At 44.9% G+C, this 136,304-nt stretch overlaps 3 protein-coding genes, 2 long non-coding RNA genes and 2 pseudogenes across 33 annotated transcripts; 1 reads left to right on the top strand and 6 right to left on the bottom strand.

The window, feature by feature from the left end:
• Positions 1 to 20,982: 20,982 nt before the first annotated feature.
• LOC138915969 (uncharacterized) lies at positions 20,983 to 24,276 on the bottom strand. Its single transcript, XR_011422521.1, has 3 exons — positions 23,979 to 24,276; positions 21,809 to 21,931; positions 20,983 to 21,105 (listed from the first exon to the last, which is right to left on the bottom strand). It is a non-coding gene; the product is annotated as an uncharacterized lncRNA (long non-coding RNA).
• Positions 24,277 to 41,122: 16,846 nt separating this feature from the next.
• Positions 41,123 to 92,787, bottom strand: LOC111775466 (zinc finger protein 211-like). 25 transcript variants are annotated; one of them, XM_070225010.1, is made up of 8 exons: positions 92,556 to 92,787; positions 92,146 to 92,222; positions 68,869 to 68,953; positions 51,481 to 51,553; positions 49,188 to 49,327; positions 48,349 to 48,889; positions 45,447 to 45,573; positions 41,123 to 44,264 (listed from the first exon to the last, which is right to left on the bottom strand). In XM_070225010.1, the coding sequence occupies exons 6-8, from the start codon at positions 48,379 to 48,381 to the stop codon at positions 42,973 to 42,975; spliced, it is 1,452 nt and encodes a 483-aa protein (XP_070081111.1). In that variant the 5' UTR covers positions 48,382 to 48,889; positions 49,188 to 49,327; positions 51,481 to 51,553; positions 68,869 to 68,953; positions 92,146 to 92,222; positions 92,556 to 92,787; the 3' UTR covers positions 41,123 to 42,972. The 25 variants fall into 25 exon arrangements, with proteins under 25 accessions (XP_070081111.1, XP_070081130.1, XP_070081119.1 ...); XM_070225029.1 differs by having other exon boundaries at positions 45,447 to 45,568; positions 49,188 to 49,303; positions 91,969 to 92,222; positions 92,728 to 92,779; XM_070225018.1 differs by lacking the exon at positions 49,188 to 49,327.
• EQUCABV1R-PS917 (vomeronasal 1 receptor equCabV1R-ps917 pseudogene) lies at positions 51,221 to 52,168 on the bottom strand (annotated as a pseudogene).
• A 2,961-nt stretch (positions 92,788 to 95,748) lies between the features above and the next one.
• Positions 95,749 to 121,478, bottom strand: LOC111775286 (zinc finger protein 211). Of its 5 annotated transcripts, none has more exons than XM_070225033.1 (4): positions 121,161 to 121,478; positions 117,981 to 118,107; positions 114,739 to 114,852; positions 95,749 to 96,118 (listed from the first exon to the last, which is right to left on the bottom strand). In XM_070225033.1, coding segments are annotated over exons 1-4 (276 nt in total). In that variant the 5' UTR covers positions 121,194 to 121,478; the 3' UTR covers positions 95,749 to 96,116. The 5 variants fall into 5 exon arrangements, with proteins under 5 accessions (XP_070081134.1, XP_070081133.1, XP_023506376.1 ...); XM_070225032.1 differs by lacking the exon at positions 95,749 to 96,118 and adding an exon at positions 99,686 to 101,405 and having other exon boundaries at positions 121,161 to 121,422; XM_023650608.2 differs by lacking the exon at positions 95,749 to 96,118 and adding an exon at positions 101,616 to 103,759 and having other exon boundaries at positions 121,161 to 121,431.
• EQUCABV1R-PS916 (vomeronasal 1 receptor equCabV1R-ps916 pseudogene) lies at positions 100,559 to 100,915 on the bottom strand (annotated as a pseudogene).
• On the bottom strand, positions 109,805 to 114,730 carry LOC111767468 (zinc finger protein 850). Its single transcript, XM_023650607.2, has one exon. The coding sequence runs from the start codon at positions 114,590 to 114,592 to the stop codon at positions 112,355 to 112,357; it is 2,238 nt and encodes a 745-aa protein (XP_023506375.1). The 5' UTR covers positions 114,593 to 114,730; the 3' UTR covers positions 109,805 to 112,354.
• A 2,676-nt stretch (positions 121,479 to 124,154) lies between the features above and the next one.
• LOC111775288 (uncharacterized) lies at positions 124,155 to 126,697 on the top strand. Its single transcript, XR_002810818.2, has 4 exons — positions 124,155 to 124,235; positions 125,614 to 125,738; positions 125,968 to 126,091; positions 126,226 to 126,697. It is a non-coding gene; the product is annotated as an uncharacterized lncRNA (long non-coding RNA).
• Positions 126,698 to 136,304: the final 9,607 nt, after the last annotated feature.

The raw sequence follows: 136,304 nt of genomic DNA, 5'->3' as shown, positions 1-136,304 counted from the left end.
CCACAGCATGGCTTTTGCTGAGCGGTGCCATGTCCGCACCCGGGATCTGAACCGGCGAACCCAGGCCGCTGAGAAGCAGAAGGTGCGCACTTAACCGCTTCGCCGCGGAGCCCGCCCCTAAAACAGGATTTAATAACTTGCTCTCAGGGGCCGCCTGGTGGTGCAGCGGTTAAGTGTGCACGTTCTCCTTCAGCGGCCCGGGGTTCTCCGGTTCAGATCCCGGGTGCGGACATGGCACCACTTGGCAGGCCATGCTGTGGTAGGGGTCCCACATAAAATAGAGGAAGATGGGCACGGATGTTAGCTCGGGGCCAGTCTTCCTCAGCAAAAAGAGGAGGATTGGCAGCGGTTAGCTCAGGGCTTATCTTTCTCAAATAAATAAATAAAAATTTGAAAAATAAATTCTCTATGGGATAGTGGCTACAGCGTTCTCAGGCAGAGCACATGTGCAAAGGGGGCATCTGAACACCCATCATCTTCTTGCTAGGAAGGGATTATCATTATTCCACTGATTGCCAGGACTGTTGTACATGATGAATTGATGTTATCTCAGAAAAGAGTTGTGAAATGTCAGTTACAGAGACCTGTTAATAATGATCATGTAGTTATTCAAAGAGAGTGTAGAAATAGCTCTGGAGAAACACCTTTGCAGGGTGAAAATGTGAAGACCCCAGATGATTTTTAACAGAAGATATAGAAGTCTGAGAAGAGGTCAGAGATAAATTGAGCCTAAGCTTGTGTTGTGATTCTTTTCACCAGTTTCATCCTAGTTGATCTGTAGTGATTTCTCTCGGCAGGTTTAACTTACAATTTCATAATGACTCATGGCAAAGAAGTTTTCTAGGCCTGATGACCACTGATATACATTCTTTAATGAGGATTCTGCTCAAATATGTTGCCTATTTGATTCTTTGTCTTTTTCATATTGATTTCTAGAATTTCTTTAATATGCAAGTCCTTTAGGCAAATATTCGTATTTGTTTTTGTCACTATGTTGCAATTTTTAATCAACTTTTTTTTTAGTTTTTAAAACCAAACTTAATTTTGATTAAACTTTACTATTGAGATAGTCAAGAACAACTTTTTAAAAAAATTTTTATTGAGTTAATGATAGGTTACAATCTTGAGGAATTTCAGTTGTATATTATTGTCTGTCAGTCGTATTGTAGGTGCAACCCTTCACCCTTTGTGCCCACCCACCACCTCATCTTTCCCCTGGTAGCCACTAATCTGTTCTCTTTGTCCACATATTTAAAGTCCTCATATGAGTGGAGTCATACAGAGATTGTCCTTTTCTATCTAGCTAATTTCACTTAACATAATTGCCTCAAGGTCCATCCATGTTGTTGCAAATGGGACGATTTTGTTCTTTTTTACAGCTGAGTAGTATTCCATTGTGTGTGTATATATATATATATATATATATATATATATATATACACACCACATCTTTTTTATCCAATCATCTGCTGATGGGCACTTAGGTTGCTTCCACATCTTAGCAATTGTAAATAACACTGCAATGAACATTGGGGTGCATCGGACTTTCGGAATTGCTGACTTCAAGCTCTCTGGATAGATACCCAGTAGTGGGATAGCTGGGTCATATGGTAGTTTTATTTTTAATTTTTTGAGTAATCTCCATACTGTTTTCCATAGTGGCTGCACCAGTTTGCATGCCCACCAGCAGTGTATGAGGGTTCCTTTTTCTCCACAACCTCTCCAACATTTGTTACTATTAGTTTTAGACATTTGTGTCACTCTAATGGGTGTAAGGTGATATCTTAGTGTAGTTTTGATTTGCATTTCCCTGATGATCAGCGATGATGAACATCTTTTCATGTGCCTATTGGCCATCCATATATCTTCTTTGGAGAAATGTCTGTTCATGTCTCCTGCCCATTTTTTGATCGGGTTGTTTGATTTTTTGTTGTTGAGTTGTGTGAGTTCTTTATATATTATGGATATTAAGCCTTTGTCGGATGTATGACTTGGAAACATTTTTTCCCAGTTAGTGTGTTGTTTTTCTGTTTCAATCCTGTTTTCCCTTGCCTTGAAGAAGCTCTTTAGTCTGATGAAGTCCCATTTGTTTATTCTTTCTATTGTTTCCCTTGTCTGAGAAGACATGGTGTCCGAAAAGATCCTTTTAATACTGATGTCAAAGAGTGTACTGCTTACATTTTCTTTTAGAAGCCTTATGGTTTCAGGTCTCACCTTTAGGTCTTTGATCCATTTTGAGTTTATTTTTGTGAATGGTGAAAAAGAATGTTCAATTTTCATTCTTTTACATGTGGCTTTCCAGTTTTCCCAGAACCATTTGTTGAAAAGACTTTCTTTTCTCCATTGTAGGCCCTCAGCTCCTTTGTCGAAGATAAGCTGTCCATAGATGTGTGGTTTTATTTCTGGGCATTCAATTCTGTTCCATTGATCTTTGCACCTGTTTTTGTACCAGTACCATGCTGTTTTGATTACTGTAGCTTTGTAGTAAGTTTTGAAGTCAGGGATCGTGATGCCTCCTATTTTGTTCTTTTTTCTCAGCATTGCTTTAGCAATTTGGGGTCTTTTGTTGCCCCATATGAATTTTATGATTCTTTGTTCTAATTCTGTAAAGAATGTCATTGGGATTCTGATTGGGATAGCATTGAATCTGTAGATTGCTTTAGGTAGAATGGACTGTTTTCGTTTAAAGATTTTTAATTTTTTCCTTTTTCTCCCCAAAGCCCCCTGGTACATAGTTGTATATTCTTCGTTGTGGGTTCTTCTAGTTGTGGCATGTGGGACGCTGCCTCAGCGTGGTTTGATGAGCAGTGCCATGTCCACGCCCAGGATTCGAACCAATGAAACACTGGGCCACCTGCAATGGAGGCTGCGAACTTAACTACTCGGCGGTGGGGCCAGCACTAGAATGGACATTTTAACTATGTTTAGTCTTCCAATCCATGTGCATGGAATGTCTTTCCATCTCTTTATGTCGTCATCCATTTCTTTCAGAAAAGCCTTGTAATTTGCATTGTATAGGTCTTTCACTTCCTTAGTTAAATTCACCCCGAGGTATTTTATTCCTTTTGTTGCAATTGTGAATGGTATTGTGTTCTTGAGTTCTTTTTCTGTTAGTTTGTTATCAGAGTATAGAAATGCTACTGATTTATGTAAATTGATTTTATACCCTGCAACTTTGCTGTAGTTGTTGATTACTTCTAAAAGTTTTCCAATGGATTCTTTGGGTTTTTCTATATATAAGATCATGTCGTCTGCAAACAGCGAGAGTTTCACTTCTTCCCCCCGATTTGGATTCCTTTTATTCCTTTTTCTTGCCTGATTGCTCTGGCCGGGACCTCCAGAACTGTGTTAAATAAGAGTGGTGATAGAGGGCATCCTTGTCTCATTCCTGTTCTCAGGGGGATGGCACTCAGTTTTTGCCCATTGAGAATGATGTTGGCTGTGGGTTTGTCATATATGGCCTTTATTATGTTGAGGTAGTTTCCTTCTATTCCCATTTTGTTCAGAGTTTTTATCATAAATGGCTGTTGGATCTTGTCAAATTCTTTCTCTGCATCTATTGTGATGATCATGTGGTTTTTATTCCTCAGTTTGTTGATGTGGTGTATCACGTTGATTGATTTGCAGATGTTGAACCATCCCTGTGTCCCTGGTATGAATCCCACTTGATCATGATGTAAGATCCTTTTGATGAATTGCTGTATTTGAGTTGCCAAAATTTTGTTGAGAATTTTTTTTTTATTAATATTATGGTAGATTCCAACCTTGTGAGATTTCAGATGTACATTATTGTTAGTCATGTTGTGGGTACACCACTTCCCCCTTTGTGCCCTCCCCCCAACCCCCCTTTTCCCTGGTAACGACCAATCAGATCTCCTTGTCAATATGTTAACTTCCACCTATGAGTGGAGTCATATAGAGTTCATCTTTCTCTGTCTGGCTTATTTCGCTTAACATAATACCCTTGAGGTCCATCCATGTTGCTGCGAATGGGCCAATTTTGTCCTTTTTTATGGCTGAGTAGTATTCCATTGTGTATATATACCATATCTTCTTTATCCAATCATCTGTTTCTGGGCATTTAGGTTGGTTCCATGTCTTGGTTATTGTAAATAATGCTGCGATGAACATAGGAGTGCAAGGGACTCTTGGGATTTCTGATTTCAGGTTCTTAGGATAGATACCCAGCCATGGGATGGCTGGGTCATAGGGTATTTCTATTTTTAACTTTTTGAGAAATCTCCATACTGTTTTCCATAGTGGCTGTACCAGTTTGCATTCCCACCAACAGTGTATGAGGGTTCCTTTTTCTCCCCACCTCTCCAACATTTGTTACTATTTGTTTTAGATATTTTTGTCATTCTAATGGGTGTAAGGTGATATCTTAGTGTAGTTTTGATTTGCATTTCCCTGATGATTAGCAATGATGAACATCTTTTCATGTGTCTACTGGCCATACTTATATCTTCTTTTGAGAAATGTCTGTTCATGTCCTCTGCCCATTTTTTGATGGGGTTGTTTGTTTTTTTTGTTGTTAAGCTGTGTGAGTTCTTTGTATATTATGGAGATTAACTGTTGAGAATTTTTGCATCTATGTTCATCAGCGATATTGGCCTGAAGTTCTCTTTTTTCGTGCTGTCCCTGTCAGGTTTTGGTATCAGTGTGATGTTGGCCTCGTAGAATGTGTTAGGAAGTGTTCCATCCTCCCTAATTTTTTGGAATAGCTTGAAAAGGATAGGTATTAAATCCTCTCTGAAAGTTTGGTAGAATTCCCCAGGAAAGCCATCTGGTCCTGGGGTTTTATTCTGTGGGATGCTTTTGATGGCTGTTTCAATCTCTTTCCTTGTGATTGGTTGGATCAAATTGCTTCTTCTTGAGTGAGTTTTTGGAGATTGTAGGAGTCCAAGAATTTATCCATTTCCTTTAGGTTATCCGTTTTGCTGGCATATAGTTTTTCGTAGTATTCTCTTATAATCCGTTGTATTTCTGCGGAGTCTGTTGTTATTTCTCCTCTTTCATTTCTGATTTTGTTTATTTGAGCTTTCTCTCTTTTTTTCTTTGTAAATCTGGCTAGGGGTTTGCCAATTTTATTTATCTTGTCAAAGAACCAGCTCTTTGTTCCATTGATCCTTTCTACTGCCTTTTTTGTTTCAGTAGCATTTATTTCTGCTCTGATTTTTATTATTTCTCTCCTTCTGCTGACTTTGGGCTTTGTTTGTTCTTCTTTCTCTAATTCAGTTAGGTGTAGTTTAAGATTGCTGATTTGGGACTTTTCTTGTTTGTTAAGATGTGCCTGAATTGCGATGAATTTTCCTCTAAATACAGCTTTTGCTGCATCCCATATGAGTTCGTATGGCATGTTATCATTTCATTTGTTTCCAGGTATTTTTTGATTTCTTCTTTAATTTCTTCAATAATCCATTGCTTGTTCAATAGCGTATTGTTTAGTCTCCACATCCTTGTGCCTTTCTCAGCTTTTTTCTTGTAATTAATTTCTAGCTTTACAGCATTATGATTGGAGAAGATGCTTGTAGTATTTCAATTTTTTTAAATTTGTAGAGGCTTGCCTTGTTTCCCAACCTATGGTCTATCCTTCAGAATGTTCCATGCACACTTGAGAAGAATGTGTATTCTGCTGTTTTTGGATGCAGTGTTCTATATATGTCTATTAAGTCCAACTGTTTTGGCTTTTCGTTTAGCTCCACTGTTTCCTTGTTGATTTTGTGTCTGGGTGATCTGTCCATTGATGTGAATGGGGTGTTCAGGTCCACAACTATTATGGTGTTATTTTTGATATCTTCTTTTAGGTTTCTTAATAGTTGCTTCATGAAATTTGGTGCTCCTGTGTTGGGTGCATAGATATTTATAAGTGTTATTTCTTCTTGATGAAGTGTCCCTTTGATCATTATATATTGGCACTCTGTGTCTCTCTTTATCTGCCTTATCTTGAAGTCTGTTTTATCTGATATAAGTATTGTGACACCTGCTTTCTTTTGTTTCCTATTAGCTTGGAGTATTGTCTTCCACCCCTTCACTCTGAGACTGTGTTTGTCTTTGGAGCTGGGGTGTGTTTCCTGGAGGCAACAAATTATTGGATCTTGTTCTTTAATTCATTTTGCCACTGTGTGTCTTTTTATTGGAGAGTTCAATCAGTTTACATTGAGGGTGAGTATTGATGCATGAGGGCTTAATGCTGTCATTCTGTTGCTCGTTTTCCGGTTTTCCTGTGTTTCCTTTGTTTCTCGTCCTGTGTGTTTTAGCCTACCCATTGACTTCTGCAATTTCTCATGCTGGGTTTCTTAGATTTTTCCTTATTTATGTTTTGTGTCTCTCTTCTGTTTTTTAGTTTAGTGGTTACCCTGAAGTTTGTATTCAGAATCTCGTGTATAACATAGTCCATTTTCTGGTGGTGTCTTACTCCCTTAGCCTAGACTGTTTCAGTCCCTTTCCTCCTCCCCTCCTAAATTATTATTTTCATCTCTTATTCCAACTTGTGAGTTGTGGCTAGAGTGATAAGATTGTCTTTGCTTTTGTGATTTCCTTCCCTTTATCCTAATTCTATAGTTGAATATTTGCTATCCTATTCAGATTCTATTTGTCTCCCTACTCTGTGTTTTGTGACCCCTTACTCCCTTTTCTTCTTTTTTCAGGTATGAGAGCCTTCTTGAGTATTTCTTGTAGTGGAGGTCTTGTGACTATGAAGTCTCTCAGCTTTTGTTTGTCTGGAAAAGATTTAATTTCTCCCTCATATCTGAAGGATATTTTTGCTGCATAGAGTATTCTTGGCTGAAGGTTTTTATCCTTTAAGGTTTTGAATATGTCACTCCCATCTCTCCTAGCTTGTAAGGTTTCTGTAGAGAAATCTGCTGAAAGTCTGATGGGGGTTCCTTTGTAGGTTATTTTCTTCTGCCTTGCTGCCCTGAGTATTCTTTCTTTGTCCTTCATTTTTGCCATTTTTACTACTATGTGCCTTGCAGTAGGTCTTTTTACATTGACAAATCTAGGAGATCTGAAAGCTTCCTCCACACACATTTCTCTCCCAATCCCTAGATTTGGGAAGTTCTACTACTTCATTGAGCACACTTTTTTTTTTTATTGAGTTATTGATAGGTTACAATCTTGTGAAATTTCAATTGTACATTAATGTTTGTCAGTCATGTTGTAGGTGCACCACTTCACCCTTTGTGCCCACCCCCCACCCCACCTTTCCCCTGGTATCCACTAAACTGTTCTTGGTCCATAGTTTTAAATTCCTCATATGAGTGAAGTCATACACAGATTATCTTTCTCTCGCTGGCTTATTTCACTTAACATAATTCTCTCAAGGTCCATCCATGTTATTGCAAATGGAATGATTTTGTTCTGTTTTGCAGCTGAGTAGTATTCCATTGTATATACATACCACATCTTCTTTATCCATTCGTCTGTTGATGGGCACTTAGGTTCCTTCCACGTCTTGGCTATTGTAAACAGTGCTGCAATAAACATTGGGGTGCACAGGACTTTTGGGATTGCTGACTTCAGGCTCTTTGGATAAATACCCAGTAGTGGGATGGCTGGATCGTATGGTAGTTCTATTTTTAGTTTTTTGAGGAATCTCCATACTGTTTTCCATAGTGGCTGCACCAGTTTGCATTCCCACCAGCAGTGTGTGAGGGTTCCTTTTTCTCCGCAACCTCTCCAACATTTGTTGCTATTAGTTTTAGATATTTTTGTCATTCTAATGGGTGTAAGGTGATATCTTAGTGTAGTTTTGATTTGCATTTCCCTGATGATCAGCAATGATGAGCATCTTTTCATGTGGATTGAGCACACTTTCTGAGCCATTTTCCTTTTCCATGCCCTCAGGTATTCCGATGATTCTTAAGTTGTACTTTCTCATTGAGTCAGCTATTTCTCTGAGATTTTCTTCAGTTTTTTAAATTCTTAGTTCTCTTTCTTCCTCTGTCTGGAGCCATTCAGCCTGTCTATCTTCGATTATGCTAATTTACTCCTCTATGGTGTCTACACGGGCATTCAGGGAATCCATATTCTGTTTTATCTGACCCATTGTATTTTTCATCTCTAGTATTTCTGATTGATTCTTCTTTATGGTTTTAATCTCTTTTGTGAAGTAATTCCAGAACTCGGTGACTTGTTTCTCTATATTTCCCTTTACCTCCTTGAATATTTTGAGGATAGCTATTTTGAACTCCTCTTCACTTAGTTTGCCCATTTCCAAGCCCTCAGGAGCTACTTTTGTATTTTTATTGTTTTTCCTTTGGACTGGAGCTTTTATAAATTGCTGGATGGCAGAGGAGCAGTTTTTGCGCATGATGCTATTATTCGGCTGCAATTACAGCCTGTCACCACTAGATGGGGGGGGGGCGAGAGGCTTGTTTTCTGAGCCCTGCGCCTTCAGCCATGATGGCGGTGCGCAGCATGGTTTGGAGGAGGAGGGGCACTTTCACTCAGGCTGACCGTATTGTATCAGCTCTCACTTTCTGGTCTCCTGGGGCCCTGGCTTGCTGGGGTTCCCCCACATGAAAGCTTTCCCCTGTTAGAGGGTTTCCACTGCATGGGCGTGGGCGTCCTGGATGATGCCCCAACACACGGCCTCTCCTCAGCTCCTTCCTGCACCTGCGGCAGGGATCCCAGTCTCTAGGGGCAAGAGCAAAGTTCTCTCTACCCTATTCCAGCTCCTCTGAGGCTGGCTGCAGCCTCTGCACATTCTGTAGTTTGGCTGCTGTGGGTCTCTGACGATTTCTGTTATTAAGATTGTTTTTTCGGTTGGAATTCAGTTGCTCTTTTTGGTTGTACTTTGGAGGGGAGAGAGTCCCCGGTGAGCTCACACTGCCATGTTGCTGACGTCACTCCTCCTTTAATCAACATTTTTGAGGTCATGTATGTATAGATGTTATTCCAGTGTTTTCAGAGTTGTCTTTGCTTATAACTAGCAATTCCTCAATATTCAAAAGTTTTAGGGGCTGGCCTGGTGGCAGAGTGGTTAAGTTCACATTCTATGCTTTGGCAGCCTGGGGTTTGTGGGTTTGGATCCCAGGCATGGACCTAGCACCACTCATCAAGCCACACTGTGGCAGCATCCCACATAAAATAGAGGAACATTAGCACAGATGTTAGCTCAGTGACAATCTTCCTCAAGTAAAAAGAGGAAGATTGGCAACAGATGTTAATTCAGGGCCAATCTTCCTCACACACACACACACAAAACCTTTAGTTAATAATTCCTTTATTAAACTTCCTCTATTCTTATGACTATGGAGTCTCTTTCTCCTGATTGGACTCTAACTGATCATGAATTGCTTCTGGCAGTTGTCCTATTAGGTCAACCCATAAGGATGGGATTTGGGGATTGGTTTGGCCATGCCCTTGGGCTTGAAGGAAGTGCTGATCATCTAACCAATGGGAAGTAGGATACTAGTGACCCATGGTATGCAGTGGCATCATAATTCATCTATGACCTGGGATTGATTATGATGAAGGGGCAACTGTAGCACATGCCTTGAGACCAAGTGGGTGCTGCAATGAATACTAAGGCAGTGATGGTGAGTACAAGGAGCGTGGTCTGGGAAGGATTCTTTTGAGTTCACATTTTTGCTGACAAAGAGAAAATAGCAAGCTCAGCTTAAGTACCAGTATGAGAAACAGAAAATTACCATGATACCCCTCCCAAGCTCTGATTTCTTTTTTTTTTTTTCGGTTGGGAAAGATTTGCCCTGAGCTAACATCTGTTGCCAATCTTCCTCTCTCTCTTTTTTTCCTCCCCAAAGCCCCAGTAGATAGTTTTATATTCTAGTTGTAAGTCCCAAAGAAACTCCGATTTCTGTAGCTGCAGGGCTCGTATTGCTGGAAACCAAAACTTTCAACACATGGCTTGCTGAATTAAAGTTAGAGTTGAATACACAGTATTACAGTTTCTCATGTGAAAGATAGGGCATTGATTGATAAAGAGGGATTCTGAATTTTGGAATGGGGGACATCTGGTTGGTGCAGAAGAAACTGACAATCTAGAACCCTTAAGTCACTCTGAGTCTCTCTTACCAGGTGTCTGAGGAGACCAACCTTCCTCTGCTAACATCACCTGGGGCCGAGGCCTGTAAAAGAATGCCAATTCTCCACCAGAATTACCACAACAACCCATAAGTAGTATTGTTGACACAAATAAGCCATAACCAATCTATCAATTAAAATTAGGGTGAGTTTATTATGAGCCAAGTTTGAAGACTACAGCCCATTGAGGCCTTGTCCCACAAGGAAGGAAGCCCACCCAAGAAGTGGGGTGTACAGAGTGATTATATACCACCTTGGAACAAAGAGTATACATCACATATGATAGGAATGTCCCTTTTACTACTGTCATGAGATGCTTGGCTGATACAGCAGGTCAGTTGTCACAAGGTGAGCATGGCAGGTTGGTAACTAAATCTTAGTTTCCAAGAAGAGATGCTTATCTTCAAGGAAATGTTAATATGGGGGAAGCTACAACCCTATCTTTAAGGGCATCATTCTTATGTTTGGGACATTGTAAATGTTTAAAGACGAAGCATAATCCATGGTCAACAGGCCACATCAGGCTTTTTCAAATAACAAGGTCAGGACAAACTACTTTTAACCCAAATAGCTTCCTCATATACTTTAATATATCCTATTGTTTTCATGTGTTTATTTTGTTTATTTCATTTGTTTCATTTTCCCCCTTTTGATCTCTGATGTTTCAATAAAAAGCACTGATGATCAAAATATCGTCCCTTGGTGCCTGCCCTGGGTCCATCGTGTTCCTCACTGTTAGGCTTTTATCTCATTTGTTTGCGTAGTTATTCACATTGGGAGCAAATAGTTGGACAACATTTATATTAACAGAGGAAGCATTTCATAAGCTATATAATTTTTCAATTTATTTTAGATTGTTGCACATTGTACATGTGCTTTTACATGATGCCTCATGATTACATCGTTTACAAAAATAAAACAGTTATAGTAATGATGACAATTCAGTATTGTAAACAAGTTAGTTTTGAAATGAGTTCTTAGGCATAGTCTTTACCAGAAAAGAAAATTCAACTGAGGGTGTCAAAATGGTGGCATAGGAGGACTCTGAACTCACCTCCTCCCACAGACACAACAAATTTACAACTACTCTTGGAACAATTACCCCTGAGAGACAACTGAAAACTGGATAAAAACAACCCCACAACAAGGGACATGCTGACTGAGGTAGAAGAGGCAGAAATTCCTTTCTAGAGAGGAAAATGCCACATTTTAGCCACAGTGCTTGATGGCTGGGAGCAATCTTAAGGTAGAAAGCTTTTCCTGGAGGAGCGGGGGATCTGAAAATCAATGAAACTAAGAGCTGGTTCTTTGAAAAGATAAACAAAATTGACAAACCTTTAGGCTGAAATAATACCAAGCATCTTTTCTGAACACAGCAGTATGAAACTAGAAATCTACTACAGGAAGAAAAATGGAAGAGCCACAAATGTGTGGAGATTAAACAAAATGCCACTGAACCACTACTGGGTCAATGAATAAATCAAAGGAGAAATCAAAAAATACGTGGAGACAAATGAAAATAAAAATATGACATGCCAAAATTTATGGGATGCAGCAAAAGAAGACCTAAGAGGGAAATTTCTGGTAAAACAAATGAGAAAAATCACAAATAACCAATCTAACAGTGCATCTAAAGGAATTGGAAAAAGAAGAACAAAGACCCAGACCAGTAGAAGGAAGAAAATAATAAAAATCAGAGCAGAAAGAAATGAAATAGAGACTAAAAAAAAAAAGAAAAGAAAGAAAAAGTCAATGAAACTAAGAGCTGGTTCTTTGAAAAGATAAACAAAATTGACAAACTTTTAGCTAGACTTACCAAGAAAAAAAGAGAGAGCTCAAATAAATAAAATCAGAAACGAAAGAGGAGAAATTACAATGGATACCTCAGAAATACAAAAGATTATAAGAGAATACTATGAAAAGCTATACACCAACAAATTGGATAATCCAGAAGAAATGGATAAATGCTCAGAATCATACAACTTTCCAAAACTGAATCAAGAAGAAATAGAGTATTTGAATGGACCAATCACTAGTAAGGAGATCGAAACAGTAACAAGAACCTCCCCAGAAATACAAGTCCAGGACCAGATGGCTTCCCTGGAGAATTATGCCAAACATTCAAAGAAGACTGAATACCTATTCTTTTCAAACTCTTCCAAAAAATTGAAGAAGAGGGGAAGCGTCCTAACTCATTCTACAAAGCCCACATTACCCTGATGCCAAAACCAGACAAGGACAGCACAACAAAAGAAAATTACAGGCCAATATCACTGATGAACATGGATGTAAAAATTCTCAACAAAATACTAGCAAATAGAATAAAACAATACATTAAATATCTGCAAATAAATCAATGTGATACACCACATTAGAAGAATAAAAACCACAGGATCACCTCAATAGATGCAGAGAAAGCATTTGACAAGATACAGCATCCATTTATGATTAAAACTCAACATAATAAATGCCATATATGACAAACTCACAGCTAATATCATACCCAGTGGACAAAAGCTGAAAACTATCCCTCTAAGAACAGGAACCTGACAAGGATGCCCACTTTCACCACTCTTATTTAACATAGTATTGGAAGTCCTAGCCAGAGCAATCAGGCAAGAAAAAGAAATAAAAGGGATCCAAATTAGAAAGGAAGAAGTGAAATTGTCACTATTTGCAGATGACATGATTTTATATATAGAAAACCCTAAAGAATCCACCAAAAAACTTTAGAAATAATAAATGAATACATAAAGTTGAAGGATACAAAATCAACACACAAAAATCAGTTGCGGGGCCGGCCCCATGGCTGAGCGCTCGTGTGCTCCACTTGGGCAGCTGGGGTTTCGTTTGTTTGGATCCTGGGCACAGACATGGCACCTCTCATTTGGCCATGCTGAGGCAGTGTCCCACATAGTGCAACCAGAGGCACTCACAACAAGAATATACAACTATTTACTGGTGGGCTTTGGGAAGGAAAAAAAAGAAGATTGGCAACAGTTGTTAGTTCAGATGTCAATCTTTAAAAAAAAAATCAGTTGCATTTCTATACACTAACAAAGTAGCAGAAAGAGAAATTAATACAATCCCATTTACAATTGCAACAAAAAGAATAAAACACCTAGGGGTAAATTTTTTTATTGAAGTTCTGATAGTTTACAACCTTGTGAAATTTCAGTTGTATGTTATTACTTGTGAGTCACTTCACACCGCTTCATCCTTTGTGCCCACCCACCACCTGCCTTTCCCCTGGTAACCACTGATCTGTTCTCTTTGTCCATGTGTTTGTTTATTTCCCACATATGAGTGGAATCATACAGAGTTTGTCTTTCTCTATCTGGCTTATTTCACTTAACATAATACCCTAGGGGTAAATTTAACCAAAGAGGTGAAAGACCTGTACACTGAAACCTATAAAACATTGTTGAAAGAAACTGAAAAAGACACAAAGAAATGGAAAGATATTCCGTGCTCATGGATCGGAAGAACTAACATAGTTAAAATGTCCATACTTCCTAAAGCAATCTACAGATTCAGTGCAATCCCTATCAAAGTTCCAATGACATTTTTCACAGAAATAGAACAAAGAATCCTAACATTTATGTGGGATAACCAAAGACCCTGAATAGCCAAAGCAATCCTTAGAAAAAAGAACAAAGCTGGAGGTATCATACTCCCTGATTTCAAAATATACAATAAAGCTATGGTAATCAAAACAGCATGGTACTGGCATAAAAACAGGCACACAGATCAATGGAACAGAATCGAGAGCCCAGAAATAAGCCCACACATCTGCGGACAGCTAATCTTCAACAAAGGAGCCAAGACTATACAATGGAGAAAGGAAAGTCTCTTCAATAAATGGGAAAACTGAACAGCCACATACAAAAGAATGAAAGTAGACCATTATCTTATGCCATACACAAAAATTAACTCAAAATGGATTAAAGACTTGAATGTAAGACCTGAAACCATAAAACATCTAGAAGAAAATGTAAGCAGTACACTCGTTGACATCTGTTTTAGCAGCATATTTTCAAGTACCATGTCTGACCAGGCAAGGGAAACAATAGAAAAAATAAACAAATGGGACTATGTCAAACTAAGGAAACCATCGACAAAATGAAAAGACAACCTAACTGTTTAGAAGATATTTGCAAACCATCTATCTGATAAGGGGTTAATATCCAAAATATTTAAGGAACTCATACAACTCAACAACAAGAAAGCAAACAATCTAACTTTAAAAATGGGTAAAAGATCTGAACGGACATTTTTCCAAAGAAGATATACAGATGGCCAACAGGCACATGAAAATATGTTCAACATCACTAATTATTAGGGAAATGCAAATCAAAACTACAATAAGATATCACGTCATGTCCATCAGAATGGCTATAATTAACAAGACAAGAGATAACAAGTGTTGGAGAGGATGTAGAGAAAAGGGAACCCTCATATATTGCTGGTGGGCATGCAAACTGGTGCAGTCACTATGAAAAACACCATGGAGATTCCTCAAAAAAATTAAGAATAGAACTACCACAGGATCCAGCTATTCCACTGCTAGGTATGTATCCAAAGAACATGAAAACATGAATGTGTAAAGATATATGCACCCCTATATTCATTGTGGCATTATTCACAGTAGCCAAGACTTGGAAGCAACCTAGGTGGCCATCAAGTGACAAATGGATAAAGAAGATGTGGTATATATATAATGGAATACTATGCAGCCATAAGAAACTATGAAATCTGGCCATTTGTGACAACATGGATAGACCTTGAGGGTATTATGCTAAGTGAAATAAGTCAGATGGAGAAAGTCAAATACTGTATGATCTCACTCATAAATAGAAGATAAAAACAACAAACACACAGAGACGGAGATTGGTGGTTACCAGAGGGGAAGGGGAGAGAGGGGAGGGCAAATGGGGTGATTAGACATATGTGTGTGGTGATGGATGGTAATTAGTCTTTGGGTGGTGAACATGATGTAATCTACACAGAAATCAAAATATAATGATGTACACCTGAAATTTATATAACATTATAAACAAATGTTACCTCAATAAAAAATAAAAATAAATAAATTCTGTGCCAGGTAAAATAAATAAAGTAGTAAATAAGTAAATAAATGTAAATAAATAAAAAGAAAATTTGTCCAGGGTTGTAAGATCGATCGACCATCTCAAGTCACTGAGCAAGCATTACTGTAGCCTGTATGGCAGTCTTGCAATGCTGAGTAAAGGAAATAGTAATTAGTTTGAATATTATGACTAATATAAGAAATCCAAAGAGTAATAGAAATTGCAATCCTAATCGAAAAAAGGAATCAACACCTGAAGAGAGCCAATCAAACAAATCACAACTAGGTATAGGATCGTTTAAGGCATTTGCTTGCTTTTTCATGTGCTTTAGCACAGATGATACATTGGAAGATTCATCAAGTATAAAAATACAGCATTCAGTTTGAATGACTGCACATGCACCACCTTGGGAGGCTGTCATTAAGGGCTTGTTAAGTAAATTTAGTCAGAGCTGCTATATGTGATATGACATCTTCTAGCCCCAAGGAAGGGACAAATATAGCCTCTAGGTGGTCATATCAGTAGAACACTGAATGAGTCCATCTGGCCTTAAGGAGAGGAACATTGGCATCCAGGGGAACCCCAGGGTGCAGCCTCATTAGCCATCCTGGAAGTAGCCAATGACAGAGGTTTGTTCCACATAACCACTGAGTTCCATTAGAAGCCACCCAATAAATGCCTGGCCTTCAAGACCACTCTGTTCCCAATCAATCACTTTCTTTAAGTATGACAGTATTCTGAAAACGTTAAATAGAACAATTATAAAATGGGTATATCGTTTAAGCATTACAAGGTGCAAATGAGGAGATAAAATGTTGGGAATACAGGCCTGACCCAGAGTCTTGGGACAGCTTTCTACAACAGATACTGTCTTCTCATCCTGACTTGGAAATATTTGTATTGGTCAGTTGAAGTTGAGTATCAGAAGTAGGAACTGAAACCCACTCAGATGAAGAAGGCTTTTTTTTTTTTTTTTTTTGAAATGAGAAATGTGAATCCATCCTTTTGATTCTGCAGCAATGAATTGGTTAAAAGTACATAGTATGGTCCTTTCCAATGGGGTTGCAAAAAGTCTATCGGGTGTCTTTTCCAACAAATAAAAAATCTCCAGGTTGTAGTTCATGACCCTCAAGGTCTTCATCCCCCAGGAGCTCACTATGAAAAGAATGAGCTACCAACTTCTCATTTCTTTTTTCTTTCTTTTTTTTTTTTTTTTTGGTGAGGAAGATTCACCCTGAACTAATATCCATTGCCAATCTTCCCCCCCTTTTTTTTTTAAAGATTGGCCCTGGGCTAACATCTGTTGCCAATCTTTTCTTCTTCTTCTTCTTCTCCTCCTCCTCTCCAAAGCTCCCCAGTACATAGTTGTATATTCTAGTTGTAGGTCCTCCTAGTTTTGCCATGTGGGACGCTGCCTCAGCATGGCTTGATGGGTGGTGCTAGGTCCATGCCCAGGATCCGAACTGGCGAACGCCAGGGGCACCAAAGTCAAGCGCACGAACTTAGCCACTCAGCCACAGGACCAGCCTCCAATCTTCCTCTTTTTGTGCTTGAGGCAGATTAGCCCTGAGCTAACATCTATGCCAATATTCCTCTATTTTGTATGTGGGATGCATCCACAGCATGGTTGCTGAGTGGAGTAGGTCAGCACCTGGGATCTGAACCTGCAAACCCAGGCCACTAAAGCAAAGGGCACAGAACTTTAACCACTCAGTCATAGGGCTGGCCCCTACCTCTCATTTCTTTTAAGTGTCTCAATGAGACCCTGACAATAATGTAAGATGCTTCCTTTAAGCAAAGTTGGTTCATACATTCCTACATCTAATTGCATAGGCCATCTAGTTATTATCTGTAAAGAGGACAGCCGATGTTTACCAAAGGGTGTGGATCTAAGATTGAGGAGCACTAGTGGAAGAGCTTTTGGCCATGAGAGATTAAAGACTTGTGAAAGCTTTGCCAATTGAGTTTGGATTGTGCCACTAGTTAAAATGTTGCATTATTGGCCAAACGTCAGAAATAGATTTAATTATTTGTCCAGTGAAATGAGTCCCCCAGTTACTGTGTAACTCAGTAGTACTTCCTCAAACAGGAATTAACCTTTCCAATAATTTACCTAAAGCCATCCTTCTTCTGCAAGAAAAGTCCTCAACCCAATGTGAGAACATAGACAAATCATTACTAGATACATTTATCCTCGCAATGGTGGCATTTGAACAAAGCCCAACTGCCATACCTCAAAGGGTCCCTTAGGAAGGGGAAAGTGGCCTTGTGACCCATGAAATGGTTTCCCTAGATTATATTTTGGGCATATAGCACAACGAGTATAGGCTTTATGACCCATGTGGGAGAAAGTTTCCAAAAGTATTGTTTTCTCCATAAAATCACCTTTTCAGGTGCCCAATGGGTTAACTGATACATATGCTGGAGCAGTGGCAATTGTGCTCCAATAGGCACTATGTTTTTTGTTTTTGTTTGTTTTATTGGGACTAAACCACATCTGCATGGTGGTGTCAAAAATTCCCCCTTTTTGTTGCCATATTTGTTTTTCTTCTTCCATGGCAATTTCTTGAGCCTACAGAAGGAAATCTTTTACTGGGTTATTGGAGTTAATAGAAAGTAGCAGGCATTCTCAAGGTTGGACAGCATATCCAGCTTGATAATGTCCTTGCTCATCCTTTAAGTAAGACCCATCTGTAAACAAAATTACATAATAGAATGCAGTTGTGGTTTTTTCCTCTTGTGGTGCTGGAAGCAAGGTAGTAGGATTAAGACAGTGACTGATACTTACCCTAGCAATATAACCTAAGAAGGTTTATCACCATTTACATGACAATGCTTCCCATGCAATTTAGCATACCAAACAATCCTAATTAGTTTAGTATCTCCCTCTCTATAGAAAGAGAGAACAAATTTCTTTTAAAAGTCCCAGGTGCCCTCTGAAAATTCTCAAAGAATAAAAATTTATTTTCATGTCAAAAGAAAGACTTCATTTAGAACTTGAATTTTGGGGGAAGCTTGTCAAAAATATCAAAAAGTTTTAAAACACTTGGTTAAACAAGATTAAGTGTTTGCTGATCTTGTGTCACTGTGAAACAATGGTTGCTGTGAAATAATACTTGATTATCCATTTAACCAAAGTGACAAAAGACGATGTTAAAGGCAAACATACACACAACTATGTGCCAGGGGGCTTTGGGGAGAAAAAGGAAAAACAAAATCTTTAGGAGAAAAAAAGACAGACATACAGAGTTAAACATTAAAAAATAACCCTTAATTCTCTAAATAGAGAGATTTCAGCCTTTTAGAATATAGGAAATTATTTTGAAAAAACACAGAATTTCTGTCTTTAGGTAGATTTACTCAAAGATAAAGAAAAATCTTTTATAATCTCATCATCAAGAGCAGACTAAAAGTCCAGGAAAAGTATCCTTTTGAGAGAAAGAACCAAGTTTTAATTTATGTTACCAGCTTAGTTTTGATATTAAAACTTATTCACTTAATTAAATCCATTTTAATCTTAGCCAAGTTGACCATGCATAAAACTCTTTCCTCAGGGTTCCTCTTCCACAAACCTTCTAACTTTCTTTTCACATTCAGAATTTATCTCATTCCTTCTTTCTTGGCTAGTACTTTAGGACAAATTTATCTTTCTTAACAAAACAAAAACATCTGTATTCTCTAAATCTTCTTTACTGAAAATATGCATCTTACTTTCCTTAATTTTTAGTAGCTTTAATCACATATATTAGAATTTTAACTTTTAGAAACCTCTCAAGTGAAAACTAATAAGCAAGTATGAACTGTCTTTTACATTAGCATCCTGTGGCTTGGCAAGTTTATAAATACTTTTCATAATTTCTAGCAAGATGCTATTTCATAATACAATTTTTAAATAAAATAAAGACACATTTGCTAGTAGACCCAAAGATCTTTTGGTTTCTCTGTAATAAGAAGCCAAAAATAGATGAATTTATATTTAGTAATTAATGTCTAATATTTTATCTAACTTAGAAATGATCTAGATATTCAATGAATTCTCTATCATTTCATTTAACTGAGCAAAACTTCAAAGTTTTAAGTTACCAAGAGATTGTGGAAGTTATTTTATTTATTTTTTAATTTTTTTGTTGAGGAAGATTGGCCCTGAGCAAACATCTGTGCCCATCTTCCTCTATTTTGTATGTGGGACACTGCTATAGCATGGCTTGATAGGTGGTATGTAGGTCTGTGCCTGGGATCCAAACCTGTGAACCCTGGGCCACCAAAGCGGAGCACATGAACTTAACCACTATGCCACCAGGCTGGCTCCGATGGCATGCATATTTAAAATAACTTCCCCACGGGGCCAGCCTAGTGGCCATATTTCACACAGGCATCTTACCACTGGATGTCCTGGCCAACAAGTAGCCCATCTTCACATTCATCATCAACTACCAGGCCATTACCTAAAAACTGTCCCCTTTAGGGTAAAGAACTCTAGGGATCTCTTGCCTCACAGACACTCCAAACATAAATCAAAGGCCTTGCCATTCCACCTACTCCAGCAGTAATGATCACATTGACAACAACCTCCAGAAGGCCTTTCCAAGGCCATTCCAAGCCCTTGTCAGGATCCTGCTTATGCCCTCAGGAGTTACACACGCCACTGACAATAACAAAGGCACACGTTCATCACAAGCATCACACGAGACCAACAATCTCCCTGAAAAAGGGAGTCCTTCAGTGCGAGTCACCAGCACTGTGTAGACAGAGTCCTCAGGGCCCAAACTTGGTCAGGTCCATACCTTAAGTAGTGAGAGGAGGGAACAAGGCCGCCCTGAATGCTCAGACTACTCATGATTCCCTCCAGGGAATGGAAGAGCACACAGGTCTACATCACTGGGCATGTTGGACACTGAGTGGACCTGCCAGATGGTAGAGGTGAAATGGCTTCTGTCACAGAAAGTGGCAGTGATATAAGTCTGCTAAGGGCCCTGAGGTCGGAAAGTACAACACAGCTCCTTAAAGGTTCCCACATACTTGGAACTTTTGAGGACTCTCTCTACTATGGATATTTGGATATATGAGGTTTAACTGAGGTAGAAGGCTCCCTCAGAAAGCTTCTCCTCCAGTGTTCCTTTTCTCTTTCTTCTCCTCCCCAAACCCCCCAGTACACACGTGTATAATCTAGTTGTAGCTCTTACTGATTGTGCTATGTGGGACGCTGCCTCAACATAGCCTGTTGGACGGTGCCATGTCCTCCCCCAGGATCTGAATAAGGTCACATTTGTGGCTAAAGGACTTCCCACATTCCCTACACTCACAAAGCCTTTCTCCAGTGTGAACTCGCTGATGTTTTACGACACTGGAGTTGCAGGTAAAGAACTTCCACGTTCGGTACATGCATATGGCCTTTCTCCAGTGTGAATTCGCCGTTGCTAAACTCGTCTGTATTTGCAAGCGAAGGCTTCTCTATAGCAGACACTCTGATGTCGAGTAAGAGTGTGCTTGTGGCTGGCAGCTTTCCCACATTCACCCCACGTTCCACTGTGACAGGCCTCCCTGACTCAAGGCTGCTGTGTGGCTTCCCACCAAAGGGACTGGCCTGGTGCTGCAGAAGACCTGAGGTGGGCCGGGATGTCCTCCCCAACTTCCCCAGAGGTCAAAGGCTTCCCCGACATGTGGATTCTGTAGTTCTTCACAAACGCAGTCCTCTCACATCCTGTTTCAAGGGGTGCTCTGCCCTGCCCTGCTTTTGGTGCTGGTAAAAGTTAGTACATGTTCCACCCAAGCAGAGTTTCCACCCAGGGTATGTTGTTTGGTGCTAAGCCAGTTGCAGAAGGTCTTTCAAGACTAGCACAGGCCTCTCACCCAGGTGAGTCTTCCCAGTCAATGGACCTGCCTTGGAAGTCCTGCCTTTTGACTCTGCTTCTACAGAAGAGCTGCTCAGAAGCTGTCTCCTCATGCTCCGTTCCATGCCAACAACCTGAAAGCAGAGAAAAGCTGAGGAAATGTAGGCTGACGGTGGTGGGAGCGGGAAGCCCCATCACAAAGTTGTGTCAGATACAAGGAATGAGTCCACTGGATTGTTCTGAGAACAAGGGAGCTGGGGGCAAGCTGAGGAAGGGGTTGCTTGGCCATACCAAGCCTCTGAAGATCAGAGAATAGGGGACACCTCACCAGACAAAGGACACAAGGATGGTACAGCATAAGGAAGAGAGTCAGAGTCTCCAACAAAAACCTAAAGGAAGATCTTGGAAGAACAGCCCATGGTCCACTTAAGTACAGCAGTGACCATGATGAGGCTAGCAATTCCTGGCACAGGCAGGTGTCAGGAAATGTCAGCTACAGGCAGGAAGTAGAATCTGGGGCACACAGGTGCCATGGATATGGACATGGTCATCTGGGCAGGCAGAGGGCAAGCAAGGGGAGACCCATTATTCTGACTACAAGACTCCTGACTCTTGGATCCTTCCACACACATGGTGAGGCAGCAGGTGACAGGGCTGCTGGGGGAATGCACTGCTCAGGCCAGTGCACAGCTCAGTGCTGGCATCCACAGTGCAAGTGCTAGGAAGGTGGGGGAGTTAGCAGAGTCCACGATCCAGCTGTGGAAAGGACAGAGCTGCCTCTAGGGGAAAGAGGACAGACAGCAGCTTAGGACACTGGCAGGGATATGAGGGCCTTACACAGGGATGCTGTAAGCGCCAAGTTCTCCAGCACGGCATCACAGCACAGGAGCCTCCGAGCCTCATCAAGGAGCCCTCATTTCCCCTGGAGAAGATGGCCATGTTCTCAGAGGTCACACAGCCCTGCCATGATGGAGACAGATCACTGCATGATCAGCCCTTTACTAGGACTCCACATTCATCCCTCCACACAGCCATCCCCTGCTCACTCTCCTCCTACACATCTATACAGCAGACACCAGGCCCTGGGCCCAGTGGTCCCTGCTCTCTCCTCATGGTTCCATTGATCACTGTGTCAGCACACAGCAACAACAGGCACAGGGGCAGAGGGGGCAGATACGTGATATATAAGCTGGAGGCCTGGCAAGGAGGGCCACCTTCCTTTCAGGCAATTCCCCTGGGTTGATCCAGATTGTGTTTACAAGACACACCCAAATAACGGCTTAACCATCACCCCTCTGTCCTCAATGCCAGGACCCTGAGGATATCAGTTCTCACTCCCTCTCCACATACACATCACTCTCTCTCCCACACCTCCCTCACACAGCTGCATCGACAAAGCCACTTCCACCTCCCTGCCTCACACTGAGGCTTCTCCCTGGGCTCCTCACATGTTATTCAGCACAAGACATTCGAGAATCTGTAGCAAATTCAAACATGATCCAGTACTACCCAGACACCTGATGCTCCCAATCACCAAAGGCAGCTCTGAATCCTGCTATGCAGGTCTCCTGCCTGCCTGGCTTCCTTGCTTCAGCCGCAGCTGCCCAGAACCACCACGGCTGCCTTCCACTTGTGCTGCACTCATGTCCCTCACCAGTCGCAGCCTTCCCCTCTCCTCCTAACCTTCATTCAAAGCCCAGCCTCAACAGTCCTCCACCTCAGGCCCACTGACTCTCCCCGATGACCAACTGTGCCTCTGAGCTAATCCGCCAGCCTGAATGCAACACCCCAGACACACTAAGGCCTCGACAAAATCCTGGAGAGCCCAGAGAGTGGTGACTAAACAGGAGTCCTGACCTCACTGTCATCTGGCCTCAGTGACCCCTGTGCCTCCACATCTGATCATCTGCACTCATCCTTCAGAAGCCTGCCAAATCACCCTCTCTCCCACTGTTCCCATGGTCACATCTCCTAATCTGTCTTGTGACACCACTCACCCAGAAGCCCAAGCAAGAGATCCAGTTCTCAGCCCCTACACTCCCCTTCCAGGGCTACTATTAGCATGACCAGGTTTCCCTTGATAAATGTGACCCAAGGCTCCACCCTAGTCCACAAACTGTCCAGCAGCTTTTGGAGAGGTCTCCATCCTGAACCCCTCCCCAGATTTCCAGACCTGTGTGTCCAGCTGCCCACTTCAGCCTCCACTAATTGTTCCCTGAAACACCTCAGACTCTTAACATGGCCAAAATCAAAACTCCTGGTATCCCCAGTGAAAATTACTCCTATTATCAACTGCCACATCTCAGTTGATGGCCCTTCCATTCTTCAGCTTCTAAACCCAAAAACCTTGCAGTCATCCCTGACTACCTTTCTCCCCTCATGCGCAAAATCAGAAAACCCAAGCTGATCTACTAAAAAGAACAGATCCAGCCTCCAACCATTTCCAGCAGCTCAATGGCCACGGCATGGTCCACGCCATCAGCACTCACCGGGACTCCTGCAGCAGCGTCCTCCCTGTATTCCCGTCTCCTCCCTCATACACACACAGGCCTCTTGCTTTCCAGCTGCAGCACAGGGAGCTGGAGGAGAGCTGGGTCTGATCACCACCCTCCTCTGCTCCAAATCGCTCATTGCTTCATCACCTCCAGAATAGACACCTGACTCTCAGGGAGCCATTCCAGACCTGCCTCTTTGCTCTCACTTCCCTCAGGAATGAAGAGACATGCGCTTCCCTGAGCACTTCCAGCTTAGCCCCACCTCCAACCTTCGCACTTACTGGTACCTAGGTTTGGTGCAACCTTCCTCACCTCATTCTATTGATTGCCCACAACAGGAACCATTCCATGTAAACTGCGGCCTGCGCTTACCACCCTGGGCTTGGGGTCTGCTCTGGGTCCCCATGCCTAAGTGCTGGAAAATGGCCGGGAAAACTTCCAGGACACCACAGTCCCAGAAACCACATGGGTGAGGTCAGAACTTGGAAGGTTCGGGAACACCCTCCACTCACCTGCGCAGGGTCCATAAGAGCTTCTGTAGTCATGTGACTCTGTGGGATGAGGGAGTTCTTGAGAGGCTGCAACCGTGGTCGGCCGCATCCTGCAGCCACTGCCCAGTCCTGGCGCCAGGCGACCTCGGAACGACTGCGTCCTTGGTCCTCAGCGCTCACTCTCATCCGCTGTGGGGCCTCCTCAAGGACTCAGCCACCTCCCACCTGTTCTCCTCTGAGCGCCATTTGAGAAACCACATCCCTGACTCAGCTCCATCGTCTCCCTCTACTGTTCACAATCCTCCATGACCCACAGCACCTTGAGAAGAAAAGTACAACCCTCCGCTGCCAGTCAGACGTGAGGCCCAACTCTCCGACCCCTGCAGACACAGCCCTGTCGGCTCCGGGGCTCTCGGACCGCCGCCCCTCCCCTGCCGGTCCAGGCGGGACCCCTCCTCACACCGTCCCCTCCGCCGGGCCCCGCTGCCCCTCAGCCCGGAACCCTCGCCCGCAGCCCAGCCCCCGCTGGCAGCCACAGGCCCCATTAATGCCGGGACCGCAAGCCAAAGAGTCGAAAGAAAGATTTCTTGGACTCTGAAGGTCTGGTAGTAGTGCTCCTTTATTTAGAGAACAGTATGGAATAGCATGGGGACAGGACCCATGGGCAGTAAAGAGCTGCTGCCCCAAGTTGAGGGTTAGAGCTAAATTTATAAGGCACGGGTACGTGACTTATTTTTACTGGAAAAAGAAAAGATGATGTAAAAAGTCATTAAATGATTTCAATGCAGATGGGTCTGGTTATTGTGCGGTCGTATAACTTTACATACAAATCTGGTCATATAGATCGGCATGTAGGTGAGGATGCCCTGGGCTTCTCTCCCTGGGGCAGCCCTAATTCATACCATAAAAATGCACCGGGTCATATAGATCAGCATGTAGGCCAGATCACCTTGGGCTTCTCTACCTGGGGCAGCCTTAATCTACATCACCACGAGCGCCTCCCCGGGGCCTGGGCTGCAGGCCCGGGAGCAGCGCCCGCCCGAGGGCTGGAGCTCGGGCTGCGCTGCGGGCGGGGCGGGCCGGAGCCGAGCGCTCACCTGAGCCGGCTCCCTCCGCGCGGCCGCCGCCATCGGCCTCGGGGGCGGAGCGGAGCCGGGAGCGGCGGGAGACGAGGCGCCGGGCGGGGGTCCTCGAGAGGCGTCGCCGAGCCTCAGAGCCGCCCTGGTCCCTGGCGACGGCGCCTCCGCCCGCGCCCGCTCGTCCGTCCCCTCAGCCTCTACTGGCGCTTCCCAGCTTGCGCACTAACAGGCCTGAGAAGAGCCAAAACGACCGTCCTAGATGACGCCGGAAGTCCCGCCCCGACTGCTGGTGTTCGTGCAGAAATGACTGTTTTCTTAGCCTTCATTGGTCAGTGAGGCGGATTTCTTCGCGGTGATTTTTGGGTAATGTAGTTCCCGCAGATCCACAGTCCACGGATAATGGCGTCCAATGTAACCGTGGGAAGAAAAGGATCAGCTGTCCTGCTATGTGCCCTGGGAAATGGCGTCCCAGATCCTAGGGCAGAGAAGGGACTTCGTTTCTTTCTTACTTTTTTTTGGGGGGGGGGGCGGGGCGGGAAGACTAGCACTGAGCTAACTGCTACCAATCCTCCTCTTTTTGCTGAGGATGACTGGCCCTGAGCTAAGATCTATGCCCCTCTTCCTCTACTTTATATGTGGGACGCCTGCCACATCATGGCTTGCCAAGCGGTGCCATGTCCGCACTCGGCATCCGAGCCAGGGAACCTGGGCCGCCAAAGCAGAAGGTGCACACTTAACTGCTGGGCCACCAGGCTGGTGAGGACTTCGTTTCTTAAAGGGCCCCTATTCAGATTTCTGGGGAGTAGCGTCAGTAACTGATCACCCAGGTGTTTGTAGACATTATTTCGGAGTCCTTGTAGCTCAGTATGGTCCCAGAAGCCTAAAATATTATCTCAGATGCTCGCAAAGGGTACAGATCCAAATGTACCTATCATTCCACAGTCATTTAGATACAAAGTGGGTCCGTGGAAGCAGAAATAAGTGAACATTGTCATCTTACAATTCGAATGCTTAAACCCAGAAGCTTTAGAGACAGTTTTGTAGGTCTGTGTATGTTTGGCCAGGGACAAAGGAAAAATACTCCAGATGGGACCATGACAAGCCATCCTTTCAACATCTTCACCTGACATCTGCTCTTCATTTCATCACAATCTTAAATCAGCCACCAGATGGCTCCAAAAACTGCTCTTGCCATGACTTCCATGGTGAACATCTAATGTCCACTTTCGATTTACCATCTTACTGGACATTCTAGCAGCTGTAGGGGAGAAAAACTTCTCCTCTATGCTCTTAGGATCTCTGGCTGGGCCTAAGATTGAAACTGACGTAAGACAGATTAACAGGAGAGGAGCATACACATTTTATTAAATGTTTCCATGTACATGGGGGTCTTCTCAAGAGAAAGAAGACCTGAAGAAGTGACCAGAGCAAAAAGCTTTTATACCTTTTAGACAAAGAATCAATAAATTTGTGAAGAATGGACAAGACAATGGAGTTTGGGTAGAGGTAGTCCGTGGTAAAGAAGTGCTGAGGAAGATAGGGGCTAGTTTCACGAGGTTTGTTGGTCTGGTTGCTCAGCCCCCAGTTTTCCCACCACCCTCACCTGTCTCTGCTGATTAAGAATGTCTTCCTTCTGGTACAGGGAGGGTACCTTTGACATGGAAGTTTTATCTCCTGCTCTCAGGAAGAAAAAGGAAGGTCAGAGCATCCTTCTTGCAACTGCTCTGTCTTAAGTGCCTTCATTTCAAAATAATCAATGTGCCAAAGAGGCACCTTTATCTGGTGACTTGTTCTGGTTTCCTTCAGAGCAGCCAGGTAAGTGGGCTGCTCATCTTTGTTGTTTGGGACACTCTCATCTCTGGCTCCTGACAACCAGAAGCTTCTCCTTTCATTCCTACCTTTCCCGATGCTCCTCCACAGCACAGTTTGCCAGCTCAGGCTCCTCTGCCTGGGTGGTAAAATTTTGAAGTGCATCTGTAGGTTGACCATGGGTCCTACAGCGTCTATTATCACTACCTTTTTTTTTTTTTTTAAGTAACCACTTGGTGATCTTGTCCATTTCTAAGGCATTAATTATGAACTCTATGCTTATAAACCCCAGATTTCATCTCCATCCAGAATGAGCTCTACAAACTATCTAGTTAGTTGTGTGACTTGGATGCCTTGTAGAAACAACATATTAAAAAGTGTCCAATCCTAGGGGCCAGCCCTGTGGCTGAGTGGTTAAGTTCTCAGGCTCCGCTGCAGGCGGCCCAGGGTTTTGTTGGGCACAGACATGGTACCGCTCATCGAGCCACGCTGAGGCGGCATCCCACATGCCACAACTAGAAGGACCCACAACTAAGAATATACAACTATGTACCTGAGGGCCTTGGGGAGAAAAAGGAAAAAAATAAAATCTTTAAAAAAAAAAAAAAAGGCACCAACAAGCCCTTTTGGCCCAGCAAAACTTGTTTAACAGATATTTCCATTTCTATCTCCATGTAAATTGTCTTCCTCCCCTCTGAAATCCCAAGCCACTACCCCCAACATCCTCCTTTGCCTTTAACTGAAGATAATATTTAATCTGGCAGCTCAGCCATTTTGTTGAGTTGCTCAGAATTCCTGGGTTTCTCTCATGTATCTGATGAGGATTTTAGGCTGGTTAATTTTAAAACTGCAGATGAGAGGCAGGCTCCGAGGACTGGAATTTGCTTGCCCTTGAGAGACATTTGCATTTGTGAAGGAAGGGAGATGACCTTGTCTCTAGAAACTCTTAATGGGGAAGGCAATAACTTGGGTTGGTTGCTGTCTGGCAATCTCATGTAACTGATTTGGGGTGGTGGCTTATGACCTTTACTTAATCCGATTTGATTCTTGTTTAAAAGTCATGGGATCACCCAATGACCAGACCCCACCTGCACTGATACCATTTTAACTTTTTTACATGTTCTTTCCTTTGTCTTGTAAAGAGATGGCTCACAAACCTATGCCTTAAAATTAGCCTTACTCTCCACTCATGTTTGCAGCAGCAGCAGCAGAGGCAGCAGCAGCAGCTCTTCCTGTCCGTGGGTCCTGTCCCCACGCAGCAGCTCTGACTGCCCATGGGCCCTGTCGCCATGCTGTTCCACACTATTCTCTAAATAAAAGAGCACTACTGCCAGATCTTGAGAGTCCAAGAAATCTTTCTTTCGATTCCTCGGCTTACCGACCCTGCATCATATCCACATTATTAAACTTGTTTGATTTTCCTCTTGTTATCCCGTCTCGTGAATTTAATTCATATCCCAGCCAGAAGGATCTCCAGGGTAGAGGATTTGTCTTCTCCCTTGCAAAGGACATCCATGTTGTTTCCAGTTCGGGACTGTGATGAACAGAGTTGCTGAGAACATTGATGTCCAGGATTTTGTGTGAACATAAGTGTTGTGAGGCCCCAGGAGTAGCGTCCTCCAGACCACCCTCAGGTTTGATGCCTCACTTCCTAGAAGAACTCACAGGACCCCACAAAGCTGACTTCCTGGAGGTCAAACTAATACCACATGGTCCAAGGCCCCCATTATAAATCACATTGTTAGCCCAACCTCCCTGAGGCTGCAGCCAAACAAGGACACTCTTATCAGGCAGGACATTCCACAGGCTTAGTGGTTTCCTCCCACGAGCCCGGTAAGGTCAGGCCTTTCTTGGGAATGTGCAGGTTCTGAACATCCCAAACCTGCTGAGTCAGCCCTTTGCTGCACAATCCGTTTTCCTTTATCTGGGATAGACTCCCAGGGGCTGAGTTTCTGGGTGGTATAGTACTTACAAGTTTTTTGTTGTTTGTGTTTGGAAACTGCCACACTGTTTTCCAGTGCAGCTATACCATTTTATGTCACCACCAGGGAGGCGTGAGTGACCTGATTTCTCCACAACCTCACCAGCATTTTGATACTGTTCCTGTAATTTATTGAGGGCATTCTGATAAATGTGTCCCCAGATCTCACTCTGATCTTAATTTGCATTCCCAGGGAACGGCTCATGTCTTTTCACATGCTTATTTAGCATCCATGCGTATCTCCTTCTCTAGGGTGAAATGCTTGCTCTGTGTCCTTTGTCTATTTTTTTCCTTGGATTTTTTTAAAGATACTACTGTTGCATTTTGAGGGTTCTTTACACCTTCTGGTCGGGTGTGTGGTTTGCATGTATTTTCTTCCCTCGGCCTCTGTCCTTGGTTGTGTCATCCTCTTCAGATGGTGTTTCACAGAGCCTTGGTTTTTAATTTTGCTGCTTCTAATGTTTCCATTTCTTTTTACGGATCACGCTTCTGGTGTGAAGTCTTTAAAATCTCTTTGCCTGGCCCTAGATCCCCAATTTTTCTCTTATCATTTTTCCCCTTATAGTGTGTTCTAGTTTTACATTGTACGTGGAAGTGTGTGATCCATTTCGAGTTCAAGTCTGTATGAGATGTGAGGTGTAGGGGTTTAGGTCAAGGGTGTTTGTTTGTGACAAGAGATTTTCACATATGGGATATGTGAGGTATATGGGTATATGGGGTAACTAACACATATGCGGTACATGGGGTAATTATTCCAGTTCAAAACTGATTCAGCTTGAACTAGAAAGCCTCACTCATGGCCTATCAAACATACATTGTACATCTGCTTATCCATTAAAGTAAGGAATCTCTCTTGAGACAAAGAACGGATAGTTCCCCTCCTATGCCCTATGGGTAACAACACCCTATTGGTTATGCCCTATTGTTAACCCGGATTAGTCCCTTCCTGGCATCCTGGTCATGTTGACCTGCTGATTTGCAACTGAATACCTCTTTGAAAAATGTATCCTGGGTGTGTTTAACGTATCTTCTTTGTTCTAAAAAGATATAAGACTGTACTGAGGGGGCTGGCCCAGTGGTGCGGTGGTTAAGCTCACATGTTCTGCTTCTCAGCAGCCCGGGGTTCCCCGGTTCGGATCCCGGGTGCGGACATGGCACTGCTTCGCAAGCCATGCTGTGGTAGGCATCCCACATATAAAGTAGAGGAAGACGGGCACAGATGTTAGCTCAGGTCCAGGCTTCCTCAGCAAAAAGAGGAGGACTGGCAGTAGTTAGCTCAGGGCTAATCTTCCTAAAAAAAAAGCGTACTGAAACTCATGCTTCTCTAGAACAGCCTTCTAAGGCCTTCCCGGGTTATAATCCTTACTTTGGCTCATAGTAAACTCATCCCAATTTTGATTTATAGGTTGGTTTTGGATTATTTGCATCGTTTGCTCACTTGCCTGCAGATGTTGGGTTGCTCTGCTCCTATTTGATGGAGAGGCCATGTTCCTGCCTGTGAATTGTTTTTGTGTGTTGGCCAAAATTCAGTTGGGTTTGGACATATTTGTTTGGGTCTCTGTTCACTTCCATTGATCAACATGTCTATCCATCTACCAACATCACACCGTCTCTATCAGCTCTCTAAATAAGCATTAAATTAGGGGAGACTTTTTATTCTTGGTTTTCGAAATTGCTGTAGCAACTCTAGCTCCTTTGCCTGTCCGTATATCTTTCTTAAGATAAGTACGTGCTTAGTGTTTTGTTTTGTTTTGTTTTTTACACCAAAGGAAGTTCTACACCTTGTGTTTATATTTCATTAAACAGTTCACCATCAGCATTTCAACATTTACCTGATTTCAAACACACGCACATCATAGTGTTGCATCATACAGATGTACTGGAACTTTATTCAGTGAATGGCTTTTAATTCCCCCGTCCCCCCATTCAATACTGCTGAAATCCATACCACGCGTGCATTTACACCAATGTTCCCTACAGCCGTTTGTTGTCTTTGGGCTTTGTCAGGGTATGCGCAGAGACAGACTTTGTTTAAACGTTTATGTGGTCAAGTTTATCAGTTTTATCCATGGCTTTTAGGCTTTGTTTTTATGCTTTAGAAAGACTTCCTCTGCTCGAAACGATAGAGCCATTCGCCGGAGACGGGACGTGCAGGCTGGAGGGGCGGCGACAGCGCGCACCCCAGGCGGGGATGTGAAGCTGTGGGACGGGTCGCCCAGCACGGAAGTGGGTGTCCGGCGCCCGCATGCGGCCGGCTCCGGAACTGCGGACCCGGCCATGCGGGGAGGCCCATAGAGAGCACGACGGGCTCGGCCTCGGGCACTTGTTCGGTCCGGTCGTCGGAGGGGCCTCTGCAGAATTGTTTCCAAGTCCCAATCCGGAGACATGGAAGGACCGGACCCCACGCGCGGGCGGCCGGGGAGCCACTACTCGGCCCGCTCCAGCTCCTGCGTGTCCTCGGTCGTCTCTGCCGCCACGCTCCCGAGGTCGGCCAGATGGCCCCGGGACTCCGGGTCAGACGGAGATGAGGTAGTGCTGGGAGACAGTGGCCGAGCCGTGTTTCCAGGAGGCTGCTGTGATCCATAGATACACCTCGTTCCAAAGTGCGGCCTTTTTTTTTTTTTTTGCCGGAAATTGGCATTTTTTGCCTCCGAGTAAACCCCCAACACATTTTTATTTATTTTGTGAGGGAGATTGCCAATCTTCCTCTATTTTGTATGTGGGACGCCGCCACAGCATGGCTCGATGAGCGGTGTGTACATTGGCGCCCAGGATCCGAACCTGTGAACCCTGAGCCACCAAAGCACAGCCTGCGTACTTTACCACTATGCCGCCAGGCCAGCCTCCCCAACACGTTTTGTAAATGACTGTAGCTAAGCAAATTAGCGTCCTAGATGCGTGCAAAACTCTGGGCTTGACCACGGCCTGACAACCGACTCTTGCTCCTGCTGCTGGAACCGCCCGCCCAGGCCTGTGCGCCGGCTCGCAGGAGTCCGGGTCTCCGCGCAGCGCCCGAAGGCGGTGAGTGTCCTCTACCTTGTGAGTCCCTGCTGCAGGCGCCAGGGTGCGGGCGCGGCAACCCCACCCCGCAGGCTCCTTGCCAAGCTTCCTCCTCCTGGGGTTGTCAGCTGTTCTTGTCCGAGAAAAGGCCTGGAGCTCTCCTGTTGCTGTTCTTGCGGACTTTCTCTCTCTCCCTTTTTTTTTTTTTTTTTAAAGATTTTATTTGTCCTTTTTCTCCCAAAGCCCCACGGTACAAAGTTGTGTATTTTTAGTTGTGGGTCCTTCTAGTTGTGGCACGTGGGATGCCGCCTCACCATGGCCTGATGAGCGGTGCCATCTCCGCGCCCAGGACTTGAACCAGTGAAACCCTGGGCCGTCGAAGCTGAGCGCGAGAACTTAACCACTCGGCCACCGGGCTGGCCCCATCTTGGGGATTCTCTTAATACCAGGGTAGCAATTGCGCTCTCCTCAGCTCAGGTAAGGCCCACCAGGTGAGGAGCGGACGTTCTGGGCGCGTGGGACGCTCTTCTCGCCCTGCCCGCGGCCTGCGCCTCTCCCGCCGGAGCGATGCGTGGAAGGCAGAGGAGCGGGCCCGGCCCGACCTCGCTCTCCCGCCCTCGGCCTCCCGGCGGCGGCGGGGCGGGATCCCCTGACGCAGCGGACACTCGCTCGCCTCCTTGTCTTGAGCGGCTCTGCCCGCTGCGCTGCGCGCCCCCTTGGCCCTCTGCGGGCTCCCTGGAGCGCTCCACTTCGTCCCCCGGTGCCCGAGGATGGGCGGCGGCGGCGTTCCGTCCCCAGCGGCCGGTTCAGCCAGCGCTGGGTGTCTGACGAGCGAAGGTTAAGTTGGGGAGGAGGCACACGCGTCATTTGCAGGTGGGTTCCCCGTGCCACTGTGGGTCGGGGGCGCTGACCGGCGGGCGCGCGGTGTCCGTGGCCGGGCCTCACGCGATCCAAGGGGGCCAAACCAGTGCACGCCGCTGCAGTCTTTGAGAGCTACGATTTTGCAGATATTTTCATGGTTCATTGTCAAGAAAGGGAACCTACAAAGTAACACGAAAGCTCTGTAAACGGGACGAGCTGTGCGAGGCAAGCGGGCGAGCTGGGGGGGGCACAGGCTCCCGGCGGACAGCTAGCGCTCAGGTCGCGGTGCTGACGCCCCCGCAGAGCCCAAGCCCGGCTCTCCGACCGCCTCTGCTGCCCGACAGGGACCCTTGCTGGGGACCACGCAGCCCAGGCGAGAAAGCCTTTTCTAGCGAACCGTGGGGTCCCGAACCTCCCAGCCGCCCCTTTCATGCGAGTTGGAGTCGTTGATACGAGGCCCACCGGGTGTGGGCAAAGCATCCCTCCTTTGCGCTAGGGTCGCCCGGCCGGCCCGTCGTTGGGGCGGATCGCCCCTCTTTGCCCACCGCCTCCCCGCTCCGCTGGGCCAGCGTCTGGTGCGGGGCGCGAGTGCGCGGTTCTCCCGTCGCGGAGAGGAAGGCGACAGGTCCTGCCCGCCACCGCCGCGAACACCTGTCTGCCCGCTTCTATTCCGAGCCTTTGCCGGCGGGGCGACTCACTCGGCAGCGTTCCCCAGGACGTGACTCGTGTGTGTGTGTGTGTGTGTGTGTGTGTGTGTGTGTGTGTGTGTGTGTGTGTGTATGTGTGTGTGTGGGGGGCTGATGGATGGACGGATGAGCCCCACTGTGGGGGTCGCGCGGGGGCGGCTTCAGCGAGGCCCAAGGGCACCAAAGCTGGCTGGCGTTCCAGCCGCCACGGGCCCACCGTCGTGTTTGTGGCGCTGGGATTCTACGCTCGTTTCTCCGTGGCCTGTGTTCTAAAGATTTTTCTGGAACCCCTCAGTGCACACAAGTCCCTCACCCTTTGTACATGTCACCGCTGATCAGTTCCCGCCCAAACAACCGGCCGTGCTGCCCCGCCTGGCAACGAAATCAGCCTCACCCAGCGGGTGTCGCGCCCCCTCCCCCCGTCGTCACCCCCACCCGTCCCCGTCCCCGCAAGCCAAGTGCTCTCCAGCGAGCAGCGCGGGACTTGCGTGTGTGTGCTGGAGAGAGTTCTGGGGGTCGGATGTGACTGCAGTGGCGGTGGGGCTGAGCCCACGGTGTGCAGGGGCCACCGAGGCCATTGGGCGTCCTGGGTGCCGCGGGACGGCCCTTGTGCTGGAGAAGATCCCTCACAGCGAGCCCCCGTGGGGGTCCTGGCGACTAACTTGCGTCAGAGGTTTCCCGAGCCCTCGTAGCAGCCCACCTCGCAGAGGCTCCCCCTTGCCTCCTAGTATCCTCAGGTCGGGCTGCAGACCCGGGTCACGACTGTTGCTGTCGCTTCCTGGGCCTGCTACAGGGCCCTTGATGTCCACCGCCGCCCAAAGGCGACGTTGTTTTGGGGGGCGATTAACTGTCCCTCGCTGCAACCCGCTTTGATGCGTGCACCTGAGCGTGCGTTGGGTTTTGGCCAGCCGTAGTGACAACCGTAGCTGCGCCACCCCCCAGGGAGCCCGGCCGTCGCCAGGCCCTCATGTGCACGAGCCCGCTAGCCTCGACGAAAGTGCCTGATACCTCCTACTCGCTCACAGGGTACCTCTTTGCCGGGTGGGCCGCCGGGTGGGTTCCGTGCTTAGGAGACGTGCCCACTGGCCCGCTCTTTGGCTCACCAAACTCCCTACCTGGTGTGATCCTGCTAGTGGCATGTACTTGTCACATGGAGGTACACACGCCTAAGTGCACTCGGCTGGTACCCAGAAAGTGCAAAACACTCATTAAATCAGTTATGGTTCCTCTGGTTACTCGCTCCTCTGCTACTCGAGTTAACTGATAATTCTAGAAAAACGTGTGTGACAGGCGCTGACCACCTTCACGTGGGGTGGGGGGTGGGGGGGGGAATACATGCATTTACCAAATCAAAGCCAACCCCGTCAGCCTTCCTCAGCTGCAGCTTTGATGACTAGGTAACCTCAGGCTGATCAAATGTCCCTCCCCATGGTGGTGATGACTCAGTCAAATATCTGTCTTATCGACTCTCGATGGCAGTTACCATGCCTACCATGTGACCAGGGGTGATGGGGAATCAGGGTTCAATTCCTGGGAGGGAGCCTGAAAAACAGCTACTACATCCAAGGATGGCAGTGAGTATGCAAATTACCCACTCCCCACCTAGAGAGATGGACAAAAACCACCTGATTTTCTAGGCCCCTGGAACGAGCCCACTTTAAGGAGGATCCTTTGGAGGGAAAGTCTGGTGCTGGCAGCTGCAGCAGCTCAAGCTCCAGTGGCATATATTAAATCGAGACTTCAGGAGTAGGTCAGCAGTTCCCGCCCCTTGCCTCTCAGCACCCCCTTGATGCTCTTAGCCGAGTGACCAGCTGGAGCCTGAGCCTTACTCTGAAAATATTAGTGTTCAAAGCAGGCCCTAGCCTGCTGGATAGCGGACCAGCGTTATTAGTCGGTTTAGGGGACTGAGGCCATGGTTACGAGGAATGGCCAAGGACAATGTATTGGGCTTATGGAGGTGAAATTCTTGGACCAGCACAAGATGGACCCAGAGCAAAAGCATTTGCCAAGAATGTTCTCATTAATGAGAACCAAAGTCAGAGGTGGAAAGATCAGATGCGTGGTAGTTCCAACTACAAACGGCCTGGACACAGACAGCCTTGAGAGGTTGACAGCTCTTTCTTGATTCTGTGGGTGGTGTAGGGCTGTTCTTAGTTGGTGGAGCGACTGTCCCGTTAATTCCGATAAACAAGGAGACTCTAGCGTGCTAACTAGTTACGTGACCCCCCAAGCAGTCTGCGTCCCTCAACTTCTTAGAGGGAAAAGTCTTCAGCCACCCGGGATTGAGCAATAACAAGCCTGTGATGCCCTGAGAGGTCGGGGCTGCGTGCGCGTGCACCACGCGGACTGGTTCGGCGCGCGCCTACCCAACGCCAGCAGGTGTGAGGACCCGCTGAACCCCACTCGTGATGGGGATCCCGGCATGCGGTTATTCCCCAGTTATTCCCCATAACCGAGGAATTCCCAGTACGTGAGGGGCATAAGTCCCTGACCTTTGTCCACACCGCTGGTCGCTACCACCGAATAGATGGTTTACAGAGACCCTCAGGTCGTTCGCCACGGCCCTGGCGGAGCGCTGAGCAGACGGTAGAACTTCGGAGGAGGTGAAAATGCTAAGGACGTTTCCGCAGGTGGCCCGGCCGGGAAGGGTCATCAGGGAGAATGGCGGCGGCGCCCATAGACGGCCGTTCCCGGGCGCTCACCAGCGGCGCGGGCGGTCTGGAGGCGTGAACCTGCCGTGGCCTCGGTGGTCAGGCGAGCAGGGGGTGGTGCAACGGGGGCTCCGTGCCTTCCCCTGCCTGTCACCCGCCACCCCGTTGGTCCCCCGTCTCTCGTCCAGGCCGCTGCGTCCCCGCCGCCCCTGAAGTCTCCCAACCTCCCGAGAGGCGGGTGGAGGCCCGGAGACCGCACTCCGGGGCCGTCGGCGCTTCTGGAGATGCACTGCCCCACAGCGGCCCCCACGGAGTCGCCAGGTCAGGTCCCGGGTGGTCCTGCAGCGCCGGCTCCCGCGGTGCTCCCGCTGCGCGCCCTGGAAGGTTCCCCGGTAGTCGGCCGACCACCCGAATCCTGCCCCCACCACCCGGAGTCTCTCCTCGCCCTCCCCGCGTCGGCCCGTCAGGCTCTTCCCTCCGCCCCGCGCCCCGCGCGCGTGCGCCCCGCTTCCCGCCGTGGCCCGCGAGCTCCGCCGCGGGGGGCCGGGCCCGCGTGTGTGGAGGAGGCCGGGGGAGCTCGGACTCGACGGCCACCCGGCTGCGGGTGGCGTCGGATGGTGGCCGGTCTAGGCGGCGGCGGCGGTTCACGGGGGCCGTGTCATGGCCGGCGGTGCCGAGGTTTGCCGGCCGCGGACCGGGCTGGCGTCGAGGCTGCAGCCATGCCGCCCTCCTTGCCTGCCACCGTGTCCAGTTACCTAGCGCGTCCCAGCGCAGGGATTTAAAGACCCTCGGGGGTCGCCCGTCTGTCTGGAGCAGGGGCGGTTGGGCCCGTGGGGAGTCGCGAGGCCTAGCCCTTCTCACCGGGCCCCCTGGCACCCCAGGCCGAGGCGCTGCACAATGGTCACCGCGGCCTAGGGAGGGGGCCACCTGGAGGTGCCAGACGTCCCGTCATCAAACGTTCCTGGTTTGGTCTCTTCTTTTTCTGGCTGGCCCGAGCCCACCCCCCCCCGCCCCCCCCTCCGCCCGGGGACGTGCAGGAAGGGGACTCCCCCTCCGCAGGGACTCACCAATAAGACGCAAACGACTCCGCGGCGGATCCCTTGGCTCCGGAGGCGAGGAAGACGCAGTAGCTCCCGGCATTTGTGAGCTGCAGGACACACGCGGGGCACGCACCCTGAACGCACCTGCGGCCCGGGTTCCTTCTGAGCGTCGCCCCGGGGTGTGCCGCCTCCACAGGCGGCGCAGGGCCCCTCCTGCCGCCCGCCCGCCGCGCGCCCCGCCAGCGGCCGTCCGGGAGGGTGGCTGGGTGCGGGGCCCTCCGTCCCCCAAAGTGCAGACCCGGTGCCTCTGCGCGTGCGGAGCCGCTCATCCACCCCGACGCCCGCTCCCATGGGAAGGGGGGGCGGCGCCGAGGTCGCGGCCGCCACGAGCGCCCTGGAGCCGCACACGGGCTGGGGCGCGTTCGGACTTCGTCGCAGGCGGCGGCACCTGTGGCGGCGCGGGCTGGTCGGGGGGCGACCGCAGGCCCCACTACACGCGCCTCTGCCCTCTCCTTGCACGCCCGCTGCCTGTGTGGCGCGGTGGAGGCCCCTCTTCACCTCACAGGACCCCCGCCTGAGCACCGGCTCCCGCGCCCGTCCGTCCCATGGTTCTCTCCTTTTTTTCTCACCTCCTGCCCCGGGTCGGGGGGAACCTTCGGTGAGGCCAAGACCGGCGTTGACACGGCCTCGCGCGCCGGGGTCCTCCCTGGCCCGAGTCTCTTCTTCCCCCTCCCGCCTTGTGGGCCCTCCCTGCTCGTGGACAGCAACCGCCGGTCCCCCGTCTTTTGAGACGCAACCCTCAGATCAGACGTGGGGACCTGAGGAATTTAGGCAAGAGTCAGCGGGGGAAGGGAGACTAACGAGAGCTCCCTCAGTAACGCGAGCGAACAAGGATAAGCCCCGCAGCATGCCGGCCACGGAGACCCGCTCCCCACGCGCTGTGGGTCGTCCTTCTGACGGAGCACAGCGCGGGCGGCCCCAGCAGGCAGTCGAGTTGTTGGGGAATGCAGCCAAAAGCGGGTGGTCAAAGTCAATCTAAGGTTAAATGGTGACTGGGAGTCACCAAGCACCTGAGGGAGAGTTGAAGTTTGAAAGTTTGTACAACGGTCCAAAGGGAGTGAATCCTGAAGAGGTGAACAGGTGAGGTCTGCGCTGTCTCCCCAGTGGATTCAACCTGGCGTCGGGTCTGGGGCTCGGGCTCCTTCCTGACTCCACCATTCCCCACGCCGCCTCCACACGGCCTCCCTCCTCCCTCCTCCCTGGAGCAGGGCTCTGTCAGGGGTGGGGGTGTTACAGCCTCCAGGCAGCAAGGCCCCCCCCCACCCCCCGACCTGCATTTCAGTCGTGGTCCTCTAGCTGGGCTCCATATCCTGTGCTTCCCTTTGACTGAAGGCACGAGGGCCCTGGCAAAACACATGACAAGTCATGCCCGTTTCTTGTTTGGCCTCTGAAATGGCTCCCAACTTTAAAGGCAAATGGAAAATCCTTGCAGCGGATTAGGGAGCCTTCCCTGACGCTGCCCCAGGGATAGCTGACGGTTGCTCACTTGCACTGACCGTGCTGCTTTCCCTGAAGCACTGAAAGTATATTTTGGCTTCAGAACACGTCACAGTGGCGTTTCCTCCACTTGGAACATCTTCCCCCAAATCCCCACAAATCTCATGCCCTCGACCTTCATCAAATCAGGACTCTCGTGTCCTCTTACCAATGAGGCTTGTTCTTCCCAGCCTATGTAATGCTGCAGCCCATCCCAACCCCTGCAGTGCTGGGTACTCTGAGCCAGCCTTTTCCCTTTCGTCTTATATATCTTTTAATTTTTTCTTTCTTCTCCCCGTAAGGCCCCCAGCTATATTTTAGTTGTGGGTCCTTCTGGTTGTACTATGTGGGATGCCATCTCAGTGTGGCCTGATGAGTGGTGCCAGGTCCGTGCCCAGGATTCGAACCAACGAACCCCTGGGCCGCCAAAGCAGAGCGCGGGAACCTAACCACTCCGCCATGGGGCCCGACAGCTCCCTTTCATCTTTTCATTGACTGCCTCCCTCAACTTCTGAGATAGAGAGGGCTCTTTGTCTTTTCATACATCTCACCACTTAGAATGTGTGGTACATAGCAGGGATGTTAATAGGCGTATTCAAAAGCAACAAATGTTCTACTGAAGACTCTTGGTTCATTTTCCCCCCTTGTGGCCAATTTCATGGTGGCTTTCTCTTATGCTTCCTTCCAAGCTTCCACTGTGAAAATACAAGTTTTGAAGATGGAACCCTCAGGGCTGACGCAAATTCCAGACCCATGCGTGTGTCCAGATTAGTTCTTCCACTTCCGGATCTCACTACCTGAGGATGTTCCAACTGACACCAAGTGTTTTTTCAGTGATCATTGACATGTTTTCCCCTAGGTAATTCTGCCTAATCCTTATGGCTAACTTACAGTAATTAGTTTCTCCCAGGTCAATAGTAACTCCCTGGGCAGAACACATCATTGCCCTTACAGGGGAAATCACAAGACGATCTCATAGCTCCCCAAGTCTTTGTCTCAGGAGTAAGATGTCCCTTTTCATATGTGCGCTGTGACAACAGCCATTGTTTTGGCAGTAAGTCACATTTGGTAAGTAGAACTTCCTCTTAGATTCTTAGAGAAATAATATAAGCAGGAGGGATATTTCCCGAAGGTTCCTCAGAAGTCAAGGGCTGTCTGAATAGTGGTTCTCTGCCTTCTCTGCTACAGTCCAGTGTGGAATCCCGAGTACATAGGCTGAAGTTAAGTCTACACAACCCTGCTTGTAGGAGGGATGAGAGACTGCATGGCTCTCTTCACTGAGTGTAAACTTGGGTCCAGTGGCAACTGTTGGTAAAAACGAGGTACTTTTGCTCTCATGGCGGCATGGTGTGTTTGTGTGTCTATAGTTTTCTGTGATCAGTGGAAGACTGTATATCAATCTCCTTTTCTACTCATTCTTGGCAGATGTACTTTGTTGCCTCAGTAATTTTTCTGGCATATTTCTGGGATGAAGACAGACTATAAACAGAAGTCTAAGTCTTATCTGAAGTCTCTAAAAGAGAGCCAAAGGGGTTAGAACAGGACCCCCAGATGTAACTTCACTAAGCTGTACTTTGTTAAAAATTCAACTTTCCCAAGCTTTACTGCCAATTACAACTTCACTAATTTAAACAAATGAAATATTGTGACAGTTAAGTGTTCTAATTTTGATTAGTCTTAATTTGAATTTTCTGGGAGACCTTTCAGGTGCCTCAATTAAAAGCGGTAGTGGAAGTAGAAAACTTTCCATGTCCATACTTAGGTATTGTAAATGTAGAATTCTACTCTAAAGAAATCTGCTTTAGAGTATCCCAATCTGAGAACACTTACTGAATTCATTGTGTATTAACAATCGAATGAGTAGATGAATTTTACAAATTAAAGTGTGAGCCTGCTTTATGCATGAGCCTACATTATGCATTCGGTGTTGCAATTTTTTAAGATTTTTTCACTTTTTCTTCTTCTCCCCAAAGTCCCCCAGTATATAGTTGTATATTTTAGTTGTGGGTCCTTCTAGTTGTGGCATGTGGGACACTGCCTCAGCATGGCTTGATGAGCGGTGCCAGGTCTGTGCCCAAGATCCGAACTGGTGAAACCCTGGGCTGCCAAAGCAGAGCACATGAACCCAACCACTCAGTCACGAGGTCAGCCCCTTAAAGTCTCATTTATAGTTTTGTATCGGAGAATTCATATTTAGGAGTATTTTTCTCGTGAGATGCTTTTTCTTCCCCTTTTTTTCCAGCAAGGAAAAATAGCAGGAGCTTCCTCTTCTCCATATTTTTAAGTGTTTTCCATTAGTGTCTTATTTTTCACATACTCTGATGCATGTTATATGTAATCCATATACTCCCTAAATTTTAAGTTCCTCTTTCTCCATACATGAAATTCCTAAACATACTATAAATTTAACCACTTTTCTAAATAAAATAATCCACTGATATGGGGGAAGGGAGATGAAACAAGAATAGCCATACAATGACGGAACATGGAAGAAAGGTTCATAGGCCTTCAGCACACATTCCTTTCCACTTGTGCAGACATACGAAACTTTATTATAGCCCCAAACTGGAAACAAGCCATTGTCTGTTAACAGAGAAATGGGTAAACAAAACATGTTACATCCATACAGGAAAATAGTACCCAGCAATAACAAATTATTCACATAAGCGACATTTATGAATTTCAAAATAATTATGCAGGAGGGAAATCAAAACTTAAGAAAGCATTTTATGATTCCAATCATATAAAATTCTATAAAATACAAATTTTCCGTGAAAGAACGTAAATCAACAGTTGTCATGAAGGCAGAGGGAGAGATTAAAAAAGGGCCCAGGTAACTCTGAGAGGTGCAGATATGTCCATCATCATGATTTGGATGGCCTCATGAGTGTACACTTACATCAAACTAATCACACTGTACAGTGTAAATATGTGCAGCTTATAGCACATCAGTTACACCTCAATAAAGCTTTATAAAAAACCATTCAAATGTAAGTCTAGATCTCCTACTTTTTCTCATAACCAGAGGTTTAGAAACTCTGCATTGACTCAACCTTTCTCTTCGTGCCTCGAGAAGGGGAGCCCTGCATCAGTGGCTGAAGATACTGGCAAAGATCATTTCTATCTGGGTCAGCAGGAAGAGCTGCTAGGTCACAAAAACCACATCCCTGGGCTATAGGATCTCCCTTCTGTCTACTCATTTTCTTGTCTATGCAATATCCTTGAGATGACCGGTTGAGAGGCTAGAATAAACAAAGCTTTGTTGCTCTGACAATGGCCTCATCTACAGGAAGGACACAGGTATAGAGTGTACTACACAGTCATCCCACGTAGCCACGGTCACAGGAACATCTTGTATCCGGATGCACCTTTAGAAGAGTTGCATCCTCTCTCTGCAGTCTCCTCCAGTGCATATTAATCAATCACATCCAGTGTTTCTGGACAAACTGGTTTCAGCCTGGCCCCTGTAGTCTTACAACCAGCGACATCAGAAAAACCAAACTTTAGACATGAAGGCACACAATTCCTTTGCAGTACCTGGGGGACAGCTTCCCCAATAGTGCTCGACATTATGTGACATCCCTGGGAACAAAGAACCAAATTCTACTTCTCACGGCAACACTAGAGGTTGTCATAACAAAAATACCCTTCTCCAGGTGACCTCTGGGCCCACAAAAATCCTGGCATCCATGACATAAATTAGGATCACAAAGCCCTGTAGTCTTTCCTAGGTGGCCTTTTGCAGCAATGCAAGTTGGACCAGAACTGGACTCTTTTTAACCCATAAGCCGCCAGCACTACCCAGACTGATATTGGCCAAAACTGGGTCAGGATCATGACCTAATTAGTCAAGAGAGGAGAGAATGAGGCCCCATAGAACACTTATAATGTTCTCCAGGGAATGGGAAAGAAAACAGAGACATTTGCCTTCCCTGAGCACATTGGGGTGAGTGATGCACACTGTGTGGAACTCCAAGTGGTAGAGGGGAGATGGTTTCTACCACAGAAACTGGCAGGGAACCGGCAGGGAAGAATATGCAATAAGGCTCCTAAAAGCTTCCCACAAACCTAGAACTACGGGGAATCTCCCCACTGTGGATGCTCAGATGTATGAGGTTCGACTTCAGGCAGACAACTCCTCACAAAGACACTCTAGTTCTGTTACACTGAACAAAGAAATACCACATTCCCTGCAGGTCAAAGGCCTTTCTCCTATGTAGGCTTCCTGTGGCAAAAGGAGGTTTAGATCTTTAGATGAAGGCTTCCCCAAGTTTGCTGCACAGAAGGAAGTGTCGCTGGGTTGTGAAGTTTCACACTGAAATACAACAGGCCATTGGCTAAAGATTTTCCCACAGCTGTTGCATTCATGAGGTTATCTGGTGTGAAGTTTTCTGTGTTGAATGATGTGGGAGCTTTGGCTAAAGGATTTCCCACATTCCCCACACTCATAAGGCCTTTCTCCCGTGTGAACTCTCCAGTGCTGAATGAGGTTGGACTTTTGGCTAAAGGATTTTTCACACTCATCACACTTATACGGTCTGGCTCCAGTGTGAATTCTCCGGTGTTGATTTAGAGTGGACCTGTGGCTAAAGGATTTCCCACAGTCACCACATTCATAAGGCCTCTCTCCAGTGTGAATTCGCAGGTGCTGAACAAGTTTGCATTTGTAGCTGAAGGCTTTTCCACATTCGCTGCATTTATAAGGCCTTGCTCCACTGTGAATTTTCTGGTGTTGAATGAGGTTGGAGCTTTGGCTAAATGAATTCCCACACTCGCCACACTTATAAGGCCTGGCTCCAGTGTGCACTCTCTGGTGTTTAATGAGAGTAGAGCTGTAGCTAAAGGATTTCCTACATTCACCACATTCATAAGGCTTCACTCTAGTGTGAATTTGCAGGTGCTGAACAAGTCTGAACTTGTAGCTGAAGGCTTTTCCGCATTCACTGCATTTATAAGGCCTTGCTCCAGTGTGAATCCTGTAGTGTTGAATGAGGCTGTAGCTTTGGCTAAAGGATTTCCCACATTCGCTGCACTGGTGAGACTTTGCTCCTGTAACTCTCTGGCAATCACTAAGGATGGAGCTTTGGTTAAAGGGGTTGTCACAGTTGTAACTTTCTCTAGTGTGAATTTGCTGATGCTGAAAAAGTTTATATTCGTAGCTGACTGATTTCCCATCTTCACTATACTTGTAATGACCTTTTTCACTATGAAAGGCCTCCCCACACTTGAGACTGCCATGTGGCTTTGCCTCTTTGAGAGTGGCCTGATGCTGGAGAAGACTCAACATAGCTAGGAAGTCCTTCCCAACTTCCCCACAAGTACAGGGCTTCCCTGACATGTGGATTTTACAGCTCGTCACAAATGAGGCCTTGTCCATCTCCCGTCTGAATGGCTTCTCTTCAGTTTGCTTTTGGTGCTGGTGGAGGTTTGGACTGAACCAGAATTGTTTTCCACATGCCTCACAGGTGTATGATTTCTGCCCAAGATGTGATCCTTGGTACTCAGCCAGGTACAAAATCTCTCCCCCAACCAGGACACATTTCTCACAGGGGTGAGTCTTCTGAATGGGTGGACCTAAATTTGGAGTCTTGCCCAGTGACATCTGTTCCACAGAAACACTCTGCATAGAAGGGGCCTCCTCATCCTCCATTCCATACCAACAACCTGAAAGCACAGAAATGCTGGTGAAGTGCATGCTGTCTGTGGTGGGAGGGGGCAGCTCCACCACAAATGTGTCAGAACACCAATGAACGAGCCCAGGGGAATGTTTTCTACGTAAGGATGGTGGGATCAGGTTGATGACGAAGGGGCTGGTCTGCAGTACTAGAACTCTAAAAAGTCACAAGAATGAGGGAGGCCTCAAAAGATGAAGGATGTAAGGATGGGGTGCAGCACAGGAAAAAGCAAGTCCAATTCACTCCTCCGCTAATGGCCTTCAACAGGGCCTTGGCTGCTGGTGACACACGAGTGCTGTGTGGAATTTTGTGGCCAGTGTCAGGAAAATCTTGGTGGAACTGACTAGATGGTGTTCAAACACTAAGTATATGTGTGACCTGACACTGGAGAACACTGCAGAGGGAAAAGTAGAGAAAAGCTGATGTATAGAGGAAAAAAGGAAGGGGCAGCCAGGGACCAGAAGTCAGTCAAGAAGGAGCAAGGAAAGGTAGAAGTGAGGTGTGGTCACTGGCATTGGTGTCAACACACTGGTGGACACAGGACATGTTCCTGGTTTGATGTGAACACAGCCCAGATGTCAGGCCCTCCCACAGCTGCCAGTCACCAGGGTCAGGCCTCCTCTGAGCTTATCCTGTGAAGCACTCAGGACTCTTCTTCCTAAATCCCAGTCAGACAACCCACAGGACCTGGATGACGTAAGTCCCGAGGCAATGACACAACAGGTGAGGGACTAGTACTGGCTCAGAGCAATTGTGCACGTGACAAACAACAGGAAACAAAACTAAATAAAAAACAGCCCACAGTCCCCAAAGATAGTGAACAGCTCACTAATGGCAACCGCTGGCCCAGAGAGGAGGAAGTGTCTGTTGGAAAGAGGGAGAAAATCCTGGGGAGAGGTACTAGAGAGAGGGCAAGTCAGGTGATCCATCAGGCTCCCTGAAAGACTCCTGACCCTGAATGCTTCCCTGCAAAGCTTCAGGGCAGCCTTTTGGGGGCTGCAGGTTTGAGAAGGCAGCAGTTGCTCAGCCAGCCCTGCTGACCCCAGCAACTAGCCAGGGAACTGGGAAAGGAGGCGGCACCATAGTCCAAATGTGAGAACAGCACAGCCCCTGAAGAAAAGCAAAACAACAGAGTCTAGCTCAGTGCACTGGAGGAGAGGGAGGGCCTTACCCAGTGAGGTCACAAGGGCAAAGTTCTCCAGCATCACATCGTGGTAGAGGCATCTCTGAGTCTCATCAAGGAGACCCCACTCCTCCCAGGAGAAGTATACAACCACGTCTTCAAAGGTCACACTGCCCTGCCATGAATGGGAGATATGAAACCACAAACAGCCCCTCTCCAAAGACCTACAATCCACCCCCCACGCATCTAACCCCATGTTCATCCTCCTCCCAAGCTCCCCAACTCAGAGGTGGTAGTGGGCCCTGGTGCCACTGATGTTACTCTCTCTTCATTGTCCCATTCATCACTGGGGCTAGCCCTCAGTAATAACAGGCAGGTGGCAGAGAGATACAATTTAGGTTCAGGGCCTGGCCTCCAGGGCCTGACCAGCCCCAAGCCAGGCAATCCTCCTAAGTACAATCAAATGTGGTCTCACCCTTCACTCTGGAGTCCCTAATATCAAGGCCCTGGGGCCCTCAGCTCCTGCTCCCTTTCCATGTGCACACCTTTCTTGTGTCCGTGCACCCCCAACCACACCCCCACATTACTCATTGTATGGTACCAAGAGTACCTGGCAAAGTCAGACAGACAGACAGTTCGACCCCAGACCTCTGTTGGATTCCACTTCCTGGGACAGCCTCAAATCCACTGTGAAGGCTGGCCCGCCTGTCTTGGATCTTACATACTCCTGGTCCTCCTCCCACTTTGTGCTGTACTTGAGGTCCCCTCACCAGTCACAGCTCTTTTCTTTTCACCTACCCTTATTCAAAGCCCAACCCTAGTTGCCCTACTCCTCAGCTATAATCAATGGTTAGAGCAACCATAACAAAGTACCATACTGGGCAGCTTCAACAAAAATTTATTTTCTGACAGTTCCAGAAACTAAAGTACCATGATCAAAGCATGGACAGGATTAGTTTCTTTTGCATATTCTGTGTCTGTGTCCAAATTTCTTGTTCTTATAAGGACAACTGGATTAGACCCCATATGATAGCCTCATTTTAACTTAATTACCTCTTTAAAGACCCTATCTCCAAATACAATTCTATTCCGAGGTCCTAGAAATTAGAACTTCAACACATAAATTTTAGGGGAACACAATTCAGCCTGTAATACCAGGCTTACTCACAGATGGCCATATTTGCACCTAAGCTCATCTACTGGCCTCACTGCAACACCCCAGGCTCCATGAAAAGTCACCATAAAATTGTGCTGAGTCAAGAATGGTGAATGAGCAGCAGCCCCAGCCTCAGGGTCACCTTGCCTCAGCTACTCCTAGGCTTCTACATTCATCTCATGTCCATTCTTCCCTTGGAAGCCTCAGCCACGTGCCAGATTATCCTTTTCTCCTCTCCCCACGTTATGGCCACTTTTTTCCCTCACTTGTGATTGAGAGGCCACTTCCTCCGCCCAGGTGCCCAAGAAAGAGATCCAGACTTGGTACCCATCCTCTTCTTCCTGCCTGTTAACATAACGACCATGGCCTGAATTTCTCTTCCTAAATGTGACCCAAAGCTCCACTATGACCACATAGTAGCCACCACCTGAATATGTCTAACGCTGTACATCTCCTCAAATAGCAAGACCTTTATATGCTTCTATCCATTTGAAGCCTCCATTCAGTTTTCCGAAACATGCCAGACTCTTAACTGGTCCAAAACAAAACCCCTGACACCCTCTATAAAAATTACTCCCACTGCTGACTTCTTCAGCCAGTTAATGGAGCTCCCATGCCTCCAGCTGCTAAGACAAAAACCTTGGGGGGGGGGGGGGGGTCATCCCTGACTCCTCCCCTTCTCTTCCTCACTCTCTACATTAAAAATCTGACTGATGCAACCTAAAATAATGAATCTACGATCCAACAACTTCTCCCACCTCCATGGCCACAGTTTACATCCACCTCACCTAGTCTATTGTGGTAGCCTCCTCCCTACCCTCCCAGTTTGTTTCCTCTGCAGCTGAATAGAACAGGTTAAGGGATAAGTAAGACCACCTCCATCTTATGATCCAAACTTCCCTTTGCTTCTACCACCTTCAAAAAAAAAAGGCCCAACTTCCTATGGAGACACTGCAGGTCTGCCTCCCTGCTCTCTGTTCCCATCAGAAAGAAAAAAGACCTACAAGATGGGAAAGGAGACCTACACTTCCTTGAATACTTCCAATTCAGCCTCACCTTCACCATTTTGCACATACTGGTACCAGTACCCATGACAACCTCGTTTTACTGACTAACAGAGTTGGGACCACCTCTATATAAGCCCCAGGCTGCGTTGAACGTTCTTCCAGTGTCCTAGACATAAAGACTGAGAGAACAGCAGGTGAAGAATCCCAAAACATCACAAGCTCGGACGCTATACTGACAGGTCAGGACCAGTGAAGATGTCGGGCATCCTCGCCCTATTTTGTGCAGGTTCCAAAGTGCTTCGACAGTCATGGGAGCCAGCGGGCAGAGGTTAGTAGAGGCAGGCAGCCACGGTGGGGCTCAGTGGGCTCTGGTCCCCACTGTACCTCTGCCCAACCCACCCTCGGAGGCAAGAAGCCTCGGGCTATCTAAACTTTGGCATTCAGTCCTCAGTGTTGGCTCTTACCAACTGTGTGACCCCTACAAGGACTTAATCTCACTACCATCAACCCTCTCTAGTCTGTTCTCTCCGAGCAGCTCCTGGAGAACGTTTTAAACCCCAACACGCACTGTGTCTCTCTCTGTTCACAACCCTCCCAGCTCCCGGTCCAAGCGACACCCCTCCTCACACTGTTCCCTGCGGACACAACGCCGACCCGGGGTCCCGCCGCACCCTCCGCCCGGCCCCCGCCCGCAGCCACAGGCCCCACGAGCGCCTCTCCGGCCCGGCCCCGGGGCCTGGAGCTCGGGCTGCGCTGCGGGCGGGGCGGGCCGGAGCCGAGCGCTCACCTGAGCCGGCTCCCTCCGCGCGGCCGCCGCCATCGGCCTCGGGGGCGGAGCGGCTGGAGAAGACCCGGGCGCCGCCCTGCCGAGACCTGAAGGCAGAGTCGCTGCAGCCCGGCGCTTCACACCCGCCTGTGCGCGGCAGAGACGACGACTCCTGTCGCACCTTCTCGCTCCTGTCACCTCGGTGCAGATACAAAGCCCCGGAGCCTCCGAATGGGAAACACACCTGAGAGGAGCCAAAACGACCGCCACGAGGGGGACGCCGGAAGTCCCGCCCCGCTGTGATGGCACACACGGAAGCGCCCCTCTCCTGAGCCTTCATTGGCTCAACGCTGACGTCGCTCGGCGCAGGATCCTCTGGGCAATGTAGTCCTCACAGGTCCAAAGGCCTCGAAGAAGAGCGCCACATTGGAACCTCATGGAACGAAGGCGGAGCAGCACCGCAGGGGGCGCTGGGAAATGGTGTCCTGGCTCCGAGGGCGGAGGAAGGGCGTCGTTCCTTCTTAAAGGGGCCGTGTCCAGATTCCTGCGGAGTTGCCTGCAACTGATCACTTAAGTATTTAGAGACATTATTTCAGACTCCATAAAGTTTAGCATGCTCCAGAGGCTAAAAATATTATTTCAGACGCCCCCAAAGGTTACACATTCAAGTGGACATAACGTTCCGTGGAGTCACTCACACACTGTCCACTGCAGCTGAAAGCTAATAAACCTCAGCCGTACTGCTCTTCTTGTGCACATCATTCACTCCCGGAGCCTGAAGAGTTTGTGAGTTTCAGTATAGTGATCAGGGACAAGATAAAAAAGACCTCTGCAGAAAATTGGGAAGAATGCAACCTCACCTGCTATGCTTTCATTCTCTGAAGGGTCACAGCCCAGTGTTTTTTCCAACATCTGAAAGCACTTGCTTCTTGTTTTGTCCAGTTTCACAGTCATTTACAGGAGTACGAGTCAGACCCTGTTACAGATTCACAACCAGAACCTACACTTGAAGAAAATGAAAGCAATTCTAAAGGTTTCAAAAACTAATTCTTAATGCACAACTTTCTTTACACTTTGGCAAATTTTTGGATTCTTTACTACTTTCTGCCTAAGTTTTGGGTTCTTAACAGATATGGGTTAAAAACATTAAGCTCCAAACCAAATTCTCCCAAATTTTATATCAGCTGACTTACACTCATGTAGACATTATATAGTCACGTAGACTGACACCAATTGTGTTCATTAGCCCACATGGCTTTTGAAGCTGAGCCTTTTTCTATTTTTATTATTTGTGTTGATGTAGAATCCACTAAAAGATAGCGTAAGGAGATACTGACACAAGGGCTGAGAATAGAGAACAGAAAGACTGGAGCACTGTGAATGTGTGCTCATTCCTGCACTGAGGTAATTCTGACTTACTGAGTGGGTTTGATCTAAAGCAATGAATAAAACTACTCTCTATATATGTATACTTTATCTAAATATTTAGTGAGTTTAAGTAGATGAAGATATAGAATCTTTAAGGATGTTCTGAGGAATTTACTCCTGAATTGAGTTGCCAAAGATCATACCCACTCTCCATGAAAATTATTTTGTGATGGTGATTTGCTAATCTGAATGTATACAAATCATTTGGTATGAAAGATGCTATGAGTTGCTCGGCAAAACCATGTAAGTTGAGGTACCTGGAAAGGACAAGTCCTACCCATAAATGCATGCCTGCCTGCATGCTGCATGTGCACACAGACCACTGCATGATTATAAGCACAAAGAACATTTCCAAAATATGTGCATTCTTGAAAATATACAATAGGTATGCCAAGGATAACTTTTGGGATCTTGAATTAGAAAACATTTTATTTTATTTATTTATTTTTTTTTAAGATTGGCACCTGAGCTAACAACTGTTGCCAATCTTCTTCTTCTTCTTTTTTTTTTTCTGCTTTTATCTTCGCAAACCCCCCGTGCATAGTTGTATATCTTAGTTGCAGGTCCTTCTAGTTGTGGGATGTGGGATGCGCCTCAACGTGGCCTGACGAGTGGTGCCATGTCTGCGCCCAGGATCTGAACCCTGGGCTGCTGCAGTGCAGCGCGCGAACTTAACCACTCAGCCACAGAGCCGGCCCCTAGAAAACATTTTAAAGCTTATAATTTTCTTGTGGAAAAAATTAACGGGTTCAGTATTTCCAGGTAATGAAGCCCTATTCAAAGGACCATCTAGGGAAGCCACTGAGCGCTGACGTAAAGCCTGTAAAGAGTTAACACATTAGATACATGCTAGATGGGATGCTGCCTAAATTTACTCAGTTGAATTTTGTTTTTTAACAATATTTATATTAATTGAAGTCTACATCCATCTTCCCATCTTCCCAAGTCAGAATATCCCCAGTTCATCTCCTGTTCACTTGAGACATTCTTTACCCACCTATATTTACAAGATAAACATTTTGAGTGTTAGCTTAAAATTCAAATCAGCATTGAATTTCTACTGTCAAACCCCCCAAATCTGAAAAAGCTGTACATTACATTTTCATGAAATTCTGTGAAATAACATTACACAATTTTGGAGCATCATCTTTGAATAATTATTCACACAATGGTTTCTTTGTATCCTACAACTACAGTCATGAACCACATATAAGATGGTGGTCCCCAAAAGATTAGTCCCATATAGACTAAGTGTGTACTAGGCTATACCACCTAGGTTTGTGTAAGTACACTCACGATGTGCACACAATGACGAAATCACCTAACGACACATTTCTCAGAATGTATCCCCGTCATTAAGCAACTCATGACTATACTGTGAGGGCAGGGTTATTACAATTGTTACTCAATACTGAATGCAAAATTCCTGGCAGATTAACTGGCATAGTTTGAGATGATAAATTTATTAAACACATGATAGAATGTCCTGGAGGGAACGTAGAGCCCAGGGGCTACATTTGGGAAAAGATGTTTTCCTTGCCCAGCAGGCAAAGCAGAACTGAGAGACACAGCTGTCATTAATGAGCACAAAGGAATGAAATGCTGAGAAACATGAAGACACAAGTCAAGAAAGGTGTTCATCAGCCAATGGCTTGGGTTCACAATCAGGGCTATCAAAAAGGACAAAACAGAAGTGAGTAAGTAAAAGGAGCCAAACATGCTCACCAGGATCAGGATGGTGCATGTGGCTCCGGAAGAAAGTCTATTGCTGAGAATGTATTGGACTCACTGCTTGTATCTGCAAAGAACAAAGACAGTGGAGCCGTTAGCCAGACCATGAGGCTCAAACACATTATATCTGTATCACAGATGCTGACTATATTTTCTCAGTCTTTTAATCTGTCTGGAATATCCCAGGAAAATATGCATATATTTTCTCCCACACTTATGTTTCTGCTCCTCAACAAAACTGTCACTCTCATAAGAATATTGATATATACTAAAGAGTTTCAGGATCCAGCAGAGGAAATAGTGAAGCCAATGTATTCTGGGAATCAAATTTGAGTTTCATCCAGAGAGGTAGCGGGACAAAGCTTAATGGTCTGGAAACAGCTCAGGAGGCAAGTCAAGCTGAGGCCAAGCCTCATGCCCATTCTGTGTAAACAGAAGACAAGTTTACATCCAGGATCATTCAATCAAAAACTTGCCATTGGTAGATGATTTCTTTAGGGACAGAACCAACTTGTTAGCAAAGACCAACTGACCCACCTCTGTGGGTCTCAACACACGCCCCATTTTGAATTACAAAGTTAAGTCATAAACTTATAAACAAAAGAGTGGAGAAAGTTCCAAGAATCTCAACTCTAGTCTGAGTAAGGAAGATAATATTCAAACTTAAGTTAGTAGAAACTACTTCATCAATTTAGAGTGTATGTTAGAGGCTGATTTTATTTGAATCAGAGGACTCCAACGACAAGGAAAGATTATTAGGTCATTATCATTACACCAGAAAATTTCTTCACTCACATAAATGGTTTCAATTTAATAATAATTTTAAGAGCAAGTCTTTCATAATTACAAAGCTATTTTGCGTAGATTGTTTTGTAATAACAAAGATAAGAATCAACCTAAAATCTATCAATGGGAGATAGAATAAGCATTAGATAGTTGTGGACACAAGCAATAAATTTTCTCTACTGTTTAACTTTCAGGTCATAATTTTGCATTATAAAAAAGTATCAGAATATCATATGTAGATAGCTCTTTTTTCCTAAAAATAGGAAGAAAATTAATTTATTTGTGTGTTTATATATGTGTATGTGCTTATATTAAATACTTAAATTAAGTTTTTAAAACCTTATAAAAATGGTATCTATTAAGAGAGAGGGAAAAACGTGGAAGAGACAGGATTAAAGACAGATTCCTTTAAATGTACATTTTGCTGTTTTTGTTTTGTTTTGTTTTTAAAGATTGGCACCGGGGCTAACATCTGTTGCCAATCTTTTTCTTTTCCTTCTTCTTCTTCTCCCCAAAGCCCCCCAGTACATAGTTGTATATTCTAGTTGTAGGTCCTTCTAGTTGTGCCGTGTGGGATGCCGCCTCAGCATGGCCTGATGAGTGGTGCCATGTCTACGCCCAGGATGCAAACTGATGAAACCCTGGGCCGCTAATGTGGAGCGTGCGAACTTAAATACATGGCCACAGGGCTGGCCCATGAAACATTTTAAAATACAATTCACAAAAATGAAATAAAAACTCTTGGGGCAATTATCTCAGAGAAATGAAAGCTTATTTTCATATATGAATGTTCATAGCATTTTTATTCATTATAGTGAAATACTAGGAACAACCCAAATGTCCTTCAATGGATGAATAATTGAACAAATTCTGGTATATCCATACCATGGAGTGCTACTCAGCAGTAAAAAGGAAGGAACTACTGATACATGCAATACTCTGAACAGACCTTAAGCCCATTATGTTTAGTAAAGAAATACCAAAAAGCTACATACTGTAGTATGCCATTCCATTTATATACCTTCTTCAAAAATCACAATACTACAGAGATAGAGAATGGATTAGTGGTTTCCAGAGAACGGGGACAAGAGTGGGGTGTGGGGCTGGTGTGAATACATTTTAAACACAGCATGAGAGAACTCTTTGTGGTGACAGACCAGTTCTGTATCTTAACTGCAGTGGTGATAATGTGAATCTATATATGGCAAGAATTTGGGAGAATTACACCCACACACATTAAAAATGGTGAAAAGTGAATAAGGTCTGTAGTCCAATTAACAATGATGTACCAATGTCAATTTCTGGTTTTGATGTTATACTACAGTTACATAAAATGTCACCCACCATTTGGGGAAGCTGAGTGAAAGGAACATGGGACTTTCATACTATTTATGTAACTTCCTGTGAGCCTATAATTATTTCAAAGTAAAAAGCTAAAAATAAAATAAAAATATAATTGCGTATCAAATCTTAGGCCTTAGCCAAACAAAGAGAAATTATTTCTATCTAATTTTAAATTCAATAATTTCACTCTATTTCTACACTAATAAATAACTGAATGATGTAAAACATTTCACTAACATTATTGAGAAAAATGGTTTAATTTTTAATTATATTTATATATCTAAGTCTATATATCTCTACAGCTGTCTATGCCTTTATCTACTGATACATCTTTGCATATCTGTCTATTTTCCCCAAACATCATTTTAACTTAAAGAAAATAAGGAGTCTTGAGGAATTGGCTGAACCCACGTCTAGGGCAGGAGGAACAGAAAATAAGCCCAGACACCTCACTGTACAAGAAAGCAAGGGAGTTATCAAAGGCCACTGGTATCATGTGAACAGGACATAAGAGCTAATGTGAACAATTCCCAATGGTTAAGTAGGAGATATTTTCTGCATCAAACTAATACTTACAATGGACAAAAATATAAAATTTTTAAAATTCTATGTTTACTATTACTAAAAGAAAAATATCTTCACATTTGGAAAACAGCAAAGGATCAAACCATCACACTGAGAAAGGATAAATAAAAGAATCAAAATATTTTTGTGTATCTTCTTTTACCTGAACTTTTTCTTCAGTAACTTTCTTCTTTGTAAAGAAAGTGTTCCACCTAATAAAAGAAAAGGGGGGGCTAGCCCTGTGGTCGAGTGGTTAAGTTCGTGTGCTCTGCTTCAGCAGCCCAGGGTTTCACCGGTTGGAATCCTGGGCTGGGTGAGGACACGGCATCGCTCATCAGACCGTGCTGAGGCGGCGTCCCACACGCCACAACTGGAAGGACTCACAACTAAAAATACACAACTATGTACTAGGGACCTTTGGGAGAAAAAGGAAAAAAAAAAAAATCTTTAAAATAAATAAATAAATAAAAGAAAAAGAAAAGAAAAGGGAAGGTAGACCTGGACCATCACCTATACTAAGGGTACAGGCAGTAATTGTCAATGGCTGCCAAACCCCTTAGGTGACATAGGGATTCAGGTATAGTCAATATATTGACTACACTGATCACAATCTCACAAAAAGAGAAAAATAAGATATCATGTGCTTTATAAAGTGATGCAAAAAGTAGACATAGCCACATATGAATAATTCTGAATCTGATCTGATCTCTAAAATAACTACCTTTTTGCGAGGATACAAGGCATAGGAGAGCATGATCAAAGACATCATGAGAAGGCAGTAAGTCAAATCAGAACATCAGAAAATTCAATGTGGTGTACGTTCTCTTTCAAACAATCAAAATTAGTATATACAAGGGAGTTCTCCATAGAATATAATAAAAATCAAGATATATAAAATGTGGTAAGAAATGATTTCCTGTTTAAGATTTTTAAAAAAATTTTTCCTTCTCCCCAAAGCGCCCCCAGTACATAGTTGTATATTTTAGTTGTAGGTCCTTCTAGTTGTGACACGTGGGACGCTGCCTCAGCACGGCCTGAGGAGTGATGCCATGTCCATACCCAGGAGCCAAACCCGTGAAATCTGGGGCTGCTGAAGCAGAGTGCACAAACTTAACCAGTTGGCCACAGGGCCAGCCGGATTTCCTGTTTCTTTAAACAGACCTGTCAAACTATTTAATAAATGCAGGAAAATTTGAATACTACATCTGTTTTGGTATTACATAATATGCAGGAACTATTGTTTATATTTACGTATGATCAAGATACTGCAATTAAGTTAAACAAAAAAGTCCTTGCCTGTTAGGGACTCTCACTGAAGTATTTAGGAAGGCAGTGCTAGGACTTCTGGAGTTTGCCTTAACTGAAGCAGTTGCTGGGGGAGATGGAGTAGGGAGTTTAGATGAAATGGTTTAGGCTGTGTGATGGGGACTTGTGGTTTTTTATAATACCCTCCTCATTTTTCTAGATATTTAAAAAAAAAAAAAATCCTGTAATATTATTTACAAAAGACTTTATATTAAAAAACATGCTGAGCTTTGTTTTCTGTTTGCTGTAAGACTGTCCTTTTATTCTGTAATGTATCATATTTTCTTATTTTGTATCTTACAACCTCTCAAGGTCAGGTAATATTACTATATTTCCAATCATTTTTCCTTAGCAAGGTTAAAAACATTAAATGCCTTCAATTTTAGGAGAGGTAGAGTGCAGTCAGCCATGCCAGGGGAGGTGTCAAGTGGGGAAGGGACAATCCAACTGTGTGGGTTGTTATTTCACAGCTCTCACCAAGGTGTCACTTCATTTCAGATCATCAAACTCAGGGTGTTATCTAAAATAACAATTTTTTAAACCAGAAAAACTGAAAAAAAAAGAGGTTCAATTAAAAGACTATGCATGGGGCCAGCCCTGTGGCCTAGTGGTTAACTTTGGTGTGCTCCGATTTGGCGGCCCAGGTTCGGTTCCCGGGTGTGGACACACACCACTTGGTGGCAGCCATGCTGTGGTGGCAACCCACATACAAAGTAGAGGAAGCCTGGCACAGATGTTAGCCCAGGGGGAATCTTCCTCAGCAAAACAAACAAACCAACAACACTACGCAAACATATGTCTATTATTAGGAGAAGATTATGGATTCCCAATACTATGCCAATATTATCCCAATATCTGACACCATTCACGGATAAAGATGCAGTATATTTGGGGATACTACCTCATAGACAACTTGTATTTCTCCCAAAATTATAAGCTTTTAAAAAGTATTATCACGGCTAAATGTTAGAAGCACACACAAATTGTTTAGAAATGAGCCACAATGCCAGCTATCAGCATAAATGAGGTGTCCAAAAAAGATCAGGTGAAAATGACAGTGAGATGAGGACACTGAGGTCTAAGAACTGAGAGAAGGAAGCTAAGCAAAGGCTTAGCTCTGTTTAAGGCCAATCTGAGGGTTCTCTTTTCTAAATATGATGAGTTTTTACTTTGCAAAACCTTACAGAATTGTAGTCTGAAAGAGAGAGAAGGAAAAGAAAGAACCACTTAGTTAATAATGGTCAATCTTAGGAATAAACATGAAGACAGAGAAACTTTCATTTGTTGCTTCAAAACCACACTAAGCATCCAAAGCATGTCATATGTTATTTTCAGTGTACGAGACATATCAGGAAATGAAACTTAGAATCAGAAAACATAGACAGTTGAGAAAGATGGACATTACACAATAATTAAAGTAAGTAAAATAAGCAATATATAATAAGAGAAAAGTGCCTTAAGAGAAAAAGGAGCCCAACTAGGGGGAAGGAGGTAGAAGGGATGCAATATTAAATATATTAATAAGGGGAGATCTCATTGACAATCGATTAGTTCAGGTAAATCTTGAAAAGAGGTGAAGAAATAATCCATGTGAATATTCTGGGCGTATGATACAAGTAAAAGAAACAGCTAGCGTGCTATCAGGTCCCACGCAAAGCTAGGTGCCCATGCACACGAAAACAGCTGAGTGAGGTGGGATATTTAAGAGAGGAGGTCACACAGGAACATGAGGCTCCACAGGGGTCCCATAAAGATGTTGAATTTTCTCTTAGAAAAATGGTAGCCATTACAGAATTTAACCAAAAGACTGACTTTTTCTGACTCATACACTGAAAGAGCCACAGAGTCTGGTAAGTTGAAAATAGTCTGCAGAAGCATAAGAGTGGGAGCAGGGAGACCAGTTAAACAACCATTGAAGGAATCCAGATGAGAGAGGATGATGGCTACGACCAGTCTCACAGCAGAAATGCTTATGGGAAGTGGTTAGATTCCTGATTAATTTTGAGAATAGAGCCAACTGGATTTCTTATCAGAGTGGATGTGTGTGTGAGGGAAAGAATGCAACAAAGATGATATCTAGACTTTTGGTGTGCCCCAGCAAGTGGAAGAATGAAGTTGGCATAGACCGAGATTGGGAAGGCTGTGGCCAGGAAAGGATTGGAAGGAAGCTCAGGAGAAATTTTTTTTTTTGAGGAAGATTAGCCCTGAGATAACATCTGCTGCCAATCCTCCTTTTTTTGCTGAGGAAGACTGGCCCTGAGCTAACACCCATGCCCATCTTCCTCTACTTTGTATGTGGGACGCCTACCACAGCATGGCTTGCCAAGCAGTGCCATGTCCGCACCTGAGATCTGAACCGGCGAACCCCGGGCCACCGAGAAGCGGAACAAGTGCACTTAACCACTGCGCCACCGGGCCAGGCCCAGCTGTACCATTTTGCATTGCCAACAGCAAGTATATGAGAGTTCCCATTCCTCCACATCCACTTCAAGATAACTTTAGATCACAGAAAGGTATCTCTACAAAACGTTGATGTGATTCCTGAAGAATTAAAACCTCGTGTGTGTTCACACGTGCATGAGTGCATGTGCCAAGTGTGTTAGTGCCACATTTGTATGTATTCATGTGTCATGCACGCATATTTTTGTGTCTATGCATGTGTTTGTATGTCTTTGTATGTGTTTCGTGTGGGTGGGTAGGGCAGGGAAACGGACAGACAGGAGGGGTGTTTCTGGGTACTCCTAAAGCTCATCGAATTGTGCATTATAAAAGATTTGGCTATTCCAACTCAACATAGCGCATCTGCACAACTGCATCAGGGCCCCAGAATGTCTTCCAAGGTATTCACAAGGTTCTCTTAATAGCCTGGAGCTAAGTGGACACATCTGACCACTTTTCTGTGTGCTTTCATATCTATTGTTTCATTTTATCTACCAGCAGTCAGCTGAGTGATGAATATGTTTGTTTTTACCCTTCTTTATCATAAGGAATAACCAGAGTTCTAAACCCAGCAAAACATGCTCATAATGCTAGAGTGTGGATGCCCACAAGATTTTGTGCCCAGTGTGCTTTCTAGTATACCTGGAATTGCCTGACAGAACATAGGATACCCAGTTTAATTTGAATTTCAGATGAGTAATGAATAATTTTACAAGGTACACTGCATGGGACATATTTATACTAAAAAAACAAAAATTCAGTATTTATCTAAAACTCACATTTCACTAAGTGTCCTATATTTTTATTTCCTAAATCTGGCAACCCTAAGTGTGTCAGTAAATGCACTATTTCAATTGGGTATAATTTTAATATGTGAAAATGGCTGTATTAGTTTCTTATTGCTGCTCTAATAATTACCACAAACTCAGTGGCTTAAACAACACAAATGTGTTATATTACAACTCTGGAAGTCAGAAGTCTAAAACGGATCTCACTGGTGTGAGCAGGGCCACCTTCCCTTCTGGAGGCTGTAGGAAGAATCCATTTTCTCGCCTTGTCCAGTCCTAGAGGCCACCCACACACCTAGGCTCATGGCCCCTTTCCATCTCGAAGCCAGTAATGGCTAGTTGAGTCTTTCTCACCCTGCATCACTCTGACATCTTCCCTTTTCTGCCTATCATTTCCCCATATAAGAACCCTTATGATTAGGGGCCGGCCTGGTGGCACAGCAGTTAAGTTCACACATTCCACTTCTCAGCAACCCGGGGTTCGCTGGTTCAGATCCTGGGTGCGGACATGGCACTGCCTGGCAAAAGCCATGCTGTGGCAGGCATCCCACGTATAAAGTAGAGGAAGATGGGCATGGATGTCAGCTCAGGGTCAGTCTTCCTCAGCAAAAAGAGGAGGATTGGCAGTAGTTGGCTCAGGGCTAATCTTCCTTAGGAAAAAAAAAAAAAAAGGACCCCGTTGAGGGGCCGGCCATGTGGCCTAGTGTTTCAGTTCCACGTGCTCTGCTTTGGCAGCCTGGGGTCAGTTACCAGGTGCAGACTTATACCACTCAGTGGCAGCCATGCTGTGGCAGTGACCCACAGACAAAATAGAGAAGGTTGGCAATAGATGTTAGCTCAGAATGAACCTTCCTCAGCAGGAAAAAAAATAAGAAATACCCAATTGATCCTCTGATGATCCTCACTGCCAGAGGCAGCTCCAAAGCCTGGTATGAGGCCTCCCTGCTTAACTCTGTTCCTTGCTACAACCTCCACAACCCAGAATCACCTGTGAATCTCAGACACCCACGGCCTCTTTCCATTTCTGTGCTGCATTTGCTGTGCCCTTTGCAGTCAGAACTTCCCTCTTTCAACTTACCCCTCATTCAAAGGCCAGTCTCACTGACTGCCCACCCCAGTCCTACTGGTTCTCAGAGATGACCATATATGCCCCTCAGCTTATCCTCCACATTGAATGAAATACCTCAGGCCCCACCAAAGTTGCCACAAAATCCATGTTAGTCCCTTGAAGTAGAATATGCACCAGCTTTAGCGACTGAGTTATTAATCTGCCAACTCCTATGTTTCTGCATCCATCTCATGTCCAGTCGTCTCCTGGTAACCTTCACCACCTATGAGACTACCCTCTCCTCAACACAGTCTCCTTTCATGGTCACTTACTTCCCTAACCTGAGTATGTGTAGCTCAATCCCTCTGACCAGATATGCAAGCAGGAGGGCTAGACCTCTGCCACCACTTTCCCTTTCCCAGTCTGAAAATGCCTTTACCATCACAGCCTAGAGATTGCCCCTCCTAAATTTAACTCACGGCTCCCTCACCTGGACATTGTCAGTAGCTACAATATTTTGGATGTCTCCATCCTGAACCCCTCCCCAGATTTCCAGACCTGGGTCTCCAGCTGCCCACTTGATGCCTTCACTCAGCGGTCTTGAAATATGTCAGACCTTAAAATGGCCATAACAAAGTTCCTGATATCCCCAGTGAAAACTACTCCTACTATCAACTTCTCCATCTCAGTTGACAGAACTTCCATCCCTCTAGTTGCTTACGTCAAAACCCTAGGGTCATCTCTGAATCCTCTGCTTCACTTCTTTACTGTTATAGACTGAATGTTTGTGTCCCCCCAACAAATTCATATGTTGAACTCTCTGCCCCAATCTGATGGTATTACGAGATGGGGCCTTTGGGGACAAATTAGAATTAGATGAGGTCACAAAGGTAGAGCCACCATGAATGGGATTAGTATTCTACGAAAGTCACGAGAGAGCTTGCTTCTCTCTCTTCTCCATCACGTAAGGACACAGGGAGAAGATGACTGTCTACGAACCAGCAAGCAAGCCCTCACCAGACACAGAACCTGATCATGCCAGACAGCCTGATCTTGAACTTGGAGCCTCTTGAACTGTGAGAAATAAATTTCTGCTGTTTATAAGTTACCCAGTTTATGGCATTTTGTTATAGAAACCTAAGCAAACCAAGACATTTTCCTTCCACTCCGTATTAGGAAATCTAGCTGACCCTTAATAAACGTATATCCAGAATCCAGCCACTTCTCCTAAGCCACCATTCCACTCCATGAACCCTCAATTGGACTACTGCAGTAGCCTCCACCCTGGTTTTCCTTCCTCTTCCCTCACAATCTGTTCTCCACTGCGCAGCCAGATGGAGCCTGTTAAGACCTGGGCAAGATCATTTCCCTCCTCTGATCCAAACCTACCATCACCTCCAAAATAGATACCCAACTTCTCAGGCAGACATTCCAGCCCTTAAACCTGTCCTCCTGCTCTGTGCTCCCACCTGAAGGAAAGGAGAGCTATGGTTTCCTTAACGCTTCCAGCTCAGCTTTACCTCTGAGTATTTTTACATCCTGGTACTGGGATAACCTTTCCACACCTGTTTATGTTAGGTTCTAGAAACGTAAATACTTCCATATACTTCCTGGTATGGACTCAGGACCCTACGCTTGGTGGGGTTTCTCCAGGGTCCCCAGACCCAGGGTCTGGAGTAACGGCACCTGGAGTCCAGGACACCACAATACAGAGAACATGTGGGTGGGGGAAGCAGCCAGTGAGGGAATGGGCCACCCTACACATACCTGTGTAGGTTCCATGGGCTCTTCAGCAGCCAGGCTTTAAGAGGTAGACTGTAGATGAAAACTACCATGTCAGTTCAGTGGGTTCGGGCCCCTGTGAACCCATGCCTGGCCCCTGAGGCCGGTGAGCTGGGGCTGCATGTCTAATCTCTGTCAGCCTCGGCGTCTCATCTTCCTAGCTCTGTATCCCTGAGCAATATTCAACCTCCTACGTGCCTCGACGTCTTCACCCTCCCTCAGTCTGTTCTTCCAGTGAAGAGCCTTCGGGAAACTTTTAAAACCCTAATGTAGTTTGTGTCCCTCCTCAGGTTTTTGTTTTTGTTTTCTGCATTTTGTCCCCAAATCGCCCCAGTAGATAGTTGGATGTTCTAGTTGTGGGTCCCTCTAGTTGTGGCATGTGTGACGCCGCCTCAACATGGCCTGATGAGAGGCGCCACGTCCGCGTCCAGGATCCGAACCCGCAAAATCCCAGGCCGCTGAAGCGGAGCGCGCGAACTTAGCCACGCGGCCACGGGGCCAGGCCCCCTCCTTTGTTTAAACGTCTGCAGAGCTTCTAGAATCCTAAGAATGCAGGGAGAACCCTCAGCCTGCTATCCCAAGCGTGCTCTGCCTCAAACTCTGTTCCTCGCAGGCACGACGGCGCCCAGGTTTCCCGAATACGCCGAGCTCAGCCGCCCCCGCCGCCACTGCACCTGCCGGTGACCCGCTTGTGACGCTCTCCCACCCGCCAGCCGCCACACTTCCGAGAGCGACATGAGACAGGAGAAGCTGAGGCGGAATGTTCACTCACAGCCATTGTCAGAAAAAGGCCCCCACCTACGAGCGCCTCATCGTCCTAGACCCGCAGGCCTGGGCTGTAAGGACGTGAGCAGACACCGCCCATCGGGGCTTGGGGACGGCGAGGCCCGGGAGACGCGGCACGTACCTCAGCCGGCTCCATCGGCGTGGCCGCCGCCATCCGGGCCTGCGGGCGGAGCGGGGCCGGGAGCGGGCCGGCGGTTCTCATACCGACCCTGGTACGGATCATCTCGGGCGGCACCGCGGCCGAGCCTCAGACTCGCTTTTCTACAACGGGGACAACTACTCCTCTGAGTCCTTCTCAGTCTTGTCACCCACGCCCCGACCCACCAATCACAACTTCTGTCCGGATGAACACACCCGAACAGCCAAAATGACCGCCCGGAGGAAGACGCCGGAAGTCCCGCCCCGCGCTAGTATCACGCACGGAAACGCCTCTGTCCTGAGCCTTCATTGGTTCAGCGAGGCAGCAGTTAGACGCAGAGCAGACAGGGTAATGTAGTTCCTACGGATTCAAACGCCGCGGGTAAAGCGTCACCTACCGGGCCTCCAGCAGAAAATTTTAGGTGCCTTTCCCGTGAGGGTCCCCGGGAAGCGGCATCTCGGGTCCCAGGGCTTAGAAGGGTCTTCGTCCCTTCTTACAGGGGCAGAACTCAGATTTCTGGGGAGTGTTGTGTGCTGCCTGTTTCTGTTCACCAAAGTGTTTGAGGATGTGTAATTTCAGGCCCCGTGAAGCTCAGCATGCTTCTAGAGGCTAAACAAATTATTCATATTCTCCTAGAGGCTACGGATCCAATGCACATATCATTTCATAGTCATCAGACACAAAATGTGTCCACTGGTAGCAGAAGCTAATAAACATTCCATGTTGCAATTCGAAACCATACACTATGAAGTGTTCGAGTTTTATCACCCTCTGTATGTTCGGTCAGAGACAAAAGAAAAAACACTCCAGATTGGGCCATGACAGGAAAGATAGTAGAGGGAGGTTGAGGTATCCTGAAGCAGGAACACAAAGGTGGATCTCTGTAGTTACCACAGAAAATATCTCCCCTGACTGTATAATAAATTATTGTGTCCAATTTAGTGAGCAACACATTTATCCATTTACTATCTCTTTTTGGATAGCTGACAGTCACTTCCTTCTGGGAATCTGACATCAGTCTCAAAAATAGGACAACAAAAGATACGCTATTTTGATATGGCACAGGGGCTGCAATGTTCACAGGTGGAGCCTGTCTGAAAAGGGTGCTCTGAACCCGATAATGCATGGGGTAACTTAAATCCAAGATCTCATCTCATTGCTGGAAAGTGGTTATCATTTCCCCTGTGATGACAAGGACTGCTCAGCATGAGGAATTGATATTATCTGAGAAAAACAGTTGTAAAATGCAAATTACAAAAGGTATTAATAATGACCATGTAGTGATTCAGAAGTGTCTTCAGGGACGGTAAAAATGTGAAGATTTTACAGCAGGGATGTCTGAGAAGATAGAATTAAGCTGAGCATGGGACTAGAAGCACCACTCTCAAGACTGTCTCCAAAATATGATTTTTTATTCTTAAAATCATTAAGCAATACCAGCGTTCAGGGAAAGTTAAAGGGGACATTAAGAGTGGGCAGATGGGAGGGCAAAAGGGGTGATCAGGCTCACATGTGTGGTGATGGACTCTAAGTAGTTTTTCGGTGGTGAACATGATGTAATCTACACAGAATTTGAAATATATTACGATGTACATCTGAAAGCTATATAATGTTATAATCCAATGTTACCGCAATAAAAAAAAAGAAAAGGGGGGGCCGGCCTGGTGGCGCAGCGATTAAGTTTTTACGTTCAGCTTCTCGGCGGCCTGGGGTTCGCCAGTTCGGATCCCAGGTGCAGACATGGCACCGCTTGGCAAAAGCCATGCTGTGGTAGGTGTTCCACATATAAAGTGGAGGAAGATGGGCATGGATGTTAGCTCAGGGCCAGTCTTCCTCAACAAAAAGAGGAAGATTGGCAGTGGTTGGCTCAGGGCTGATCTTCAAGGAAAAAAAAAAAATGTGGGCAGAAATGTAAAAACATACAGGGAAGCTGAGGTGTCGTCTTTATTCACTGTTCTAACAAATGATCAGTGAGTAAATATTTGGCTTCAAGACGTTATTGGAGATCCATGAGAGACACTGGGGCACAAAAGGGACCCCCGGAGGAAGACTCCTACCCTCCTGGGGTTATATTCAAGGAAAACACAGCAATCATAAAAGAAGGAATACTAAATCATATAGTAGGTTGGAATGTGGTAGGCACAATGCAAAGTACATAGGATGAATGTGCTTAGAAGCAGCATATGGTATGGATATTACATAGTGCAGTAAGGGAGGCCTCTTTGAGAGGGTCATTGACCAAAAACTTGAAGGAGATGTGGGATGACTATGTGGGTATTTCTGGCATAAGTTCTGACAGAACAAGCAGGTGGCTAGACAGTTTTGGTGGGTTGAGCCTTCACAGGGCTCCTCAGCAGTGGAAGGCCTAGGACTCCAGCTAAGTCAGCCATTAGCCTGACTTGCTCATTGCAGAGACACTCAGGGGAAGCGTGTGAAAGCTTGCCTCTGCCTCCAGGAGTCTACAAATTTCCACTTTGGTGAACTAGGGGCTGGAACCACACAGCCTCATTTTTCATAGAATCCTCATTTTCAAGTTCGATTCCTGGTCCTTTACCATCAGCGTCACCTGGGGAATGGTTAGAAATGCTTTCTCATTTCAGAATGCAACCTAGTGACATTCTGTGGATCAAGCCCTAGAATCTGTGTTTCAACAATCTTTCAGGTGATTCTGAAGCATGTTCAAAAACATTCCATCCTGTTGTGGTTTCCGTGGATCACGTCACTGTGTTTCTTGTAATAACGAGTCCCGTCTAAATCTGCAGGATTTTTGAACTGATATTAAAAAGGGAGGGGGGTCAATATAGGTTATTTTCCTAATACAAAACGCTATATACAATCATAAAGTAGAGTGTGAAAAGTCTATGATATTTCTACCTCTTGGAGAAAAATGTTTGCAGTACAACATTATCTTTTCAGAATTGTGTCTGCACATGTGTGCATCACTCAGTGTGTGTCTCTGTGTTCAAATATATTCCTTTATAAATTGTTTTTCTCAGTAAAAATAAAGTCAGACTTTGTATACCAATCTGTTTTGATTCTCTTGCTTAATATGACTTGGACAGCCTGAAGCTACTGTCTCCTTTTATACCTGATACTTCCTCATACTTCTTTCTCTTGAAACGTTATGGACCAAAAGCTGCCTCCTTTTAAAGACTGCTTTGCATTCTGTCCTCTGCAAGTACCGTGGCCAGCCAGCTGCTGAGGCTCATGGCTACTCTTTGCCTCTTGGTCCCTGCGGGGCCCCTTCTCCAAGGCCAAAGAAAACTCCTCAGAGGCAACCACAGTCCTCCAGTGCTCGTCCAGCCCTTCTGAAGCTCCCCAAGGTCAGCAAAACCAGACCAAATTGTGATGGCATGAAAGCCGAGAGGCTGGCAATCATGTCCTGGGGTCGGATTCAGGTGTGGCTCCCAATGAAGAGTACATGAGGCCACATCCTGACCCAAGGGCAGGTCCTCAAGACTTCATGGACTTGTCCACAAGAGAGGGGCCAGTACTGTTCAGGTGCCACAGGTAGAGTGTCAACTTCTGGAGTAGGAGGAAGTGGGACCTCAACTTGTGAGCCAGAGGTGAGGACATCACCTCTGGATGAGGAAGCTGGGATGCAGTGGCTGGTGGCACCTGTCTGCACCTGACCTCTGTTGCAAGAGTGAGGGTCTCCAGCTCTGGGGCTGGGGGCCCAAGGGAACTTGGCCTGAGGTTTAGCAACACCCTTGCCTGGGTAGGCCCCCCTGAGATGTAACAAGGCGCCCCTGAAAAGATGTAGCCACAGGATTTCCAGTTCTCTCTGCAGCCTGGGCTCTGATCTCTGTTGCCTCTGCTGTCCAGGTTAAGTTCAGCACGCTCCACTTCAGAAGCCTGGGTTTGGTTCCCGGGCATGGACCTACACTACTTGTCGTCAGTGGCCATGCTGTGGTGGTGACCCACATACAAAATAGAGGAAGACTGGCATAAATATTAGCTAAGGGTGAACCTTCCTCAAGCCAAAACAGGAAGTTTGGCAATGGATGTTAGCTCAAGGCGAATCTTCCTCAGCAAAAAAAGAGAAAAAAGTAAGTAAATATTTCTAAAAGCTAAATAAGCCTCTTACCAGTTTTCCAACCCAGGAATCTCCTCCAGAACCCAAGAGACAGTTCTTTGAAATGCAATCATCAAGGAAGATAGTGCCCCTATCCTCCAGTTTTGGTGGGAGTAGGAGCCTAACTTCAGCAGGAGCCTAGGTCCAAGTCATAAGACTACTTCTTATCATAAAGGTATGAGAAATTTTTCTTTAGATAAAGGCACTCAGCAAATGCCAATGGCCCCTCCAATTATGAGAATTTATGATGAACCATATGAGAAATGGTGCTGTCAAGTCCTTGTACTTGAGGACTTGTTTTCATTTATTTTAAGAACATGTATGTAATGGGTTGTATCTTCCTGGCTATATAAAAGCCTGAGAGTTCTTATCGACTTCACAATCTCTTTACTGGATTGCCTGTGACACACGTGACATTCTGGTTTAACGCTATCAAAAATAAAATAGTTTTCTTTCTCTTCTACTTGTGTGGAGAGGTTTTCTGTGTTAACAGGACATTTTGTTTATAATTATGTTTCCCCAATAGTTTCTATCTCAGAACTCCAAAACACTGAAAATCCCCTACATGGCATTATCGTGAAATCCGGAACTACATTAGTGAATAACACTAACATTTTAAAAAGTCATCTTTGAGTAATTATTATTTACATTTTTTATTACCGTAAAATATACATAATGCAAAATTACCATTTTAACCCTACAGTTCAGTGGCAGTTAAGTACATTCACACTGCTGTGCAACCATCACAACTATCCATCTCCAGAATTCTTACATCATCCCAAACTGAAACGCTGTACCCATGAAACAATAACTCCCCATGCTCCCAGAACCTGGCAAGTACCAGACTACCTTCTGACTCCCAGTACCTAATGTAAGTGAAGTCAGAAATCACACAGTATTCATCTGGTTGTATTTGGCTGGTTTCACTTAGCGTTGTCTTCAAGGTTCATCCATGTTAACGTATGTGCCAGTACTTCATTTTATAAGGCTGAATAATATTCTATTGTATATATATGCCACATTTTGTTTATCCATTCATCTCTCGATGGACATGTGTGGGTTTTCTATCTTTTGGCTACTATAAATAATGCCATGAACACTGGTGTACAAATGTGTGAGACCCTGCTTTCAATTACGTGTGTCCATATTTAGAAGTGAAATTCCTGAATCATATGGTTAACTCAGTGTTTAATTTTTTGAGGAATCATCATGCATTTGAGTAATTATTTATACCATGTTCATTTTTTTGGCAGTCCAAACACTGCTCCTATCAATTCTCTTGGCCTCAGAGACAGTTTGCTGGCTTAACAAAATAAACCTTTATTAGAATTGTTTTGATTATTCTCCCTTGAAGTTCATCCTATTTCAATTGTTAGAAAATGCACTTTTGTTCAGTTCCTGATACGCAGTTATGTAAGTCCTTGTTTCTCATTATTGAAGACTTATAATACTGTCCCATCTATGTTATTATTTATTTATTTTTAAAGATTTTATTTTTCTTTTTTCTCCCAAAGCCCCCCGGTACATAGTTGTGTATTGTTAGTTGTGGGTCCTTCTAGGTGTGGCATGTGGGATGCCACCTCAGCATGGCTTGGTGAGCGGTGCCATGTCTGCGCCCAGGATTCAAACTGGCGAAACCCTGGGCCGCCGAAGCGGAGCACGTGAACTTAACCACTCAGCCACAGGGCCGGCCCCTGTCCCATCCATCTTAGAATCTGGATTTTCATGAGTCTAGATTGTAGTTTTGCTCTTTGTAGCTTGCCCCTTATTTCTAATGAATTGCTTCTTATTCTTTATAACTTGAGAAAATAATTGAATTAAAATGATTTTTATCAGAAAATACTATGCGTTAGTGCTTTCTATATTCAAAAACTATTCATGGCAGCTGGCCCCATGGCCGAGTGGTTAAGTTCGTGCGCTCTGATGCAGCGGCCCAGGGTTTCACTGGTTCAGACCCTGGGCGTGGACATGGCACCACTCATCAGGCCATGTTGAGGCGGCATCCCACATGCCACAACTAGAAGGACCCACAACTACAATATACAACTATGTACTGGGGGGACTAGGGGAGAAAAAGCAGAAAAAAAACCCCACCATATATGTAACTCCAACACTCTTTTTCCAGAATTGTGCCACTTCCTGGTATTTTTTATCAGTGATTTCTAACATGATTCATATTCTCTCTTGTTCCCTTTCCCTCTCCTTCTATCCCTTGTCTGCTATATCATTCTCTCTTGCTTTATCCTATGTGTTTGCTCTCTCTCTGATGAAGACCACACCTGGCCACAGGTAATTCATTAAATGTGTGCAGTGACCCTATACTAACCTTCCACAAAAAGGGAAGACAGGAGAATGATGAGCCATCTGGAGTGGCTTCCAAGACTAGGAATCTTCTTCACAGAGATTTATTCCTGGCAAAATGAAGAGGAAATGTTACTGGCTGAATTCAAGACAAGAAGCTAGATGTCAGATATTTTCTCTCAGTTTTTCATATCATTTAATGATCTTCAAGGATGCAGTTGAATTTTTTTAAATTTTTTTTAAAGATTTTATTTTTTTCCTTTTTCTCCTCAAAGCTCCCCAGTACATAGCTGTATATTCTTCGTTGTGTGTCTTTCTAGTTGTGGCATGTGGGATGCTGCCTCAGCATGGTTTGATGAGCAGTGCCATGTCCGCGCCCAGGATTCGAACCAACGAAACACTGGGCCACCTGCAGCGGAGTGTGCAAACTTAACCACTTGGCCATGGGGCCAGCCCTGAATTTTGATACAGTTATGAAACATAATCTTTATAGTGCAATTACAGACTGTATTTCTGCCTTCTATCTGCTCTTCCATGTCTTCTGAAAATCTCATGTTGCCTCTTCACATTGCAGAACCAGGGGCATTTTTATCATGTAGATGATGGTAGATAACACAGTATGTAGGAAGCACCCAATTCAGGCAGAGAGATTCCAAATCTCATGACATCATCTGGAGCCTGATTAATGTAATGTGATGAGCAGAGCTCACATTAATCGGGGTGAGTAGGACATGCATAAGAAATCAGGATTGTGCCTCTACAGGAAAAAATTCTGTGACCTGCTGGAGAGGAAACATATTCCCTCCCCTCTTAAATCAAGAAAATATGAATTTAAGAAAGAGACTAAATTATTTCAGATAGGAGTATTAAGTGATTTTATAAGTTTCAAAATTCAAATGTTTTACTAAGTTTTTTTTTTTTCCCTAATTTAGGCATCTTTCTTCTAATATCATACTAAGTCTCTTGATTCACCACTGCTCCTTTCATTCTTCCTACTCACAAATTTGTGCTCTACAGAATCTTTTAAATTACATTTTTGGTATGAGTGACTGGATTCCAGGGACAAGGAGACTGATGTTTGCTATCACTTAATTTAATTGTTTTACAAATGGTAGAGGTACAAGGTGGTCATTACGTTACAAGTTAAAGATCTGGTAGGAGACTTAATGTCTAAGAGAAGAAACACCGCTTCAAAAACAAAAAAGGAACCTAACACCTGAGGGACCATGGTATTCTGTCTGAGAGTTCAGCTAGTTTGAGACAAGACAGACATTTGGCCTCATTCTATTGCTTCTTTCACTACAAATCCATAAGTTTGGCACAGACACCCCAGTTCGCATATGCAAGAACACAGATGTGTTGTAGAGAGCTGTCTCCCTACTTCTGAGAAATACACGAGCATATATTTGGCTTTCTCCATTCCCACTGCCCTTATGGTCCAGGGTTTCCATAATTCTCATCTAGAGCATAAGGACAGTCTCATATCAATCATTGCTATCATCAAATGGACCTCAACCCACCAAATCTTACTGATTTACAATCTTCTTACTCGTTGCTGTATAACTGTTCATAGTCTTATTATCCTTTGTATTTCTGTGGTATCAATTGTAAAACCTCCACTTTTATTTATAATTTTATTTATTTGGGTCCTCTCTTTTTTTTTTATTAAGTTAATGATAGGTTACAATCTTGTGAAATTTCAGTTCTACATTAATGTTTGTCATTCGTGTTGTAAGTGCACCCCTTCACCCTTTGCGCCCACCCCCCACCCCACCTTTCCCCTGGTAACCACTAATCTGTTCTCTTTGTCCACATTTTTAAAGTCCTCATATGAGTGGAGTCACACAGAGATTATCCTTCTCTAACTGGCTTATTTCACTTAACATAATTCCCTCAAGGTCTATCCATGTTATTGCAAATGGAATGATTTTGTTCTGTTTTACAGCTGAGTAGTATTCCATTGTATATATATACCACATCTTCATTATCCATTCATCTGTTGATGGGCACTTAGATTGCTTCCATGTCTTGGCTATTGTAAATAATGCTGCAATGAACATTGAGGTGCATAGAACTTTTGGAATTGCTGACTTCAAGCTCTTTGGATAGATACCCAGTAGTGGAATGGCTGGATCGTATGGAAGTTCTATTTTTAATTTTTTGAGGAATCTCCATACTGTTTTCCATAGTGGCTGCATCAGTTTGCATTCCCACCAGCAGTGTATGAGGGTTTCCTTTTCTCCCCAACCTCTCCAACATTTGTTACTATTAGTTTTAGATATTTTTGTCATTCCCATGGGTGCAAGGTGATAGTGTAGTTTTGTGTAGTTTTGACTTGCATTTCCCTGATGATCAGCGATGATGAGCATCTTTTCATGTGCCTATTGGCCATCTGTATATCTTCTTTGGAGAAATGTCTGTTCATGTCTCCAGCCCATTTTTTGATCGAGTTGTTTGATTTTTTGTTGTTGAGTTGTGTGAGTTCTTTATGTATTATGGATATTAAGCCTTTGTCAGACATATGACTTGCAAATATTTTTTCCCAGTTAGTGGGTTGTTTTTTTGTTTCAATCCTGTTTTCCCTTGCCTTGAAGAAGCTCTTTAGTCTGATGAAGTCCCATTTGTTTATTCTTTCTATTGTTTCTCTTGTCTGAGAAGACATGGTGTCCGAAAAGATCCTTTTAGTACTGATGTCAAAGAGTGTACTTCCTATATTTTCTTCTAGAAGCCTTATGGTTTCAGGTCTCACCTTTAGGTCTTTGATCCATTTTGAGTTTATTTTGGTGAATGGTGAAAAAGAATGGTCGATTTTCATTCTTTCACATGTGGCTTTCCAGTTTGCCCAGCACCATTTGTTGAAAAGACTTTCTTTTCTCCATCGTATGCCCTCAGCTCCTTTGTCAAAGATAAGTTGTCCACAGATGTGTGGTTTTAATTCCGGCCTTTCAATTCTGTTCCATTGATCTGTGCACCTACTTTTGTACCAGTACCATGCTGTTTTGATTACTGTAGCTTTGTAGTATGTTTTGAAGTCAGGGATTGTGATGCCTCCCGTTTTGTTCTTTTTTCTCAGGATTGCTTTAGAAATTCAGGGTCTTTTGTTGCCCCATATGCATTTTAGGATTCTTTGTTCTAATTCTGTAAACAATGTCATTGGGATTCTGATTGGGACAGCATTGAATCTGTAGATTGCTTTAGGTAGAACAGACATTTTAACTATGTTTATTCTTCCAATCCATGTACACGGAATGTCTTTCCATCTCCTTATGTCCTCGTCCAATTCTCTCAGAAAGGCCTTGCAATTTTCAATATATAGGTCCTTCACTTCCTTAGTTAAATTTACCCTGAGGTATTTTATTCTTTTTGTCACGATTGTGAGTGGTATTGTGTTCTTGAGTTCTTTTTCTGTTAGTACATTATTAGAATATAGAAATGCTACTGATTTATGCAAATTGATTTTATACCCTGCAACTTTGCTGTAGTTGTTGATTACCTCTAAGAGTTTTCCAATGGATTCTTTCGGTTTTTCTATATATAAGATCAAGTCATCTGCAAACAGCGACAGTTTCACTTCTTCCCTCCCTATTTGGATTCCTTTTATTCCTTTGTCTTGCCTGATTGCTCTGGCCAGGACCTCCAGTACTGTGTTAAATAAGAGTGGTGATAGAGGGCATCCTTGTCTCGTTCCTGTTTTCAGGGGGATGGCGGTCAGTTTTTGCCCATTGAGTATGATGTGGGCTGTGGGTTTGTCATATATGGCCTTTATTATGTTAAGGTAGTTCCCTTCTATGCCCATTTTGTTCAGAGTTTTTTTTATCATAAATGGCTATTGGATCTTGTCAAATGCTTTCTCTGAATCTATTGAGATGATCATGTGGTTTTTATGAGGTTTGTTGATGTGGTGTATCACACTGATTGATTTGCGGATGTTGAACCATCCCTGTGTCCCTGGTATGAATCCCACCTGATCATGATGTATGATCCTTCTGATGAATTGCTGAATTTGGCTTGCCAAAATTTTGTTGAGAATTTTTGCATCTATGTTCATCAGTGATATTGGCCTGTAGTTCTCTTTTTTCATGGTGTCCTTGTCAGGCTTTGGTATCAGCGTGATGTTGGCCTCATAGAATGTGTTAGGAAGTGTTCCATCCTCCCTAATTTTTTGGAATAGCTTGAAAAGGATAGGCATTAAATCCTCTCTGAAAGTTTGGTAGAATTCCCCAGGAAAGCCATCTGGTCCTGGGGTTTTATTCTTTGGGATGTTTTTGATGGCTGTTTCAATCTCTTTCCTTGTGATTGGTCTGTTCAAATTGTCTGCTTCTTCTTGAGTGAGCTTTGGGAGATTGTAGGAGTCCAAGAATTTATCCATTTCCTCTAGGTTATCCATTTTGTTGGCATATAGTTTTTCATAGTATTCTCTTATAATCCGTTGTATTTCTGCAGAGTCTGTTGTTATTTCTCCTCTTTCATTTCTGATTTTCTTTATTTGAGCTTTCTCCCTTTCTTTCTTTGTAAGTCTGGCTAGGGGTTTGCCAATTTTATTTATCTTCTCAAAGAACCAGCTCTTTGTTTCATTGACCCTTTCTACCGCCTTTTTCATTTCAATAGTATTTATTTCTGCTCTGATTTTTATTATTTCTCTCCTTCTGCTGACTTTGGGCTTTGTTTGTTCTTCTTTCTCTAGTTCAGTTAGGTGTAGTTTAAGATTGCTGATTTGGGATTTTTCTTGTTTGTTAAGATGTGCCTGTATTGCGATGAATTTTCTTCTTAATACAGCTTTTGCTGTATCCCATATGAGTTGGTATGGCATGTTATCATTTTCATTAGTTTCCAGATATTTTTTGATTTCTTCTTTAATTTCTTCAATGATCCATTGCTTCTTCAGTAGTGTATTGTTTAGTCTCCACATCTTTGTGCCTTTCTCAGCTTTTTTCTTGTAATTAATTCCTAGCCTTATAGCATTATGATCGGAGAAGATCCTTGTTATTATTTCAATTTTTTTAAATTTGTAGAGGCTTGCCTTGTTTCCCAACAGATGGTCTATCCTTGAGAATGTTCCATGTGCACTTGAGCAGAATGTGTATTCTGCAGTTTTAGGATGAAGTGATCTATATATGTCTATTAAGTCCAATTGTTTGTTTTTCGTTTAGCTCCACTATTTCCTTGTTGATTTTCTGTCTGGATGATCTGTCCATTGATGTGAGTGGGGTGTTGAGGTCCCCTACTATTATTGTGTTGTTTTTAACATCTTCCTTTAGGTCTGTTAATAGTTGCTTTGTGAACCTTGGTGCTCCTATGTTGGGTGCATAGATATTTATAAGCGTTATTTCTTCTTGATGAAGTGTCCCTTTGGTCATTATATATTGGCCCTCTGTGTCTCTTTACACTTCTTATTTTGAAATCCGCTTTGTCTGATGTAAGAATTGCAACACCTGCTTTTTTCTGCTTGCTATTAGCTTGAAGTATTGTCCTCCACCCCTTCACTGTGAGCTTGTGTTTGTCCTTGGGGCTGAGGTGTGTTTCCTGGAGGCAACAAATTGTTGGATCCTGTTCTTTAATCCATTTTGCCACTCTGTATTTTTATTGGAGAGTTCAATTAGTTTACATTGACAGTGATTATTGATGCATGTGGACTTCATGCTGTCAATCTGTCGCTCGTTATCTGGATTTCCTGAGTTTCTTTTCCTGTGTGCTTTAGCCTATCCATTTAATGCCGCAATTTCTTATGCTGGGTTTCTTAGACTTTTGCTTATTTATGTTTTGTGGCTCTGTTCTATTTTTTAGTTTAGTGGCTACCCTGAAGTTTGTATTTAGAATCTCGTGTATAATATAGTCTATTCTCTGGTGGTCTCTTACTTACTTGGCCTAGACTGATTTAGTCCCTTTGCTCTTCCCCTCCTAAATTATTATTTTCATTTCTTATTCCAACTCGTGTTATGAGTTTGTAGTTAGAGTGATAAGATCACTTTGCTTTTTTAGTTTCCTTCCCTTTATCCTAATGCTATAGTTGAATATTTGCTATCCTATTCGCATTCTATCTATCTGTCTCCCTACTCTGTGGTTTGTGACCCCTTTCTCCCTTTTTTCTTTTTTCAGGTATGACAGCCTTCTTGAGGATTTCTTGTAGTGGAGGACTTTTGGTTACAAATTCCCTTAACTTTTGTTTGTCTGGAAAAGATTTAATTTCTCCCTCATAGCTGAAGGATATTCTTGCTGGATAGAGTATTCTTGGCTGAAGATTTTTATCTTTTGAAGTTTTGAATATGTCACTCCTTTCTCTCCTAGCTTGTAAGGTTTCTGTAGAGAAATCCGCTGAAAGTCTGATAGGAGTTCCTTTGTAGGTTATTTTCTTCTGTCTTGCTGCCCTGAGTATTCTTTCTTTGTCCTTCATTTTTGCCATTTGTACTACTATATGCCTTACAGTAGGTCTTTTCGCATTGACAAATCTACGAGATCTGAAAGCTTCCTCTACACACATTTCTCCCTCAATCCCTAGATTTGGGAAGTTCTCTTCTATAATTTCGTTAAGCACACTTTCTGCTGCATTTTCCTTTTCCACGTTCTCGGGAATTCCTATGATCCTTAAATTCTTTCTCCTCATTGAATCTGCTATCTCTTAGAGGTTTTCCTCATTTTTTTAAATTCTTAGCTCTCTTTCTTCCTCTGTCTGGAGCCATTCAGCCTGTCTATCTTCGATTATGCTAATTTGCTCCTCTATGCTCTCTACACAGGCATTCAGGGAATCCGTATTCTGTTTTATCTGGTCCATCGTGTTTTTCATCTCTAGTAATTGTTTGATTTTCTTTATAATTTCAATCTCTTTTGTGAAGTAACTCCAGAACTCGTTGGTTTGTTTCTCTATCTTTCTCTCTACCTGAGTTTTTTTATTACAGCTGCTCTGAACTCATTTTCACTTAGTTTACCTATTTCCAAGTCTTCAGGACTTAATTCTGTGTTTTTATTGTTTTCCTTCTGGTCTGGAGCTTTTATAAATTGCTGGATTCTAGCAGAGTGGTTTCTTCTCCTAATGGTATAATTCGGTTGCAGTTACAGCCTGTCGCCACTAGATGGGAGTCGAGAGCCGCATGTTCTGAGCTCTCCTCCTTTGGGCAAGAGGGTGGTGCCCAGCGCGGTTTGCAGGGGTGGGGACAGGCGGTTTCTCTCACGCACCCATCTGGATTTGGATCAGCTCTGTTCTCTGGACTCCCAGGGCCCAGGGTTTATGGGGTCCCCGCACATGGAAGCTTTCCCCTGTCAGCGGGTTTCCACTGCACTGGCAGCGGGAGTCCTGGAGGATGCCCAAGTCGCACGGCCCCTCCCCTGCTCCTTCCCTCACCCCCACAGTGATCATGGTCTCTAGGGGAGGGACCAAAGTTCTCTCCTACCCCGTTCCAGCTCCTCCGAGGCCAGCAGCAGGGTCTCCATCCTCCGTCTTTTTGCTACCATAGGTCTCTAACATCCTGGCATTAGGTTTATTAGCTGAAATTCAGTTTTTTTCCATGCCTTTGTTGTAGTTTTGAGGAGGGAGAGTCTCGAGTCAGCTCACCCCGCCATTTTGCTCCACCCCCTTCTCCTGGGTGCTCTGTTTTTTACCTTGGTTAGTCTAGCTAACTAACCAATTTTGTTTATGTCAATTTTGTTTTTCTTTCAAAAAAAACACAACTCTTAGTTTCATTTATCATTTCTATTGTTTTTCTAGTCTCTATTTCATTTATTTCTGTTCTAATAGTTACCACATTTTCTTTAGCTTACTTGGGGCTTAGATTATTCCTCTTTTTCAAGTTTCCTTAAGTGTAAATTAAGGTTGTTTGAGATCTTTTTTCTTAATGTAGGTGTTTATATCTATAAACTTTCCTTAGAACTGCTTTTGCTGCATCCCATAAATTTTAGTATGCTGTTTCCATTTTCATTTGTTTGAAGATAATTTTTGATCTCTCTTTTTCTTTCTTTTTTAAGATTGGCCCTCAGCTAAGATCTGCTGCCATTCTTTTTTTTGCCTTCTCTCCAAAGCCCCCTAGTACATAGTTGTATATTCTAGCTGCAGGTCCTTCTGGCTCTGCTATGTGGGAAGCCACCTCAGCATGACTTGATGACCAGTGGTGGTCTGCACTCAGGATCCAAACCAGTGAAACCCTGGGCCACCGAAGCAGAGCGCATAAACTTAACCACTCAGCCCTGGGGCCAGCCCCAACCCTCTTCACTTCTTCTTTGACGCATTGGTTGTTCAAGAATGTATTGTTTAATTTCAATTTATTTGTGAATTGTCCCATTTCCCGCCTGCTGTTTATTTCTAGTTTAATACCGTAGTTGGAAAAGATACTAGATATTGTTTCAATCTTCTTGAATTTGTGGCACAACACATGATCGATCTATCTTTGCTGCTTGACTATCTTATTTGTCAAGATTTATTTTTTTAAAAATGGGCAAAAGAGGACATTTTACCAAAGAAGACATACATGTGGCAAATAAACAAATGAAAACATGCTCGATGTCATGAAACATCAGGGAAATGCAACTAAAAGCACAGTGAGATACTGCCATACATTAATTAAGGGTCACAACTTTAAAAGACTAACCATATGCGGGGCTGGCCCTGTGGCTGAGTGGTTAAGTTCGCGCGCTCCGCTGCAGGCGGCCCAGTGTTTCGTTAGTTCGAATCCTGGGCGCAGACATGGCACTGCTCATCAAACCACGCTGAGGCGGCGTCCCACATGCCACAACTAGAAGGACCCACAACGAAGAATACACAACTATGTACCGGAGGGCTTTGGGGAGAAAAAGGAAAAAATAAAATCTTTAAAAAAATAAAAAATAAATAAAAACAAAAACAAAAACAAACAAAAAAAAAGACTAACCATATGCACTACTGACAAGGATATGGAAGAATTGGAAGACTCATACACTGCTAGTAGAGGGAACAACCATCTTGGATCAGTTTCACATTTCTTTTTTTTTTTTTAATGTTACAATAGATTACAACCTTGTGAGATTTCAGTTGTACATTATTGTTAGTCATGTTGTGGGTACACCACTTCCCCCTTTGTGCCCTCCCCCAACCCCCCTTTTCCCTGATTATCACCGATCAGATCTCCTTGTCAATATATTAACTTCCACCTATGAGTGGAGTCATATAGAGTTCGTCTTTCTCTGAGTGGCTTATTTCACTTAACATAATACCCTCGAGGTCCATCCACGTTGCTGCGAATGGGCCAATTTTGTCTTTTTTTTATGGCTGAGTAGTATTCCATTGTGTATATATACCATATCTTCTTCATCCAATCATCAGTTTCTGGGCATGTAGGCTGGTTCCACGTCTTGGCTATTATAAATAATGCTGCGATGAACATAGGGGTGCAAGGGACTCTTGGGATTTCTGATTTCAGGTTCTTAGGATAGATACCCAGTAATGGGATGGCTGGGTCATAGGGTATTTCTATTTTTAACTTTTTGAGAAATCTCCATACTGTTTTCCATAGTGGCTGTACCAGTTTGCATTCCCACCAACAGTGTATGAGGGTTCCTTTTTCTCCACAACCTCTCCAACATTTGCTGCTCTTGGTTTTGGATGTTTTTGCCAATCTAACGGGTGTAAGGTGATATCTTAGTGTAGTTTTGATTTGCATTTCCCTGATGATTAGCGATGATGAACATCTTTTCATGTGTCTATTGGCCATGTTCATATCTTCTTTTGAGAAATGTCTGTTCATGTCCTCTGCCCATTTTTTGATCGGGTTGTTTGTTTTTTTGTTGTTAAGCCATGTGAGTTCTTTGTATATTATGGAGATTAACCCTTTGTCGGATAAGTGGCTTGTAAATATTTTTTCCCAATTAGTGAGCTGTTTTTATGTTTCAATCCTGTTTTCCCTTGCCTTAAAGAAGCTCTTTAGTCTGATGAAGTCCCATTTGTTTATTCTTTCTATTGTTTCCCTCAACTGAGGAGTTATAGTGTCCGAAAAGATTCTTTTGAAACTGATGTCAAAGAGTGTACTGCCTATATTCTCTTCCAGAAGACTTATTGTTTCAGGCCTAATCTTTAGGTCTTTGATCCATTTTGAGTTTATTTTTGTGAATGGTGAAGAAGAATGGTCAATTTTCACTCTTTTACATATGGCTGTCCAGTTTTCCCAGCACCATTTGTTGAAAAGACTTTCTTTTCTCCATTGTAAGCCCTCTGCTCCTTTGTCGAAGATTAGCTGTCCATAGATGTGTGGTTTTATCTCTGGGCTTTCAATTCTGTTCCATTGATCTGTGGACCTGTTTTTGTACCAGTACCATGCTGTTTTGATCACTGTAGCTTTGTAGTATGTTTTGAAATTGGGGATTGTGATTCCACCGGCTTTGTTTTTCTTGCTCAGGATTGCTTTAGCAATTCGGGGTCTTTTGTTGCCCCATATGAATTTTAGGATTCTTTGTTCAATTTCTGTGAAGAATGTTCCTGGGATTCTGATTGGGATAGCATTGAATCTGTAGATTGTTGTAGGTAGTATGGACATTTTAACTATGTTTATTCTTCCAATCCATGTACATGGAATGTCTTTCCATCTCTTTATGTTGTCGTCAATTTCCTTCAAGAAAGTCTTGTAATTTTCATTGTATAGATCCTTCACTTCCTTGGTTAAGTTTATCCCAAGGCATTTTATTCTTTTCGTTGCGATTGTGAATGGGATTGAGTTCTTGAGTTCTTTTTCTGTTAGTTCATTGTTAGTGTATAGAAATGCTACTGATTTATGTATGTTGATTTTATACCCTGCTACTTTGCTGTAGTTGTTGATTATTTCTAATAGTTTTTCTATGGATTCTTTGGGGTTTTCTATATATAAGATCATGTCGTCTGCAAACAGCGAGAGTTTTACTTCTTCACTACCTATTTGGATTCCTTTTATTTCTTTTTCCTGCCGAATTGCTCTGGCCAACACCTCCAGTACTATGTTGAATAGGAGTGGTGAAAGTGGGCACCCTTGTCTTGTTCCTGTCCTCAGAGGGATGGCTTTCAGTTTTTGTCCATTGAGTATGATGTTGGCTGTGGGTCTGTCATATATGGCCTTTATTATGTTGAGGTACTTTCCTTCTATACCCATTTTATTGAGGGTTTTTATCATAAATGGGTGTTGGATCTTGCCGAATGCTTTCTCTGCATCTATTGAGATGATCATGTGGTTTTTGTTTCTCATTTTGTTGATGTAGTGTATCACGTTGATTGACTTGCGGATGTTGAACCATCCCTGTGTCCCTGGTATAAATCCCACTTGATCATGGTGTATAATCTTTTTGATGTATTGCTGTATTCGGTTTGCCAGAATTTTGTTGAGGATTTTTGCATCTATGTTCATCAGTGATATCAGCCTGTAGTTCTCCTCCTTTGTGTTGTCCTTGTCAGGTTTGGGGATCAGAGTGATGTTGGCTTCATAGAATGTGTTAGGGAGTACTCCATCTTCCTCAATTTTCTGGAATAGTTTGAGAATAGGTATTAAGTCTTCTTTGAATGTTTGGTAGAATTCTCCAGAGAAGCCGTCTGGTCCTGGACTCTTATTTTGGGGGAGGTTTTTGATTATCGTTTCTATTTCCTTACTTGTGATTGGCCTATTCAGATTCTCCATTTCTTCCTGATTCAGTTTGGGGAGGTTGTAGGAGTCTAGGAAGTTGTCCATTTCCTCCAGGTTGTTCAATTTGTTGGCATATAGTTTTGCATAGTATTCTCTTATGATCCCTTGTATTTCATTGGTATTTGTTGTGATTTCTCCTCTCACATTCCTAATTTTATTTATTTGCGATTTCTCTCTTCTTTTCTTGGTGAGTCTGGCTAAAGATTTGTCGATTTTGTTAATTTTTTCGAAGAACCAACTCTTTGTTTCATTGATCCTTTCTATTGCCTTTTTTGTTCCCATATCGTTTATTTCTGCTCTTATTTTTATTATTTCCCTCCTTCTACTGACTCTGTGCTTTGTTTGTTCTTCTTTTTCTAGTTCTGTTAGGTGTCGTTTGAGGTTGCTTATGTGAGCTTTTTCTTGTTTAGTGAGGTGAACCTGTATTGCGATGAATTTCCCTGTTAGGACTGCTTTTGCTGCATCCCAAATGATTTGGTATGTCGTGTTCTCATTTTCATTTGTCTCCAGATAATATTTGATTTCTTCTTTAATTTCTTCAATGATCCATTGTTTGTTCAGAAGCGTGTTGTTTAGTCTCCACATTTTTGCACCTTTCTCTGCTTTTTTCTTGTAGTTGATTTCTTGTTTCATAGCATTATGATCAGAAAAGATGCTCGATATTATTTCAACTCTCTTGTATTTATTGATGTTTGCTTTGTTTCCCAAAATATGGTCAATCCTTGAGAATGTTCCATGTGCACTTGAGAAGAATGTGTACCCTGCTGTTTTTGGATGAAGTGTTCTATATATATCTGTTAAGTCCATCTGGTCTAATTTTTCATTTAATTCTATTATTTCCTTGTTGATTTTCTGTCCATTGGTGTTAATGGTGTGTTGAGGTCCCCTACTATTATTGTATTGTTGTTGATGTCTTCTTTTAGTTCTATTAAGAGTTGCTTTACAAATTTTGGTGCTCCTGTGTTGGGTGCGTATATATTTATAAGTATTATGTCTTCTTGGTGGAGAGTCCCTTTTATCATTATATACTGTCCCTCTTTATCTTTCTTTATCTGTTTTGCTTTGAAGTCTACCTTGTCTGATATTAGTATAGCGACACCTGCTTTCTTTTGTTCATTATTAGCTTGGAGTATTGTTCTCCATCCCTTCACTCTGAGTCTGTGTTTGTTTTAGGGGCTGAGATGTGTTTCCTGGAGGCAGCATATTGTTGGGTCTTGTTCTTTGATCCATCCTGCCACTCTGTGTCTTTCGATTGGGGAGTTCAATCCATTTACATTTAGAGTGATTATTGAGATGTGGGGGCCTACCACTACCATTTTATGTCTTGTTTTCCGGTTTTCTTCAATTTCCTTTGTTTCTCGTCCCATGGTTTAATCTGTTCTGATGAAGAGCTGCTACTCTCTGTTGTTGTCCTTCTACTTATTTCCTCTGCCCTTGGTTTTGTAGCCCCTTTCCTTTTTCTGATTTTTCAGGAATGAGGGTTTTCCTGAGGATTTCCTGAAGAGGAGGTTTTGTGGCAATGAACTCCTTTAATTTTTGTTTTTCTGGGAAAGTTTTTATTTCTCCATCGTATTTGAAGGATATTTTCGCTGGGTAGAGAATTCTCGGCTGTAGGTTTTTGTCCTTCAGATTTTTGAATATATCATTCCACTCTCTTCTAGCCTGTAAAGTTTCTGCTGAGAAATCTGCTGATAGCCTGATGGGGGTTCCTTTGTAGGTTAGTTTCTTTTGCCTGGCTGTCCTTAGTATTTTCTCCTTGTCGTTGACTTTTGCTAGCTTCACTACTATATGCCGTGGGGTTGGTCTTCTTGCATTGATAAAGTTTGGAGATCTGTTGGCTTCTGTCACCTGAAGATCCATCTCTCTCACCAGATTTGGGAAGTTCTCAGCCATTATTTCTTTGAATAGGCTTTCTGTCCCTTTCTCCTTCTCTTCTCCCTCTGGTATACCTATAATCCTTACGTTGCATCTCCTAATTGTGTCTGATAATTCTCGGAGAGTTTCTTCATTTCTTTTTAGTCTTACTTCTCTCTCCTCCTCTGCCTCCCCATCTTCCAACTTGCTAATTCTTTTCTCCATATTATCGGCCCTACTGTTCAGTGCATCTAGATTTTTCTTAATCTCCTCTATTGTGTTCTTCATTTCCAGTATTTCTGTTTGGTTCTTCTTTATTGTATCAAACTCTTTTGTGACATAGCTCCTGAACTTGTTGAGTTGTCTATCTGAATTCTCTCTTAACTCATTGAGTATTTTAATGATGGCTGTTTTGAAGTCATCGTCATTTAGGTTATATATCTCATTTTCTTCAGGATTGTTTTCTGTGTATTTGTTATTTTCCTTCTGTTCTGGAGATTTAATGTATTTTTTCATATTGCTTGATGTTGTAGATTTGTGCCTCTGCATAGATAGAGTTTAGTTGCTCCTTCCACTTGTTTCTGCTGGTGTGGTGGGGGAGCAGCTGTTTATACTGCACCAACCAGGAACCCTATCGGCAGTTGCTAACTGGGCCTGGACCCCTCCTCGTAGCCACAGTGGTCCTTTGGATTCCCTCTTCTGCCGTGGGGGCCGTCACAGGGGGGCATCAGGCTGCTGGTGCCTACTGTTGCAGCCCACCTAGATGTGCTCCCTCCTTGGGGTCTGCAATGGTGTTATGGGCTTTTCCAGCGGCCAGGGGTAGGATCACTTATATTTGCCGCTCCGTCACTGTCGGCACCCACAAAATCTCACTTGTCCACTATGGGTCGCAGCAGAGCTATTGGCATCTTCTACAGTCTGTGCTTAGCTCACCTAGCTATGCTACTTTTGTCCCGGGGTTTTCCAGCCTTGTGGCTGCCAGATGGGTGCTCTCTACTAGTGCTGTGCAGAGGCTTTCCCTGAGGCTGCTGTGAGCCTGTAGGGTTTCCCCCTAGGCTACAGAGCTGGGTCGCTGGAACTCCACCCAGCCCCAGTCCTGTTCCCCAGGAACTTGGGGAGCCCTTTGCCCTGTCTGGGGGATAGGCGGAGATCCTGATTTCAGTGGTAGCTGGTCAGCTGCTGCCCTGCCTGATATTCTCCTCTCCGGGACCCTCCCGGTGTTGTGGATGCTAGGCATGGCTCCTCCGCTAATGGCAGACAGAGAGGTTGCCTGCTGCCCGGGCGGAACTCTGGAGCTTCCCCTCCGGGGCACGGAGCCGGCCTCTGGAGCTTCACCCAGCCCCAGTCCTCTCTGAGATCTCCGGCAATCCCTTTCCTCACCATGCAGGCAGTGGCAGCCGGGGGGCCGCCGTACCCTCTGTGATTCTCTCTGGGACCCTCCGGGTGCCATGAACACTAGGCGGGATCTCCCCGCCAATGGCGGGGCGAGACTCTCCCCGTGGGCTCAGGTGTATAACTCTAGAGTTTCCCTCTGCATTTAGGAGTAATTGCGGGGGCTTTAGGTAGGGTTCTGGTCACCTGTTTCCACCGTCGCTCCTCTGGTGTGTGCTCGCTCCTGCCCTGGGTGTGTGTTGATCTTCTGGGGACGTCCGTTGGAAGAAAGCAGCTTGCAGGTACTAGGCTGTTCGGTCGGGGTTGGAGAGTTTTCACCTATCTCCACATCCTCCTGGGGGGAAGTCCGTCTGCCTTCCGATGTATAGTCCCGTGGGTCTCTCAGACGTCCTGAGATGCTATTTGGATATCCTTTGTTAAGCGATGAGTGTCCAAATAATTGGAGACTCGAAGGGGGAGAGACAAAGAGGACTACTCACAGAGCCATCTTGGATCCTCCTCTCACTTTCACATTTCTTAAAAAGCTATATACTCGCTTGCCCCATGACTCCAGCATTGTATCCAGAAGTATTAACACAAGAAATGAAACACAGACACATAAAGAATTGTATTAAAATGTCTGTAGCAGTTTTATTTGCAACCATCAAAACCGGAAACAATATCCATAAACAGATGGATGAATATACAAATATTGGTATTTCATAGAAAATCATACTTCTCAGCAATTTAAAAAGAAGGCACTATTCATATAAAGCATCGATGAATCTCAAAATAAACATGCTGAATGAGGGCACCCAGCAAAAAAAGGGGTAAACACTTTATGATTTAAATCATATAAAATTCTAGACAATGCAAACTAATCTATTGTAAAGGAAAGTAAATCAATAGTTACCTGGAAGGCAGGGAGAGAGAGACATCATTAAAGGCACAATATAAATATGGGAGTGATGGACAGGTTCATCACCATGATTGTGATGATGGTTTCATGAGTTATATGAATTTCAACTTGTCAAACTGTACAGTTTAAATATGTGCAGTTTATTGAACGTCATTTATACCTTATCAAAGCTTGAAAAGTAGGGTTCAAAATAAAAATCTGGACTTCCTACTGTTTTTGGAAAATCCCATAAATTGATTCCACCATCTATCTCCTCATGCCCCAGGAGGGGGTGCCTTGCCTCAGTGGTAGCAAATACTGGTGAGCAACAAAAGCCATTTTTCACTTCATTCAACAGGAAAGCAGGCTGGGTCACAAAGGTAACATCACTGACTAAGAGACCTCCCTTCTCTCTACCCTGATTTTCCTGCCTGCACAGCAATGGCCTTGAAACAGACAGACCAGAAAAACTACAGGACCCACAAAACCCTTAGATTATTTCCTCTCACAATAACCTCAACTACATAAGACTCACAGTTCAGAAGATTTGAAAATTTCCCTAGCTGTTCATCCTTCACAGCCATACTAACAGGAAGATTGGGCATGGCCCTTTAAAAGAAGCACATTCCAACCAGTTTATTGTAGTCTCCCCACTTCCTATTAATCCATGTTTCCATAACAATTATGATTCCCGGGGGCCGGCCCGTGGCCAAGTGGTTAAGTTCTCATGCTCCGCAGCAGCCACCTAGGGTTTTGCCAGTTTGGATCCTGGGCACGGACATGGCACTGCTCATCAAGCCATGCTGACGAGGTGTCCCACGTACCACAACTAAAATATATATACAACTATGTACCAGGGGGCTTTGGGGAGAAAAAGGAAAAATAAAATCTTTAAAAAAAAAAACAAAACAAAAACAATTATGATTCCCTCTATAAGTGTACCCTAAGGAATTCTAGACATCAAGGAATGTGGCTCTGCTGCAGGACCGGGGAACAGACTTCCCTCATCAGTGCTGAGCACAATGCAACATCCCCTGTGAACAGAACAATTTCGTCTTGTTCTCAGAAGCACCAGAGGTTGTCACAACTGTCCCCTCCTCAAGCTGACCTCTGAAGCTACAAAATATGACATCCAAGCTACCAATAAGGACCACAAAGCCCTGCGTGTTTCCTGCGAGGTCTTGAACAGCAATGCAAACGAGGCCAAAATGAGACAGCTCTATTCTGCCATGTTATTGTCCCATCTGAGACAAAGTTTGGGATCCCAACAAAAGCTGGTGACACCTTCATGTTAACAGGACTCAGCTCATTTCAAACCACCACATACAGTAATAGAACTCCCAAGACCAAAGGCGGCTTAAAGCATAAGTTCTTTATTGTTGCACAAACCAGAGCAACAGGAGGATGGAAAACAGGAGGCCATGACTGGAGGCTGGAAAATTCCATTACAAGAACCATGTGAAACCAACATCCCTGAAAAGGGAAGTCCATATTTTCAAATCACCAGCAGAGTCCTCTGGCCCAAAACTAGGTCAGGTCCATGGCCTAACTCCTCAGAGAGAAAAGAATGAGAAAGGACTACGTGCTCAGGATTCTCACTTATCCTTCTGCAAATGGGAGAACGTCAAGTTTTACTTCCCCGAACATGATGTGGTGGGTGAAAGATGCACACTGTGGGCACCTTCCAAGTGGTAGAAGTAAAATGGCTTCTGCAACAGAACTGGGAGTGACATAAAACTGGCAAAGGCCTTGGGCAGGTTAAAAAGTACAATGCAGCTCCCACATACCAGGAATTCAGCAGATGTTCAGATGAGATTAAATTCAGTAGATGGCACCCTCATAAGGAATCTCTTCCGGTGTTATAATGAATACAGAAATAGCACATTCTATGCACATCTACATTAAGTCCCTGAAGTTCCTATGTGAACTTTCTGGTATCCAATGAATTAAGGCCTTCACCTGAAGACCTTCTCACATTCAGCACACTCATAAGGCCCTTATCCAGTGCGAACTCTTTGGTGTTGTAAGAGGGTGGAGCCGTAGGTAAAGAATTTCCCACATTCGCTGCACTCATTAGGCCTTTCTCCAGTGTGAACTCTCCATGCGTAATGAGGCTGGAACTTTGGCTAAAGGCTTTCCCACACTCCACACATTCATAAGGCCTTTCTCCAGGGTGGACTCTCTGATACTGAAGAAGCATAGAGCTTTGTCTAAAACATTTCCCACATTCACTGTACTCAGAAGACCTTGGCTTACTCTGAATTTTCTGGTGATTAAAGAGACTGGAGCTGTACGTAAAGAATTTCCCTCATTCCCCACAGTCATAAGACCTTTCTCCAATGTGAACTCTCAAATGGTGAGTGAGGCTGTACCTTTTGCTAAAGGATGTCCCACATTCGCTGTACATGTAACATCTTTCTCTAGTGAGGTCTGTCTGGTAATGAAAGTGTTTTTGTGCTTGAGAGCTTTCATGTATCCTCCCTAGTTATAATCAATTTTTACACCAGGAAAGCCCACTACACACTAAGTTCTGCTGTTTAACTTCTCCTCGGTGTGAGTGACCTGTTGTTAGAAAAATCTCGATCTAGCTGGGAAGTCTTTCCTAACCTCCTTGCAGGTAAAGGGCATCCCTGACACACAGAATTTGTAGCTCTTCACAAATGAGGCTCTGCTTCTGAAGTGTTTCTCTCCAATGTGCTGCTTTTGGTGCTTGGAAGGTTGCAGTGAAACAGAACTGTTTCCCACATGCCCCATAGGTGTATAGTCTTTGCCTGTATGTGTTTCCTGGTGCTTAGCCAAGTGCAAAATGTTTCTCAAGACTGGGCTACACACCTCACAGGGATAAGCCTTCTGGGCAGACACAGCTGCTTTGAGAGCCCTGACCTGTGACACTCCTACAGAAAGCTCTGCTCAGAAGCGGCCTTCTTATTCTCTGCTCCACACTAACAACCTGAAAGGGATAAAATACTGGAGGAATCTATGTTGACTTTGGTTGGAGGGGGCTGCCCGTACACAAGAGTGTGTAGGACAAACTCAGGACAAGTCCATGGGACCGTCTGCAGGACCACAGAGTTAGTTCAGGATGATGATGAGGCTGCTTTGCTGTACTTGGGAATAAAGAGCACAGAATGGGGAAGGTTTCGCAAGGTGAAAGACACAACTATGGTGTGTGACATCTGGAGGAAAGAAGGGTCTACAACCTGTTTCTTTGCAAATATCTTCCAGCAGGCTCTTGTTTGCTGGTGATACACGAGCACTACGTAGAAGGGTATGTCCCAGACCAAGAAAATCTGACTGCAATAGAGCACCTTGTGTTCAAGGACTATTTAAAGATATGTGCACACCTCATGACATACTACATAGAGGTCAATGTTGGAGAGCACTGCACATGGAGCACTGAGAAAAACGGGTGAGACATGGAGTCTAGAGAGGTGAGGATTAGTCCTGCGTAGGATATAACAGCAGAAGTGACAAGCAGAGTTGACAGGCAAAATGTCAAGACTGGGGAACAGCAGAAATCAGGTGTGGCCACCGGCATTGGTACCAAAATACTAATCAAGTAGAATAGGGTGCTGCTATAATTTGAACACAGCCCTGAAATCATGCCCTCCCCTGGGTATCCCTCCTCAAGACCTCCTCAGGATCCTCCTGAATCCATCTTTCTGCAGCTGGATTAACAACCATTTGTGAACCACTGAAGGCTCTCCAAACTACTCCCAAGATGAGCAAATACCTGGCACCTGTATGATGCAATTACTAAGGGAAAGACATTACAAAAGAGAAGCCAGTAATGGGCAAGAACTCAGCACATGAGAGCCCACAGGAAAGAAAACTATTACAGAAAACTTCCCAAGACAGTCTTGTAAGAAAAGACCACAGTCCACATAAGTTGTAACCATGCCACTGATGGTAATTCCTGACATTGGCAGGCCTGAGGAAATGTCAGCTTGGGGAAGGAAGCAGACCTGGGGCACACAGGTGCTTTGGATCTGGACAAAGTCACCAGACCATGGAGAGGACAAGCAAAGTAGGATCAACTAGAGTGACTTCTAGATGTCCGACCCTGAATCCTTCCTTGTGAGGCTGCAGGGAAGCAGGTGTTGGAGCGGCTTAATGAAAGAGAGGGCAGCACACATACCTTAGCCCTTCAGCCACAGCACCTACTTAGGGAACTGGGGAAGGAAGTAGTGTTCATGCTCTTGATGTGGAAGAACAGACCAGTCCCTGGGGAAAAAAATGGAAGTGCAGAGAATATCTCAAGGGACAGGGGTGGATGAGAGGCCCTTACCCAGGGAAGTTATAAGTTCAAAGTTCTCCAGCATCACATCACGGTATAGGTGTCTCTGAACCTCATCAAGGAAACCTCACTCCTCCCAGGAGTACATGGCCACAAGGTGACAGTGCCCCCTGTCATGACAATGACAGATGAAACCACAAACAGCTCTTCTCATGAGTACCCACAAGCCATCTCATACACATCTATCCCACGCCCAACTCAGGGGACAAACCAGGCCCTGGTACAACTTGCACTGTTGTTTCCTCATGGGCTCATTGATCATGATGGCCAATCATCAGCAACAAGAGGTAGGTGGATAAATAGATGTCAAAGCTGTGACCCCAGCAGAGAGGTATTCGCCTGCTCCTGCAAAGCTATTCCCCTGATATGATCAAAGTCATGTAAGACTTAATACCAGAGCCCTGGGCCATCAAACATACTCCCTCTGCAAGTGCACATCATTCTTTAGACTGTACATCCCTCACATCCCTGGACAGCACAGCCACATAGCGACTGCCACCATGCCTCACTGCCCCACAAAACAGGCATCTCTCTGGCCTCCTCATATGTTACTTTTGTTTTAATCACCTCTTCTTTAACCCACTGGTAAGGGGGGAATTCCTGTCCTAGGGTTATGGGGATGGCCAAACACAAGACACCCAACCTCGGACAGAGGCAATGGACAGCAGTTTATTAATCACATATATTCACAGCCTGAGAGAGGCGGACACCACACCCCATATAGGGCCACAGGAATGTTGTACATTGGAAAAGAGTGAAAAACCAGAGGCTCTGAGCTGCAAGTTTTGGAGGATCAAGAGGTGGGGTACAGGGGCCGGCCCCATGGCAGAGTAGTTAAGTTTGCGTACTCTGCTTCAGTGGCCCAGAGTTTCACCGGTTCAGATCCTGGGCACAGACCTAGCACCGTTCATCAAGCCATGCTGAAGTGGCATCCTGCATAGCACAACTAGAAGGACCTACAGCTAGAATATATAACTATGTACCGGGGGGCTTTGGGGAGAAAAAAAAAAAAGAGGTGGGGTACAACCTGGTTCCCATGGGATGACACGAATGTCTTGTCTGAATAACTCCAGGGGCTAGTAGAGAACCAAAACTTGCTTCAAAGGGATAAGCAGGAACTGATCTAGTCTCCTTGATAAACAGGGAATGTTTGGCTAGGAGACCTTACCCAAGATTACAGAGTGGGGAGAGGAACTTGCACTCAGGCCATTCGAGGCCCTCTGGATTTCACCAGGGGTCAAGGCAGCACATAATAACGGGCTTTAATTTTAGGCCTTAAAATACAACTTTGCTGGGCCTGCCCGGTGGTGTAGAGGTTAAGTTCACATGCTCTGCTTCCGCAGCCTGGGGTTTGCTGGTTTGGATCCCAGGCGCAGACCTACACAGTGCTCATCAAGCCATGCTGTAGCAGGTGTCCCACATATAAAAAGGAGGAAGATGGGCACAAATGTTAGCTCAGGGCCAATCTTCCTCAAACAAAACAAAACAAAACAAAAAACAAAAAAAACCAACTTTGCAGAAAGCATCCAGAGTTGCTCGGCAAGTTCAAATAGGATCCAATACCAGCCCAGAACTCCCCTGACTCCCATTAGGGGTGGAAACACCTAATTCTTCTAGGAAAGCATCCCTGCCTGTCTCTGTTCCTTGCCTGAGACTTAGCCACACAGAACCACTGGATCTCAGATACCCATGACCCTATTCCATTTCTGTATGGCACTTGCTGTCCCCTTAGCAATGACAACGTTCTCTGTTCACCTAACCCTCATTCAAAGCCCAGCCCCATTTATTGTCCACCTCAGGTCTAGTGATTCTCACAGATGACCATATTTGTTCCTGACCATGCCCACCAAGCTGAATGAAACACCCCAAGCCCCACCAAAGACTTCAGAAAATCTTGGTGAGTCCATAGAGTGATGAATAAGCAACAACTCTGGCCTGAGTGTCATCTTGTCTCAATTATTCCTATGCCTCTGCATCCATCTCATGTCCACTCTTCTCTTGGAAGCCTTGGCCACCTGCCAGACTATCCTGTCTGATACATTCTACCTTCATAGCCACTCACCTCCCTCATCTGCATTTAAGAAGCTCAATACCATCACTCAGGTACCCAACCAAGAGATCCAGTGTTGACCCCTACCCTCTATGTCCTGGCCCCCGAATAGAATTACAACTGTAATACAAATATTACTCCTCCTAAATGTAACCACAGGTCACTTACTCAGATCCACATAGTCGCCATCACACTGAATGTCTCCAACTTGAATCCCTCCTTTGATTTCCCAACTCTACATCCAGCTGCCAATATGATGCCTCCACACAGTGGAAATATCTCTTAAATACCTCAGATTCAACATGGTCAAAGCTCCTGTTACTCCCAGTGATTATTACTTCTACTACCAATTTCCTCATCTCACTTGGCGCTTCCATTCCTACTGCTGCTAAAATCAAATATCCTGGGGTTATCCCTCATTTCTGTTTCACTCCCTCGCATTAGAAAATCTCGTGGCCCTTTTTAAAAATATGCATCCAGAATCCAACCACATCTCCTAAATCATGGCTCTGGTCCATTAACCCTCAGCTAGACTATGGCAGTAGCCTCCACCCTGGTCTTCCTTGTTCTTCCCTCACTCCCACGGTCTGTTCTCCACTTTATGGTCAGATAGACCCTGGTAAGATCTTAGACCTTGGTAACATGACCTCCCTCCTCTGATCCAAACCTCCTATCACCTCCAGAACAGACACTCAATTTCTCAGGCAATTATTCCTGTCCTGACTCCTGTCTCCTGTTCTTTGTTCATACCAGAAAAGGAGATCTGTGGTTTCCTCAACACTCTCAGCTGGGTTTTAACTCTAAGTGTTTACATATCTTGTTACCAGCTCCTGGACTGACCTTCCACACTTGTTTACACTGGTTGCCAATAATGGGAACACTTTCATATAACTCCTAGCATAGACTTAATAGGATCTTGGGCTTGGAGTTTCTCTAGGGTGCCCAGACCCAAGGACCAGGAAAATGGCACATAAGAGTCCTAGGAAACAAAATCCAGAGAACATCTGAGTGGTGGTCAGGGCCAGGAAGGGACGAGGACACCCTCTACATACCTGTGTTGGTTCCATAAGTGCTTCTGCAGCGTTGGGACTTTGTGGGAAGAGGCAGGCCTTAGAAAAACGCGACCGTGTGTGTGCGATGGGCTGTGCCTTCCCTGGCCTTGGAGCCAGGTGACCTCAGGCTAGCCGTCTAACCTAACCTCGGCCTCAAGGCTCAGGGTCGACTCTTACCAGCAGTGTGAGGGTGAACAGATTCTAGTGCCTCCATGTCTTCATCACTCTCCTCGACTGTTTTTCCTTTGAGCAGCCTTAGGAAACATTTAAAACGCTAATGTGAATCATGCTCCTTTGTTCAAAACTCTCCATGGCTTCGCTGGTCCTCAGAATAAAGACACAACCTGCTATTCTAGGCTTAACCCCACCTCGCACTCTGTCCCCTGCAGGCAGAGGGCAGACCCCAGCTTCCCACCCCCGCCCGGGACCCTCGCCCGCAGCCCGGCCCCCGCCCGCAGCCACAGGCCCCACGAGCGCCTCCCCGGCCCGGCCCCGGGGCCTGGGCTGCAGGCCCGGGAGCAGCGCCCGCCCGAGGGCTGAAGCTCGGGCTGCGCTGCGGGCGGGGCGGGCCGGAGCTGAGCGCTCACCTGAGCCGGCTCCCTCCGCGCGGCCGCCGCCATCGGCCTCGGGGGCGGAGCGGGGCGGGGAACGGCGGGAGACGAGGCGCCGGGCGCGGCGCTCCCTGGCCCGGGCCTGGTGCCTCCTCGGTCCCAGGACCTCAGCTCCCATCCGGCTATGGGGAAACTGAGGTAAACCCACCAGAGTTCGGCCAAAACGGCGGCCACGGGGAAGATGCCGGAAGTCCCGCCCCGACGCGATGATGGGTACGCACGAAAATCCCTTATCCTAATCCTTCATTCACTCCTCCCTGCGGCCTCCTGGCGCAAGATCTTCTGGGTAATGTAGTTCCTAGAACTCTAGCGGGGCAGCGAAGAGCGTTCACCATGACCGACCAGGCTATTGGCTGCGCGGCAGTAGTAGGGAAGCAGGAAAATAGTGCTTCTACCTCAAGGGAGGGATGGGTTTGCTCGTTGTTAAAGGCAGAAGAGAGACATTATTTCAGATTCCGTGAAACTCAACCTACTCCCAGAGGATAAAAATATTATTCGAGATGCTCCCAGATCTACTCGTGTAAATGGCCATATCATTCCATAGTCATTAAGACATAAAATGAGTCCACACGTAGCTGGAAACGTTATGTTACTGCTCTTCAAAAGCATGTAGCCTGAAGCGTTATTCACTGTTGTGCGCTTCGTTATGTTTTGTTAGGAAGAAGAGAAAAGACTCCATAGGGGACCATGAGGGGAAGGAAGAAGAGGGATGTTACCCTACCCTGAACGAAGCAGGTGGACAAGCAGGAGCCCTGCCTCTGGTTCCTAGAGACAACTGCTCCCTTGCCTGTATCATCAACGATTGTGTCCTAACCACTGAGGAAAACTTTTTTTTTTTTTTTTGAGGAAGATTAGCCCTGAGCTAACATCTGCTGCCAATCCTCCTCTTTTTACTGAGGAAGACTGGCCATGAGCTAACATCCATGCCCATCTTCCTCTACTTTATATGTGGGACGCCTACCACAGCATGGCTTGCCAAGTGGTGCCATGTCCGCACCCGGGATCTGGGCCAGTGAACCCGAGCGACCGAAGCAGAACGTGTGCACTTAACCACTGTCCCACCGGGCTGGCCCCTGAGGAAAACTTTTTATCCATATATATTTCTTACTCCATATCCGAAGATATGCTCCGTTTCTTTTAGCAATCTGACATCTCAAGCTGAGAGCAACTTAACTAATGTTATCTTTTTTCTAATAGATTTTATTTTTTTAGAGCAATTTTTGCAAAATTGTGCAGAAGGTAGAGAGTTTTCCCCTATACCTCTGGTCTCCACACATGCATAGCCTCCCCCATTACTAATCTCTCCCACCAGAGTGGTACATTTGTCACAATTTATGAACCTTCATTGACATATGGTTATCACCCAAAGTCCATGGTTTACATAACAGTTCACTCTTGGTGTTATACATTCTATGGGTTTGGACAAATGTATAATGACTCGTATCCACTATTATAATATCATACAAAGAAGTTTCACTGACCTAAAAATTCTCTGTGCTTCACCTATTCATCCCTCCCTGTAGTTTAAGGGCCTGACCACAAGCTTTTTATTGCCAAGGCATCCATTTCAAAGACTCCCATCTGAAATAAACATATTTCCAGCTGTAGCTACAGCTACTAGTAAAACAACTAGATAAGAAACCAGGCCGCCCCACCCATGAAGTTTTCCTTTTATAAAGCCTTGGGTAACCTAGGTAACTGGCCATTTAAGTAACCCTGTTTTTCCCTCCTTGAGTCCTAATTCCCACTCGTATGCTTTAAATTTTCCAGTAAAGAGTGAACGTGTGAAACCTTAGTCAGCCCACCCTCAATCCTAATAAACGCAGAGCCCCAGATCCATGCTTCCTCCCTCTCTCTCTACTAGTGATCTTGTAACCAGGGGCCCATTTATAGCCAGTTCAAACAGACCTCATTTCTTATCAACAAAGTGATTAAGGATTGTCTTTCAGAAAATCTGCAAAGTCACGTAGCCAGAGCAGGTGCAGAAGAAATATTGACCCCAAATGACTGCAGAACCAAAGATCCTCCTTCCCACAGACCCCAAGGAACAGGACAGGACTAGAATTTGAAAGTCAGACTCTCATCAGAAGTGAGGGGTCCCTCATTCAGGAAGATCTGGTGTTAAAATTCCTTCCCCACCTAATAAAAAACATTCAGAACCCTATCATAAAAGTTTAGAACCTCATCATACATGTTTAGAACCCTGTCATAAATGTTTAAAACCTTACCATAAATGTTTCAAGCCTGCCAATCAAGGCCTGTCTTGCCAGCATTTCCAAGTGCCAGCCTGTTCTCCATAATCTCTTAAATTTCGCCCCAAATCCTGAATCAGGATTCATGCCCCCTGTCTCCCTGCAGGTCAATCTCACAGAGTAAAGCTGATTTCTCCCCCAAAAGCTGATGCTGTATTTAATTGTTTTTTTTTTTTTTTAACATACATCAGGCAACAAAACCCCAATTGTGTGCAGTAGCAACCTCCCTGTGTGGCTCTTGGGTGTACTGTGTATACCCCAGAAACTGTGAATGATAAGTCTTGTTTTTTCAAAGTTCATTGATGGTTTTGCTGAGATGTGTCCTACAATCATAATAAGAACCACAAGGACCAGTCCAGCCACAATGTTGGCTCTGGGGAAATGTCTGTGAGGGCTGCTACAAGTCGTATTGCCCAGGTGAGTGCCTCAGGCATTTCTAGGTGATTGCATCACTATGGATAAGCTGAGACCAACACAAAACCCTCCCTCCTTCCCTTACCCCAACCATTGGTATTTTGTAAAGGGTAAATGCCTGCACCTTTCCCAGTCTAAGCATGGGTACAAAGAGAGCTGAACTCTGAGATAGACAGAGCATCTGAATCCCATGATCTTCTCTCATTGCTGGGAAGTGATTATCATTTTCTAATAATTGCAGGCACAGTTCTGCATGGGGAATTGAGATTATCTCCAAAAAGTTTTGAAATGCAAATTTCAGAAAATTGGTAATAAAGTTTATGCAGTTATTTGAAGAGTCAGAAATAGCTCTGGGGAGATGTCAGGGAACTTTGAAGAAAGTTAAGATCTTAGAGAATTTTTAGCAGGGCATTACTTCTTGAAAACATTAAGCAATACTAGCTTGAAGGGAGAGTTGAAGTGGACATTTATAGTAGCCAGATTAACAAAAATGAACAACAGGCTGATGTGTCATGTTTATTCACAGCTCTAACAAACGTTCATTGAGCAACTACTCAGTTTTAGGCACTATGATTGGTGGATAGGAGACATTACGACACAAGAGAGACAATGACCCCTGTCCTCATGCAGCTTACATTTTTCAAAAGACACATGCAGGTAGAGGCTGGCCCAGTGGTGTAGTAGTTAAGTTTGTGCACTCTGCTTCAGCGGCCCATGGCTCACCAGTTCGGATCCCAGGCACGGACCTACACACCACTTATTAAGCCATACTGTGGTAGGCATCCCATATATGAAGTAGAGGAGGATGGGCATGGATGTTAGCTCAGGGCCAATCTTCCTCAGCACAAAGAGGAGGGCTGGTGGCTAATCTTCCTGAGGAAAAAAAAGAAAAGAAAAGACACATGCAGGTATTATGAAAGAAAATTACAGGGACCAGCCCTGTGGCCGAGTGGTTAAGTTCACGTGGTCTGCTTCGGCAGCCCCGGGTTTTGCCAGTTCGGATCCTGGGCGCGGACATGGCACTGCTCATCAGGCCAGGGTGAGGCAGCATTCCACATGCCACAACTAGAAGGACCCACAACTAAAATATACAACTATATACTGGGGAGATCTGGGGAGTAATAAAAAAAAAGCAGAAAAAAAAAAAGATTGGCAACAGTTGTTAGCTCAGGTGTCAATCTTTAAAAAAAACAAAAAGGAAAATTACAGGGACCAGCCTGGTGGGGCAGCGGTTAAGTGTGCACGTTCCGCTTCAGTGGCCAGGGGTCCACCGGTTTGGATCCCAGGTGTGGACATGGCACCATGTGGCAAGCCATGCTATGGGAGGCGTCCCACTTATAAAGTTAGAGGAAGATGGGCACGGATGTTAGCTCAGGGCCAGTCTTCCTCAGCAAAAAGAGGAGGGTTGGCGGCAGATGTTAGCTCAGGGCTAATCTTCCTCAAAAAAAAAAAAAGAAAAAGAAAATTACAAAATTATATAGTAAGTTATGTCAATTTACAAAAACAAAAACCAGTTTAAGAGGCAAAGTGTCTATTTGGCATCAAAGAATTGCAATTCAGGAAGCACAGATTCAGGAAGAAACCCAAGTAGTGTCCCAGTTACAGAAGGGATTACAGCTTTCATGGGAGAAAGAGAGGATGAGGTGAGTTGTATTAAAGAGTTCATTGGTACTAAATGAGTTAAGGCTAGGTTTGTACTTCATAGATTGGCTTGAGATTCAGTCATCAGGCAAAAGGCTAGACTTGTACTTCATTAATTGATTGAGATTCAGTCATCAGCAAAGTCCAATACTGTCAGTTCTTCCAAACAGTATATTCTTGTCCTGACTGACTTCTTGGAAGGTTGGTGGCGGTTTGGTCCATTTTAGAAGATAGAGAAAACAAGATATGCAAGGCAATTCCTCTGAAATGGTTGCTCCGGCTCTATTTTAATATGGCTCCATTCATGTCATGCTTCACAGTTAGAATGTGGTGGAAATAATAAAAACAAGAATACAAGGTGTTATGTCCTGAGAAGAATAGTATGGAATATAATACTATACAGCAGAGAAAGCTGGTTAGGGGAGGGTGCTCCTTAATAAGACGGCCACTAAGAAAATACTTGGAGGTGAGGGATGAGTCATGTGGGTATTTTCAAATAAGTTCAGGGCAGAAGACGAAGGTGACTAGCTGGCTTTGGTGGGTGGAACCCTCACAGCATTCAACGGCAGTGGGGGGGTTCTGGGACTCGAGCCCTGTTAGCCATTCATCTCCTTTGCTCACTGCAGAGACACTCAGGGGATGTGGGTAAGAAAACTTGGGTCTACCCCTTGGAGCCTACGATTCTCCACCTTAGTGGACTTGGGCCTGGAACCAGGCAGCCAGGACTTTATACAACTCTGGTTTTCATAGTTTGGTCCTTGGACCTTCACTATCAGTGTCATCCGGGGACTCATGGGAAATGCATCTTCTCAGTTTTGAATGCAGCCCAATTGAACCAGGCACTCTGGGAGTCAGGCCCTAGAATCTGTGTCTTAATAAGCTCCAGGTGATTTTGATGCACATGAAGACCATTCCAACCTTCTCTTGTGATTCCTGTGTATGAGGTGCCCGTGTTTCTTGTAATTAACTGGAACCACTTGTAAACCTGCAAGATTTTTGCACTGAGCTTGCATAACGCATCAGTGTACATTTGTTTTCTAAAACTTTAAAAAGTATTACAAATGTCAAACTTTCAATGTTTTATTAAAGAGGTATTACACTATACACATTTATAAAATAGAACTTGAGTAGCTCTGATCATTTAGCTCCTGGAGAAAAACCAAGTTTGTAGTGTAGGATTATCCTTTCAGAACTGTGTCTGCACATGTGTGCATCACTCCTTGTATATGTCTGTGTATTCAAATATATTCCTATACATGTTATTTTTCTTAGTAAAAATCAAGGCATGCATTGTATACTGATCCATAGGTTGATTTTCTTACTTAATGTATGTTGGACAATCAACAGCTACTTCCTCATTTCATACCTGATCCCTCCTCATCTCCACACTTTGTGGACCTAAAGCTGCCTCTTTGTGAAGACTGCTTTCCATTTTGTTGTCTGCATGCTGCAAGCTGGCCCACACAATGAGGGAGCTGGACCAAGCCTACCCACAGGGCCCCTCCTTCCAGGCCACAGAAACTCCTAAAGTCTTTCAGAGTTTCTCCTTGTTGCTCAGGCCGCTCTCAAGTGTTGTCAGGGCTGAGACCCAGGACCAGGGAGTGTCTCATGAAGGCCAGGAGGCTGGTGATGCTGAACTAGGCCTGGGGAACCAGAACTGTCCCATCTTGCTTGTAGGGTAAGGTTGCTTGTGGTGCCCAACACAGTGTTCAGGAGGGCCACATCCTGCCAGCTGCACCTTGCCTTGCAGATCTGTCCCTGAGATTGTCCCAACATGTGCGACTGGCACTGCTCGGGTGCTAAAGTGGGCCTCTGGGGCCAGCAGTGAAGATGCTGCCTCTGGAAGGGAAAGCTGGGATTCAGTGGCTGGAGGTGCCTGTCTGCACCTGACCTCTGATGTGAGAGGGAGGGTCTCCATCTCTGTGGTAGGGGCATTGAAAAAGCCTGGCCTAAAGCTTTAGATTCCCCCCCACCCCCACCCCCTAGTCAAAGGAAGGCCCCCAAGAGGACTCAGCTGCAGGATTTTCTGTTGCCTGCCCAGCCCTAATCTCTGAGTCCGTTGCCTCCACCCTCTGCTCTCTGGGTTCCACTTCCCTGTGCAGGTTTCGAAAGTGCCCTAGCAGGAGAATGGCAGGATGCAACCTCACCTCCTGTGCATCTGACTCCCATTACTTGGCTTCTTTTTGGACTTTGCAAATTGGAGATAAGTTTTGGTTTCCAACAGAAGTAGAAGCAAAAAGGAAGCTCCAAACTAAATCTCCCCAATTTTTAAAGAAACTAATTTATAGTTTTGTAGCATTTTTAGAATTATACAAATTGTGTCTCCTGATTGTATCTCTTTCGATGTTGAGCCTCATTATTTATTTGGTGAAGAAAACACATTAAATGGCAACTGTGTTAGCCTGCTGGAACTCCCATAATAAAATACCATAGACTGGTTAGCTTAAACAACAGAAGTTTACTTTCTCATAGTTCTGGATGCTGGAAGTCTGAGATGAAGGTGTCAGCAGGTTTGGTTTCTCCTGAGGCCTCTCTCCTTGGCTTGCATATGGCTATCTTCTTGCCGTGTCCTCACACAGCCTTTTCTCCTTGCGGGTGTACTCCTGGTGTCTACTCCTCTTCTTATAAGGAAACCAGTCCTAATGGAGCAGGGCCTCACCTTTATGACCTCATTTAACCTTAATTACCTCTATAAATGTTCTATCTACAAACACAGCCACTTGGGGGTTAGGGTTTCAAAATATAAGTATTATGTTAATCAGTGTTATTGGTAATGAAAGGCAGATGAGTTACTAAAGCTGAGTAATGAAGAGGAAAAGAGCATTTATTTGAAAGTAGCTTCCAGGTGCCAGTGGCTCATAACTTCTAAAAGAGACTTTTATAAAAACAGAATTTCCAAAAGCTGCCCACTAAATACTGTAAATGCATTACTTTTAAGAACTATTTAAAACAACAAAAAAAGCTTTAAATTAAAACAAATGCTAAAAGGTGCTAAAATATAGAGTTTAATAAAATAAATTTATTTCAGTTGAATACTTAGCACTTTTTATCATTAGCAATGCTGATTATTTATCCCAACTGATGAAACTCTCAGGCCCCGTCACCTCCGTGATGAATAGTTCTGATCGTTCTATTGGTTGAAGTGTCCTCAGATACCCGGCAGAGAAAGCCTTCACCTAGCTTCTCCGTTTCTTTTCTCACCATTCTCCCCATCACAAACTGTATGACAAAGGCATTGACCTTCCTTCAGTTCTTTGAATTCCACATGTGCCTTTCCAATTCAGAGTATTCCCCGGTCTTTTTTTCTTCAACTGAAACATCTTTTTGCCACTCTACTTTGTAATTTGAAATAAATCTTTTAGGTGTCAGTATAAATTTCCAGTCACAAGTAAGTTTCCCCTTCAAACTCCTAAACCCTGAACCTTCCTATACATGGTATCACAAAATTCTCTGAATCTCTAGTAAACAACATTATACAATTTACAAAATGATGTTTGAATAATTATGAGTAGCCTTCATGTTTTTATATGTTATAAACAATACAAAATGCAGTTATGATCATCCTTATTCAATTTTGAATCAAAATGTCCTTGGATGATTAAACAGCACAAAATGTGAGCCTACAAATACATAAAGTTGATTAAATAAGTGGTGAGATGTTCTAGAGGGAACTTATAGCCCAGAGACTACACTTGGAAACTTTACTTTCCTTGCCCAGCAGGCAAAGCAGAACTGAGAGGCATGGATGTCACTGCCAAAGAGCACGAAGGGATGAATGTCGGGGAGCCTGAAGACACCAGTGCAGACGTGTTCATCAGACCATGGCCTAGGTTCACACTCAGGGTTATCCAAAAAGACAAAACTGAAGAAAGAAAAGTAAAAGGAGAAAAACATGTTCACCAGGATGAGAATGGTGATGTGGCTTTTGTCTCACCAGGATGAGAATGGTGCCTTGGTCTCACGGGAAGGTCTAGGGAAAAGGCTGTTGCTACGAATGTGTTGGACTCACTGCTAATGTCTGTGCAGAACAAGTCTATCTTCTCCTACCCTCAGACGTGGGAGCTCCTGGATCTTGGTCCTTTGGACACTGGGATTTACACCAGCAGACCCTTGGTTCTCAAGCCTTCAGACTTGGACTGAATTAGACAATCAGTTTCCCTGGTCCTCCAGCTTGCAGACAGCTGATTGGAGGACTTCTCAATCTCCCTAACTATGTGAGCCAATTCTTATAATTAAAAAAGTTTCTTTTTATACTTGAGCTAACATCTGTGCCAATCTTCCTCTACTTTGTATGTGGGACACCGCCACAGCGCGGGCTGACAAGTGGTACAGGTCTGCGCCTGGGATCCAAACCCACAAATCCAGGCCCCTGAAGCGGAGTGTGTGAACTTAACCACTAAGCTACCGGCTCAGCCTGGCCAATTCGTATAATAAATGTCTTCTTATATATATCCTATTGGCTCTGTTTCTTTGGAGAACCCTAATACAGATCATATAAATTTCCGATGTAGATCAGTCCCTGTAAGCACAAAAGAAATGATACTCAATTCCCAGCAATGAGATAAAATCACAGATTTACAATATCCCCAATATTTCAGGATCCAGAGCACCACTGACATATATGCTTCACTTTGAACACTGCAGCCATTGTCCTATACCGAAACAGAATTGTTTCCTTGTTCCCCTTTTGAGATTGATGTTATCAAAGACAAATACAGCCAGACATTAATTAAAGAGATAAAAACATATTTTATTCAGTAACTACTGACAGTAGAGCAAAGAGTTGAACTCAATTCTGATTTGTGCAGAGGTGATTGGGCCTTTCAAAAGAATGAGGGAGCAGGGAGAACAGGGGTTCAGCAGAGTCACAAAACTGAAAAATTACAAAGGGTTTGTCAAGGTAAATGTGATTAGTGTGGCCGTGTCTGCTGGCCAGTAGTTGTGAAAGTTAGGATTCTATCCTTCCACAGAGACTGGGAGATAGAGGCCTTATCCTTCCTGACGACTACATTTCAAAGGAACAGCTCTCAAGTCCCTGAGAAAGACACTTTTGAAGTGCAAGAGATACATATTTACAATTTTAAGTCCTTCGTAGTAAAGGCTCAAAGAAAAAAGAGGTCAATCATCAGGTTTAGCTAGAACAAATAGTAACTTCTCCTGGTAGCCTTGAGCTTTCTCAGTCTGGCATTTTAACGGAGGCTGAGGTCAAAGGGGGGGCTGGAGGTATGCTAGAGACTAGGGCTTATGCTGCTAGAAGGCATCCTAGAGTGTGGGCAAGTCTCTTAGTGCAGGAGTTTGGACAGAATTCTTACGTGCTGAGTTCGGTTCTCAATGTCACATTTCTAAATGGATTAAAATGCTGCTCCTTGAATTGGACACAAATTGACTATACAGACAGAAGGGATGTTTCATGTGGGAACCACAAACAAATATCCATGTTTGTACCCTGGCTTCACGGTGGCCCAATCTCTCCTCTATCTTCCCTGTAATGACACTATCTGGAGTAGTTTTTTCCCTCCTCTCCTTGACCGAATATATACAGATTGATAAAACTGATTCGAGGTTTTCAGCGTGCATGCATTTGAACCGCAGTATAATATTTACTAGGCGCTTCCAGTGGACGCATATTGTATCTGAATGACGGTATGGAATATGTGCATTTGGATTTGTGGGCGTTGGGAGCATTTCAAATAATATTTTTACTCTTGGGAGCATGCTGAGCTTCACGGTGTCTGATATCTGTCTACAAACAAGCGGGTGATCAGTTACCACGACACTCCCAAGACACCTGAATACACGCCCTTTAAGAACTGGAGCAGCGCCTTCACAACCCTTGGCCCAAAGTCACCGATTCCCGGCGCCCCTCCAGGCGGAACTCAGCCGTTTCTCCAGGAGTCCAGTAGGCAGCGCCCTTACCAGCAGCCTGGGATCTGTGGGAACCACATTACCCAGAAATCTAGGCGTCGAGCGACGGTGTCGTTGAGCCAATGAAGCCTCAAAAGAGAGGCATCTCCGTGCGCGTCGCAAAATGAGAGGGCAGAGATCCCAGCGTCCTGCGGACGGTCATTTTGGCTTCTCTCCCGACCAGAGACGACCAGGCTGAGTGCTGTTTCCACACCAAGGTGCTGGGACCGAGGCGGCGCCAGAGGAAGCACTGTCCCCGCTTCTCAGAGCGGGTCTGAGGCTCGGCAACACCGCCCAGGGCCCGCGTCAGGGCCAGAGAAAGCCTGCACATCCACCTCTGTGCCCTGAGCTAGTCTCTGCTGTTCCCCTTTTCCCCAGGAGCAGCTGTGTCCTCCACCCATCAGGACCAAGGTGTCTGCTTCCTTCTCCAGTTACCTGCGTAGGTGCTGTGGTTGGTACAGCTGAGGTGTGTGCACTGGCCTTGAGCAGGCCCAACACCTGCTTCTCTACAGTCCTGCCGGGAAGGATTCAGGTTCAGACATCTTGCAGTCAGCCAAATGAATCCAACCTTGCTTACCCTCTCCCTGGCCAGGTCACTTTGTCCAGAAATAGGGCACTTGTGTGCCCCAGGTTCTACTTTCTTCCTCTAGTTGACATTTCCTAGTACCTCCCCATGCCAGGATTTGCCATCACTGACATAGTACTTACTGGGACCATGGGCTCCTCTTGCAAGACCTTCCTTCCAAGTTCTCTTTGTAATAGTCTTCTTTCATGTGGGCTATCATGTCCTGAGCTGTTCTTGGCCAGTGCTAGCTGATCTTCTGTCCTGTCTTTCCCTTAATGATTATCCAGGTACCATGTAGTTGCTCATCTTGGGGGTGTGGAGGGCCCTTGGTGGTTCACAAGACGGATATGAGTTTAGCCACAGCAAGATGGGGTCAGGGGGAGCCTGGCCCTGAGGAGAGGCACCTAGAGGCAGACATGACGTCAGGACCGTGTAGAAATCATACCAGAAGCCTATTCTGTTTCACGAGTGTTTTGGTGCCATCACCAAGCCCACACCCCATTTTTGCCTTTCCTTCTGCATTCTTGACACTCTGCTGACTTGTCAATTCTACTACTAGTCATTTCTACTCTTACTTCCAGCCCGGGGCTAATCCTCATGTCTTTGGATTCTGGGTCTCACCCTTCTTTCTCACTGTTCCATCTGCAGTGCTTTCCAGCATTAATCTCTACATGTTGTGTCATGAGGTGTGCACATATTCTTAAACAGTCCTTGAATACCAGCTTCTAAGTGGCAGTCAAATGTGCTGGTACCTAGATATGCCCTTCAACACAGTGCTCACATGGGAACAGCAGACAAAATCTTGCAGAATGTTGTTTGCAGAGGAATGAATAGTAAACAAACCTCTCCTCCCTGTGTCACACCTCATGGTTGATGGTTGTATCTTTCACCTTAGGAAGCCTCCCTAATCTTTATGGGGCTGTACTACTATGCAGTCCAACACTCACTCTGAACCAACTCCCTGCTCCTGGAAACAACCCATGGACTCATTCCTGGGTTTGTCACACACACATTTGTGTGCATGTCACCCCCTGCCACCAATGCCCACATGCACATCAGCATTTCCCTGCTTTCAGGTTGTCTGCATAGAGTGGAGGATGAGGACTTGTCTTTTGAACAGAGTGTTTCTGTACAAGGAGTGTTGCATGTGACTCCTAAGACTGCTCCATCTCCCCAGAAGGCCCTGTGAGATGTGTGGCCTAGTTCTGAGAAACATTTTGTGCTTGGATGACCACCAGAGAACACATCATGGGCAGAAACTATACACATGTTGGGCGTGTGAGAAACGATTCTATTTCACTGTAAATCTTCATCAGCACCAGAAACAGCACATTAGAAACACTTCAGAATTAGGGTGTGGAGAGCCTTGTTTTTCCATGTAGCCTGCAAATTCCATGTATCACAGAAACCCTTTGCCTACCAGGAGGTTACAAAAGCTATCTTGACCAGCTTGGGGTTTCTCCACCAACAAGCCCCTAACACAAGAGAGAAGTCAAACTGTGGAGCTGAGTGTGGCACAGCCTTTCAGTGTAAAAACTCTTTCCACCTGGGGAGATTGCAAAAAGCTCTCAGCCACACATACTTGTTCAGCACCAGACTTCACTAGAGAAAGATGTGACGTGCAGTGAAGTGGGAAATCTTTCAGCAAAAGTGGTAACCTCACTGTCCCTTGGAGAGTTCACACTGGAGAAAAACCTGAGTGTGGGGAATGTGGAAATCCTTTAGTCAAAGTGTTGACCTCTTCCAACACCAGAAAGTTCACTGGAGTAAAACCTCACAAATGTGATGAATGTGGAAATTTATTTAGCAGAAAGTCCAACCTCATTATATATAGGAGAGTTTGTACTGGAGAAAGGCCATGAGTGTAGTAAACGTGGAAGTTCCTTTAGCTACATTATCTGGCCTCATTTCACACCAGAGAATTCACATTGGAGATAAGCCTTATGAGTGTGGGGAATGTGGGAAATCCTTTCACCACAGATCTGACCTCATTAAACACCAGATAGTTCACACTGGAGAAAGCCCTTATGAGTGCAGTGAGTGTGGGAAATTCTTTGCCTGCAGCTAGTCTCTTCCAAAACCAGAGTTCACAATCATCAAGACCTCACAAGTGTGATGACTGTGGCAAATTATATAGCAGTAAACAAAGCCTCATTAAACACTGGAGAGTTCACACACTGAAGAAGGATCAATCCTCCAGCCTCATAAAACACTGGAGAGTTCATACTGGACAAAGGCCATACAAATACAAAAAATGTAGGAAATTCTTTTGCGTAAGATTTGTGTTCCTTCAACATCAGAGAATTCACACTGGGGAAAGACCTTATGAGTGCACTGAGTGTGGGAAATTTTTTGCCTACAGCTCCAGTCTCTTCCATCACCAGTGTGTTCACACTCGAGTAAGACCTCACAAGTGTGATATATGTGGCAAATTATACAGCACCAAGAACAGCCTCATAAGACATTACAGAGTTCACACTGGAGAAAGTCCTTATGTGTGCAGTGAATGTGGACAATCATTTAGTCAATCTTCCAACCTAATTGAACACCAGAGAATGCCTACTGGAGAAAGGCAATTGCAGTGAGTGTGGGAAACTTGCAGATTTTTTACTCCTAGAACATCACAGAGTTCACACTGGAAAAAGGCCTTATGAATGCAGTGAATGTAGGAAGTCCTTTGCCTACAAACTACAGTTTCCTAAGACATCAGAATGTTCACACGGGGTGAAGGCCTTCACCCAAGACAACACAGTGTGTAGAGTGAATTATCTCACCCCTCCCCCCACCCCACCATTCTTATTTGAAGCCCTAATGCCCAATTTGACTATATTTGAAGATAAGGCCCAAAAGGAGGTAATTAACATTAAATGAGGCCTGATGTGACAGGACTAGTGTCCTTATGAGAAAAGGAAGCGACATCAGAGAGCTTGCTCTCTCTATACATGTATGCATAGAGGAATCTGATCTGCAAGCCAGAAGACCAAGATCAAGATGCCATCAAGGTTTCTCCTGAGGCAGCTCTCCTTCGCTTGAGGATGGACACCTTCTGGCTGTGTCTTCACATGGCCTTTTCTCTGTGTGCCTGCTTCCCTGGTGTCTTTTCCTTTAATTATAAAAACAGTAGTTATACTGTATTAAAACCTCACCCTTATGGTCTCATTTAACTTTAATTATCTCTTTAAATGCACTAACTCCAAGTACTGTCACAGTGGGGTTAAGGCTTCATATGTGAATTTCGAGGGGACACTGAGCAGTATATAATAATTGTTTTTGAGTACTGAAGGATATATCCTCAATGTTTTGTGCTATTCATAATGTAACAGCCATAGACATTATACACTTTTTAGGATAATCTGCTTTCTTAACACAGTGTTCATCAATTTCTAAAGCCTACACATTCAGTGAAACAAGCCAGCCCTGGTTTGTAGTGATTGTCAGCTTCCCTGGTGTACACGCTCCCTCCATGGCCAATTTCAAGCTTCCAAGATGACATCAGTGAAAGTGGAGTTGGGAGGAGGAGATGTGCAGTAGCACAACATTGCATTCTGTTCCCACAGACGGATTCAGCAGTCATAAATAACCTCAAGAACATGCGCAATAGCAAATCATGGTGAAATAATTGGGAAGACACAAATGTTGAAAATCGCCTTTGCTTTTTTAACAGCTTTACTCAAGTACAGTTGCTTCTCATTATTCACAGTAGCTATGTTTTCTAAAGCCACTCTTATTCATGGTAGTTATGATCTCTAAAGCAGTGGTTTTGTATGCACTAATTCAGTGTCTGTAGTACTGAATTTGTGCACACAAAACCATTGCTCCTAGAGGAGATACATGTTTAGTTTCCTGAGAGCCTCTGGTTATAACATTTTTGTCAAGTGATCAATACATAACATTGTTTCATGTATATGTCTATTTAAACACACCTTATTTGCTGCATTGATTAACACAGGACTTGCAGCCGAAGCACTGTAACTCATGCCTGAACAAAGCTTATCTAACACACCCATGTTCTTTCTAAGGCACATCACAGCCTTGTGCTTAGGAACACCAGACAGCGTGTAAGCACCACACTTAAGGGCCTCAGAACGAGACCCAAACGTGCTGGGTACTGGGGTGAGGGTTCGTGTTTAGAAAGACAATGTTTCTACCCAAAGATCCCTGATTCAGACATAGTGAGACTGGGTCTAGAACACGGTGAGAGCTAGAGGGAGGAGGCAAGGTGGATTGTTCTTCTCGACTAGCCAAGCCTGTATTGAGGGCAGAATCAAGGAAGCTGTGGATCCCCGCATGAAGAGGGGAGTCCTTACCCAGTGAGACAAGGAGCCCACAGGTCTCCAGTATCACCTACACATACAGAATGCCTGAGCTCTGTGCTGGGCCCAAAGGGGAGGAGGACGTGGCCTTTGATCATAACATAATCGTGGCTGAAAGAAAAGCCTCCCATGGGTGAAGCCACTGGAGAAACACCATCACTGGCGTTCCCTTGAGAATTTGGGGGCAGAAGTAAACACTCCGGGACATCAGAAGAATGAGGGGAAATGATCATGACAATAATTGCAACAATGAAAACAGTAGCAGCAGCTGAGCCTTGGTCCTCACCATGTGTCCGCCCTCAGCTGAGTGCTTCACATGCTGAGGTAGAGGGATTAAACTACTCAGCTCTGGACATAAGACTCAGGGGTATGAATCCAGCCTCTTGAAGCTGACACTTGTCATCTGTGTGAACCTGGAGAACCCACTTCATTTCTCTGATACTGGTTTTCCACAGCAATACGATAATAATTCCCCCTTCCCCAGACTGTTATAAGAATTTGTTGGAGGAGGTCATCAAGAAGACACAAAACCCAGGTGACCTGCAAGTGGTTTCCAGGCAACTGAAGTCTCCTCACCCCCTCCCATCTTTGGAATGTGCATTCTGCTTGCCTTCCCCACTCCCAGAAGCTGATCCAAGGACACAGCCTCGAGATAGAAATGTGTTGTTGAATCCATCTGTACAATATATGTGACTGAATCCAGTTAGGCCCTCTATATACACTTTTAATATTTCGCAGGTGGATGTGGAAAACTACTTGTCTTGTGGCCACCCAAGACAAGCATTGTAAGTTCCCTTGCTCACTAAAACTGCCACCTACCAATGTGGAGTGGTCTGCCTGTTTCTTCAGTCTCGCCCTGTCCTCCATGTACTGGGGCTGATTTCAGATTACACCCAAGAAGCTCCCAAGGTTGTTGTGAACTAACAGAAATTAGAGAAAATGCTCAAAAAGCAAACACTGGAAATGTGGTGCTGGTAAATGATCACTGTTTTTACTTTTATTGACCCTCACAGAGGCCAAGGTAAATGCCATCACCACCTGTATGTCACAGTCAGTGACCTGCCCTCCAGGAGCTCTAGTGAAATCACCTAGAGTCCCTGGTGGGGAACCCATGCTGAAACCTCAGTACCCTGTAGCCCCCTCCTGCCTGCTGGTGGCAGAGGGGTGCCTTTCCCTCGGATTGTCACTGCATGCAGGTGTAGGTCACAGGTGCAGCTGCTGTGCAATGAAGAATGGGTGCCTGAGCTCTTCACCTCTTCCAATGGTCCAGGGGCAGGGTCATCCCTAATTCTCATTTTATACAGGAAGAAACTGAGGCCTAAAGGAGAGTCACTGTGAGCTCTAGTGGTGGTCAGGAACCTGAGATTCAAACTCCAGCCACTTGGGGAGTCTGATCACCACCCTCCTTTTCCCCTGCCCACTGGGCTTTCCCTTCCCATCAGGCCATCCTGATGCCAACTTGTCCCCAATCTGCTCCAACCCACCAATTACAGGAAAATGAGAAAACGCTACAAGGCAAGACATTACTGTATTACAGAACGTCTGGACTTAAGAAACAGAGGAACGATGTTAATAATGCAGATTAATCTTAAAAGTATATGGTATACGTGTCCATTACATTGTTCACAGCACCAAAAATTTGAAAAAAATTAAGATATATTCTTTCAGTATTGAAAACAATTAACCCACTAAGCAAAGAAGTCACTCATGTATTCAAGAATGAGTGAAATTCCAATATACATCTTTCTTGCTTCATTATCCTGTTTGTGAAAGAAAAGGAAAATAGCCAAAGTTTACAAAAGAATAGAAAAGTTACGAGCAGATATTTTACCAAAGACATACAGATAGCGAATAAACATCTGAAAAACTGCTCATCAGGAATCCTTAGGGAAATGCAATTAAAACAAAGTGAGACAGCACTACAAAACCAATTAAAAGCGCTAAATTAAAAATAAGCCAAGCCACGTATTTGCTACAATGTGGAGAAATGGAACTCTCATACCCTGCTGGTAAGAATGAAAAAAGGTACAATCATTTTAGATCACAATTTGTTAGTTTCTTCAAAAGTTAACACCTATATTCTGAGTGTCAAACATTACACCCTAAGTTATTGACAAAAGACAAACGAAACATATATCCATATAAAGTATTGTTCACGCTTGTACAGGCTTTATTTACAACAGTCAAAACACTGGTAACAATCTAAATGTCCATTAAGAGATGAATGGATAAACTAATAGTTGTATATCCAAAGATAGCAAAAAGAAGACAAAGAAAGTTGAGCTACTTATATTATTGATGAATCTCAAAGTAATTATGCAACATAAAAGAAATCAGAAAAAAAAATGTAAAGATTTAATGATTCCAATGACACACATTCCAGAAAATGCAAAGGTACCTATATCAAGCGAAAGTAAATCAATGGTTATTTGGAGGGCAGTGAAGGACAGGGAAAGAGACTGAAGGATATGAAGCAAATACACAGTGACAGATATGGTCATTACCATGACTGTGATGATGTTATCACAGGTTCATATGTATGTCAAAACTTATTAAATACTATACATTAAGTACGTGCAATTCATTACATGTAAACTATACCTTAATAAAACTTTTAAAATGGTTCAAGATAAAAAATTCTTTATTGCCTGTTCTTTTTGGAAAACAGGCTTGGCAATCCTATATTCACTCCATCATCTTTCTTCTCATGTTCTCTGGGAGTCACTCTTGCCTCAGTGGCAGCAAATACTGGCTAGTAACAAAGGATATTTCCATTGGAGTCCACAGGAATGCCAGCTAGGTCACATCTCTGGACTACAATTCTCTTTCTTTTCCTGTCTGTGCAGCAATGGCCTTGAGGTGAACATCACTCAGAGACTACAGGAATCTCCAAGATCTTTTGATTATTTTCTCTGATAATGACTGCAGCTACACAAGATAAACAAACCTGGAGGTCCTGAGATTTGTGTACAAACTAAGCCTGCACAGTCACTGTTACAGAAACATTTCTGGATGCACTTTTGGAGGAGGCACATTCCATCTAGTTGGCTGCAGTCTCCTCAAATCCCTACTAATCCAGTGTAATTTCAGTAGCACTTATGGTTTCCCCTGACCCCAGTGGTCTTACAACCACTGACTGCCACCCATGGAATTGGGGACATCAGGGGACATGGTTCTTTGCAGGACCTGGGGAAGAAAGTCAACAATGCTGAAATCCCCAGTGAATAGTGGAAAACATTCATGCTGCTCCAAGAAGAACGTGAGATTGTCACATCTGATTCTTCCTCAGGATGATCTGAATCTCCTAAAACTCATAGCATCCAGGCTTCCAATGATGACCACAAAGCCCTGTAATGGCTCCTGGTTTGTTGGCAGCAATGCAAATTTTGCCCAAACTGGCGAGTTCTTTTTTGCCATTATACTACATACTCTTGAGGCACAGACAGTTTGAGACCACTATAAAAATTGTGCACCCTTCACACTTTTGGAGCCCAAACCTGTTTATAAAATACCCCACACAGTAAGCAGAACACCCTAAATGAAAAAGGACTTAATGAGCAAGGCATTCATATTATACAAACCAAAGCAACGTGCAGCACACTTTGGCTTAGGGACTTGGAAGCTGGAAAAATTCATCAATGTGAGAACAACACATTTCTGAAAACAGTTGTCCTCTGCAAGTTGCCAGCCAAAGTCATTTGATATTGTCTGGATCAACACTGGCTCAGGTCCTTGCCCAAACTAGTTAGAAAGAACAGAATACAGACCCCTAAGGGCTCAGGCTACTCCTGAATTACTTCAATACACGAGAGAACAGAGGTCAGCTTCCCTGAGCACAGTGGGGTGGTGACTGATGCACACTGAGTGGACCTGCCAGGTGGTAGAGATGAAATGGCTTCAACAATAGAAAATGGCACTGACATAAATCTTGAAAGAGCCCTGAGCAAGTTATAAAGTGCAACATAGCTACACATGCTTCCCACATAACTGAAACTATGTGGAATCACCCCACTGTGGACAAGTGGATGTAAGAGATCGAATCCAGACAGATGGCTCCTCAAGGTTTCTTCTAGTATGATTACATTGAACAAAGAAATTGCACATTCCCTTGTACATCTAAGGCCTTTTTCCAATGCGAACAGTATGATGTCTAATGACGTAAATCCTTTGGACGAAGGAATTCTCACATTCCCTGGACTCATAAGGCCTTTCTCTTGTGAATTCTCTGAAAACATTGGAGGGTGGAACTAGAGGTAAAAGATTTCCCACAATGACTACACTCATAAGGCTTTTCTCCAGTGTGAATTCTCTGGTATTGATTCAACTGGGAACTATCCCTAAAGGATTTCCCAAATTCACTGCATTCAAAAGGCTTTTCTCCTGTGTGAAAATTCTGATGACAATAGAGGGCAGAGCTAGAGGTAAGACTTCTCACATTTACTGCACTCACAAGGCCTTCTGTAAGTTTGTGATGATAATGCAGGGCGGAGCTAGAGGTAGAGGATTTTGCACATTCACTGCACTAATAAAGTTTTTCTCCTTTGTGAGTTCACCAGTGTACAATAAGGGCAATTCTTTGGGTAAAGGATCTCCTACATTCACTGCACTCATAAAACCTTGATGCAATGTGAACTATTAATATTGAAGGAACACAGAGCTTTAGCTAAAGAGTTTCCCACAGTGGCATCACTCATAAGACTTTGATCCAGTGTGAAGTCTCTGATGTTGACGGAGTGCAGAGCTTTGGGTAAAAGATTTCCCACATTCACTGCACTCATAAGGCCTTTCTCCAGTGTGAATTCTCTGATGTTGACGGAGCGCAGAGATTTGCCTAAAGGATTTCCCACATTCACCACACTCATAAGGCCTTTCTCCTGTGTGAACTCTCTGATGCTGAATGAGTGCTGAGCTCTTGGGAAAAGACTTCCCACATTCACTACACTCATAAGGCCTTGACCCGGTGTGAACACTCTGATGATAACGAAGGCCAGAGCTAGACGAAAAAGATTTCCCACATACACTACATGTATAAGGCTTTTCTCCAGTGTGAACTCTCCAGTGTTCAATAAGGTAAGAATTTCCTCTAAAAGATTTCCCACATTCAGTGCATACATATGGCCTTTTGCTTGTGTGAACTCTTTGATGATCACGGAGGGTAGAACTAGAGGTAAAAGATTTCCCACATTCACTGCACTCAAAAGGCCTTTCTCCAGTGTGAACTTCCTGATGATAACGGAGAGTCCTCCTAGTGGTGAAAGATTTCCCACATTCACTGCACTCATAAGGCCTTTCTCCTGTGTGAACTCGCTGGTGTATAAGAAGGTGATATCTTTGGATAAAGGATTTCCCACATTCATTGCACTCATAAGGTCTTTCTCCTGTGTGAACTCTCTGGTGATTACTGAGGTTGGAACCAGATGAAAAAGATTTCCCACATTCACTGCACTCATAAGGCCTCTCTCCTGTGTGAACTCTCTGGTGTATAACAAGGTGGTATCTTTGGATAAATGATTTCCCACATTCACCACACTCATAAGGCCTTTCTCCTGTGTGAACTCTCTGGTGATTACTAAGGTTGGAACCAGATGAAAAAGATTTTCCACATTCGCTGCACTGATAAGGCCTTTCTCCAGTGTGAACTATCTGATGATAATGGAGTTTGGAGCTAGAGATGAAACATTCACCACATTCACTACACTGATAAGGTCTTTCTCCAGTGTGAACTCTCTGATGATAATGGAGTTGGGAGCTAGAGATAAAACACTTTCCACATTCACTGCACTCATAAGGTCTTTTCCCAGCATGAACTCTCTGATGATAACGGAGGCCAGGGCGAGAGGTAAAACACTTTCCACATTCACTACACTCATAAGGCCTTGATCCATTGTGAACTCTCTGATGATAACGGAGGCCAGGGCGAGAGATAAAAGATTTCCCACATTCATTACACATATAAGACCTTTTTACACTATGTATTCTCTGGTGTTGAGTGAGGTAAGATGGGTGGCTAAAAGATTTCCAACATTCACTGCACTCATAAGGCCTTTTTCCTGTATGTACTCTCCGATGTAGAATGAGTATTGAAGTATTGCTAAAAGATTTCCCACATTTACTGCACTGAAAAGGCCTCTGTCCTGTATGTACTCTCCGGTGGAGAAAGAGTACTGAGCTATTGGTAAAAGATTTCCCACATTCACTGCATTCATAAGGCCATTTTCCAGTGTGAACTCTCCAGTGTACAATAAGGTAAAATTTTCTTCTAAAAGATTTCCTACACTGCGTGCACTGATAACGCCTTTCTCCAGTGTGAACTGTTTGTTGTCGAATAAGGGTGGATCTATGGCTAAAAGACTGTGCACATTCACTGCACAAGTAATAATTTTCTCCAGTGTGAGTTCTCCAGGGATAAATAAGGAGAGATTTTTGGTTAAAGGATCGTCCACATTTGCTGCACTTGCACTGCCTTGCTCCAGAATGAATTTTTTGATGCTGACTGAAGGCTGAGCTTTGCCTAAAAGACTTGCCACATTCTCCACACACATGAAGCCTTCTTCCAGTGTGGACTCTCCGGTGAACAACAAATGAGGATTTGTACCTAAATATTTTCCCACATTCACGGCACATGTAACAGTGTCTTCTAGTATGGACACCCTGGTCCTGAACAAGTGTGTTTTTGGGGCTGAAGGGTTTCTTGCATTCTTCCCAGGTGTCATGATTTTTTCTGCTTTGTAAAGTATCCCCGCACTGGGTGATTTTGTTTGGCTTCTCCGTGGTGTGAGTGGCCTGTTCCTGGAGATATCCAGAGCTGTCCAGGAAGTCCTTCTCAACTTCCTCATGGATAAAGGTCTTCCCTGACATAGGGAATCTGCAGCTCTTCATAAGGGAAGCCCTGTCCACACTGCTTCTAAAGGGTATATCTCCCATGTGCTGCTTCTGGTGTTTTTGGAGATTTGCACTGAAATAAAATAGTTTTGTACACACCCCACACCCAAACACTTTCTGGCTGTGTTGTGTTCCTTGGCGCTCAGCCAAGTGGAAAATATCTCTAAAGACCAGACTACATGACTCACAGGGGTGGATCTTCTGGGAAGTCGAAGATGTCTTGGGAGTGCTGGCCTGTAGCACACGTACAGGAATGCTGTGTTCAAAGGGGGACTCCACATCTTCTGCTCCATTCCAGTAACCTGAATGCAAAGAAACCCTGGTGAACTACATGTTAACTTTAGTGGGAGGGCGAAACCCCATCACAAATGTGCATCTGTCACGTCTATGAAGGGGTCTATGGAATGCTTTTCTGGACAAAGGAGTTGGAATCCAACTGGGGAAGTGGCTACTGGACATTACTGGGCCCCTAAGGCAAAAGAATGGTGGAGAACTCAACAGGGATGGACACAAGGATAGGGTGTGACAGAAAGACAGGCATATTTTAAAACTTGTTCATCTCTCAAAGGATTCCTGCAGGACCTTTACTGCTGGTGACGTGAGGTTGTACAGAAGCACGTGTCCAAACCTAGGAAAAAATAATTACAAGACAGCAGCTGCTGTTCAAGGCCAATGTAAGGGTGCATGCACACTTCATGGCACATGTGGATCAATGCTGTAGAGCAATAGAGGAAGAGCTATGAGAGAAATGGGTGAGATATCAAGTCTGGAGATATGGAGATTCTCCCCAGGCTGGAAGTAAGAGTAGAAAGAACAAGTAGAAGAACTGACTAGAAGACAACGTATCAACCACAAGGAAGGAAAAGTAGAAAGGGGGTGTGACACTGCAATGACAACAAAACATTGGTTACATGGGAAACATTCCTGGTATGATCTGAACACAGATCTGGGGACATCACACTCTCCCCAGCCTCAGCAGGTCCAGATACCTGTGAGTTCAACTTGTGGCCTTGCTATTGAGAATCCCTACAATCTTTGTTACCCCTGACCCCTGCTGACAAAGCTCCACGGTGATTACATGGCTAGTCCCTCCCCAGAGCCAAAACCGCCACATTCCACCCAGCTGGTGACCTCGCAAGCAAACCAAAATGAAGGTCTTTCCCCACCAAAACCAGTCCATAACGTTTCGAAATGGTGACTGATCCATCAAATGTGGAGAAATCACCAAGAGTCCATAAGGAACATGAAAAACCCAGGAAACATGACATCACCAATGGAGCACAGTAAGTTTTCAGCAAGTGAACCCAAAGAAACACAGATCCACAAACTGCTAGACAAAGAATTCAAAGCAATTGTTTTAAGGAAGCTTAGCCAGATCTAAGAAAACACAGATGGACAACTCACTGAAATCAGGAAAATATACATGAACAAATCAAGGAGTTTGGATATAGAGAGAAAAAAATTAAACAGAAATTCTGAAGCTGAAGAATACAATGAATGAAATGAAAAATGCAATAGGGAACATCAACAACCAACCTAAACAAGCAGGTGAAAAGTGTGTGACTGACAATCAGGTCATTTCAAGTCATCCAGTCAGAGAAAAAACACTGTGTATGTAAATTATGGGATACCATCAAAGGAAATAATATTCGTATTATGGGAATGCCACAAGCACAAGTGAGGGAGAAAGGGGCAGAAAGCTTATTTAAATAAATAATGGCTGAAAACTTCCCAAATCAGGAGAGGGAGGTGGACATCCAGGTACATGATACTCATAAATGCCCTCAGAGATTCAATCCAAAGAGATCTCCACTGAGGCACATTATAATAAAACTTTCAAAAATCAAAGACAATTTTGAAAGCAAGAGAGAGAAACTCATACACGTGAACCCCCATGAGGCTGTAAGTGGATTTCTCAATAGAAACTGGGATGACCAGGACAGAGTGAAATGACAAATTCAAAATACTGAAGGAAAAAAACTTTAAGGAAGAATGCTCTATCCACCAAAGCTGTCCTTCAAAATGAAGGAGAGGGTTGGACTCTTGGCTGAGTGGTTAAATTTGTGCGCTCTGCTTCAGCGGCCCAGGGTTTTGCCAGTTCAGATCCTGGGAGCGGACATGGCACCGATCATCAAGCCATGCTGAGGCAGCATCCCACATGCCACAACTAGAAGGACCCACAACTAAAAATATACAACTATGTACCGGGGGGCTTTGGGGCAAAAAAGGAAAAATAAAATCTTTAAAAATGGTACAGCCAGTATGAAAAAGAGTATGGAAGATCCTCAAAAAAATTCAAGAGAACTACCATACGATTTAGTAATCGCATTTGTTGATACACATCCGAAAGGAAATGAAATCAGAATGTGGGAGAGATAATCTGCCCTCTCATTTTTGCTGCAGCATTATTCACAATACACAAGATATGGAAACATATCAGCGTCCATAAATGAATGAAGGGATAAAAAAAAGTGTGATGTACACACACCTGGAATATTGTTCAGCCTTAAAAGTGAAAGAAATCCTGCCATATGACACTATGGATGAATCTGGAAGGCAGTATGCTAAGTGAAATAAGCCAGTCAGAGAAAGACAAATCACTTATATGGGGAATCTAAACAAACACACAAGCAAAAATGTTCAACTCATAGAGCATAGAATGCTAGGGGCTGAGGAGAGGTTAAAATGGGGAGTTGTTGGTAAAAAGGTACAAACTTTCAGCTATAAGATGAATAACTACTGAGGATCTAATGTATAACATGGCGACTACAGTTTAAAATACTGTATTTTACACTTGAAGTTTACTGGAAGAGTTTATCTTAAGTGTTCTCACCTTAAAGAGAATACGAGGTGATGGGGTGTTCATTAACTTGATTACATAATTATTTCATAATGTATAATGAAATCATCACATTGTACACATTAAATGTGTAATATTTAATAGAACAAAGCTGGAACAAAAGGAAAGAGATCTAAACACTACAAACCGTGCAAGACAGTCTTGAAAAATAGGCCACGATCCAGGTAAGTAGCAAACATATGACAATGCCTGCAATTCCACACAGAGGCAGGCACAAGGAAATGTCAGCTAAAAGAAGCCATCAAAGCCTGGGATACAGAAGTGTCATGGATCCGAACATATTCACCTGGCCAGGGAGAAGGCAAGCAAGGTGCCATCCACCAGCCTCATGGCAAGACTACTGACCTGGAATCCTTCCCTGTGAGACTCAGTACAGAGGGTACTGGGGCTGCAGGGAAGAGAAGAGGGCGGTGCACACACCCAGCCCTAGCAACACAGCACCACCCAGAAAGCTGAGGAAGAAAGCAGTGCCCACTGTCAACATGTGAGAAGAACAAAGCAGTCCCCGGGGAGAGGCGGGTGAATCAGGATAGAGCTTAGTCCAGGTCACGGGAAGGGAGAGGGCCTTACCTAGTGAGGATATGAGTGCAAAGTTCTCCAGCATCACATCGAGGTATAAGTGCCTCTGAGCTTCATCAAGGAGCCTCCACTCCTCCCAGGAGAAGTACACGGCAATGTCTTCAAAGGTCATACTGTCCTGTCAAGATGGGGACAGAGGAAACCATGAACTTTCTCCCTCTTAGAACCCACAGGCCCTCACCTCACACATCTACTCCACACTCCTCCCTCCAGAGCTCCCCACCTCAGAGGAGAGACCAGGCCCTGCTGCCACTGACACCCGCTCTCTCCTCAGCTTCCCATTCATGACTGTGCCCAGCCCTCAGCAATAACAGGCAGGGGGACACAGATGCCGCCCAAGCTCTGGGCCGGTGGGCAGGGCCCCATGCCTCCTGTCAAACAATTTTCCTGCATCTCCCAAGAAACACCTCAGTGTGGGCTCATGCTTCACCCCTAAAGAGCCACCACTAGGGCCTTGGGGCTCTCAGCTCCCAATGTCTAAGTAAACGCAAATCATTCTGCAGACACCACCTCTCTCACATCTTCAGTCCCCACAGCTCTGCCACCTCTCTGCCCTACAATACAGGCATCTATCTCCTTGCACTCACCCATGGACGCGACACATGGCACCCAGAGAGCGCTTCACAAACTCAAACACAATCCAGCACCTTCCCAGTCCTCTGATGGATCCCACAGCCAGGGAAAGCCCCAGATACTGCTTTGAAGGCCTCCCCACCTGCCTCTGATCCTTGCTTCAAGATCAGCCACCCAGAACCACATGTGAATTTCAGATACCCATGACCCTCCTCCACTTCTGTGATGCACTTTCTGTCCCCTCAGCAGCCACAATCCGCCTCTCTCCTCACTCAATCTTGCTTAAAACCCCAGCCCATACAGTCTCCCTGCCAGGCACAGTGACTCTCACAATTGACTACATTCAACCCAGATCTTACCCACCAGCAAGACTCGAACACCCCAGACCCCAACAGGGCTCAACACACAATTCTGGAGAACGTGAACAGTAGTGAATTTGCAGGAGCCCCAGCCTCACTGTGAACTTGTCTCATTTACTCCTCTGCCTCTGAAGGCATCTTCCACCGACTCATCCCATGGAAGCCTTGGCCACTTGCCAGATCATGCTCTCTCCCACACCTTTCCATGGGCATGGCCCTCCCTCACCTGTGTTTCTCATACTCAGGAACCTCAATCAGATGCTAAGCAAGAAAATCGTTCCTCAGCATGGGGTCTTTCTGACTCACCAGCAGCATTATCACTATATCCCGCATTCCACTTCATAAATGTGATCCACAGCTCACCAGAGTCCTCACAAGAGCCACAATAGCCATTTGAGAGTCTCCATCCTGAACCCCTCCCCAGATTTCCAGACCTGGGTCTCCTGATGCCCACTTGACACCTCCACTCACTGTTCTCTGAAACATCTCAGACTCTTAACACGGCCTGAATAAAACCTCTGATATTCCCAAGGAAAATAAACCTACTGACAACTTCCACATCCCACTTGATGGAGCTCCCATCCCTTCAGGAGCTACAACCCCAAACCCAGGAGTCATCCCTAACTTCTCCCTCAACTTTGTTACTGTTACCATTGTCAAGTTGATTCAGACTCCCAGCAACACCTGCAAAGCAGAGCAGAACACTGCCCAGTCTTTTTTAAGTCACCTTCTCTTCTTCCTGTGCAGTATCAGACAATACTCCGCTGCTATTCATGGGGTTTTCATGGCCAAGTTTTTCAGAAACATGTGGCCAGGTCCTTCTTCCTATTGTGTTGCAATCTGGAAGCTCTGCTGCAACCTGTCCACCTTGGATGACTGTTGGTATTTGACATACTGGTGGCCTAGCTTTCAGCATCACACCAACAAGCAGCTGCCACAGCATGACATATGACAGAAACACAGTGTGGCTCCCCAACAGGGAAATAAACAGAGGCTGCAGCAGCGAGATGCCAAATCTTAATGGCTGGACGACCAGGGCTGGCCCTCCCTCAACTACAACATTCAGAAATCAACTTGGCCTTTTTTCAAAAATGGACCTAGAATCCAAACTTTTTTCTCACCTGCATCGCCACAACCCTGGTCCATCCATACTGGGATTACAGCAGTAGCCTCTTCCTGGGCTCTCTGCCTCCTCCATTAACCCAGTCTGTGCTCTTCTCTGCACCAGACGGAGCCTCCTAAGACCTGGGTAAGACCACCTACCTCCTCTTATCCAGACCTCTCACTGTATCCATGATAGACACCTAAGTTCTCAAGCAACCACATTACGGCTTCATTACTGAACCGCCCACCCCCACCTCTTTGTTCTTCACAGAAAGAATGGAGACCTGCTGTCCCGTCTCTTGCTCAGTCACACCTCCAAGCATTTGTACCCACTGATACCTGTCCCTGGGATAACATTCTACACCTGTTTATCCTGGTGGCCAGAAATCGGAACACTTCTATGACCCTCGGCCTGGACTCAGGACACAGGGCTTGGGGGTATCCTCAGGGTCCCCGCACCCGAGAGCTGTGAATGCAGCAAGTGAAGAGTCTCAAGACGCCACAATCACGGACTCCACACGGCTGGTGTTAGTACCACTGAGGGGCTGGGACACCCTCTCCTTCCCTGTGCAGGTTCCGTAAGTGCTTTTTCCTGTCCCAGAACCTGTGGGGAGAGGCAGGCCACCACAGCCGGACCCCGCCCCGCCCTGCGACCCGGTGACCTCGGCTTCACTCACTGGCCTCCGGACCTCCCTCCTCAGAGCTGCCTCGGACCAGCTCTGCGCCCTCGGACCAGGACTCCGCTCCCTGCGCCTCCCCGGCCTCCTCATCCCTTCCCGTCCGTTCTCTCCGAGCAGTTCCTGGAGAACTTTTTAAACCCCAACACGCACCGCGTCCCTCTCCGTTCACAGCCCTCCCGGTTCCGGGGCCCTCGGACTGAAGGAGCAGCCCCTCCCCTGCCGGTCCAGGCTGGAACCCCCCCTCACACTGTTCCCTCGGATACAACGCAGCCCCGGGTCCCCTCTGCCCGGCCCCGCGGCCCCCTCGGCCCGGCCCCCGCCCACAGCCACAGGCCCCACGAGCGCCTCCCCGGCCCGGCCCCGGGGCCTGGGCTGCAGGCCCGGGAGCAGCGCCCGCCCGAGGGCTGGAGCTCGGGCTGCGCTGCGGGCAGGGCGGCCCGGAGCCGAGCGCTCACCTGAGCCGGCTCCCTCCGCGCGGCCGCCGCCATCGGCCTCGGGGGCGGAGCGGGGCCGGGAGCGGCGGGAGACGAGGCGCGGGGCGCGGCGCTCCCTGGCCCGGGCCTGGCGCGGGGCCCCGGGCGGCGTCGCCGAGCCTTAGACCCGCTCTGTGCAGCCGGAAGAGCGCCTTCTGTGGCAGCTTTTCTATCTCGTCACCTGAGTCTCTGAACCAGCGCCCAGGAACCAGACCTTACCCATGGCAGACAAAATGGCCGCCACGAGGGTGACGCCGGAAGTCCCGCCTCACTGGGTTCAAGTCGCACGAAAATGTTTCTATCGTGGCCTTTCATTGGCTCACCTCTGCTCCTGTTTTCCGGGTAATGTAGTTCCGGGCGTTCTAAAGGCGGCAGAGGAGGGTTTTTCTCTGTTAGAACCAACCAGAACATTGGGCACGTGGAATCCTGTGGCATAGGTGGGAAATGATGCCCCTACCTAGAGGGGTGGGCTTTGCTCCTTGTTAAAGGCAGAGAAGAGACGTAATTTCAGACTCGGTGAAGCTCAGGCTGCTCCCATGATATAAAACTAGTATTTGAGATGCTCCCAAGTCTACTGATCTAAATGACCATGTCATTCCATAGAGTCAGTTTGACATAAAATGAGTCCACGTGTAGCTGGGCGCTTTATGTTATTGCTCTTCAAATGCACGTAGCCTGAGGCAATGATCTGTTTTGTGAGTTCTGTTAAGATTGGCTAGGAACAAGAGAAGAGACTCTGTACAGGGCCATGACTGGGCAGAAAGAAGAGAGATATTCTGAATTAGGCGGAGAACCAGGAGTTCGACTTCTGGTTCCCATAGAAAACCTCTCTCTCGCCTGTAGAATCAGTGATTGTGTCCTACTCCTTGAAGAATATTTTTGTCTGTATGATATTTCTGACTCCATATCCTAAGATATGCTCAATTCCTTTTAGTGAAGAGAGATCTATCTCAAACAGAGAGCTCCTTAACTAAGGCTGTTTGGGTAGGGGTCACTGGTTGCAACTTTCATAGTCAGAGTGCATGTGCCAAGGGATTACCCAAATACCGAGATAAACAGGGCATCTTAAGCCTATGATCTCATGTCCTTGCTGCTGATTATCATTTCCCAGTGCTTCCAGGTACAGTTCTTCGTAGGGAATTGAGATTATCTCAGGAAAACAGTTGTGAAATGCAAGTTTCAGAAAGTTACTAGTGTTTACGTAGTTATTCAACTATAGTGGCAGCAATAACACTGGGGAAATATCAGAGGATGTTGAAGAAAATTAACAGTTTTGAGAATTTTTGGTAGGGGTTTTATTCTTGAAAACATTAAGCAATACGAGTTTGGAGAAAGAATTGAAATGGACATCAAGAGCAGCCAAATTAGTAAAAATGAACAAGAATTTGAGGTGTCAATGTTTATGCACGGCTCTAACAAGTGTTCATTGAGCAAATACTCAGAATCAGACACTGTTGTTGTAGGTGCGTGAGAGACCTCATAAAGACCCCTGCACTCATGCAGCTTACATTCTTTTACGTACACAGGTGAAAGCTGAAAGAAAAATTACGCAATTATAGAGTAGGTTATTGTGATAGAAAAAAGTCCGAAGACTCACTTAAGTATCATCTAAGTCAAATATCAGTGAGACTCAAGGTACAATTCAACCTGAAGCAAAATTCCTCTCCAGCTACGAACCTGAGAACCCACAGGTTAGGTGTTTCCAGTATACAATGGTGACATAGGCATGGGATAGATATTTCCATCCCAAAAGGGGGAAATGGGAAACAAAGAAGGAGTGAGGGGTCCCAAGCAGGTCCAAAACCTCCCAAGACAAACATCATGAGATCTTGTGGCTCAGAATAATCCTCTTTGGCTGGATGCTTGGCCTTCCAGAGCCACTGGGGCAAAGGTCCTGTCCCTGTTGTTGTGCTGGATGAGATTCCTGCCCTCAGGGATCTGCCTGGTGGGAATCCCATTCTCAGGGCTCTGGTTGGTTCCACCCCGTTCCAAGACATTGGGGTTGTGGTGGAGGTGGAAGAAGTGAATGGGTTTTGTATCACTTTTTAAAATAGGGCTGCCTGGATTTTCTGATTGTGATGGTGAGAGAAAGATAGGAGTGAGGGATGACTCCCAGATTTTTGTGGTTAGTGTTACCCACTACAAACATAGGTTCTCTACCTGCCACACAAGTGGGGCCAAATAGAAACTGGAACGCTAGGCTTATGGCAAGGAAAGGGTTTTTATTTCGGATGATCTCAGCCAGGAGATGAAAGTGAGCCCTTAAATTTGTCTTGTCTTGTCTCGTCTCCCCGAAAGATGGGAGGCAAGGGGTTTTATAGGTTCAAGGAATGTCTGTTTGTGGTGGGGTGGGGAGAGTCTGTGGCCTTGCTGTTCAGAGCTTTCCCACCAGGCTGCCTTCTGCCTTGAGACTCTGCTTACAGGGAGGATGATAAGGGAATTTGCAGGAGGGTGACCTTGGCTGTTTGTCTCCATGGCATACAGTGGATTCTGGAGCCAGGAAGCCAGGGAGTAAGCAGGGAATGAGTACTTTGATTTTAACCCCATATATGCTGGGTTTAATGTAGGGGAACCAATATCAGTGCTGGTATCATTAGCACCTGGAAGGACAGAGGCTCCATCAACTGAAATGGGTGTTCCATAATGGGAGTAATTTTCAATGGGGGTATCAGCAGTTTTATTTTTGGCCAAGTTAAGAGTATGAGATATTTCAGAGCACAAGGGAGTGGACTTATTTAGCAGGCAACTGCACACACAGGTCTGCAACTATGGGAAAGGCTTCTAGATAGACACATCTAGAAAAGGTGGTGATCGGTATGTGCACCAGGGGGAGCTTCTAGTGACGTTTGTAGGAGAAATCCTAGACGTGATGGTAATGCTAATAGCAAATCAGGAAGGGGAGGGTGGGTGCCACAAGTGCATGTCTAGACTGGATACCTGGGTGGGGGTGGGGACATCACAAGCACAGGTGTGGCACAGAGGATGATCTGGCAGGGGACCACAGCTTCTGAGGAATGACTGAACATGAACGGGAGTGGAGGCACAGGTGTAACTGAGGTAAGATGACGCTGAGGCCTGCTGTTTATCCCCTGCTCTGCAGAGTCACCTGGATTTTGTTGTGACTGGGCTGTTTCACTCAGGCCAGATTAGCTTAGGGACACAGTGGCACTCTAGTAGAGCAACTGGGCCTGAGGCAGAGGGCCAGTGGGGCCGGGCTTCAAATGAGTTAGGTGGACAGAGCAAGGCTGTGACTGGTTTTCGGGCAGCAAGTGCCACACAAATGGAAGAGAGCTGTGTGTATCTGAGATTGGAGGTGGTTCACAGTGCCTGAGGATGAAGCAAGGAAGAGTCAGGAGAGAGGCCTTCATAGCAGGAGTCAAGGCTGCAGTGGGGACCATCAGAGTCTGGGGTAGTACCAGCTCCTGTTTGCATTTGCCAAGCACTCTCGGGATGCCTGGTGCTCAGTATGATACAGGTTCAACACAAGGTTGACATGAGGGAAGCCATATTGTAGAAAAAAAAAACCATATTATAACTTTGAATGACTTCTGATTAACTAACCCTGACTCACCAGCCCCTTTAACTCTGTGCTTTAGTTTGCCTAGATGAGTAAGGGTCTGTCTCCAGGGGATTTGTAGGCTCTGTAGGTTTTATGGCCCCTCCCAGCTGCAATAAGATGATAACTTTGTTCTTTTCAGTTCCTTGACTCCTGGCCAGAGAATCTATGCTGATAGCCATTATCATCAATGACGACTGAAAGATCAGGGTATAGGGTATTGCTCCTGTCTCTGATGCATATCCAGTAAAACAAACTATCAGGAACTAAGACCAGATGTCTGCCCGCACCCAGAGACCAGTCCCCTCTATAACTGGCCTGTAGACTTTGTTCTGTAAGATGGTTCTTTTGGACATTAGTCATCTTCCCTCTTGCTAGCAAGCTGTAATAAAAAAAAAACCCTTTCTCTCCTACCACCTTGTCTCTTGACTATTGGGATGTCTTGCTGCGGGCAGATTACCCCACCTTGGGCAGTAACAAATGTGTGGTGAGCCAAGAAGATGCATATGTGCTTGTGGAGAGGGGGATGAATTGATGGCCTCAGGTCCCTGGCACTAACCACATATGGGTAAAGGGTGAGCCCATATTTGGTTGTGTCTGGGAGGCAGAATCTGGGGAACCCAGGGGAATTGCGTGGTAAGAGGGGGTGGGGCCCCACATGCCAGGCCCAGAGACAAGATATTATTTATTTGCCCACTTTCTTAGTCTTGCTGTGCACTGAGACCGTGATCAATGTGACCATGAGTTGAGAGAGGGCACCAAGGCCTCTTACCTTTTCTGAGGTGGGGAGATTGGGAATAGGGTGTCCAGGGGAGGGATGTCGGGGGATCAACATACAGTTTAGAGAAAAGCTAATCATAGAATGAACCTCTCCGTTAGGAGAGTATGACCTTTGGAGGATGTGGCCATTAACTTCTCCCAGGAGTGGGCGCTCCTGGATGAGACTCAGAGGCTCGTGCAGCACAATGTGATGCTGGAGAACTGTGCACTGACTGTATCCATGGGTAAGAACTTCACATCCCTCCAAGCATCCTGAATGGGTCTCTGTCTTCTCCCTCCCTCCCCAAAGTCATCTCTGTCATTGCACAGCATTGAGCTGTGTGCACTTCCCCCAGCCTCTCTCCCCAACAGCAGTCCTAACACCTGCTGCTTCAAAGAGGGAAGGGAAGTGTCAGGGAATAGGGAACCTGGCAGTCAGCCTAATGGAGCTCACCTGGCTTGCTTTCTCCTTAGCACAGAGACAGGGTGATACCTCCATGTTTCAGGTTCTGTCCCCTTCCTCTGGGTGACATTTCCTAGGAGCCGTCTCTGCTATGAACTGCACATGTTGTCACGGATCACTGTTTACACGAACCAGGTACTGTTCTTGTAAGAACCTCTTTTGAGGATTTCGTAGTATTATATTGTTTTCCCCATTTCCTGTTGTGTGCTGAGTTGCTCTGAGCCACAAACCAGTCCTTTCATCAGCTGGCTGCTTCTTTGTTCCTCCAGGTTTATGACAGGAATGTCTTTCTCAATACGCTGGAAGCCATCTCTTTAAACTGAAAACATCCTGAAAGCCTTTTTGTGAAACACAGACTTCGTGAGAGAGAGCTCTCCAATCTCCCAGTTCCAGTGAAGGGAAGGAGCCAACCCTCAGTGCTCCCCTTTCTCCAATTTGGAAAACAACCTCCTGTCACAAGGAAATGTTTGCCTTTCCTCTGAATGAAGCCAAAAAGCTTCCAGAGAGTCACAACTACTGGGTAAAGTTAGGCACTCTGTGTGACAAATGGTGCTGTCAAGTCCTCTTACTTAAAAACTTGTTATTGTTTATCTTGAACATACATATGTAATGGGTTCTATCTGCTTGTCTATACAGAAAAGTGAGATTATTTTTCTGTCTGCAGTTTCTTAGCAGATTGCCTGTAATGCACATCAAACTCTGGTTTCATGCTTAATTAATAATAAACCTGTTTTGTCTCTACTACTACTGTAAAGAGGATTTCTGGATTGGGAAAATATTTTGTTCTTATTTCCCCGAAAGTCAACATCACCCACCTGTCTGTTGAGACCAAATCTCCTCACCCATTTCATCAATGTCTAGTGCACAGGATTATGGGGGAGGGTGCTCAGTTAAGGGTGCTCAGATTCAAGAAGCCAATTCTAGAATGTGACAAATTCTAATGAACAAATCACTCAGCAACTTCAATAGATAAGTAAAAAGAATAAAAAAGGTAAGTGGAACTATACATTAAGAGATTTATGAGACACAGCTTCCAAAAGCTGTCAGGATACACTTAGGATCCTGATTGAAATTCATCTGACTTAAGAAACAAACATATTTCTGAGACAATTTGGAAAATGGAGAATTGATAACATACTTAACATATTTTAAAATATTTTTGTTTTGTGTAATAGTTATTGGGTTATGAAAACCTTCCATTTCAAACATGCATTCTGAAGAGGTTATGCATTAAATGATACGATGTTTGGAATTATAAGTAATATATTCCCCTCTTGTACATGGGGAGAGATAAATAAGAATGGCCATGAAATGATAGATAATGATAAAAGATTGGGGAAGCGGGGGCTGGCCCAGTGGCGTAGTGGTTAAGTTCGGACGCTCTGCTTCAGCGGCCCGGGGTTCACCAGTTGGGATCCCAGGGGCGGATCTACACACCACTTATCAAGCCATGCTGTGGCAGGCGGATGGGCACAGATGTTAGCTCAGGGCCAGTCTTTCTCAGCAAAAAGAGGAGGATTGGCAGTGGATGTTAGCTCAGGGTTAATCTTTCTAAAAAAAATATATATATATATTGGGGAAGAGTTCATGTGTCTTCCTAACACTCTTTTCCATTTTTGTATATACTGAAAGTAGTCATAACAAAATATAGAATATGTCATTGCATCTGTATTTTTATATGTTGCGAAGGATGCATTTAAAAAGGCAGGAGGACACTTTTGGAGTCAGGGTGTAAGCATGCATCAAACATAAAAATGTACATTTCAGTCTGTGCAGTTTCATACGAGTAAGTTACGCTGCCATTAAAATGTTTAATAAGCAAACAAAACTTCTCACTTTCTAACCATTTCACTACATTTTATTATCTTCTATGTTTTTCTAGAGGTTATTGGCAGCTACTGTACCAGTAGGCCAGCAATGGAAGATCATGGTGTACCACTGGCAACTCTTCCCAACTCCATGTGCAATGACATCATGTGGGCAGTTTTAAATGGGCCATGGTGGGAGCGTTTACACCAGGAAAATTACACTACAAATCATAGCTTGATACATGGTATTGTTGAATATCTAGAATTAAGAAGGTGATGGAGAATCTTTTCTTCAAGCAGATTAACCTTTACAGTGTATACTGTGCATGGCCACTGCCTTGTGAACAGCACAAAAGACACTCAGGAAATGTTCCCAAATTCAAAACCAGTCATTCCTTACAGCAAAGAAGTCACATCATTGAAGAATGAATGACGTTCTGATTCAGTCTTTGTTGTTTCACTACCTTCTCTCTTAGAGAAAAAGGAAACAGCCAAAAGTCATTTTAAAAACAAGAAGATATGAAAAGACATTTACAAAAGAAGACATACAAATGGCAAATAAACAAGTGACAAAATGTTCAACATCAGGAAACATCAGGGAAATGTAACTAAAACCACAGTGTGATACGGTTACACATTGATTAAAAAGCTCAATTTTTTTTTTTTTTTTGAGGAAGATTAGCCCTGAGCTAACTACTGCCAGTCCTCCTCTTTTTGCTGAGGAAGCCTGGCCCTGAGCTAACATCCATGCCCATCTCCCTCTACTTTACATGTGGGATGCCTGCCACAGCATGGCTTGACAAGCGGTGCGTAGGTCTGCATCAGAGATCCAAACCAGCAAACTGCAGGCCGCTGAAGTGGAACCTGCGAACTTATCTGCTACCCACTGGGCTGGCTCCTATCTCCCGTTTCTTTTCTCCAAGTTCACCCTTTTAGACTGCGGATGTCTATCTTTTTTTCTTTAAAGATTGGCACCTGAGCTAACAACTGTTGCCAATCTTCTTTTTTATTTTCTGCTTTTTCTCCCCAAGTCCCCCCAGTACATAGTTGTATATTTTAGTTGTGGGTCCATCTAGTTGTGGTGTGTGGGACACTACCTCAGCGTGACTGATGAGTGGTGCCATGCTCCGGATCTGAACCAGTGAAATCCTGGGCCGCCGAAGCGGAGCACGCGAACTTAACCACTCGGCCCCGGGGCCGGCCCGGTGGATGTCTATCTTATACCCATCCCAGCATTGTATTTCCAAAGCACCTAACTTCTCTGCTTTCACAGGGTTACACCTGAAAAGGACTTCTGCCTCAGGATGAGTCCTAGAGTCTCACCCATATCTGATTTATATATTTAGGTGAGACTGTGGACTTGGAATGGATGTTGGAATGGTTTATGATTCTTGGTGCTGTGGTGATTGGGTGAATGTGTTTTGCATGCAAGAAGCATACAACTTTTGGGTAGCCAGAGAGCAGAATGTCATGGACTGAATTGTGTCTCTCCCAAAATTCTTATGTTGAAAGCCTAATCACTAACACGAGTGTATCTGGCAATAGGGTTATTAAGGAGGTATTAATGTAAATGAGATGATAAGGGTAAGACATTAATCTGATAAGACTGGTGCCCTTAGAAGAAGAGGAAGAGACACCAGAGGGCTCTCTCCCTCCATGTGCACGCACAGAGGAAAAGCCATGTGAGGTCACACTGACAAGGTGGCCATCTACAAGCCTGGGAAAGAGCCTCACTAAAAACTAACTCTGACATGTTCATCTTAGACCTCTAGCTTCCACAAGTGTGAGAAAATAAATTTTTGTTGTGTAAGCCACGCAGCCTGTGGTATTCTGTTATGACAGTGTGATATTGTGATAAGAAATGCGTATTTGGTCTTCGTCCCTGTTCCTGGCACAGAGCTCCTAAAACCCTAGGAATTTCCTAAGTGATGAGAGCTATACAGGTGAAAGGAGTTCCTTTGGTTATTCCTAACTAGCCTCTCTAAGCCACACCTGACTTTATGTTAATGAGATGACTTTTGGACCACCCCTAAAGATGGGGGCTGGTTGCCAGGGAAACCAGCCATATGACTGGGGGGTTGGAACTTTGAGTCCCAACCATGACCTCTAGGGAGGAGCAAGGGTCTGGAAATGAACTTAATCTCCAATGGCCCTTGATTAAATCAATTATGCCTACATAATGAAGCCTTCATAAAAACCCAGAGGGAGAGGGTTTGGAAAGTGTCCATGTTAGTGAGCATGTGGAGGTACCAGGAGACTGGCACACTCAGAGAGAGCATGGAAGGTCCATGACCCTGCCCACATACCTTGCCCTATGCATCTCTCCCATCTGGCTATTACTAAGTTGTACCCTTTTATAAGAAACCATTTTATAAGAAACTAGTAATCTAGTAAGGAAACTTTTCCTCAGTTCTGGGAGCCATTCTTGAAAATTGTTGACCAGAGTTAGTCATCAGCACCTCCAATTTATAGCCAGTTGGTCAGAAGCACGGTTGATAACCTGGACTTGTGAGTGGCATCTGAAGTGGGGACCATCTTGTGGGACTGAGTCCTTAACCTGTGGGGTCTGTGCTAACTCCAGGTAGGTAATTGTCAGAATTCAATTGAACTGCTGGACACCCAGCTGGCATCCATGGAGAGCTGGAGAATTGGTTGGTGTCAGAACCCCACACTTGTGGAGTTAGAAGTGAAGTACTGAGAATTGGTGTAAGTACAGAGAAGGAAAAACAGTTTATTTTCCTTTTGAGGAAGTCTGTGTTAGTCTTCCTGGGCTACCACAACAAAATACCACAGATTGGGTGGCTTAAACAACAGAAACTTATCTCCTTGCAGTTCTGGGATCCAAAAGTCCAAGATCAAGGTGCCAGCCTTGGTTAATTTCTTCCAAGGCCTCTCTCCTTGGCTTGCAGATGGCCAGCTTCTTGCTGTGTCCTCACATGGCCCTTTCTTTGTGCGTGTGTCTCCCTGGTATCTTCTATTTCTTATAAACACAGCGGTAATATTGTAATAAGGCCACACCCTTATGACTTCATTTCACCTTAGTTATGTCTTTAGGCCCTGTCTCCAATTATAGTCACACTGGGGGTTAAGGCTTTCACATTTGAATTTGCGGGGGACACAAGTCAGTCCATAACAATTGTTCTTGAGTAGTAAAGAACATATCCTCGAAGTTTTGTGGTAGTCATAACGTAACCGCCATAGACACTTAGACTTCTTAGTATAATCTGCTTTCTTAACACAGTGTTCATCACTTTCTAAAGTCTAGGCATTCAATAAAACAAGCCAGCCTGGTTTGTAGTGATTGTCAGTTTCCCTGGTGTACACACTCCCTCCATGGCCAATTTCAACCTTCCAAGATGACATCAGTGAAAGTGGAGTTGGGAAAAGATGTGGAGTAGCACAACACTGCATTCTGTTCCCACATACGGATTCAGCAGTCATAAATAACCTCAAGAACATACGCAATAGTAAAGCATGGTGAAATAACTGGCAAGACACAAATGTTGAGAATCACCTTTGCTTTTCTAACAGCTTTATTGAAATACAATTGATTTTAATTCTTCACGGTAGTTATATTCTCCGAAGCCACTCTTATTCATGGTAGTTATGTTCTCTACATACAGGTTGAGCTTCCTGAGAGCCTCTGGTCACAACATTTTCATCAACTCGTCAATTCTTAACACTGTTTCATGCTTTTTTCTGTTTAAAGGCACCTTATTTGTCATGTATTGTTGATTTATTAACATTGAATTCATGGCCAACAGCACCGTAACTCATGCCTGAACAAAGCTTATCTAACACGCATGTGTTCTTTCTAAGGCACATTGCAGCCTTGTGCTTAGGAACACACTAGACAGAAACTGGGGGCCATTTTAAACAGTGGAATCACCAAGAAAAAGCACAAATGTGGCAAGAAATAGACCACAAAAGGACACATGTTTATAGCATTAGCGCTGAAAGGAGAAGGCTGAGCATTGCCTCGTAGATCTTGTAGTTTCCTTGTAGGGAACATGCACAATGCATGACTCAAATTTTTCACAGCTCTGCACAAGTTCACAAATGAGTGTAAAATTGTTGTTAGCATAGATCTAGGGATTACAAATAAATTTTAGCAAATAGGTGAATTTCCAAAAAAAGTAGGAATTTCCAAACAGAATTCACGAAAAAAGGAGGATCCATAATAAGTTCTGTGTATTCAAAGTTTATAATTTGTGTTTTGATACATGCTTAAGCCCCTGAGACCAAAAGTTCCCTCCCACCCTTTTTCATCCACCCCCTTTATGTATAAATTTATTGCTACTAAGACACATCCTACATTCTGTAATGGATATTTTCAAATACAGACATGCATGGAAAGGACTGTGTTATGAAGTCCCATGAACCCCTTTCCCAATTTTCCATCACTGTTTATCATGTCATAATAATTCTTTCTTTATCAACTCTTAAGCACAGTACTGGGCTGTTTTCCTGATAATCCTGACATCTGGTCTTTTAACATATAATCTCTTCAGAGGCATTTCCAAAGTCTAAGGGCTCTTTCACAACTCTAACAATGTAGTCAAATAAAAATACATAAACTAAACTAATATACATTATTAGTGCCCAATTATCTCTAATCTCTCAAAAATGTGTTTTTCTTTAAAGCTGGTTCATTGCAATCAGATTGAGAATATATTCCTATGATTTATATCTCAGAAATCTATTTTTACCTACAGATATCATTTTTCTCAGTTAATTCTTTTTATTTAATTCTTTTTATTTCTTGAAGTTGCTGAGTTGTTTGTCTATTAAACCTGGTCAGACTAGATTTGTGTTTTCTACATTATCTCTGTTGCTGTTTAAGTTGCTCATGGTTCTCCCATATTTCCTATAAACTAGACAGTAATGAGATGGGAGATGGATGTGTGGCCCAAGATAAGTGAGAGATGGTGACACACCTGCAAACACACACAGTGTGACTGTGTTTTCCTAGCATACCATGGCATAGCCTGCAAACACACACATTTCAGCCTCTGTAGGTCCCAAGTGTGTGACAATAATCTTGGTTACACTGCAGCACATTCTAGAGACACACACAAATCTTAGCGACCATGTGTAACCCATAAGTGGTATTAACAAACCTCAGTCTAACATGGGGCTGCCCCTCTACACTGAGGACACTGTGTGACAGGTGTGGGATGCTGACACCCTCAACACAGCCTGGACCCACATACACATCACACACATATACCACACTGACCACAAAACACATGTGTGACACACACGAGACACACAATCTGCACATGCAAAACACCAGGGAACTGTGGTTCCAGATGGAATGCTGACACACCACAGGAGGTGTGGCAATAGGAAAACACATATACTGCACAGAGACTTGTGAGACAGGCACGTGATAGGGACACCCCAAACCTGGTGTGTACAACAGACACACATACAATCACACGGTGTCCGTGGATTGAGTGACACGAGAGGCACAGCCTGGCTTAGAGAGAATCACCCTCACCTTCATCCCTGCCGTTTTGACGATGCCCTGAAAGGAGTGAGAACATGGAGCCAGGTGCACATCTTGGCCCAACCTGGAGACTCATACATGTTTGATGCATGAATGTCAGTGCGCGAGGATACTTGGTGGGATATAATCAGTCTGAGCACAGGGGGCAGATACCTTTACTCAGAACGCCTCAAAACAGTGGTCTCAGGGGGCAGGAGTGTGTGGTGGGATGAGGCGGGCTTTACAAGAGCAATCAGCTCACTTCTAGCTATCTTCAGGAATGGGTGGACTCTGGCCCTCTCTTTCCCTCACACCTCTTTCAACCCCTCTGTCCATCAGGCCACTCCTCTCCCTAAGTTCCCCACTGCCCCCAGCACTCTCTAGCTTCTAGCCCCCTCTTTCCTAGGGACAAGGAGAGAACCATGGGGCTCTCAGAACCACTGACCCTGTGCAGTTCTCATGGCCCACGATGCACCAGGGAGCTGCAGAGCCTGGAGACATTAGTGTGAATTTCAACTGTGCCCCTTCTGGGGACTGTGACCTTGACCAAGTCCCTCCCTGCTGTTGGCCTCCATTTCCTTGTGTCCAAAATTGGAAAATTCACAATTCCTCCCTGTGATGGGGGACATGGAGAGGGCACATGTGTGATGCACATCCCTTAATTCCACCAGCTGGCCTTCTCAGTGAGAAGACATGCTCGTTCTGGGGCGCCTCCACAAATATTCCCAAGAATACAGAGGTGCACCATGAGCGTGTACAGAAATTCTCAGTATGTCCAGTGCTGTGTCCCTCATGGCCCAGGTCCCTGGCCCGACACACAATCTAAAGATTCTGCAGATGCCCATGGCCCTACCTGGAGGGCGCTGCTGCACAGGCAAGAAAACAGGGCTCGAGAGGAGAGAGGGCTCGTGGTTCACAGACAGGTCTTGCGTGACCCACTTCTAGTTGCTGGTGGCTCAGAGGAAAATAGCCTTTATTAAGCTACAATTTTTTCTGCCATGGAGGCAGAGCTCCTCCTCCTAAAGAGAGAGGTGGTAAAAATATAGCATTTTCAAATCTCCTGGGGTGTCAAGAGAGGTACAAAATGCAAAATTACATGTGGAACTAATTCTGCACAGCTTAGTGAGGTATAATTTATATGTAATAAAGGGCACATATTTGTTTGACATATTTGTGTCAAATGTATGTAAATATATATATATATAAGAATAGGATGTTCTCTTCCCACCCAAGCCACACAAACAGGCACAAACACCCACACATACCTGGAGAAACCATCATCATGAACAAGATAATGAACACAACTCTCTCCCAACATTACCTTCTGCCCCTAGGGAATCCCTCTCTCTCTGCCTTCCATGGTCTTCCTTCCCTAGGCAACCATTTATTGACTTTATTTCTATATAAATTAATTTTACTTTTCTAGAATTTTAAATAAATCAAATCTGTATTCCTTTCTTGTGGTTTCTATCCTACTGCATAATTAGTTTAAGCTTTATTGTTGTGTATGACTAGTTTATTGTTTTATTTCAGAATAATCTATTGTATGGATAGAATACAATGTTATCCTTTCATCTGTCTTTTTAAAATTTATGGTGTTTCAAGGTTTTGGCAATTACAGATAAAGCTACCACAAACATTTATATCAAGCCTTTATATGAAAATGTTTCATTTTTTTGAGTTAATATCTAGGACTATAAAGCCTAGGTCAGTATGCCACCTGATGCTGTTTCTGTGTGCTCTTTAAATCCTCTCCTGGATCATTGCAGGGGCATGGCCCAGGCTGTAGGAAACAAGGGACGATGGTGCAGCCCTCAAGGGCATTTTTACTGAGGTTGTGTTGTTTAGGAAGGTACTTGACGAGCACCCATGAGAAAGGTCTTCCCAGAGGTGCTGCATGACTCACCGTCTGAGAACAGCCCCTTACCCATGACCCTGCTACTGTGCTGTGGGGACACTTGGCCCAACCAGGCTGGGTCAGTCAGGTTCCCTCCTGTGGAATCTGGAATAAGGAGCTCAGACTGAGGCCAAAACGTGCTGGGCACTGGGATGAGGGTTTGTGTTTAGAAAGATGGTGTTTCTACCCAAAGATTCCTAGTAGAGACATAGGGAGACTGGAAAGGAGGACATGGGTCCAGAACATGGTGAGAGCTACAGGGAGGAGGAAAGGTGAGTTCACTGCTCTTCTCGACCACCCAGGCCTGGATTGAGAGAGCAGAATCAAGGAGGCTCTGGATCCCTGCATGGAGAGGGGAGCCCTTACCCAGTGAGACCAGGAGCCCACAGGTCTACAGCATCACCTGCACATACAGAATGCCTGAGCTCTGTGCTGGGCCCAAAGGGGAGAAGGATGCAGCCTCTGGACTTCACATAATTGTGGCTGAGAGAAAAGCCTCCCATGGGTGAAGCCATAGAAAGAATCGCTGGTGTTCCCTTGAGAACTTGGCAGCAGATGGTAAGTGCCCCGGGACATCACAGGAATGGGGGGAAATAATCATGACAATAATTCCAACAATGAAAATAGCAGCAGCAGCAGCTGTGCCTCCCTGGTCCTCACTGTGTGTCTGCCCTGGGCTGAGAGCTTCACATGCTGAGGTAAAGGGATTAAACTATGCAGCTCTGGAGATAAGACTTAGAGGTATGAATCCAGCCTCTTGAATCTGACACGTGTCCATTGTATGAACTTGGAGAACCCACTTCATTTCTCTGACCCTGGATTTTCCCCAGTAATACGAATAGTTCCCACTTCCCCATGTTGTTGTGAGAATCAGAGAACATGGTGAGAAAGGAGGTAAGAGCTTGGTGTGTTTTGCTCCTTTTATTGATCCTCACAGAGACCAAGGTCAATGCTGTCATCACCCGCACGTCACAGTCAGTGAACTGAGCCTCCAGGAGCTCTAGTGAGTCACTCAGACATTCCCTGGTGGGGAACCCACACCAAGACCTCAGTACCCTGCAGCCCCCTCCTGCCTGCAGGGACAAAGGGGTGCCTTTCCCCAGGATCATCACCACATGCAGGTGGAAAACCACACGTGCAGCTGCTGCGCAG

This window comes from Equus caballus, chromosome 10 (assembly GCF_041296265.1).
Source record: "Equus caballus isolate H_3958 breed thoroughbred chromosome 10, TB-T2T, whole genome shotgun sequence".
NCBI lineage: Eukaryota > Metazoa > Chordata > Mammalia > Perissodactyla > Equidae > Equus > Equus caballus.
The sequence above is the reverse complement of the archived record's forward strand: the minus strand, read 5'-3'. Positions and strand labels throughout refer to the sequence as shown.

Coding starts and splice junctions, on each gene's coding strand:
- LOC111775286 (XM_023650608.2), bottom strand. CDS start 121,193: ATGGCGGCGGCCGCGCGGAGGGAGCCGGCTCAG. Junction 118,108..121,160: donor CGCGGAGGGAGCCGGCTCAG/GTGAGCGCTCGG, acceptor CCATCTTGACAG/GACAGTATGACCTTTGAAGA. Junction 114,853..117,980: donor TGCACTCATATCCTCACTAG/GTAAGGCCCTCT, acceptor CTTTGCATTCAG/GTTACTGGAATGGAGCAGAA.
- LOC111767468 (XM_023650607.2), bottom strand. CDS start 114,592: ATGGGAGATATACCCTTTAGAAGCAGTGTGGACAGGGCTTCCCTTATG.
- LOC111775466 (XM_014731194.3), bottom strand. CDS start 45,660: ATGAACATGGGGTTAGATGCGTGGGGGGTGGATTGTAGGTCTTTGGAG. Junction 44,265..45,446: donor TGCCCTTGTGACCTCACTGG/GTAAGGCCCTCC, acceptor CTGTGCTTTCAG/GTTGTTGGTATGGAATGGAG.